Here is a 138,533-nt window from a genome sequence, read left to right as displayed (position 1 = left end):
TGAATTATAATTTTTAAAATAAATTTAGTGGAACTATTTCTGGTGGTTATTTTTAAAAGTTTTCAAATAGTGCCTGAATTTTCCATCCTGTTCTAAACCCTTTATTTTCATCTCCTCTGTTGGATGCGATGTAAAGTAACAATTCATTTCTGCTGATTTACTGATGATTTGAGAGTCTATTGGTTGGGAAGAAGTTCAACCATGAAACATAACATGGTTACAATAAACTGTCCTGAATGGCATTTTTTCAATGAATGTTTGCCCTACTTTCCAAAATTATTCTGTTAGTGGTATACCACAAGGTGGAAATGATAATACAGTTGAGTGATGATTCAGCACATACCAGAATTCTGATGGGCACCCAGTTTTGTTACTCAGATTAATATTTGATTATGATGCTGAATCAATTCTGATTGTTTTTGGTAGATAATTTCTCACCTAATAGACAACTAGTATCTTTTACACTTTGTTTTGTTAGACTTGCTGTGTGCTGATGGCTTTAAACCTGGAATCCTAGCTTCTCAGGAGGCTGAGATCTAGAGGATCCCATTTTGATAAAAACCCTCACAGAAAATTCAAAGAAGTTCAAGCTCCAAAATAGACAGCAAAAATCCAGGTTGGAGACATTGCTCAATTGGTAAAATACCCACTATAGCAATAGCTGAAGAAGCATGACACCCTTAATTCAAACCCCAGGACTGGAATTTAAAAAAAAAAAAAAAGGTCTGGGAATGGCTTAGTGGTAGAATGCTTCTCTAGCATGCATGAAGCCGTGGGTTCTACTCCTCAGTACCACATAAACAGAAAAAGTCAGAGTGACACTGTGGCTCAGGTGGTAGAGTTCAAGCCTTGAGCAAAACAAGCTCAGGCCCTGCATGCAAGTGCTAGGACTGGCAAAAAAAAAAAAAAAAGGAAGGAAGGAAGGAAGGAAGGAAGGAAGGAAGGAAGGAAGGAAGGAAGGAAGGAAGGAAGGAAGGAAGGAAGGAAAGAAGGAAGGAAAGAAAGAAGGAAGGAAGGGAAGGGAAGGAGGAGGAAGAGGAGGAGGAGGACGAGGAGGAGACGAGGAGGAAGGAGGAAGAGGAGGAGGAGAAGGAGGACGATGAAGAAAAAGTTTACTAAATCATTCCTACCTTGGAAAAGAGTCAGCAGTTGCTATTACACTCAGCAATCAGACAGGTGCTACTACAATCTGATGTAAATTGAAAGAAAAAATGATGTATAATTTCTCTGTTATATGTTGGATTCTATAGGAAATGTTTACAAACAATTTTTATAAATAAGTAAAATACATATGGATGTTCATGAGAGTTTTACAGTTTGAATCAAAGATTAAATAACAAAATTTCCAAGATGTTCATTATGGTGTGTGCCCAGTTTGAGAAAGGGTTGACTGATACCTCTTATTAGAAAATACAGTAATTTTAAATTGCTTAAAAGAAATAGTAGGACTTCCAGGAAGATAATGGCATCACCACAGGAAAACTCCCTAGGTTCCTCTGAGGAAACAGAGTTATAAGATTCCTCCACACACTTAACCACAAGAGATCCACACCAATCAAACTTTAAACAGATATGCATTCTAGTGCAAAAGAAATTTCATCACGGAAGTGTGAGAACACAAAAACAGTGGAGATTCCAGAAGCAGTGTGCAGCCCCCAGCTAAGAGGCTGCAGCCTTGGTCCCAGGATGCCCCAGACAGGGCGGGGAGATCAAGAATGACATGCCTGTAGCATCACCAGTCAAACGTCAAACATATGATCACTTGAATACTGAAGAAATCACAATGTGGGAACACAAGGAGTGTGCTCAGTGTGCAGACCCTGCTGAACAACTTTGCCCTGGTTTTAGGACCATCCTTGGTGTGATGGGTTGTCTCTGTATCCATCTGTGTCCAGTTGGGATGTGGTTTTCCATTCTTGGTCTTTAAGTTTGGAGATGAGTGGAAAGTCTGCACACATGCTGTTGGCTGCTTTTTCATGGCTGCCCCTGGCCACCATTGCCACTGCTGCCAGTAGGTACTTAAATCTCTCTTCTTAATCAGGCTGCTTACAATTGTCTTCTTTAGTATAAATCTCTGTATAATTGTAGCTTACTTAGTATGACTCTGTAGACATGGATAATTGGGTGGCACCCTAAATCTCTGCTTCCATGGCGAGAAATGTGTTGGTCTCCTATCAATTTCCTGTCATCTTCCTTCTTTATGTGAAAACTTTAGAACTATGAAAAAAGAAATTAAAGCAGTCCTAAGAAAATGGAGAAACCTCTCATGCTTGTGGTTGGGGAATATTAACATAGTAAAAATAGTAATTCTGTCCAGAGCAATACACAAATTCAATGCAATACCCATCAAAAGCCCAACAACTTTCTTCAAAGAAAAAGAAAATTCAATCCAAAAATTCATATGGAATAATAAAATACTTGGAATTGCAAAAACAATCCTTTGTGGGAAGAACAGTACCTGAAGAATATCAATACCAAACTTCAAGCTTTATTCCCAACCAATAGAAATTAAAACAGTTTGGTACAGGCACAAGAATAGACCTGAGGACCAATTGAAAGGATGACCCAGAAATAAACCCACAAACATATAGCCATCTAATATTTGATAAGGGAGCCAAAAACACAGGTTGGAAGGAAAACAGCCTCTTCAACAAATGGTGCTACCAAAGTGGCTATCTACCTGAAGAAAACTGAAGCTAGATTATATGACTTTGCACCAGAATCAACTCTAAATGGATCAAAGACCTCAATGGAAGTCCAGATACTGTGCACACATTACCAGAAGGGGCAAGAGAAACACTAGGCCTTCTAGGCATGAGGCAAAACTTCCTAAATAAAGATCCAAAATCACAATAGATCAACAAAAGACTGAATAAATGGTATTGTATCAAACTGAAGAGTTTCTGCATTGCAAAGGACATATATAGCAAGATAAAAAGAAAGCCCACAGAATGTGAGAAAGTCTTCAATAGCTATGCATCAGACAAGGACATCATATCTAAAATATACTTAGAGGGCTGGGAATATGGCCTAGTGGAAAGACTGTTGCCTTGTATACATGAAGCCTTGGGTTCGATTCCTCAGCACTACATACATAGAAAAGGCCAGAAGTGGTGCTGTGGCTCAAGAGGTAGAGTGCTAGCCTTGAGCAAAAAGAAGCCAGGGACAGTGCTCAGGACCTGAGTCCAAGCCCCAGGACTAGCAAAAAAAAAATTTTAATTAAAATATGTATGTGTGTGTGTGTGTAAACTTCAGAATCTCAACAACCCAGCTGGGCACCAATGGCCCACACCTGTAATCCTAGCAACTCAGTAGGCTGATCTCTGAGGATCGTGGATAGATGCCAACCCAAGCAGGAAAGTCTGTGAGACTCTTCTCTCAATAAAATACTCAGAAAAAGCTGGAAGTGGAGCTGTAGCTCTAGTGGCAGAACTAGACTAGCCTTGAGCAAAAGAAACTCAGGCCACTGGGAGACACTGCTGCCTGCTGCTGCCATGTTCCCTATACATCCCATTTGGGTTAAGATGGAGGGCGGCCTGACAGTCATCTGGAAGAATCTACATCTTCACCCTGCACACCCCTACTGTGGTAAAAGCAGATGGGACTCCATCACACCCAGCTGATTCCTATTGGAAGACCTCTCTGGATCTGCTGAAACTAAGATTTGGTGGTGGGAGGGGGGGGGCGGCGGAACATTCTTTCTGTGGTAACCTTCCCACTCTGAGTTGACAGGAGTTGACTAACTCCATTAAGAAAATTGAAAAGCATGCATGGCAGGCTAGAGAGTCTCTCCCAGGCTATGCCTGGGGTGGGAGGTGTATCCAGATGGATTAGGGTATGACCTCAGAAGGGAGGGAAGTAACTGCCTTCGGGTGTGCCAGTTGCCTAGGTGACTGGATGGAGATTTAAACAGGTGAAAACACCTGCAGCCTTCCTGGGGGTGGACCTTACAGATAACCAGTTTCTTTCTGGGTGCAAGTTTAAGAGCAGCAGTCCCATCAGACTGGCCCTTGTCTCATCTTTGCTCTCCCCAGCAGCTTGTGGGTGAAATCACTTTATGATTCTGCAAAGTAGGCAAGGGCTGAATTCAAAGTTAGTCAAGATTAAGCTCTCCAAAAGAAATCAATGATTTGATTTCTATGTACAAGAAAAGAAAAAAAAAAAAAAAAAACAGGGGAATGTAATATGGAGTCAGATCTGGCCAGCAAAAGAGGGCAGAAGCTGACTCCATCTCCACTATCTCCCTAGCCCCCTCTGCTCAGAGGCCCAGGAAGATTCTCTCTCCCTGTAAACAATAATGCCCCTCCTCCCTGAATCAGCCTGCCAATTCTTGATGGGTGTGCCTGAATTCCTACTGGAAGGAAAGCCCCAGGGAAGCCCCATCCCCAGGTAATGGGAGTTCCTGAATCCCAAGACACAGGGGCGGGCATGTGGCCTATAGGTTACTGAACCTGTCTGTCAAGTACTTGGAACTGGGAGCTCCCTGTGACCCAGCCCCCTGGCCTGACCCTAGTTAGGGGCAGGCGAGCTCAGGCACCATTACGCCATGCCAAATGTTCAAGTCTTGTGTCTGTTGTTCCCATGGCATCCCAATTCAGCTCTCCATTGGAGCTGAATTGGTTTGTTGGAATCCTCCAGAAGTAAGTCTCTGTGCCACTGCCCTGTTCTGTGTTACATGTTTTTCTGAAACCTGGTACCAGTCCATCTGGAACTTCCCCAATAAATTCATCTTTTTACTTGGAAAAAAAGAAAGAAGCTCAGGGATAGTGCCCAGGCCCAGTATTCAAGCCCCCAAGACTGGCAAAAAAAAAAAAAAAAAAGCCTCAACAACCTAAATAATAAATGGGCTAAAGACATAAAGAGAGATTTCTCAGAGGAAGAAGAAAATCAATAGACATATGTGATCATTGTTTTTATAATACATTGGAAAAAATATTTATAAATGATTATCTTAGCAGATGCATAATAAAAATATTAAACATGATTTGTATATGTTTTTAAATATATCTGAAGCCTTAGGACTATCAAAGTAAATGTCTTTCTGAATATTCTACTGTATTATTACTTGGCAAATTATGGTTTCTTTTAGAAGTCTTTTCTTCACTTGCACCAAAGAAAAGCTTTCAGATGAATTTTTATATTGCTTATTCAAAAATAAATGTTATGTAATGTAAACATTTTCACCACTACTGGGCCTTCTCAAACCCTTAAATTAATCCTACTTTTGAGAGTGATTAGAGGAAGTCTACAGGACTGCACTGAAAAGAGGCCAACTTGTAACAGGTCCTGTTTCTTCCTCTTTTAAAGTGCAGCATCTTCCATGAATCAAATGTTCTGCCTCACTTAGGATTTAACAAAATGAACAAAAGTAAAGTTTTGCAGAACGAGTTCTGTATTTAGATAAACAAATATTTACGCTATTACACCACAAACCATTAATTAGTGCTCAGTCACTGAACATGATCTCAATTATTGTGACATAAGAACAACATATTCACAAGGGTGAATTAACCAATTTTAATATAAAGTAACCTTATATGTTTCATTATGATAAATGATATTCAAAGTAACATCAATGTCAGAGATTGTGAGGAAATAATTATTTTTATTTTAAAAACAACAGCTGTCTAAGGACTGGAAGAACTATTTCAAATAAAAATCACTGCTCTTAGAGATTTCAAACAAACAGAAAAGTAACAGGTAAATGGTAAGTAATGGTGTACTGAAAAAATTATCTTTATGTAATCATAGAAACAGAAGTGATTAGGTATACATGCGAATTATAAAATATGTGACTCCCAGTCATTGTATTTAGTGTACACTATGTTTTTCAAAATGACCTTTGTAACTTGTAGGTATGGACAGGACTGGGGAAATGGTGGAGGAAAAGGGAAAGGATGACATAATCCAAGAAGCACTGTTTCATAACCTGACTTTGCACAATTGCTTAATAATAACAATCAAAATGTGCATCTTACATCCAACAAACATCACGTGGTTTGTGTTTATTTGCCCATAGTTGAAACTGACAATTTTCTCACTGTAGCTGCTGAGAGCAAAAGGTCACAAAAGTATAATGAGATAAAGCCAGTAGTGAAATCTAGGTAACTCGATGCATAGCTGGAACTCCTTGGTAATATCCTTGTACCAGGTAGCTCAAGGGTTAGAAGAGCAGCTTAAAATTCTTATTATAGTCTTGCTACGAAAATTCTTCCAGTTTCTTTCCCTTCTTTCATTACTTTTCCCTTCTTTCCTCTTTTTCTCTCTCTGTCCCTCTCTCTCCTCCATTTTCCTTCCCTCTCTTTCTTCTTTCCTCCATTCCTTTTTTCTTTCCTTCTTTCCCTTCCTTTCCTATGTCTATCAATCCCTCTCACTTTCTCTCTTGTGGTGAGGGAGATTGAATCTGAGACCTTGAGCACCCTAGGCAAGTGTTCTACTGCTGAGTTACATACCAAACTCTTTCTGGCTTTTTTAAGCAAAATTTTGACTCTTGATTTCATCTACCATCATATGGGGCAATGCATCTCACTCACTAAAGAGTTTGGTACAAAAGTCAGGATTTTCTTCTCTTCTTTAATCCTAGTTCTCATCTCACTAAGCTGAATTCTCACACAAACTGCCATCATTGGGTTTTAATGGTTCTCAGACTTTCTTATTACTAATATTGTATTCCATACGATCTCCACCAATCTCTTACAAGTTACACCTCAAATTATTAAGCTTTCAATCACATTATCCTCCCCATTTTCTGGAAAATATCAGATTCTGCATATTTTCAATTGATCCTACAATCTTTCATTTCAATCACTTGGGGGCAGCAATCTCCATCTCTCTTGTAATGTTTTCCTTTCAAAGCTTCCAACTGGAACCTAAAAATGTGTGCATTTTGTGCCTGTACCTACATTCACACAGATGAATGCTCTTCAACAGACTATTTCTATAAATCAATTACCTAATCTGCTGCCAAATCTGTCAATCACCAGCTTCTCCTACTATCTTGACACAAAAAAGAAAATGAAGCATTATATTCTCTTCTTAGAATCCAGGTTCTCTGTATGTAGTCCAAGTCCTAGCCCTTTCCCACATTCTCTACAATTTATGGCTGTCTTAGGCTAGACACTTTTGGAATATTTGCTGAGTAAAAATCCCAGGGTGCAAATATATGGTTGTTCTCACCAAGCCACACTTTAGAAGCCTCTTCGAATCACTTTCAGTATTGAATTCCATATGAGAAATGTTGCTTTTCATACTCTGTGCTTAGTATCCTGACCATTCTAGCACATACAGATCGCATGGTATTATTTGGACAATCAAGGTTTTATCCATGTTCTATATTAATTTATAGTCTCCATTTTTTCTTATAGGACTTAAATAGCCATGGAAGTTAATAGTTTCATTTGAAAGCCAACTGGAGGGCTTTGAAAGCTACATGCTCTTCACCTGAAGGATAAATTTTCTTGATGTATGTGTAGTCACACCAATCTCCTAGTCCTGAAAATTCTCTGATCTATTTAACAGAATTTGGCAATTTCTTCAATTTTTAATTGTTTTGCCTGGACTGTAACCAGAAATCCTATTTCAAATTTCTCAGTAACACAATAAAATTCAGCTTCACCATTTTGTTATATTTTTAATTAGGTACAGTAAATCATTTGTCTGATGATGTATCAGGCTCAGAGACAAATGGCATATGTTTTCTCTCACATGTGAAAGTTAGATTGAAAATACAAACATGCAAAATATGCCCAGGGTTATATGCATATAAATACAAACAATATGACTATAGCATGCTATAATTAGGGGAGGAGTAACTCCAACAAGCAACTAATGAACCCTTTAGTGATCCTAGGAAGCTGAAATATGTTGTGGGGAGGGGGAAAACAGGACAATGGAGGTGGACACAAATGGAGGAGGAAGGGTGAGAAAATACAGTCAATCTTTTCAAAATATTGGGTAAAAATTGAATTATGTAACTGAGGGTAGGGATGGAATGGTGAACTATGAGGGAGAATGATGAAGGGTTGATATTGATCAAGGTTCATTGTACTCATAAGCTGACTTCTAGAATTGAAACCCTGTCATACAACTACTTAATAAAAATACAATTACATATAACTTTACAGTGACTATTATTTGCTCCATTTATAATAACTTTCATCTTGCATAGCTATTTTATGCTTCTCTGCAGTTAATACTGTTGATCTCAGTGCATCTCAAATGTAATAATTTTCATTAATTTTGAACTTCAATTAAGATTCCCAATTAAATTACAATTTAATCTTCACTTTGGTTACCAACTTGCAAATTTTCTAGCTGATTTAGCAATTAGATAAATATGCCTCTACACATATAACCTTGTATGCAATGAGGACCACATACAAACTTATTACTTTTCCAAAGTTTTGGCAATGAAGCTTCAAATTTAACATGGCTTAAACAATGTAATTCAATTTCAACTGCTCAAAATATTCAAATGCAACACATTTCTGCAACCAATGAAAATGTAACAGGTCTTCCTTACAATTTTTTGGTTCAATTAATAATTAATGAATTAGTAAGCATTTTTAATATCAACCTCATACTCAACCTATCTAACTTAAAGCAAGTCTTATGTATAGCATATTTTTCTTCCTATGTTATATTATAGCTTCCTATGTTATTAAATGTTGATATTCACCTTATATATGTAAGAAGTATTATCAGATAATATGTGTTCATTTTTTATTGAAACTCACACTTTCTTCTCCAATCAATATAATTATTCTTACTGCACGACAAAATATTTGCTTCCTTATGTTTTTAATACTATTAAAATATACCACCCCTTTAAAAGATAAAATGTTATATTTCTGAAAATTATAACCAAACATATCTTATTTGTATACTGTCATCATTACATTGACAATTAAAGACATACATAAAATCAGTACAAGCATTGGATTTTATTGGAGTAATTAAGGTAGTAATTCATTGACATGTAGGACAATCAGCTATTGAAAGATGATGCATTGTCCATTGATTACCTTAGAATAAGAATTATTATGAATTATAAACAATTACCCTAACACAATTAATAAAATTTATTCTGGATATTTTCATTCATGGGCTTGACTTGAAACCGTGGTTCTCCTGATCACAGCCTTTTATATGACTGGGATAATAAGCATGTACCCTACTGTCAGTTGAGATGTGGGTCTCAGGAACTTTGTGCCTAGACTGGCCTTGAACCATGGTCCTGTCAATCTTTACCTTCTAAGTAGATGAGATTACAGGCTTGAGCCATAAGGTGAGCTATTAAATCAGAGCAGCCTTATTCAACTCAAGGTTAGATCACTTGATTGCATCATTTTTCTTTTGCTGGAATGAATCTCATGATATTTTGTTTACTATGGCCACAGGAATAGATATATCTGTGTATAAAACACACATGCATAAATCATACAATATAGGTAAACAGTAGGGTATATCATCTAACTTTATGAAATTGTATGATGTTCATGTTTAAATGTGTTACATCCCCATCATGTAACATGTAAAACTGGGAATATGTGAATTATGATGAGCGGATTAGATTAATGTTATTTTCTTTTTTTTTTTTTTTTGCCAGTAATGGGGCTTGAACTCAGGGCCTGAGCACTGTCCCTGGCCTCTTTTTGCTCAAGGCTAGCACTCTGCCACTTGAGCCACAGCGCCACCTCTGGCTTTTTCTATATATGTGGTACTGAGGAATCGAACCCAGGGCTTCATGTATATGAGACAAGCACTTTTACCAGTAGGCCATATTCCCAGCCTAATGTTATTTTCTTAATTACCCTGTCTACCCTGATAGTTTTATAAGGTGTTACTTTAGGAAATATTAGATAAGGGTACACAGGTTCTTTTTTATTTTTCTTTTTTTTGAGTTTTTAACTTTAACGAGTCATATTTTTATTATTAAAGTGAATTCTATACCTTCCTCAATGCATTTTCAAAACTGGCTTACTTCCATACACAGGTTCTTATTACTGCTGCAATTACATTTTAATAGCTTCATGTGACTCTTCACTCATAACTGAATTAATTAAAAGTTTAAATTTTTTAAAATATGGGGCTGGGAATATGGTCTAGTTGCAAGACAGCTTGCCTCATATACATGAATCCCTGGGTTCGATTCCCAAGCACCACATATATAGAAAACGGCCAGAAGTGGCACTGTGGCTCCAGTTGTAGTGGGCTAGCCTTGAGCAAAAGGAAACCAGGGAAAGTGCTCAGGCCCTGAGTTCAGCACCCAGGACTGGCAAAAGTTAAAAAAAAAAAAATCTACTCCATAGAATAAAGATAGTTGTAAAAGGTTGAACTCAGGGCTGGGGATGTAGTTTAGTGGCTGGCCTAACAAAAAGCCCTGGGTTTGAGTCCTCAGCACCACATATATAGAAAGTGGTCAGAAGTGGTGATTTGGCTCAAGTAGTAGAGTGCTAGCCTTGAGCAAAAGAAGCTCAGGGACAGTGCCCAGGCCCTGAGTTCAAGCCCCAGGACTGGCAAGAAGAAGGAAGAGGAGGAGGAGGAAGGGGAGGAGGAGGAGGGGGAGGGGGAGGGGGAGGGGAGGGGGAGGGGGGAGGAGTAGGAGGACCAAGTTTGAACTTTTACCTGTTTTTGAGAAAATGTAATGAATAATTTATTCAGTGTATATGTATCAGTTATCTGCAATATTACATAATGACTAGGCCTTAAAATTAAAAATAAACCAAGGGGGCAGGGAATGAGTGCTTGCCTAGCATGCATGAAGCCCTGTGTTCGATTCTTCAGCACCACATATACAGAATAAAGCCAGAAGTGGTGCTGTGGCTCAAGTGGTGGAGCGAAAAGAAGCCAGGGACAGTGCTCAGGCTCTGAGTTCAAGCCCCAGGACTGGCAAAAAAAATTAACCAAAGTGCAATCACTCATGCTTATAAAATGAGGTACTAAGGAGGTAAATATCCAGAGATTGAGAGAATCAAATACAGCCTGGACATAAATCACAGGATCCCTTTTCAATCAATAGTTGGGCATGGTAGCACACATCTTTCATCCTAGCTACAGAAGGAATTACAGTCCAGGTAATCCTGGATAGAAGGAAGGAAGGAAGGAAGGAAGGAAGGAAGGAAGGGAGGGAGGGAGGGAGGGAGGGAGGGGGAGGGAGGGAGGGAGGGAGGAAGGGAAAATTATGCTCCCCAAAGCCATACTTGATCAGAAATTAACATATAATTTTAGTCTATATCTACAAAATGTAAAGTAAATTACTTCTGAAATTTTTCACTTTTCATTCCAATCCAATCTCTTTCACATGAAATTTTGGAGCGTATTTTTTTCTTTTAAATCAAGTGTGTAATCTTCCTGAGATCATTTTAAATGATTTCTGCCAAAAAAAACTTCAATTCAATTATATAAGATATTACAGAATATATTAATATATTAAAGTTACTATATTAATTCTATAGATCTAAACTGCAATGTGATAAACATATTTAAAATTACTTAGCCATTCGTAAAGTACCTGAGCCCTGGATTCTTCATATCTGACTTTGAATTATATTTCTACCATCTATAGCTATAACAACTTAAGCAAGTTTACTGAACACTTTATGCCCACCTTCCTAACCTACAGTAATCAAAACTAATTTTTCATAACAGTTTTGTGAGGATTAAATGCATAGATCCTGGAGGGACAAAAAGCATGCACTGAATGAACATGCCTTGTTATCAAGTGTAGTAATGAATAAAACAAGCAGAATAGCAAGTTGTCAATAGTTTACACCTGTAATAGCTACTGAGCATGATAAGATCTGCAGGACTGTGGTTCACAACCAGCCCCCCCCCCACACACACAAAAAAAAAACAAACAGCAAAAAAGCAGGGCTGGAGTGTGGCTCAAGTGGTAAAATGCCAGTAGAGGAAGCAAAGCTGAGCAAGTCCAAGGCCTTAAGTTCTAAATCTGGCATCACCAGAAAAAAAAAAAAAATTGGAAAGAACAGAATGATTCCATCCTGAACTATGATTAAAAATAATACTTGCATTATATTATTGTTATATATTGTGGTCATATTTAACAATACTAAGTATTTTAGCTGTTTCAAATATTTGTTATTACACATATGTACATATTCAGACATTTCAGTTGTGTTTTGTTTTAAAATGCTCTTTACTTTTATTGAAATATCAAAATACATGTTGATTGACGTTAACTTCAATGTTTGGAATTGTAGTAAACACTATATTCCAATGAAACCAGTATTATTAAATGGGTATTCAAAAGTTCAACCAAAGAATTACTTATTAACTGCAAAATTGAAACTTAAAATGACATCAGGATTCACAAAAACAGAGCAAGTAAATTTGGGGATTTTTAACACATTCAAAACAAACAACTAGTTGTGCTCTGAGTTTTAATGTGAATAAACTCCTTCTATTGGTCCTATTAAAGCTTGTAATCTTAAATGACTTAGCAGATGTTCCCTGCTTATTTACACTTTAATTATATATTCTTTTTTTTTTTTTTGGCCAGTCCTGGGGCTTGGGACTCTGGGCCTGAGCACTGTCCCTGGCTTCTTTTTGCTCAAGGCTAGCACTCTGCCACTTGAGCCACAGCGCCACTTCTGGCCATTTTCTGTATATGTGGTGCTGGGGAATTGAACCCAGGGCCTCATGTATATGAGGCAGGCACTCTTGCCACTAGGCCATATCCCCAGCCTAATTATATATTCTTATACTTTTCCTTTTCATTATGTTAGTCTCTTTCCCACTTTTCATTTTACAGAATTATTTTCCCAGAGAAGTAATATGTGTGAATAAAATATTTAACAATGTATGTAAAAAAAATCACATGTTGCTTGTCACAAAATATGTCACATATGTAAAATAGGAGACACCATTTGGAAGTCATCATTTCTCCTATTAGAGAGTTAGTAAAATGTGATTTTTTGTTAAAATAACTATGCTCCCTATGATAGTCCCATTATTTTAAATTTCTACATTCCCTTGTCAAAGACTATGTAAAATTGCCATTTACTTCATTAACACAAAGCAGGCTTGGTAAAGGTCTATTAGGGTCTGCATTAGCTCAAACACTGCATGATATTACTCCCAAGAGATTAATTTCTGATACTGTTTCCAGGCTGGTTTTGAATAACAAATTTTCATACTACCCATGGAAAGTGTGATTTTAATAGAAGATTTTAGTATTAGACGTAATAACAGATTTTAGCAGTAGGCATTATTCTTGAAACTACATTTATTTAAATTTTTGCTTACAATATTACATCTACTCTGCCCTTGAGACATACCCTCTACTTGGCTTTTGTTTGTTTGTTTTCATTTCTAGTTATAGGGCTTGAACTCAAGGTCTGGGTGCTGTCTCTGAGTTCTTTTGCTCAAGGCTAACACTATACCACTTTGAGACACAGCTCTCCTTCTGATTTTTGAGGGTTTAACTGGAGATAAGCGTCTCATAGGGATATTTTTGTTTTGTTTTGCTTTGTTTTGCCTGTGCTGGTTTTGAACTATAATCCTCAGATCTCAGCCTCCTGAGTAGCTAGGATTACAGGCATGAGCCACCAGTGCCTGATTCCATTTGTGTTTCTTTGTTTGCTTGTTGTTTTATTTTGTTTTTATTAACTCCTTATTCAGTTATCTCATGATTATCTATTTATCACTACTGTATAATTCAAAAACTATAATTTAAATCATAAAAAATAATTTAAAGTAACTCAGCTACTGAAAGATATCAAGAAAAGCTTAACATGTAGAGATCTGGAATCACAGATAATTGACCAAATATGTGAATTATTAATATCTACTCACATAAGGGTTTAGTAAGTTGGCTTCTTTTAGACAGTTTAGAAAAAGAAAAGGTACTTTACAAGTATGACAACAAATTCTAAAATCTGAATTGAAAACATTGCAAAGACATAGTGTTATTGAAAAAAAATATAACTTGTATGGTAAAGAATCATACAATAAACTCATTTTTACATTAGCATAATTTTAAACTGTCTGAAAGCAGTCTATATTATTACCTAAGATTACTTGCAAGATGAATACAAATATAAATTTAGCGAAGTAACAAATATATTTTAAGATCAACAAAATGATGGTGAATATGCAACAATGAATATGTGCAAGTAAGAAAAACTAAATTAAATTCTGATGTATAACATTATGTATGTAAATTTCATGAACGCACATTGTTGAAAGAACTGCCATCAGAAAAAAATTCTCAATAATGGCAATTATAATGTTATTTTATACAGATTTTAAAGTTTTAGTTAAGAACTTCACATAAGAAAGTATAGGGCTGGGAATATGGCCTAGTGGTAAAAGTGCTCACCTCATATTCATAAAGCCCTGGGTTTAATTCCTCAGCACCACATATATAGAAAACGTCCAGAAGTGGTGCTGTGGTTCAAGTGGCAGAGTGCTAGCCTTGAGCAAAAACAAGCAAGGGACAGTGCTCAGGCCCTGAGTTCAAGCCCAAGGACTGGCAAAAAAAAAAAAAAGTAAGTATATATTGATGAAAATCTTAGTGAATTTAAAATAAAAAGCAAAAAGAATTAAATGATAACTGTAGAAAATTATCAATTAATTTATTGCATAATGATATTTACTACCACAAATATTTTCACAAAAACACTATTGTCATAGTTTATATATATAAGCAAAGGGAAAAACTTAACTTACATTAAAATCCAAAGCTAAATATTCATTAACCTAAACATTGAAATTAGAATGCTTTGAATGTATATTTAAACATGTATTAAATGCCTTCTTAACAAAATAACTTAAATGCTTCAGTATTCACTTGGCACATAAGAAAATGTTAATTAAGTTGTGCTTACCTAAAAATCAAATCACTGTCATTTGAAGTTCAAATCTGTCAAACTTACAGAGAACTGTATGTTGTAATGATGATAAAGCTTCCTAAATGAAAGGTATCTGCAGGTTGTATAGTTCATTTTCAACATGTCTAGTGACACCACTACTGCATTTGTACAGCTAATACAAACACATCTAAAAAGTATAATTTCCTTAATATCTTGTGCATTGAAAAGCATTTTCACAAATCACATTTATATATTCAAATATTTGTTTATTTGACATCTGTACATCTATGTTTATTGAAGCTCTGGATACAAAAATATCCTGCAAGGAAAACATTTACATTAGGAATTGGTATTTGCTTAGAAATGAGCATTTGGCAGGAGAGGGAAGATGGCACCGCCACAGTAGGGAGGCACCCCGACTTGCTCCAACTGAATAGCGAGCTGGGAACTCCAGCACCCAACACCCCATCAAGAACCCAGCAAAAGCAGCCAGAAGCAGTGGAGAAATGCAGGAAAACAAAAAGGAGCAAAAAAGAAGAGCTGAAAACCTACACGGAGCCGGAGAATCTACTGGGGCACCCTCCCCCCACCAGCCGAACCTGGCCCAAACAGGGCCAGGCAGGGAAAGGGGACCTGGCGATCGGCAGACCGACTGCCGGGAGTGCAGAATCCAGACAGCTGGACTTTACAGACACCAGGGAGAGTGCGGACCAAGACTTATGACGACGGCGGCGAAGGGAAGTTAGGGTCCACACCGGGAACAGACATAAGTGGCTGGGGAACCCAGCGGTGCAGAAGAGGAGAGCCAGGGACGCCACCACGACCTTTCGCCACACCCGAAGAACCAATGGCGGCGCGGGAAACACACACAATCCAGGACCAGTGAGTGCCCCATTACCCCCTCCTCAACGGGAGACCAGCTATCAGAGACCCAAACCCTACAAAGAAGCTAGGTCTCCCTTCCTCCCCCTCCCCACCCCAAGGGAACAAAGAACCCCCAAATCACGTGGGAAGCTCCCATTAGGCACTGGGAAGTCACAGGAGTTTAGCAAGGGAAGGGTGGAGCAGCCCCAAGGCTGCCCAGGAGCCGGAACTGGCCGAACCAGCCCTGCACCCTTCCCAACAGGGGCCGGGGGACAGCTGGCAGTGCAAGCCCCACCCAAGGCACCTGGACCTCACAGACCTTTACAACTAAAATCACAGGTGCTGGTGGGCAATACCAGCACAGTAGGGACACCTGGGCCTGATCACGCCCCACCCCTCGCAGCGGAGGTGCAATCTGAGGGCACTAACCCGCGCCTGGACAGTTTATCCCACTGGGCCCCACACATACGGCCCCCCTCAGCAGACGCGCGGGAGGGCGCAAGCACAACCCAACAACCCGGGGCTCGCTCTGGTAGGCGTACCCCGCTCAGGTGTTCGGGGCCACAGCGGCAGTGCCTGTGGTAGTGGGCGCACAGTGCTCAGGTGGGCGGGGCCCCCAGCGACAGCACCCGCTCTGGTAGGCGTACCCCGCTCAGGTGGGCGGGGCCACAAAGGCAGCCCCCGCTCTGGTAGGCGTACCTACACAGGAGGGCTGAGCTCTCCATCAGCCCGTGCCCACTCAGTTTGGTGCATTTCGCACAAGTGGGTGGGCCGCCCCTCAACAACACTGGCCCCGGAGCGGTCCACACAGGAAGGCGAACGGCCTGAGAGGTGAGCTCCTCTGACCAAGATACAGAGTAGAAAAAAGAATCAAAGAAGAGATAAGCCTCCGCGCCACACTGAATCAGTGACCAGCAAACCCCCAACAGGGGCACACTAGGGTAAGCACAGCACAGCGGCAGGACACTGTCCCACAGAGAAAGACACAGAACCAGAACCTACCAGCCCCCAAGTGCAGGGAGAGTGACCACCTCAGCAACAACTGAGAAGGTCACGCTCACCCATTGGGAAGCAAGGTGCAACAGCCAAACCCAAACCCAGAGCCAGGACACTAGGAAACAAGGCTCCCACTGATGGACCAGCACAAAACCAAACCAGGGAAGCCACCCATAGATCTTCAGATGCGAAAATCACAAACAAATATAACACAGTTCATCAAAGGGCAAGCCAACTCACCAGCTCCAAAAAGCAGCATGACTGAAGAGGAGATGGAGAATTAAAAAGCAAATGAGGCCATATTAACAGAAATGATGGAAAGCATCATAAACAAAATCAAAAAACAATTCCAGGAGTTTACAGTGGAAGTCTTGAGGACATCCATGAAGCCAAGAAAGAAATGGAAGGAAAAATGGATACAATGCAAACCTCTGTTAAAGAAGACCTTAACATCCTGAGAAGGGAAATGCATGAAAAAATAGATTTAAAATACAACTCTTTAAAGGAAGAAATTTGCATGATCAGAGCTGATCTGACAACCATAAATAGCTCTCTGACATCCATAAACTCCACAATTGAATCCACAGCACAAAGAATTGACCATATGGAATCCAGAATCTCTCGCTTGGATGATGAAGCAGCCGACAACAACAAGAAAATTACCACACTCCAAGAAACGGTGAAGCTTCAGGGCAGACTAATCCAGGAACTAATGGACAAAGACAAAAGATATAATCTGCACATAATTGGAATAGAAGAAGGAGCCAGAGGGCTTCATCATATTGTCAATAAAGTTATTGTAGAAAACTTCCCCAATCTCACAAGGGACCCCATCCTGGTATCCGAAGCCTATAGGACACCTGGCAGGCCAGATCCCAGAAAAGCCACCCCAAGGCACATAATATTCAAGACTTCAGATCTCAAGAATAAAGAGCAAATTCTAAATGCAGCCAAAATGAAGAAAGACATTTTCTACAACGGGAAGAGGATCCTAATAACAGCAGACCTCTCCACACAAACCTGCCAAGTGCGAAGTGAGTGGAAGAACACCATCCAAGTACTACAGGCCAACAATATGCAAGCTAGGATTAAATATCCAGCGAAATTGGAGTCCACATTCGAAGGGAAAACCAGATCTTTCCATAGCAAAGAGGATCTAAAGGAGTATGTGAATAAAAACCAGCCCTACAGCAAATTCTAAGAGGGGATTTCCAAGCAACAGAGATCATACAGGACACACATACAGAAACAGAAACAGAAAGAGCAGCTCACTAAAGACAACGAAAAAAAAAAAGAGGAAAAAACAGCCCAACAAGAAAATGGAAGGAGAAAAAACACTCTTATCCTTGATCTCTTTGAATATAAATGGTATAAACTCTCTGATAAAGAGGAGCAGACTGACAGAATGGATCTGCAAACAAAAAGTTGGCTTCTGTTGTCTACAAGAGACCCACCTTACAGCAAGGGATAAAAACAGGCACCGAATGAAAGGATGGAGCAAGATCTTCCAAGCAAACGCACATACCAAAACGGCAGGTGTAGCCATCCTGATCTCAGACAAGCTGCACTTTTCATTAAAATCAACTCAAAAGACAAAAAAGGACACTACATTTTAATAAAAGGAAAAATCCAGAATCAAGACATCACGGTGATAAATGTATACTCACCGAACAAAAGAGGCTCCACATATGTCAAGCAAATTATCACAGAATTACAGAGCAAGATAGACACAAACACAATCATAGTGGGAGACCTAAATACCCCACTCTCCCCAAGAGACAGATCCAACACCCAGAGGAGCAAGGGAGCTGAGGACCTAAATAACACCATATCCCAAATGGATCTGACAGATCTATACAGAATCTTCCACCCTACAGAGACCCAATACACTTTCTTCTCAGCAGCCCATGGATCATACCCCAAAATAGACCATGTCATAGCCCACACAAAGAACCTCAGCAAATACAAAAGTATTGACCTCATTCCATGTATTATATCTGATCACAGTGGATTAAAGGTAACCCTCAATAACAACGGTTACCACAGAGGCTATGCACATTCTTGGAGGCTAAACCTTACACTGTTATCCAACACATGGGCCACAGACCAAATTAAAGGTGAAATCAACGAATTCATAAGCCACAATGACAATGAAAACACATCACAAAGAAACCTATGGGACAAAGCTAAGGCAGTACTGAGGGGTAAGATCATTGTCCTCAGCACCCACATTAAAAGAATGGAAGCAGAGCAGGTGAATAACCTCACGATGAAGCTAAAACAATTGGAGAAACAAAAAATGACCAAATCTAAAACGACTAGGAGGAGAGAGATCACAAAGATTAAAGAAGAGATAAATATTATTGAAAATAGAAAGACCATTCAACAAATAAATAAGACTAAAAGCTGGTTCTTTGAGAAAATAAAATTGACAGACCCTTCGCAAGACTTACAAAAAAAAAAAAAAAGAAGAGAAGAGATTCACATACATAAAATCAAGGACTCCACCGGAAAAATTACAGCAAGTACACACGATATTCAAACAATCATAAGGAGCTATTTCCAGAACCTCTATTCAGTAAAAAACAATAATTTTACAGAAATGGATAAATTCTTACAGAAGTATAAACTGCCCAAACTGAACCAAGAAGAAATAAATCAACTAAATAAACCAATAACTTACAGTAAGATACAGGAGGTAATCAAGAACCTCCCAACAAAGAAAAGCCCAGCCCCAGATGGATTCACCAACGAATTCTACAAAACCTTTAGTGAGGAGCTAATACCAATACTCATCAAACTCTTCCACGAAATAGAAACAGAGGGAGAAATCCCAAACTCATTCTATGAAGCTAATATCATACTCATTCCCAAACCAGGCAAAGACCCAACCAAAAAAGAGAACTACAGGGCTGGGGATATAGCCTAGTGGCAAGAGTGCCTGCCTCAGATACACGAGGCCCTAGGTTCGATTCCCCAGCACCACATATACAGAAAACGGCCAGAAGCGGCGCTGCGGCTCAAGTGGCGGAGTGCTAGCCTTGAGCGGGAAGAAGCCAGGGACAGTGCTCAGGCCCTGAGTCCAAGGCCCAGGACTGGCCAAAAAAAAAAAAAAAAGAGAACTACAGACCAATATCACTAATGAACACAGACGCAAAGCTCCTCAATAAAATATTAGCTAACAGGATCCAGAAACTGATCAAGAAAATTATACATCATGACCAAGTAGGCTTCATCCCACAGTCACAAGGATGGTTCAACATTCATAAATCAATCAACATAATTCACCACATAAACAGAACTAAAATCAAGAATCACATTGTTATCTCAGTCGATGCCCAAAAAGCCTTTGACAAAATACAACATCCATACTTATTCAAAGCTTTGGAGAGAACAGGAATAGATCGAACATTCCTCAAAACAATAAAAGCCATATACAACAGACCAACTGCTAACATCATATTAAATGGAGAGAAACTAAAATCATTCCCCCTAAACTCAGGAACAAGACAAGGATGCCCACTCTCCCCACTTCTGTTCAACATAGTGCTGGAATCCCTAGCCATAGCAATAAGGCAAGAGTAGGACATCAAAGGGATCCACATCGGCAAGGAAGAAATCAAGTTATTCCTGTTCGCAGATGACATGATCTTATATCTGAAGGACCCAAAAATCTCAGTCCCCAAACTCCTACACCTAATAAATCATTTTGGCAAAGTAGCAGGATACAAAATCAGTTCACAAAAGTCAGCAGCTTTTCTATACACCAGCAATATACAAACAGAAAAGGAAATTATGGAAACAATTCCATTTACAGTAGCCAAAAAAAGAATAAAGTACCTAGGGGTCAACTTAACCAAGGACGTGATGGACCTATTTAATGAAAACTATAAAAATCTAATAAGGAAAAATCAAAGAAGACACAAGGAGATGGAAAGACCTCCCATGCTCATGGGTAGGCAGAATCAATATAGTGAAAATGGCCATATTGCTCAAATTCTTATACAAATTCAATGCAATCCCTATCAAAATCCCAGTCACATTCTTCACTGAAATAGAGAAAGCAATCCATAAATTCATATGGAACAGCAAAAGACCTAGAATAGCCAAAGCATTTCTAGGCAAAAAAAGCAGTGCAGGAGGTATCACAATACCAGATTTCAAGCTCTACTACAGGGCCATCATAACAAAAACAGCCTGGTATTGGTATAAAAACAGATCGCAAGACCAATGGGTTAGAATTGAAGATCCAGAAATAAAACCGCACTCTTACAGTCAGCTGATATTTGACAAAGGAGCTAATGACATACAATGGAATAAACATAGCCTCTTCAACTACTGGTGCTGGGAGAACTGGGCAGCTATATGCAGAAAACTCAAAGTAGACCCAAGCCTATCACCATGCACCAAGATCAACTCAAAATGGATCAAGGACCTCAATATCAGACCTGAATCCTTGAAACTACTGAAAGACAGAGTAGGAAAGACGCTAGAACTTATAGGCACAGGAAGGAACTTCCTGAATAGAGTCCCAGGGGCACAACAAATAGGGGAGAGACTCGACAAATGGGACTACTACAAATTGAAAAGTTTCTGCACAGCTAAGGACATAGCCACCAAAACAGAAAGACAGCCAACCATATGGGAAAGGATCTTTACCAGCACAGCAACAGACAAAGGCTTAATATCTGTCATCTACAGAGAACTCAAAAAAACTAAGCCCCTCCAAGCCCAATAAACCAATTAGGAAATGGGCAAAGGAGCTAAAGAGAGACTTCACAAGAGAAGAAATAAAAATGGCAAAGAAATATATGAGGAAATGTTCAACATCCCTGGTAGTAAAGGAAATGCAAATAAAAACAACCCTGAGATACCACCTCACCCCAGTTAGAATGGCCTATACTCTGAACTCAGGAAACAACAAATGCTGGAGGGGGTGCGGGGAAAGAGGAACCCTTCTCCATTGTTGGTGGGAGTGCAAATTAGTACAACCACTTTGGAGAACAGTATGGAGGTTTCTCAAAAAGCTCAATATACACCTACCCTATGACCCAGCCATACCACTTCTAGGCATCTATCCTAAACAGTAAGTCCCAGAGGGGCTGGGGATATGGCCTAGTGGCGAGAGAGCTCGCCTCGTATACATGAGGCCCTGGGTTTGATTCCCCAGCACCACATATACAGAAAATGGCCAGAAGTGGCGCTGTGGCTCAAGTGGCAGAGTGCTAGCCTTGAGCAAAAAGGAAGCCAGGGACAGTGCTCAGGCCCTGAGTCCAAGGCCCAGGACTGGCCAAAAAACAAAACAAAACAAAACAAAAAAAAAACAGTAAGTCCCAAAATATCAAAAAGACATTTGTACTTCCATGTTTATCGCGGCACAATTCACAATAGCCAAAATATGGAAACAACCCAGATGCCCCTCCACAGATGAATGGATCAAAAAAATATGGTACCTATACACAATGGAATACTACATAGCGATTAGGAATGGTGAAATATTGTTATTCGCAAGGAAAAGGTCAGAACTCGAACAAATAATGTTGAGAGAGACAAGCCTAGAACACAGAAAACAAAGGTGCATGATCTCCCTGATATATGACTGTTAAGAAAGGGAGACGGAGAGACAGTAGAGACCAGGTCTGTGAAACCAAACACTGCTTGTCAAATGGAATTTCCCACAGGATTGGGGCAGTGACCCAACAGTATGCAACTAAAACCAAACAACTACTCAACATATAAAGGTCAAAAATCGACCTCTCAGTGGAATACAGTAGCTCAAAAGCTATGTATGTACGTTCATATAAGTCTACTGTCGACATATTGTCTAATATCGACATTACATTTAAAGCCCTAGGCAAATTTTCTTGGGCTTGTCCACGTGGCTACTGTATATGTTCTTGATAAATTGTATATTGTATATATGTCTACCTGACCTAGAGAAGGGAAAGAAAAACAGGGCGTAAGATATCACAAGAAATGTACACACTGCCCTACTATGTAACTGTACCCTTTTTGCACAACACCTTGTCAAAAAAATTGTGTTCAATTAATAAATAAATTAAATTTAAAAAAAAAGAAATGAGCATTTGGCAGAACCTAGCCATTAAAAGAGGTAGGGGGAGGAGCAATGGTTATTTGCCTGGAAATGATGGACATTCAAAACAAACTGATTCATTTATCTTTATTGCTATTAAAAAGGTGATGTACAGAGAGATCACAGTTATAAATGTCACATATTGAGTTCATTTGTCTTCATACAATGTCACTCCTTCCCTAGCACTCTGTTTTTCCCACCTGTTCTCTATACAAACTGTATAGTTCATTTTCAACATGTCTAGTGACACCACTACTACTGCATTTGTTCATCTTTTTCCTCCATTTCCGTGCCCTCCCTTACCCTCCATCAAATAGATAAATGAATAAACAAGACACAAAGAAAACAAAAGCAACAAAGGAATAAACCTCTTATTTCCATTTCTTGGAGTTCATTTTGATATATATTATTTTATATGATCAGAGGCAAACAGGCACTGCATCTTTGTGTTTCTCTCCTAAAAAAAACAAAAAACTTAATTTTCTATGCCACAATGACCCAAGCAATTAAACCTCTGGTTCCATAAAAGTGTAATCAAAAGAATGACTAAACATTCCAGGTGTCAGATCAAGGGGGAGCACTTACTCTGAGGTAAATTGAAGCCAAACCCTTAACTTATCTTTCACCATAAATGTGATGGTAGAGCATTTATGGTACAGTTAACAGCCCACACTATAGTCTGGGTTGCATACTACGTTTCTATCTTCTCTGTTTTGCTTTATTAAAATAAGTTTTCTTTATCTCTTCCCTGATGTGGCCTAAAACTCTTTTTTCAGGAACATCATGAACTTGGTCCTTAAAGGTCAGCAGAAATCTCCTTTCTCATGGAAAGACCCTTCCCTGGAGTACCACCACTTCACAGCTTCTGGCATCTGGCTGCACAGTCTGTAGCCAAATGGTCTCAGAGTTCACTCCCTTAGTTCTGCAGAAACCTGGATTCCTAGAGGAAGAGTATTCTCTGTTTACTCTTAAAACTCCCAGCCAAGTATACTCAAAAGTCAACACTCCCTCCCAGCTACAAATGCTTATGTGAATGCCATATGTGGTATCCCAAATATATGTATTCATTGACACCAAAATCCTAGCTCTTGGCACAGCTGCACACACAAGCAATCATGAACAGACCCTAGTGGAAACATGCATACATACAATGGCCACCAAGGCCTTATGTCCACACATGAAACATGCATACTCATCCATATATGGGCCTCAGGGTTGACAAGGTAGAAACCCAGGCCTGGCCCTGTAGTCATAACTGCACTTGCATATATACACTTTCACGGGTAACCAGGGATATATGTGCACTGACACTGATGCCTGGATCATGTCTGATCACTTATACCTGCATGTTCAAACAAGATATGTGTCTACACATACCCAGCCACAGGTCCATGGTCAAATATGCACCTATGCATGTTGCTCAGCACCTGGGTACAAATGCACTCAAGCCCAGGCCAGTAGAAATTCCTCCACACAGGCACACGTGCAAACACACACACACACACACACACAGGTTTCCATATGTGTTCATTTTCCATATGGTGTGTCTGGGATGTACCCATATGGACTCTTGGGTTCATAATTGCCTAAGTTGTGCTCAAAGTCTGTATGAATACACCACACACACACACACACACACACACACACACACACACACACACACCCCAGCCTGGGCCACTGGGCCTTCTACACCGTGTAGGAGTTGTCTGTACATGTGTGTCAGGATGCCCATGCAGTTGGGGAGACATGAAATTCAGGCTAGAACCCACAACTACAGGCAACTGATTATGGAATCTCATGCATATGCACAACTTTTCACAAACATGCTACAAATGTCAAGCTCCTCAGTCCACCTGCTGTTCATCTCCACGAAAATATACACATGCATATGATAGCTCCATGTACATATAATCACACCTGCACATGTGCCAACAAAGCATGAGTGTAAAACACACACACGGGCAGAAACACACTGTTCATATACATACAACTTCACACATCTTCAAGGAGGTATCTTCATTTCTTCTCATCTATCAATCCTGCCCAGATGGCAATGGCCCCTAGTTTCAGCATTTGGCAGCACTTTATGGTAAGGTACCACCTGAGATACATGATATAGCTCAACTTTCTGAAATCACTATGTCACCTTGTAGTCATAGATATTTAATCCTTTCTTTGGCTTGCCACTAGGTAGGTGCGCTGTGCCGGCTCTTTGAACCAAGGTATAAATGTCTCTAGAGGCACAGGTGTTCTAAAAATGATAACTTGAAGGAAGTAGGCTTGAGTGGAGCGTTAGATGGCAACTCCACACCATTCTGAATACTCCATAAGCAGTCATTACTCAGTCTGCAGAAGGGCTGGGCCCAATCTATGGTGGAAGCCTCCAAAGCCACAGATTACCTCAGAATTCACGCCTACCTTTCCCTAACTTCACTTCCCCTGTCAGCTTCAGAGTTCCCTTCCACTAAACGAGAAGAATGTGCCTAACAGAATTTTCCGTATTTCATTTGAGTGCCCAATTTCCACATACGTGACCAAGATGAATCTCCTGGAATAAGTCCTGAAAAGTTCTGAAGGCTTTTTAGTCCAAGGTCAAGGTCCAAGTAGCATTGGTTTTTGGTATGACCAAGATGAATCTCCTGCAATCCAACCTGGAAGCTAAAACCTGATAGAATTGGTTTCTGGTGAGGCATTATTTCCTGAGTTGTATACTGACACCTTCTCATTTATCTCCACGTGGCATTTACTCTGGGTTGTGAATATTTCTTAGGTCACAGAGGAGAGGAGGTTATTCCTAGAGTTACATAGACAAGCGCATATACTCCTGTGGTGAGAGACTAAAGCATACAAATGCAAGCTGAGTAAAGTCACAACCCAAGTTGGCAGACTTATGCATGTTTTCTTTCCTTGTTTTATCTTCACAGGGTTTTTTGCAGGTGCTCATATAGGTATCTTTGTCCATGCTCCATTAGTGAGATTTGAAAACAACTTCATCAATACACATTCTGCTTTTCCTAAAAGGTGGCAAGCTCTATTAGGTTGCCAGTTTAATGTGTTAAGGTGAACAGTTCATTCCACTGTCTTGAGATCCAGGACAATGTGGTAATAAGGGACAAGTGGAACAAACACGTTCACTCTGTTGAGGACATCATCCTACCATCCTGGGAATGGCTCTCTTTTTTCAATATGCAAGCAACCTGATACCTGAGATGGGAGGCTGTATGAGGGGAGTGTACTTGTACTAGGATTCATCCCCCAGATTCAAGGGGTAGCTGAAGTCTCAGTCATAGGCACTGAAGTCACCACAGGCCACAAAAGGTATGATGATGTGCATAGGACTGATTAGAACTCTAAGAGAAGTCCAGCAAGAGTTTGGCCAGATCTGCCATGAAGGCTTTCAGACAGTCTTAACACTGACAGATAGTGAAGGCTTAGATGCTGGAGTTTTCTGCTTCTCCTGGGTTTGGCACAGAGTATACTGGGAAAGAAAACTCGCAGCTGGTTGTGGAGCAGAGTTACATCCTGGCTTCGGAATATCTTGGCCAAAAAGCACCCTTCAAGATATGTGTTGCCATATTTAGAGCATCTAGGAGGATCTGAGCCTGGGTGTGCTCATTGACCATGGAGGCCAGGGACCTCACAGGAGCCCCGAGTACACCTTTCAGTGGGCAGGGCAGCCCTCACAGTGATGGATTGCTGGATCATCTGCTGGTTATAAGGTCCACCCTGGGGAGGGCTCCATGCAGATACCCCCATTAAGTCTCTGCCCAGTACCTGCATTACCTAGGCAAGTGGTCTACCAGACAGTTACTTCCCCTCTACCACCTCTGAGGACACATCTGAATCCAACTGGACACACCTCCTGCCCCTGCCCTAGATGAGGCACGGCCCTGGATGGTTCTGTCCTTCTCTTTGGTCATGCATCATCTCAGCTACAGGCTAGCAGTTCAGAATAAATTTTTCTCTCCTGGTGATTTAGTGGTAGAGTGTTTGCTTAGCATGCATGAAGCCCTGGGTTCGATTCCTCAGCACCACATAAACAGAAAAAGCCAGAAGTGGTTCGGTGGCTCAAGAGGTTGAGCGCTAGCCTTTAGTAAAAAGAAGCCAAGTTGATGTAGTCCCATTTGTCCAACCTTTCTTTGATTTGTAGCCTTTCTGGGTCTTTGTTAAGGAAGTTCCGTCCTGCGCCAAGGAGCCCAAGTGTTTCTCCTACTCCTTCCTTTAGTGTTTTCAGGGTGTCTGTTTTGATTTTGAGATCTTTGATCCATTTGGAATTGATTTTGGCGCAGGGTTATATATAAGGATCTAGTTTTAGTTTGTTGCATGTGTTGAACCAGTTTTGCCAGCACCATTTGTTAAAGAGGCTATCTTCCAGACTATTGTTTTAGCTCCTTTATCAAAGATTAAGTAGGCGTAGTTCTGTGGGTTCATTTCTGGGTCTTCAATTCTGTTCCATTGGTCTTCAGGCCTGTTCCGGTGCCAATAACCAAGCTGTTTTTATTACTATAGCTTTATAATACAGCTTGAAGTTGGGTATTGTAATTCCTCCAGCACCATTCTTTCTGCTTAGGTTTGTTTTTGCTATTCTAGGTCTCTTATTGTTCCATATGAGTTTCAGGATTGCTTCCTCTATTTCATTAAAAAAAATGGTGTTGGGATATTAATGGGTATTGCACTGAATTTGTAGATAGCCTTTGGCAATATTGCCATTTTGATTATATTAATCCTACAGAGCTTCTGCAGGGGAAAGGGGGAGGGGGAAAGGGGGAATGAGGGACAAGGTAACAAACAGTACAAGAAATGTATCCAAGTATCCCAAAACCATTTTTTAATGAAATAGAGGAAGCAATCCAGAAATTCATATGGAACAATAAAAGACCTAGAATAGCAAAAACAATCCTAAGCAGAAAGAATGGTGCTGGAGGAAATACAATACCCAACTTCAAGCTGTATTATAAAGCTATAGTAATAAAAACAGCTTGGTATTGGGACCGGAACAGGCCTAAAGACCAATGGAACAGAATTGAAGACCCAGAAATGAAGACCCAGAAATGAACCCACAGAACTACGCCTACTTAATCTTTGATAAAGGAGCTAAAACAATAGTCTGGAAGAAAGATAGCCTCTTTAACAAATGGTACTGGCAAAACTGGTTCAACACATGCAACAAACTAAAACTAGATCCTTATATATAACGCTGTACCAAAATCAATTCCTAATGGATTAAAGACCTCGAAATCAAAACAGATACCCTGAAAACACTAAAGGAAGGAGTAGGAGAAACACTTGGGCTCCTTGGCACAGGGTGGAACTTCCTTAACAAAGACCTAGAAAGGCTACATATCAAAGAAAGGTTGGACAAATGGGACTGCATCAAACTCCAGAGCTTCTGCACAGCAAAGGACATAGCTCGCAAGATAAACAGAGAGCCCACAGATTGGGAGAAGATCTTACTGGCCATTCAACGGACAAAGGACTCATATCTAAAATATATGCAGAACTAAAAAAATTACCTTCCTCCAAAACAAAACCGCAAAGAACCAATAGCCCCTTCATCAAGTGGGCTAAAGACTTAAAAAGAGACTTCTCTGATGAGGAAATGAGAATGGCCAAGAGACATATGAAAAAGTGCTCTACATCACTGGCCATAAAAGAAATGCAAATCAAAACAACATTGAGATTCCATCTCACCCCAGTAAGGATGTCCTATATCAAGAAAACTAACAATAACAATTGTTGGAGGGGATGTGGCCAAAAGGGAACCCTGCTTCATTGCTGGTGGGAATGTAAACTGGTTTGGCCACTCTGGCAAGCAGTATGGAGATTCCTCAGAAGGCTAAATATAGAACTCCCCTATGACCCAGCAACCCCACTCTTGGGTATCTATCCAAAAAACCACACTAAAGCCACCATCACAACAATGTTCATAGCAGCACAATTTGTCATAGCTAGAATCTGGAACCAACCCAGATGCCCCTCAGTAGACGAGTGGATCAGGAAAATGTGGTACACATACACAATGGAATTTTATGCCTCTATCAGAAAGAATGACATTGCCCCATTTGTAAGGAAATGGAAGGACTTGGAAAAAATTATACTAAGTGAAGTGAGCCAGACCCAAAGAAACATGGACTCTATGGTCTCCCTTATTGGGAATAATTAGCACAGGTTTAGGCAAGTCACAGCAGAGGATCACAAGAGCCCAATAGCTTTTACCCTTATGATCACATAAGATGATGCTAAGTGAAATGAACTCCATGTTATGGAAACGATTATTATATCACAGTTGTAACTACTTTCAACGTCCCATGTGTATCTGTAGCTTCTACTATTGATGATGTTCTTGTATCACCTTCTTGTGATTGTATCTACACTATCTCTGTAATCTTATCTGAGCATATTGGAAACCGTCTATACTGGTATTAGAACTAGGAAAGGGAATACCAAAATCGAGAGACACAGGGTAAAAAAAGACAAACAACTACAAAAACAATACTTGCAAAACTGTTTGGTGTAAGTGAACTGAACACCTCATGGGGGGAAAGGGAAAGGGGGAGGAGGAAGGGGGGAAGGAGGGACAAGGTAACAAACAGTACAAGAAATGTATCCAATGCCTAACATATGAAACTGTAACCTCTCTGTACCTCAGTTTGATAATAAAAATTTGAAAAAGAAAAAAAAAAGAAAATGGCCAGAAGTGGTGCTATGGCTCAAGTGGCAGAGTGCTAGCCTTGAGCAAAAAAAGAAGCCAGGGACAGTGCTCAGGCTGAGTTCAAGGCCCAGGACTGGAAATTAAAAATAAAAAAAGAGTTCACTTTTGTCTGCACCCTCAACAGCATCTAGAGTTGTTTGTTTTTTCAATAGGGGTCATTCTAACTGGGGTGAGACAGAATCTTAGGGTTGGTTTGATTTGCATTTTCTTTAAGGCAAGAGATGTTGCACATTTCTTTATGTGTCTATTGGTTAGTTTTGTTTCTTCTAAGAAGTCTTTCTTTAAGGCATTAGCGCATTTATTATTTGGGTTGTTATTTCTTTGAGGGTTTAATTTTTGAGAGTCTAATTTCTTGAGATCTATGTATATTCTGTATATTAGGACTTTGATGTATACTTTCTTTAAAACTTTTATCATCTTTTCTTTTTGCTCATAATGATCTAATAGGAAACTTGTAGTTTTATAGATAAAAAGACAACAAAAGAATTATTATCATTATTATTATTTTTTTTTACTCAAAGCCTGAGCACTGACCCTTGCTTCTTTTTGCTCGGGGCTACTACTGTTCTACCACTTGAGCCACAGCACCATTTCTCACTTTTTCTATATATGTGGTGCTGAGGAATTGAAACCAGGGCTTCATGCATGCGAGGCAAGCACTCTACCACTAAGCCACATCATCAGACCACAGAATTATATATATATATATATATATATATATATATTTTTTTTTTTTTTTGTGCCTGTACTGAGGCTTGAACTCTGAGCCTTGAATTTTCACTTGGCTTTATCCACTCAAAGTGGTGTTCTAGCCTTGACACACAGCTCCTCTTGAATTAAATATTTAAAAGAACAAATTTTGAGGCAGCCATTTTCATGTAGATTAAAACTTGGAATAAAATAAGGACATAATGTGTTAAATATTATACTTTCTTTAAGACTTAGAAGTGGGTCTCTTTGGATGTCAGCTAATAAGTATATTTGAACAATAAAGCTTATTCTTCAAAAAAAAAGAAATGTATCCAATGCCTAATGTATGAAACTATAACCTCTCTGTAAGTCAGTTTGATAATAAATAAATATATATATATATATATATAGAGAGAGAGAGAGAGAGAGAGAGAGAGAGAGAGAGAGAGAAGCCAGGGACAGAGGTCAGGCCGAATCCCAAGCCCCAGGAGTGGCAAAAAAAAGAAAAGAAAAGAAAAGAAAAGAAAAGGTGGTGGGGGGCAGAAATCGGTATATTCTTCCCTTTTGCCATTGGTAGGATCTATGGACTCCATTTCCCAGGATGCAGCTGTTCACAGTTTTTCCGAGAAAGCCATTTATCTTAAGAAACTTGTCAATGTGATGGTGCGGGTGGCAAGGTCTGGCTCTGCAGATTGGAGCTTCAAGGAAGAGCTGTGCTACAGCTGGAGCTTTAGGTGGACTTCTGGAAGAATTCCATCCCCAATACACGTTTTATTAGTTTGTTGGGGGAGGGGATAGGTGTAGGGCTTGAACTCGGCCTGGGCGCTGTTCTTGAGCTTTTTCACCCAAGGCTAACCCTCTACCTCTTTGAGCCACAGCTAGGCATCTGGTTTTCTGGTGGTTCATTGGAGATGAGAGACTCTTCGACATTTTCCTGCCAGAGTTGGCTTCAAACTGCCATCTTTAGATCTTAGTCTCTTGAGTAGCTAGGATTATATGCATGAGCCTGCAGAGCCTGGCTCCAAAATACATTTTATTGAAATTCATAAGCTACTTGTAGGCAGGAAGAAGCAGAGACATTAGTATACTCCCAAATTTATACACTTACTCAGTACTACTGTAAGACTGACTCGGTGTGTTTTCTGATATATGTACTACTTTTTATGTCATCTAAATTTGTATTAATTAAAAATCACATACAAATGATTTAACAGTATTTTAGCATTAACACTAGAAAACATAAACAGAAGTAAACAAAGATTTCCTTGATGACAAAATCTAATACACATTTCTCAGGAAGATAAGAGTAAAACACCGTAGCCTTCATTCCTTTTAACAGGTGAAAATTAACTACCCATAAATGAAAACAACAACCTGTCCCAACTGGGTGCTCCAGGACAGGAAAAGAAAAAAATAAAAAGAACCTAAGGAGCCATGGTGGAACAAACTTGCAGTGTCAGGGAGATGTTTATGGGAGGATCCATGTCTTTGGCAATGCCTGGAAAAAGCCAGACTATCACCAATAAATCATCTAAAGCAAAAAGGCCTGGAGGCAGACCTTAATTTGTAGAGCATTTGCACAGGAAGTACAAAGGAGATGTCTTTCTCTAAAATATTAAGAAAATTTAAAATATAGGCCCTTCATACTGCAGTATAGCATACATCTATAATCTTAGTCTTCAAGACTGAGTCAATAACATTTCAAGTTTAAGGCCAGCCTGAGCTGCATAATCGGGACTCTATCATGTTAAAAAAGAAAAAGGAAGTGTGAAGGGAAGGGTATTAGTAGGGAGGAAAAGGAGAGGAAAGAAATAATTTTACACTGGGGATATGGCCTAGTGGCAAGAGTGCCTGCCTCATATACATGAGGCCCTGGGTTTGATTCCCCAGCACCACATATACAGAAAATGGCCAGAAGTGGCGCTGTGGCTCAAGTGGCAGAGTGCTAGCCTTGAGCAAAAAGAAGCCAGGGACAGTGCTCAGGCCCTGAGTCCAAGCCCCAGGACTGGCAAAAAAAAAAAAAAAAAAAAATTAAAAATAAATAAATAAATAAAAGAAATAATTTCACCTTAATAGCAAAAATAGGAAAGACATCAGTAGCTCATAACTTTTATCCTATCTACATGGGAAAGTAAACATGAAAAGATTACAATTCTAGGCCAGCTTGAGCAGAAACATTTTCCAGACTCCTTCTCAATCCATAGCTGGGCATTGTGGTGGACATGGACACTTGTCCTCCTAAGCTATGTGGAAGGCTGACTTTGAGAGGGTGGTAGATCTAGGCCAGTCTAGGCAAGAGTCTGGGAGATTCCATCTTAATGGAAGAATTGGGTCTTGATGTCACACTGTCATCTCAGCTACAATAAGAAGCTTAAAACAAGCATACCAAAATCCACACACATGACCAGGTCAGAAAAAAAAGATGCTATTTCAAAAGTAACCCATGCAAAAAAAGGGCCATGGGGATGGCTCGCTCATGGAGTGCCTGACTAGCAAGTACAAAGCCCAGAGTTCAAACCCCAGAGTTGCTAAACCTTAGCCAAGATCACTTACTATAGAATTAATTGAAATGACAAAGTACCTAAAATATGAAAATTATAAAACATACAAGATTAAAATTAAGCTAGAAATAAATAAATAAAAACATAGGATGCTGTGTTCTTTTGGGATTTTTTCTTTTTTTGACCAGTTGTCGGCCTTGGACTCAGGGCCTGAGCACCATCCCTGGCTGCTTTTTTTTTTTATGCTCAAGGCTAGCACTCTGCCACTTGAGCCACAGTACCACTTCTGGCCATTTTCTATATATGTGGTGCTGGGGAAATCAAACCCAGGGCTTCATGTATAGAGGGCAAGCACTCTTGCCACTAGGCCATATTCCCAGCCCCAGGATGCTGTGTTCTTGAGTTGGAATAAGTAGTATTTTAAATCACATTGTTTAAAGCAGTCTATAAACTCATTGTAATCCCCATCAATCTCCCAATGACATTTTTAACACAAATAGAAGAAATCATCCTAATTTATTGGCACCAAAAGACCATGGGTATCCAAAGCACACCTGAGAAAGAACAAAATAGGGATGAAAATAGGGGACAAGAAGAAAGAAGAAAGAAACAAGAATTAGTGAGAATGTCATGAAATGAGAATGCTTATCTACTGTCTTTCCAGAAAATCAATTGACGTGTTTCCTCTTTCTTTGCTTTTCCTTGTTCTGACTCCCAGCAGTCAGCTTCCACTAGCTATTCCACTAAAGCACTTCATCATTTGAAATATTAATTGACATTAGTTTTCTTATCAATCAATAACTCAGCACCATTTGGCACAGAAGTCTTTCACCTCTTGTCATACATGACACCATTTCCCCATTATTATCTAGCTTCAAAACTGTGCTATTCCATTCTCATATGCTATTCCTTCCACCTTCTCCTCTCTTATTCATACATGAATTGCAGTTGCAAAAGTGGATGACTTCACTTGTGATCTAATAGGTCATACATTAATATATATTATATAGGTAATAAATATTATGAGATGTTAGTAGCAGCAGAGATAATCTGGGTTACTTTCACTTTAAAGCTATAGTTTGTAACACTCGAGTCAGTAATAAGTTTATCAGTTATTCTCAAATATTCTTCAGTTATATATTATTAATTTCCAAACTGCTCTTTCAAATTTAGGTCTTTTCTCTGAGATCCAAAACTTGGTCCCTTTATATACAAGAACTTAGCCTTCCCCACCTCTCCAAACCACCATATTATGGTCTTTGTATCAATTTCCAAACCATGCTATTCCCTAAGCAAATGCTTTGCTCCAAAAAGTATCCCAAAAGCAAGTGCTTTTTTTTGGGGGGGGGGGTAGTCGGGGGGGAGGATATGAAGGATTTACATTAGTATTACAAGATTAAGAGGGAAACAATGGAAAAAAGGAGAACGTACATCTTGCTCCTCACACAAGAAATTGAAGTTATAACCACTATTCCAGATACCTTTACAGTCAATAATTCTCAAATGTAGAGATCCATGAATTATTCGTGTTTTTGTTCTTAGTTCCTATCACACATAGTGCTTTGAAAATAGAAAATAGTTACTGATACTGTTTAAGTGAAAAAGCTAAGACAATTACTTTTGAATTGCCTGGTAGTGCAAACAGGTGGTAAAGGAAGTGCCACATATGTGACGCTCCTTCAAACACAAAGGAGCAAATTGTTTTGCAGGAAACTTTCTTATAGGTAGAAATATTGTCAAAAATAGCAACAAAGGGCTGGGGATATAGCCTAGTGGCAAGAGTGCCTGCCTAGGATACAGGAGGCCCTAGGTTAGATTCCCCAGCACCACATATACAGAAAACGGCCAGAAGTGGCGCTGTGGCTCAAGTGGCAGAGTGCTAGCCTTGAGCAAAAAGAAGCCAGGGACAGTGCTCAGGCCCTGAGTCCAACCAAGCCCCAGGACTGGCCAAAAAAATAAATAAATAAATAAATAAATAAATAGTGTCATTAAAGATTTTAAAGTGATTGATATCAGACACAGGTGGCTTGTGCCTGTGATCCTAGTTACTTAAGAGGCTGAGCTCTCAGGATCATTGTTTAGAGCCAGCTGGGGCAGACAAACAAAGAGCATAGAAAATAATAAAGCAGTATTCTTACTATCAAATGTCATGAACTATAAATAGTTGTATGTGCTATACCTCTAAACAACAGCAACACATTTTTTACATCAACATCTCCAAAACACAAGGGACATGCTTTACTATAGTGAGATTAGTCACTAGGGCACCAGAATGTTTCAGCTTCATTATAATCATATGGACCCAAAATACTGCCGTGTGATGCAGACTGTATTTTTTTTTTGAAACAGAAGTAGAGAAAGAGGCAAGTGTAAAATATTACAGAAATTTTAAGAATTGATAAACCTTGTGATGAAATGGTACATCTAAAAAAGCAAAAAGAAAAGAAAAGAAAAAAACAAAACAAAACACATCTTCCACCATCTTTACACAGCTTTAATGATATATTAGTGGGAAAGAATCTAAGATAAAGCTTTGCTGCCATCTTGTGGACAAGATCAGCATACATATTTTGTATCAATGTTTAAATTTTGTAAAATTTACTAAGTATATGATTATCTCTATTTAAGTTTTGCCCTACCTAAATGGAATCTTTAGGTTAATACGTAACACTGAAAAGTGTTGATGTTTCTTCTTTCATTAAATATAATTTATAATCTGCATAGATATGTGTGTGTTGTGTATGATACTGTGGTTTGAACTACAGCCTGAATAAAGTCTAAATCTGTAAGCCAGAAATTTCTCAAAACAATGATGGTGAAACTACACATCCTTTCCACATAGGTCAAAAAGAGTCATAGAAATGTTGGTTTTGTTCTTTATAGTATTAGGTTACATAAAAAATATCTGCCTTATTTTTTAAATTATAATATATAAAAGCAAAATACCAGCTTTATTGCTTCATATTTATCTTTTATTCAGCATTCTCAAAGACTAATGCAGTATATTTACAAATAGTATTTTATTTGTTTACATAAACATATATAACGTAATCATAATTGTTAAAATGCAGAATTGAAACCTTCACTTTTTTCTGAAAAACATAGATTTTCATAATAATTCCTTTCAATGTCTTACTGCAGTTCATTCACTCAATCACTTTAAAATTGACTAGGCAATGAATAGCAGAATAATTCTGCCAAATATAATATCTACTGGTAACTTGGCCAAGAAAATGCTGAATAATTCTAAAGTCTATACCATAGTTTGGATACTATACAAATGAGATACCACATTTTTAACTTCTCATTTTAATCTACTTTTTTTTACTGTTGCTATTAGAAAATTAAAATTCTGGATGTGCTTGTACTGCTAGGACACAGATACAGGAGACAACAGCCCAGCCTTCAAAGGTGATGTTTGCTACAGCTAATGAAAACAACAAAGAATCATTTACATATATGAACACACAGATTAATATATATAATATGCACTATCAAGTATATGTATAAAACAGTATAAACAACTGCAGAAAAGATTGTTTCCATATTGATGAACACTTGTTAATAAAGTAACTGCTACAAAATGTAAATATAAATGCTAGTTCAGGGGCTGGGAATATGGCCTAGTGGTAAAGTGCTCCTCTCATATACATGAGGCCCTGGGGTCGATTCTTCAGCACCACATATATAGAAAAAGCCGGAAGTGGCACTGTGGCTCAAGTAGCAGAGTGCTAGCCTTGAGAAAAAAAAAAGAAAAAAAGAAGCCGGGGGGACAGTGCTCAAGCCCTAAGTTCAAGCCCCGGGATTGGCAAAAAAAAAAAAAAAAAAAAAAACACCAAACAAACAAATGCTAGTTCATTTTTGTAGATACATTGTGAATGATTAGAAAAGCAGAAACAGTACAAATAACCACATAAGGGACTATTTCCATGTTGATGGACACTGTTTTTTAAATAATTTCTATACAATTTAAGTAGTTTATACATAGTGTTCTTATAATTATTTATAGTAATATAATTATGTTAATATTATTGTAATGTAATTTTATAAGTTTACAATATATTTGTAGTATTCTTACCCTTATTGTGAGAAATATCTTAAAATGCAGAAGGTCACTGAGATTATTACAGTAAATATGTATAGTAATTTCAAGAAGAACCAATAATGTTAAGTCTTGTGAAAGTTAAGGACATTGACTTAACTATTGTATAAACTACACCTTAAATCTAGAGCTAGTAGATTTTCAGGTGATGTGGGTCCACACTGTCCTGCAGGAATGGGGTGGGAATGGTAGCATGGAATGTCCTTTTGCACTGATTTATTTTCTATCACAATAATGATTAAATTCTACATTTAATTTGTGTGATGATTACAATCTACACCTTGAACTTATAGTTCATTAAAGTATCTAAAGAAGGAACATGAACTTGCATATATGAATTATTTCTGTTGTTGTTTTTACATCCATGTATTTTACCTACAGGGGTAACAATGAGAGTCAAGTTTGCCAGGGTGTTACACGTTCGATATTTCTTTCTTAGTAGTAAAAATTACTGATTTCATAATTGTTCTTAACATGTTTTCATTTTGGTATTTACCTATCCTAAACAATTATTTTCTGATGGTAAGCGCTATAAATGACCAAAGGCATTAAGCATTAAAAATATCTCAAATACGTAGCTTATAAACAATCTTGGTGATGTTGCAGTGACCCAAGGATACTTATCCAGTGGACATGTCTATGCTAAGGCTTTTTAGAGCTATCCTTCATTTTATTTCTACTTCTGATCAATTTCTGAGGTTTGATATAATTCCCACGGCTTGTGAAAGTGAAAATTGGTAACATTTATTGGAAAGTAACTAGTAATATACATTGTCTTTAATTTTTTAAATTACTTTAAAAGGCGATTTACTCCTATGCTGTCACTTCTTAAAATTACAGAGCTAGGGCTAGGAATGTGGCTCAGTGGTAGAGTGCTTGCTTAGCATGCATGAAGACCTGGGTTCGATTTCTCAGCACCATATAAACAGAAAAGGCCCGAAGTGGTGCTGTGGGCTCAAGAGGTAGAGTGCTAGCCTTGAGCAAAAAGAAGCCAGGGACAGTGGTGAGGCCCTTAGTCCAAGCCCCAGGGCTAGCAAAAACAAACAAACAAACAAAAAACTGTTCCAGGTGTTGACATTTCTTTCATGCTTCAGAGATAGCAGAGAGGGGAGGAGGGGGAGAGGGGGAAAAGGGGGCAGGGGGAGAGGGGGAAGGGGAGAGGGAGAATGAGAGGGAGGGAAGGAGAGGGAGAGGGGAGAGAGGGAGAAAGAGAGGGGGAGAAGAAGGGGAGGGGGAGAGGGGGAGGAGGAAGGGGGAGAGAGAGGGAGGGGGAGAGGGGGGAGAGGAGAAGGGGAGGGTGGGAGAGAGGGGGAGAGGGAGAGGGAGAGGGGAGGAGGGAGGGGGACAGAGAAGGAGGGAGAAGGAGGGAGAGAGGGAGGGGGAGGGAGAGAGGGAAGCGGGAGGGAAAGCTAGGGGGAAGAGGGAGAGAAGGAGGAGAGGGAGACACGGAGAGGAGAGAGGAGAGGGGGAGAGAGGGAGAGGGAGAGGGAGGGAGAGAGGGGTAGAGGGAGAGAGAGGGAAAGGGAGAGAGAGGGGAGGGAGGAAGAGAGAGAGAGGGAGAGTGGGAGAGGGGTAGAGGGAGAGAGGGAGAGAAAGGGGGAGGGGGGAGGGGGTGAGAGGGAGAGGGGGGAGAGGGAGGGGGAGGGAGGGAGAGGGAGAGAGGGAAAGGGAGAGAGGGAAAGGGAGAGAGGGAGGGAGAGGGAGAGAGAGGGAGAGGGAGAAATGGAGATGGGTGGGAGAGGGGGAGGAGGAGAGGGTAGTGGCAGAGAGAGAGAGAGAGAGAGTGGGAGAGAGGGAGAGTGGGAGAGGGAGAGAAAGATCCACCGTTCGTTCTTTTGTTCTGCTGGGGGAACGCGCCTCCGGGGTGAATCTGCACAGGCCATGGACTCCACAGCTCTCTGCCAGGGCCGGGAGCAGCTAGCCTGGCCCTTCCCAGGCTGGGATAAAGGTGCCGGCAGAGGACAGAGAAGACCGGGCCAACTACACAGCTCCGCCACATCCGGCGAGGGCGCGTCCTCCCTCCGGGTCGCTCCACCTTCCCCTCCCTGAGTGTCACACCCACAACGGTCCGGGTTGCACCCACAGGCGGCATCCGAGGAGCCAGCGACTCCAGCAGCTCCCCACCCATGCTCCTCCTCATCGCTTCTGCGCATGCGCGACCGGAAAAAATCGCGAAGGTTCCTGAAGCAGGGCCGGCCGTTTCCGGAAGCGGATAGCTGCCCCGTCGGTCAGACGGTGTCTAGCGACCGGGCAGTTGCGGTCGCATCGTTTCATTTTACGGTCCCCAGAGGTCGGGAAAAGGAAATGGCCCTGCTTTGCTACAACCGCGGCTGCGGCCAGCGCTTCGATCCCGAAGCCAACGCGGACGGTAAGAGAAACGCGCCGCCCGCCGCCCGCCGACCTCCCTCTCCCTCGTCGCCGCCCGGCCGCGGGAGGCCCTTGGAAGACCGGCCCCCACCGGGGCCGCCGCCCGCCGCCACTCCGGCGGCGTGCGTGTTCCTCGGAACCTGCCTCAGCTCGCCCGTCGCGCAGATCCGCGCGCCCGGCCTGCGGCTTCCCGGGCGTCCCGGGCCGGGCGCCCGTGTGGGGAAGCTGCGCCTCGCGGCCAAGAACGGGTCCGCCTGACCCGCGCCGCTGTCTCCTGTACCGTCGCTCCGGCGTTGCGCTTCTCCGCCGCCCTCCCGCCGGGGCGGCCTCTTCCCTGGACCCCCTCGGAACCCCACGGGCCCCGGAGCCCGTAGCTGGGCTGCTGGTGGGGAGGACGCGCTCCGAGTGCGCCCGGCCCTGGACGTGGTCGGATGCACTTTTCTGAAAGGCACAAGAGTCCGCCTCCTCATTACGTAACTTAGCCTTGCCGACCGCGGGGTTTAATATGGAAACGGGTCGGCGTGGGGAACAAAACCCCTTCTTACCTCTGCGACATTTGAAATATTTATCTCACCACACAAGTTAATCAATACTTTAATTTGAAATAAAATTCCTTCAGAGCATTGTAAGAAAAAGATAAGTACAGTCTGTACAACACTGTAATACATCTATACAATGATGTAAATACTTGAGGGGAAAGTTGTGACTTTTTTCACTGCGTGACAAAATTGAAAAAATGAATTTTTAAGACTATGTAAAAAAATAGTCTTGATGTATGCACATATTCTGTTTTCATGTCCTGTATAAAGGAAGCTGATGTTCTGTGTATATGGGACTTTAAAAAAAAAAAAAGGATTATTTTCAGGTTCAGAGTTAAAGGAAGATTAAAAAAAAAAAAAATTGAAACCGGGAGAGCCACCGGAATAGTCTGGAGTGCCTGGCCAACAGTCCCAGACTAACAGGCACTCTCCAGGAAGATTGCTGAAGTTCACTCTAGCCAAATAGGAATGGTTTTAGAGATTGGATAACTATGTCAAGTAAATTGGTTGAAGGAATGGAGGATGAAGACAGCTTAGTTAGGAAAAAGTTAGAGCATAGATTCTTTGTTTTTTCACTGACAAAATAACACCTTCAGGTGTTAACTGTGAAGGTGCCAGAAAGTTCTGTTCGGCATGGAGTCTGAAGCTGGATCTGCCATGCTTAAACGTTTTTAAACTGCTTGGGACTTCTTTGGCGGTGAGGCACCATCTCCATGCTGTGTGCTTATTTCATCATCTGAAGATTTCTTTTTCCTCCTATGAACAGTCTGTCTTCTAAAATTGTGCAGTTGAGTTGTGATACAAACCCAATGTGAAAAGCTCATAACTGTTGTGTTGTAGCTTTTTTCCTATAAAGTATTAATTGAGCAAAACTGGTAAGGTTTGTAAAGCTAGTTAAATGTTTCGAAAGCAGATTTGGGGAGCTATCTAGTTACTTGGTCAGTATCGACTCGTTTCTAATACCATTCTGCAAAAACCATTATTGTGACTTTTTTTCTATATGAAGATTTTTTTGTTGTTGTTTGTTTTTTTTGGCCAGTCCTGGGCCTTGGGCTCAGGGCCTGAGCACTGTCCCTGGCTTCCTTTTGCTCAAGGCTAGCACTCTGCCACTTGAGCCACAGCGCCACTTCTGGCCGTTTTCTGTATATGTGGTGCTGGGGAATCGAACCCAGGGCCTCATGTATACGAGGCAAGCTCTCTTGCCACTAGGCCATATCCCCAGCCCCTGAAGATGGTTTTTTATAAGTCTGAACAATTTAATCCTACGTCTGTGCGCTAAACCTAATATTGGGTACTATTGTTAATTTATTCTCTAGTTCTGTTTTCCTCTTAACATCATGTTCTTCTGCATATACATGTTTGTGTCCTCCATTCTTCAACTCTTAATTATACACCACTGCCTTTAATTTTGATGCCTCTGCCTAATCCTTGGATTTACTTACTGTTCCAGAAAGTTCCTCACTCCTGTTTCATTATCTAGTATAGTACCCCTGTAGCAGATACTAAGGAAGTACCAATAGCTATTAACACCGGGTGGAGAGAGTGAGTCTCTTGAGTACTAGGAATTGGTTCACTTGAAGGCAATGCCAGGAGGCTGGGAATGTGGCTTAGTGGTAGAGTGCTCACCCACCCAGCATACATAAAGCCCTGGGTTTGATTCCTCAGCACCACAAACACAGAAAAAGCCAAAAGCGCTGTGACTCCAGTGGTAGAATGCTAGCATTGAGCAAAAAGAAGCCACGGACAGTGCTCAGGACCTGAGTCTAAGCCCTAGGACTGGCAAAGGAAGGAAGGAGCAAAAGAATGGGGACTACAAAATGTTTTCTTTAGCTCATGCTGTGGGTTTGGGACTGTGCTAACTAAACAAAATACTTCATACTGCCAATTTTGTTTCTTTTCTTGCCAGTCTTGAGGCTTGAACTCTACTGTCTCTGGATAGCTCTTTACCACTTGAGCCACAGCTTTACTGCCAGCTTTTTTGGTTATTAATTGGAGCTAAGAGTCTCACAGACTTTTCTGCCCTGGCTGGCTTTGAACCTTGATCCTCAAATCTCAGCCTCCTGAGTAGCTAGGGTTACAGCATGCATGAGCCACCGGCTCTCTGCTGGGCATAACTTTTTAAAATCAATTATGCACCTGGGAATTGACACTACCTACAAGAGTTGAATTAACAGATACTACCAAACACTTTTTAAACATTTAGCTTACTTTTCCAAAATACCTTTTTGGTGAGTCTCTTAGGCTACTGTTAACACTGACGGAAATTTCCTTCCTAGAATACCATCTATAATCTTTTTCTTAGGCCTACTTTTGCTTTCCAAATTCTGTCATCTATTACATAAGAGTTTGATATTTTTGTAAAGGAAGAATGGAATAATGGTCAAAATGTAAAGCTTGTAGTTTCAGTACTAAAAAAATTGCTACAAAGATTGGAGGAATAAGCATATCATTTGTTTCTTTTCAAGTTTTATATTTTGTGTATGCAGCCATCGTGTGAAGCTCTTGAGTTAGTTTCAGTTGTTAGTATAAGTAACTCCTTTCTTTGTTACTGAGTTATGTTTTTCTCCTTTATGTTTATGATTAGATGCTTGCACTTACCACCCTGGTGTTCCAGTCTTTCATGATGCACTGAAGGTAGGAACTCCTATTACATTTTAGTTTATTCCTTCTCCACCTCCTCCTCCCCTCTCTCCTGCCTTTCTCCTCCCTTCCCCCTCCATTTGTGTGTTTTAAATGTGGAAATTAAATCCTTCCCGAGTTTGAGTTTTTGCTTTCTTGATCACCATTGGGATAGTGTTCTAAGCAGGTATTTCACTAAAGTCAAGGCAGTAAATAGTGATATTTCTAAAATTTTATTTTTACTACAAATCACTTTCCTAATTCTTCAGATTTTTGTTTGTTTTGTTTGTGTTACCAGTCCTGGGGTATAGACTAAGGGCCTGAGCTCTGTCCCTGGCTTCTTTTTCCTCTAGGCTAGCACTCTACCTCTTGAGCCACAGCGCCACTTCCAGCTTTTTTCTATATATGTGGTGCTGAGGAATCAAACCCAGGGTTTCAGGTATACAAGGCGAGCACTTTACCACTAGGCCATATTCCCAGCCCCTTCACTTCAGATTTTTGAAAGGGAATAGAAGAAGCAGTGTTTATTGAAACTGAATCTTCCATCTGTTACTGTTAACTAACATGAGCAGTTGTATTAGATGAAATGATTGTTAGAAACATTTCATGATGTGAATTTCAGGACAGACATGTTAAGTTCTAAGTGTTTTTACTTAGGTGATACTAGTTTTTCACCCGTATTTTTATTTCCTTGATTTTTTTTTTAAGGCAGTTGTTGATAGTGATCTTTGTAAAACTCATAATATGGTACATTTGAAAAGTTTCCCTTGTATATTTCAAAAGAAAATGCTAGTGGGCTGCCATGGTTTTAGTCCACTTTTGTTCTGAGAAGCATTAACAGTCTTACACGTTTAAGTATTACTATCCTTTGAATTTTCTAATGATACATTCCGGAAAGTCATTGGCTTCTAGGCATTTAACTCATATACATTGAGATCTAAACAAATTTGTACAGCAGTTGAGTTTTAGTTTTCTTAGTTCTGAGTGATGAAAACAGAACATTGGGTTGACATGACCCCTTCTTGGACTACCATTTACTGTGAAACTGATTCTGTAGAAATGTTTCCTTTTCCTTGGGAGAAATTTTTTTTTTGTGGACTCCAGTTTCTTTTTATAACTTTTATCTAACCATAGTTAGGAAATTAGTCTTTACCTCAGTATTTAGCTTCCTATTTTCTCTCATTGAGTTAGTGTCCTCTAGTGTCAAATGTATGACAACAATGGATGAATGATTAAGTACATCCTACTTCCATATATGTATCTTCTTGGTAACATAAGATTAGTTATAGTTTCTAAAAGTATCTTTGTTCCACTTGGAAAGTTCTACTGTTTATTATTATATATTCCATATTTTTGTCAACCTAACCTCTTGGAGACTATTAGATTTTATATCTTACTAAATTTCAGGTAAAATGTTACATCCCCAGTATTTTATTTAACCAAGTAAGAAATGAATGAGAGAAAGAAAAAAAAAAGGAATGAGAGAATAACATTCTAACCTTGGGAGGGGACTATTCAAAAAAAGAACAATTTTTCTCAAGAAAAGACAGCAACTGAATAGTCACATTTTCTCCTTTTTCTTGTAGTGCTGAGGAATAGCTAGATGGGCACTAGCATGCACTGGCATTTGTGAACATCTAGCTTGTATTGATGACTTTACATGTTATATGTCCTAGTACCTGTCATAATTGTGTCTATATAATTTAAACAGTGAAGTTCATCTCTTGCAGAATAACATTTTTGATGACTATTATGAATGTTTAAGCCCTCTATATATTTAAGTTTGTGGTAATGGGTTCATTTTAATTCAGAGTACAATTAAATTTCAAAAGTAAAGGAAATTTAGGCTGGGAATATGGCCTAGCAGCAAGAGTGCTTGTGTCCTATACATGAAGCCCTGGGTTCGATTCCTCAGCACCACATATACAGAAAATGGCCAGAAGTGGCACTGTGGCTCAAGTGGCAGAGTGCTAGCCTTGAGCTAAAAGAAACCAGGGACAGTGCTCAGGCCCTGAGTTCAAGGCCCAGGAATGGCCAAAACAAAAACAAAAACAAAAAACAAAAGTAAAGGAAATTTAAATGCTTTATAATTCATACTTCCTTTTGAAAAAGAAAAGAGGTTAAACCCAAAAGTCCATATTGTACCGAACAACAGAATCATACTTTTTATAGAGTAGACTGAGAAACCAGAGGTTCAGGTAGATATAAATTGTTTCTTAATCTATTTGGTACCTGAAGACTACTGCATTTCTGTTTTCCTATTCCATATTGGAATTAGAAATGATAAAGCCAATTTTTGTTAAACCATTTGATACACTCTGTTAAATAAAATTGCACCTATTAGTACATTTTCTATACCTTCTGTCTTTAGCTTAAAGGATCATTTCACTTCAAAGTTGAATGCCTGGAAGGCTGCTATAATCTCTAGTGCTCTGAAAATAAGAGTGTTTACTGTTTGAGCTACAATATTAAATGTATTGCAAGTTGTCGTTTCTAAGGAGATACATTTTTCAGATACATTTTTATTACCTTTTATAGGGTTGGTCTTGCTGTAAGAGAAGAACGACTGATTTTTCTGATTTCTTAAGCATTGTAGTAAGTACTGTTTTGCTTCTTGATCATTTCTTAAAATTAGCTATTATAGGAAGTAGCAGATTTGAGTTAAACTGTGGTATATATTAATGGATCCTCATTAACTACTAGATAATACCTTCCCCTTAAAATGGAGTTCACCTACTTTCTACAGCCTCTAAAATGAATAATTTGTCTGTTTGGGAGACTAAGGTTGTAAGATACTAATTACTCATTTGTCATTTTAGGTTCTTGATTTTAGTAGTCTTGAAAAAACATCAAGAAGGAACTGGTAGGCAATTACTTATCAAATCTTAGATATCATTGAGATTCACTATTTTATCTACCACTAAGAATGACAACTGTCAAACCTAAATCTTACAGATTATCTTGCCCAAGGTTATAAAGTCAAGGACTTGTGTATAAATAAGTTGTGAATTATATAAGTAATTTGTGAAGGTTTTTTTTTTTAAAATAAGAGAGGTAAAAACTATTTTACGAAAAAATAGCACAATTTGGAGTTTCATTTTTAGTTTCCTAAAATGAGTCAATGCAATAAAAATATCTCATGGCCTGTAAAGTAGGTGCTTCATAATTAATACCTTTTACTAACAGGGCTGTACTAAAGGTAGGCATACTAGTGAGAAGCCACCTGAACCAGTCAAGCCTGAAGTAAAGACTACTGAGAAGAAGAAAGAACTATCTGAATTGAAACCCAGGTTTCAGGAACACATCATTCAAGCCCCTAAACCAGTAGAAGCGATAAAAAGACCAAGGTATACATGGCTGCTTATTTTGTCACACTTGAGTGGTAGCAGTTATTCATAGTGCTTCCTTTTCCTGTTTTGCCTAGTAGCATTTGTAGCTGCTATATATACCACCATTTGTTTTTTCTCTTAGATAACCTTTTATTTTATCCCTTCTCAATTTGATGAAATAAATACAGTAAAACTCAACTGTGGATTTGTTTATACCACCGTAACTACAGGTGCATGTTCCATTAGGGCTGAGGAGTGAACATTTTTTCTTTTGCTAGGCATATATATTTTGTGGCATGGCAAAGTTGGTCTTTCATGGAGTTAATTTGAATTGAAAAAGATAAAGGCCTAATCACTTTACTATCAAGATGCCTGAAAACTACTGTTCTACTGATGCTGTCAGTTTTTAATATGTCTGATTTAGATGAATGTCTGAGTCTTCAAATAGCTTTTGCTTATTTTGAAATAGAATTAGATTGTTCATAATCACCTTTTGATCAAATAGGCTGTTTGAAATTCATATGTACAACAATGTTCAACCAGAAATGTACTCTTTACCTTGCTTATGTTACTGACCCCTCTGTACAGCACCCTTTCAATAAAAGAAAAGAAAAAAATTCCTACATGCATACTAGGTTTACTATGAAGGTAAACCTCACTTAAACACTAAATGTTTCAGATCCAAACTGCAGTATTCAAACATTTAATGCTCTGTATCCTTTCTGAATTCTCCCTCTCCCCTCCCCCGCAGTCCTGGGACTTGGCACTCAGGGCCTGAGCACCGTCCCTGGCTTCTTTTTGCTCAAGGCTAACAACTACCTCTTGAGCCACAGTGCCACTTCTGGCTTTTTCTGTTTATGTGGTGATGAGGAATCGAACCCCGGGTTTCATGCATGCTAGGCAAGCACTCTACCGCTGAGCCACATTCCCAGCCCCCTCTCTGAATTGTGTTAAATAATTCACAGTCCCTACTAAAATTCTAATTCATTTATCAAATAATATAAGACAAGGACCCTAAGGTACCTGATGCCTGTTTGCTCATTTACACTTGGAAGTACCCATAAGATTTTATTCCATATACCTTGCTAGTCAGAGTGTGTGTGTGTGTGTGTGTGTGTGTGTGTGTGTGTGTGTGTGTGTGTGTAAAAGAGTTCTACACGGCTTCGTACTACCAGTTAATAATACCAGTTGATGTTATCTTTAAATGAGGGACTATTAAGAGGCAGCCCCCTGTATATGTTCTTGATACATTGTATATTGTATATATGTCTACCTGACCTAGAGAAGGGATAGAAAAACCGGGCGTAAGATATCACAAGAAATGTACACACTGCCCTACTATGTAACTGTACCCTTTTTGCACAACACCTTGTCAAAAAATTTGTGTTCAATTAATAAATAAATTAAATTTAAAAAAAAGAATGGCCTTCAAGGGCTGGGAATATGGCCTAGTGGTAAGAGTGCTTGCCTCGTACACATGAAGCCCTGGGTTCGAAGGAAGGAAGGAAGGGAGAGAAAAGAAAAAGAAGGGGCTGGGGATATGGCCTAGTGGCAAGAGAGCCTGCCTCGTATATATGAGGCCCTGGGTTCAATTCCCCAGCACCACATATACAGAAAACGGCCAGAAGTGGCGCTGTGGCTCAAATGGCAGAGTAGTGCTAGCCTTGAGCAAAAGGAAGCCAGGGACAGTGCTCAGGCCCTGAGTCCAAGCCCCAGAACTGGCCAAAAAAAAAAAAAAAAAAACTCAGTACCAGCACAATAAATAAATACAAATAAAATATTATATTATAAAAAAACTTGTAAGTGTAGGTAAATTATTGCAGTTATTTGTAAAATATTTTTCATGAGGAATGTTTGATGCAGTTAACTTCTCATAAGGCACATTTTACAGTTTTAATTATAAATAAGCATTTTGGTATGTTAAACAAAAATGGTAATAAGGTTTGAAATTCTCTAGCCCAGATGAGCCAATGACAAATTTGGAATTAAAAATATCTGCCTCCTTAAAACAAGCACTCGATAAACTTAAACTGTCATCAGGAAGTGAAGAAGAAAAGAAAGGTAAGCTTTATTTTATTTTTTTCCTTTACAATGTAAGCAGTCACCCTAGATACAGAAGTAGTTTGCAAAATGTAAGTTTGAAATATATCACCCTGTAGTGTTGAGTTGACTTTTATTAAGTGCAAGTAATTCCACAAAATGAATATGTATTTCCATTAAATTTTTATTGAGGGACTGGGAATATAGCTTAGCAGTAGAGTGCTTGCCTACCATACATGAAGCCCTGGGTTCAATTCCTCAGAGCCATATAAACAGAAAAGGCCAGAAGTGGCTCAAGTGGTAAAGTGCAAGCTTTGAGCACAAAGAGGCTTAGGGACAGGTACTGAATATGAGAATAACATTTAAATTTGTTTTATAATTGAAAATGTTTATTAATATTAAGTATTATTTTTTCTGACCTATGTCTGATACCAGGAGATAAAAATTATTTCATGATTTCTCTTTCACAAAATAAAGCTATTACATTATATAGTATAGGTTTATATCATTTTGGTGACATTAACAAAACCTAAATTTGTTGATTTTTAAAAAAAATAAGGGTACAGTGGAATTCTATTTTAATATTTTGATTTGTTTACCGTTTTTACAAAAGATAGTGATAAAATGTAATTATTTTCATTGCAGAAGAAGATGGTGATGAAATTAAGGTTGGGACCTCATGTAAAAATGGAGGGTGTTCAAAGGTAGGTATTATAAATCTGTGATATTATGAAGTACAACTTTTTGGTGCCAGTGCTGAGGCTTCAATTCCGGGCCTGGGCACTCACCCTGAGCTTTTTGCCTAATGCTGTGCTCTCCCACTTGAGCCTTTGCACCACTTCTGTTTTTTGGTGATTAATTGGTAATAATAGTCTTAAGGACTATTCCTGACTATTCCTTGAAACCTTGATCCTCAGATCTCAGCTTTTCACATAGCTAGTCTTACATACATGACTTACTAATGCCTCACTTTTATTTTAAAGCAAAGGGGTGCTATTCACTATCATTTTAGCAAACATTTGTATGGCCTATGTTGGGCATTATAATGACAGCTGAATTTACAAACATGGATTAGGGACTGGCTGAAACAGTAATAGAATTATAGAATACATTTAGTTTAATCGTTTACTGAGCGTTCAGCAGTATTACCCATTGTTTTATATATAATAGCATTAAATAAAACAATACATTAAACAGTTACAAGTAGGCAAATATATGTTAGAAACTCAGTTAAACAAGCAATAAAGCAGACTAAGGAACTTGTGTGGTTAAGATTGTCAGGGAGGTTTTTTTCATGTAGCGACACTAAATCAGCATTCTGAATAATGTAGAAAATGAGCTGTAAATTGGGGAAGGGAGCTGTGGACAAGAGCAGCATGATTCTAGAGGCTTTAGAGATGGGCTGTTCAAGAAATATTGGGTCAGAAAAACTTAAACAAAAGCAAACTGTTGGGTAAAGAAATAGACATGCTTGTTGAGGAATTGTGACTATGAAGAGGGGTTTAGACTTTCTTCTAATTATAGTAGTAAGCCATTACCTGTTTTAGGTAGAAGTGTGTTTTGATTCAAGGTTTCACTATTTTAGGCTGCCTCTTTTTTAATTAATTTATTTATTTATTTTGTCGGTTGTGGAGCTTGAGCTCAGGGCCTGGATGCTTTCCCCGAGCTTATTTTGCTCAAGGCTACCACTCTACCACTTGAGCCACAACACCATTTCTGGCTTTTTCTATTTTATGGGATACTGGGAAGTCCAAACCCAGGGCCTTGTACATTCTAGGCAAGCACTCTAGCACTAAGCCACATTCCCATCCCTTCAGGCTGCCTCTTAATTCTTTATCTTTCTGCTATGCCCAACTTAGGGCAGGGATTCAAAAGAAGGTTTAGTAAAATGCATGTCAATAGGACATGAATGGAAGAAGAAAAACCATCTATAGATCTTATGAAAGACTAGGCATTGAGACTAGACAGAAGACTGTTGAGAATAGACTGAAATATGTACTTTGTGATTACCTCCATGGAAAGATTTGGAATAGTAGATTTTGCTTTATTCTTAGTTTTAGCTTTGAATGATAGTCTAGTACCTAGCAAATCTGTGTAGAATGAATGATACATTGGAACATATTAACAGTACTTGGTATAACTATATTCACATGTACATGAGGCAGAGGTAGTAAGTAAAATGAACTAGAGACATGGCTCAACTGGTAGAACATCAGGCATGAACAAGAAAGCCAAGCAACTGCTTGAGGCCCAGAATTCAAGATCCCAGTAATATAAATAACAGAAGCGGCAGGAACAACAAAATGGGATTGATTATTTGAAATGAGGAAGTTAGTATAAATGAAAGAGTAATGGAGAAACTATCAGGTGAGTCTCAGAAAATTATAATAGTTCTGAACATGGGAAGAAGAATAAAGGGAATATAAATAACTAGTAGAAATGATAGCCACAGCATTAAAAAGTAGTTAAGAATAATAGCCAGATTTGCTGCATTGAGTTAAAGGGTATAAGTAACAGCCACATATAGCAGTCTTTAGTAGCACTGAGAAGTTAAATCTTATTTAAGTTGTATAGTATTCTTTTTTTTTGGGGGGGGGGGGCCAGTCCGGGGCCTTGGACTCAGGGCCTGAGCACTGTCCCTGGCTTCCTTTTGCTCAAGGCTAGCACTCTGCCACTTGAGCCACAGCGCCACTTCTGGCCGTTTTCTGTATATGTGGTGCTGGGGAATCGAACCCAGGGCCTCATGTATACGAGGCAAGCTCTCTTGCCACTAGGCCATATCCCCAGCCCCTATAGTATTCTTATGGTTTTAACTTCTATTTCCCTGCTGGTGATGTTGCATACCTATTTATTGTTTATTATCCAGTTTATATCTACTTTAGTGAAATGTATAAAATTGTTTACTTTGTTTCCAGTCTTTTGTCTCAAATACTGTGCCTTTTCATTATCCTAATGGTGGCTTTAATAAGCAGAAGTCTTTCATAATTTTCACAAAACATGTTTTGTCCATCTTTTCTTTTATGACTAGTAATAGTAGTAGTATTTCAGAAATACTTCAGGGCCATGAATATTTCCCCTTAGAGAAATATTTTCTCTTAGAGACATATTTAAGTTAAAACATTTAGAACTGATTATTGTGGAAAGTGTATGGTACATACTTAAAACAAGATTGTTGTTGTAATTTGAAACTATAACAAGACAGTAAAGAAAAAGAAATGAAAGGATAGAAAATGACTTAGTTGACAACAATATAGTCTTATCACCTGAAATCTAGTTTATGATGAAGAGTGACTAAACTAGACCAATAAATATTTATAGGCCAGTCAGTTTCCTATATAGCAGACTATATTGTAGGAGGAGAGAGAAGAAACTGAAGTGGACCTTCAGAATTTTACTTCAGATATTTGGGAGACTAGAGGTCTAGAGGTGATACCATCAAATGATAAAAGATGAGAGGAATAGAATAGGCAGTAGGGAGACTTACAACAAATCTTATTGCTTGTACTTGTAGTAATATGAATACAGAAATGGAAAGACATTATGCTACTAGCTACTCAAATTTTATTAACATCTTATGAATTTATCTGTGGAGTCTTCACCTACAGCAATCAGCAGTCTGGCCCAGATCTTCGAGAAAAACTATGGATGCACATATAGGTCTGCAGCTTGTTTGACCATTTGTAGGAATAAATAATCACCATCACTCTAAAATTTCCATACATGTTGGACTTGTTATATCAATTGATAATGCCCATACAGAATTTACTATACACAGAAACATGCTATACCTATATAACTGTTGATAATACTGGTTCTTTGATTTTGACCTGTTTCTTTTATGTTAAATAACTGAATGTGGCTGGATAGGATGTCAATACTCAAAAGTCTAGAAGCATCTTATTGCATTCTGTTATATACTTGTCTTTCTCGTAAGGACCTCAAATATAACCATGTCCTACAATAGGTCGTTTTTATTCATTAATGGAGATAGCTTGGAAGGAACTTAATGTTAAAGGTGAATGCTTGGCAAAGTTCTTAGATAATGTCTGAGTTGTAATTGAATGATAACCAGCTAATTCCTTTTGCTTTTTTTTTTTTTTTTAGACATATCAGGGTCTGCAAAGTCTAGAAGAAATCTGTGTATATCATTCTGGAGTACCTATTTTCCATGAGGGGTAATTTATTAGTTAAAATTCTTTATGGTAGAAGCTAAAAATGTTTAACCTTTATATTTTTTGTTGTTATTTGCAATGAAGTTTTACAAAGAATAACCTAACAACCTAAAAATTTGTGGATTGTTTTAACACATGAAAACAGAAAGTTTCAGTTAACATGTGACCATTGTAACTCAATCCAATATTTTTCAAATAGTTCCATTTTTTTTTCTGAGGCAAGATCTCACTAAGTTGTACAAATTCATAATTCTTATGATTTAGCTTCCTGTGATACAGGTATACAACAGTATAGGCATAGCCCAAATTCATTTTTTGTTGGAAAACATTTCCTAAATATTGTCAGACATTTAGAATTTTTGCCACTGGGACTGTTCAGGTACTGTTTATTTAAAAAAAAAAAAAAACTCATTGCACAGACCTTGGTTGAGATCTTATCTTTTACATCATATTGTAGTTCATAGAAACAGTATTAGGTTAAAGTCTTCTGTTGTTTCCATATGCTTCAGGTCTCAAACATGTACTTCTGTTGTGATTCTTAGCCTGCTGTGTTTGCTGCATTTTTCTGCAGAAATTAATAGTGGCTTTCACTTACTTGGAGACTGACTATAAGTGTGTAAACATTGCTTTTCAATTTGCTTACATATTTTACAAAGGATTTTTAAATGTAACAATTGCCTTTGATCCATAGTGTAGGCTGTCGGTGAAAACCTCACTTAAACATTTTCAGTTTTTATTTCCTTTTACTCAGGATTACTGAGTATACTCAGTATAACAACACTCACAATTTTAAATTTGTTCTTCCTGATAATATATTTAACTGTAACACTTTAATAGTGTAACACTTCTAAGGACTATAGTTTGAGTCATATAGGTGACTTGGTTTATTAAAATAGTCACTATAATACTTCTGAACTTAATTAATTGTGAGATCTTCCTTCTGTTAAAGAATGAAGTACTGGAGCTGTTGTAGGAGGAAAACATCTGATTTTAATACATTCTTAGCCCAAGAGGGTTGTACAACAGGAAAACATGTGTGGACAAAAAAGGATGCTGTAAGTAATTCCATGGTAGCATACTCTGTTCATCTAAGTCATTATTTTAAAAAAATTCCATCACAGTAGAGCATTAACATGCCTACAATGTAAAATTAAGCCAAAGGGAGCTTTCAGAATACTGTGTAATCAGAAAATAGCCATTGTATTTATTGGTGCAAGTCTGTAGTGTCTTGGGACATACTTAGCCTGCAGAAAATTAATGTACCTTTGTCGTTTTCTTAATTGAAGTTAAATTTTTAGGCTGCCACTTTTTGTTTTCTAATATTTTTCTGTTAATTTGATGCTTTTACATTACTTGGGCCTCTAAAAGCCTTGAAACTAATACTTCAGCCTCAAATCTCAATCTAATGGACAAAGAAGAGGATTGTGCAAACTTGGTCTGAATGCCCCATGAAAGCAGTTGTTGTTCCCTATGGATGAGTTTAATGTGTGTGTGGTTTTTCCCATTGAGCAAATAATCCTTTTTTTTTTTTCTCTGCCAGTCCTGAGCCTTGGACTGAGGGCCTGAGCATTGTCCCTGGCCTCTTTTTGCTCAAGGCTAGCACTCTGCCACTTGAGCTACAGCGCCACTTGTGGCCATTTTCTATGTATGTGGTACTGGGGAATCGAACCCAGGGCTTCCTGTGTTAGAGGCAAGCACTCTTGTCACTAGGCCATATTCCTAGCCCCAAAGTAAGGGGAATTGACTTGCCTAGTCTGTTTTGTTTTGTTTTGTTTTTTGCCAGTCCTGGGGCTTGAACTCAAGGCCTGAGCACTGTCTCTGGCTTCTTTTTGCTCAAGGCTAGCACTCTACCACTCGAGCCACAGCTGGCTTTTTCTATATATGTGATGCTGAGGAATCAAACCCTGGGCTTCCTGTATACAAGACGAGTACTTTACCACTAGGCCATATTCCCAGCCCCCAAATAATATTCTTACTCTCTCTGGAGGCTTTTGTTGTTGTTTGTTGGATAAATTTTATTAAGACTTCTTAAATTTTTATGTCTAAAAACATAGTGGTCTTAATTGGGAGGAATAGTCATGGTCAGGTATCACAAAACTAATGAGATACTGTGAATCTTGCTAAAACAATTAAAGAGTTTCTTTTATTACAGGGAAAAAAAGTTGTTTCCTGTAGACATGACTGGCATCAGACTGGAGGTGAAGTCACCATTTCAGTCTATGCTAAAAATTCACTTCCAGAACTTAGTCGAGTAGAAGCAAATAGTACATTGGTAAGTACACACAAGTAATAATAATTGTTAAACACACTTTTTGTGTTAATGCCGTATAAAATATTTTTTATAGAAAAAAAAAATTTTTTTTTTTTTTTTGGCCAGTCCTGGGCCTTGGACTCAGGGCCTGAGCACTGTCCCTGGCTTCCTTTTGCTCAAGGCTAGCACTCTGCCACTTGAGCCACAGTGCCACTTCTGGCCGTTTTCTGTATATGTGGTGCTGGGGAATCGAACCCAGGGCCTCATGTATACGAGGCAAGCTCTTTTGCCACTAGGCCATATCCCCAGCCCCCAGAAAAAATTTTAAATTACTTTCTTGGAAAGAATTTCAAATGAAAACTCCCATTTTATACCTTTTTTTTTTTTTTCAACACAGTCTGGCAGGTAATTCAGTAGCTTAAAGACTTACCAAGGGCTGGGAATATGGCCTAGTGGCAGGAGTGCTTGCCTCATATACATGAAGCCCTGGATTCGATTCCTCAGTAATAGTATATTTACTTCTCAGAGTAAAACTTGAAGTCAATTTTGCTTTTCTGTTAATACTTTTGAGGAAGAAGAGCCTATAATATTGACAGTTTCTCAGCTTATATTAAATGTGTTTTTATAATCATACCCAGTGTTTCTTTTCATAAATTCTCTACCTGCTAATCAGTTAACCTTTTTTCTTGAGTTTTGGCTCAACATGTAGGGTTTGTACTTAGTCTGTGTGATGCCCTGGGTTTCATCCTTAGCACCAAAATAATACTCATAATTGATTTTCTATGTCTTTTAGTTAAATGTACACATTGTGTTTGAAGGAGAGAAGGAGTTTCATCAAAATGTGAAATTATGGGGTGTAAGTATTATGAATCCATCAAAATATTTTTTTTAATTTTAAAATAGCATTTTTTAAAGGCATAGTGTACTACATAACAAGTTAACTCACCAAGAAGCTTAAATGTGGAATAAAAATGGTTTTAGAGCATAGGTTTGGAATTTTTAGCCAAGTAAAAAGTGTTTTCCACTGAGACTAATGAAAGCACTTAACCTTTCTCTCACTCCCCTTGATACATTTCAGGTGATTGATGTAAAGCGAAGTTATGTAACTATGACTGCAACTAAGATTGAGATCACCATGAGAAAAGCTGAGCCCATGCAGTGGGCAAGTCTTGAACTGCCTACCTCCAAAAAGCAGGAAAAACAAAAAGAGATCACAGATTGAATGGGAAAAAGCAAAAGCTGTGGCGATTTCAGAATACTTAGTAGTGTGTAATGAAGTGGTGGCTTGCTGCTGTAATCTTTTTGTTGTTTTTAAATCTGGCATTTCAGGGTCAACATGTGAGGTTCTCAAAGCCAAAGTCATTTTCTCTTTCTGTGCCTCTCATCTTCCTTTTAAGTTCTGTAATGTTGATTATTCATTTCTCTTCGCTGGTTTGGACCCCAGCCTTGAAGAAGTTGGAGAATTGCTAAATAGTGTCATTACAGTATTTCCTAGTACTTCTATTATGTTGAATAGTGAAATAAAAGGCACCTTTGTCTTTTTCACGCCTCTTAACCCATAATTAGGAATTGAGATGAAATGTTTAAATTTCAGTTTGTTCATGGATCTTTGTTGTATAATGTTCGAAGATATAAAAGAACTTTGTTGTTTCCCTATGGTAGTTAATTCTTTTTAGGACTGATACTAAGATAGTAAATAGGAAGCTAAGGGAGAAATATGGCTACCAAATGAGAATTTGTTTACAGTCAATTTAATTTAAAAACCATTACTTGCCAAATGGTATGATTTGAAAGGATAGGGACGTAGATAAGGTTATTGAAGTAACAATTTATTTAAAATTCACCATTTATAAAACTAAGCAATAATGTTTGTTTTTTTTTTAAAGTGTTTGTTTTTGATTTGGTGCTGGTTATTGAACTTAGTTATTATTAGCACCTTGCGCTTTCTAGTAAAGTGCTCTTCCACTAAATCCCCAACCACTATTTAGATATCTCTATATGGTATACCGACTAAATTATTCCTGATTTGTAGTCTAAATAAGCCCTCTTATATTAATTAATCGAACATAAAAAGAATTTTTTATGTATTTGGTCTCCCTGCTAGGAAAATTGCACCCATAAAAATCCTAAATCTTAAGGATTTTTGGAAAATACATTAAATTATAGCAAAACTGAATATATAACACTTGGTTTATGGCAACGTGTATTCCATGTTAACTAAATAAAAGACAATAGTTCTTTTGGAGTTTTGGGTTTTTGTTTTTGTTTTTTAGGCTTCTATGAAGACCTTGACAATTTTTTAATACAATGCTGATTTATATGTTGTACCTTGTTTTTATTAAATGTAGATGGAATAGAATTTTGATTATTTGAGCCTATTAGATTCATTAATGCATAGGTTACTTTTTGAGCTCATTCTAATAAGCTCAACAAGGAAATTTAAATTTAGGATTGTTACAAAGGTCAAAAGTCTGACAGAACTTAATAAATTTGGGGATTATGGGACTAATAGATATAAGAAAGAAAAAAGTGAGGGGTTATTTTTCAAGTCACTTGGAGGTTTTCTTTGTATTAATGGAAGTCTATAAGAAAAAGTAAAGTGGAAGTAGTATTTTAGTAGTTTCTATTCTACTAGTAGGAGATAACTTTTACCAGTATTCCATTACCAATGTTAATGTAATTTAGAGATCTAGCTCAGTCACAGGCTTGAAAACAAAAGGTCTGACAACTGGCTTTTCCTGATAATAACATGAAAAGAAATTTTTGGAAGTAAGAATTGTATCCAAGTTTAGTTCTGATAGAGATGTATTTAAAGTTTTACAATTGCCTTTTAGATTTAGAAACATGAGTTCATTTAGAGGCATGAGTCTTGATTTTATTTGGAATAATGGCTATACCTTATAAATGCCTACTTTTTGAGAATGTTCTTCTCTGAACAGTATCCTACTCTGTTATGATTAAACTGTTAAACAAGTAAAACATTCTAATTTTAGACTTAGTTGCAAGGCACTGTTTTTTTCCTGATTCAGCTGTGTTATATAGACATTAGTGACCATTTATTTCTTACTCCTGAGAATCTCTGAATGTGCTGTCCATATAATTCAAGTGAAATTTACCTTAAACTCTAAAGTTACATTTCATTAGGTAGAATGTTTCGGTGCCTCAACATGTTCATAACTGTTAATAAAACTGCTTATTAATTTTACTGAAATTTTTTTAGAAATATGCTTTTTCTTTCTTGGTAAAGTAATTACTATAGTAAAGCTATATCAAACCTGTGTAGTCTCAACACAGGAAATTAAAATTGATGTTTTTCCCTACCACATTTGGGTAGTGTAAAGGAAAATATGTCCTCAAAACTTGAGTTTCTTTTATAATGTCTTATTTTGAGATAATTTTAAAGAATTGAAAAGAAAAAAGATAATGTACAAGAAGTTATGTTGATAGGCTAGGGATGTGGCTTAGTGATGGAGTGCTTGCCTAACATTCACAAAGCCCTGGGTAGAGTTCCTCAGTACCACATACATAGAAAAGGCTAGAAGTGGGGCTGTTGCTTAAGTGGCCAAGTACTGCCCTTGAGCTAAAGTGCTCAGAGACAGGTCCCAGGCCCCAGTTCAAGCCCTGAGATTGGCAAACAAAAAAATTTTTAAAGACTCAACCACAGATTATTTACAGAAGTAAGAAATTAACTTTTTTGTTTAAAGTGGGTTGTTGAGTTTTTCTTGCTCACTTGTTTCTTTTTTTATTATTACTATTTTGAGACTGTGTCATATATGACCCAAGCTGGCCTCAAACTTGTTATCTTCCTACCTCCCGCTCCAGAATGCTGAGATTCAAAACACACTATAAAGTCCAGGTAGAACATTTAATTTTAACCATGTCTTTTTATTTTTATTTTATTTTTTGCCTGTCCCGGGGCTTGGACTCACGGCCTGAACACTGTCCCTGGCTTCTTTATGCTCAAGGCTAGCACTCTGCCACTTGAGCCCCAGCACCACTCTGGCTTTGCCTGTTTATGTGGTGCTGAGGAATCCAACCCAGGGGTTTCATGCATGCTACACAAGCACTCTACCACTAAGCCACATTCCTATCCCTCAAATGGTAGTTCTTGAAACCTGTCCTACATTTCTTGTAATAATTTAAGCCAATTGTATCAACAGTTAAAAGTAAGAATTAGCTGAGCACCAGTGGTTATAATCCTACCCACTCAGGAGGCTGAGATTTGGGTTTTACCACTCAGAACCAACCTGGGCATGAAAGTGTATGAGACATTTCTAATTAAGTAGTAAAAGGGCCAGAAGTGGAGCTGTGTTGCAAGTGATAGAGTGCTAATCTTGAGCAAAAAACTTCTTAGGCTCTGAATTCAAACCCCAAAGACTAGCACAGAAGAAAAGAATTAAAAGCAACAAATTGTGTTTACAGTTTATTGTAACTTCTTGGGGAAACTCCAACAAAGAGCTATATTTTTTGCTACAACTTTGCTATAGGCCATAAAATTGAAGAGAACCTTAAATTAATCTCGCAAATAAATAAGGTTTAACAGACCATTGTGTTATTGCTTCCCTAGTCCTCATGTTTAAAAAAAAAAAAATCGGTCATTCCCAAGCCTCATTCATAAGTAAATTTAGGGGTAAAGCATATTCATGAGATCTGGTGTCCACTTTAGGGCGATTTCAGATATACAATGTAACTTCATCTTTTTTAAACATCCTCATACTTTTATATACCTTTATCTATTTGAACACTAGAGTATTTTATAATTGCACTACTTTATGTTGCTTTTCCATAAATTATTTTGACTTGGCATTTATGATATTTCTGTCATTTCATGACTTTATTGGCTTAGTTGGCTTTTGTTTTATTGAACTTTATTTTACTTGTTAAGTGAGAGATTGCTTTTTATCCATAACTACTTTACTACTATTCTTACCACTTAAATTCATCTATTGTTACATGATTTACTCTTTTTAATTGTAGAAAACATTTATAGTTTTAGGCAAGTAACATCGTCCCTAAAATACCTGGGTGGCAAAAGTGTTTTCTGCATAGTTGTTTCTTGGTACTAAGTTGTCATGAGTTCTTAAATGCATACAGAGTTCCTTAAGAATAATTTTCTTCAAGAAGAAAAATTATGACACCAGCAGGCTAAGAATTCCTACCATAGTGGCACTATTTTTCTATAAACAACTACTGGGAGTTCATGGGCAGGATGTGAGGACATGCTTTCGTTTTGATTGGTAGTGTGTTCTAACCAGATCAGGACCATCTCCATGTTGGTCTATTAACTCTACTCTGTTCTTGGATCATTTGTCCTTAGATAGTACTGCTCATCACAAGGTGACTTCCAAGAATAAGAGAACGCTCTGGAGAATAGCAGTAGTAGTTCAGAAAAATCTTTGGCACATCAGTACTTTTCTCAAATTTTGTTGTTAAATTTTTGTTGATAATATATATGTATTTATATATACTTACATATAAATATATACACACATCAAATGAGATAGTCTTTTATTTTTGGTAATACTAAGATTAGAACTCAGAGCTTCACACTTGCTAAGCTGATGTTCTACCATGCCCCCCATCCTTTTTTGATGTAGATATATTTTGCATGGCTTGGCCACAGATTGTGATCCTCCCACATGTATCTGCTTGTACATGAGCTTACAGGTATGTGCCATCTTGCCTGCCCTCTAATCATGATCTTCCTGATCTCTGCCTCCTGAACAGCTGAGATTACATAAGCATGACCCATATTGCTCAGTTTTAGTGTTTACTTCTTAAAACTTTGCAAAAGAAAAAGCATTTTCTTAAATTCATATTTTTTGTTTGACTTTTGCTGGTTGGTTGTAGGATCTAGGCACTTTGCCTGAGCTCTTGACCTCAAGGCTGGCACTCCACCCCTGAAGCCACAGCACCACTTCCAGTTTTCTGGTGGTTAATTAGGCATAAGAGTTTTATGGAGCATCTGGGAATGTGGCTTAGCAGTAGAGTGCTTGCCTAGCATGCACAAAGCCCTGGCAGCACCACATAAGCAAAACAGAAGTGGCACTGTGGCTCAAGAGGTAGAGCACTAGCCTTGAGCAAAAAGAATCCAACAACAGTGCTCAGACCCTGAGTCCCAAAAGTCTCGGACTTTCTTCTCTTAGCTACTTTGAGATCCTCAGATCTCAGCCTCCTGAGTAGCTAGGATTACAACCACATTTTTTACTAAATGCTAATTAATGATTTTTCTTAGTTTGCCAATTTGGTAGGCCACCTTTAATATCAAGTAAAATGAAACGATCGCCTTAAACATTTGATGTTCTTGAAGAATTGTTTAAGTGGTTATATTGTAAGTTTTTTAAAAGATTTTTGCTATTTAAGCTTAGGAAAAGGAAACCTCCAAGCTTACTTTTCCCCTAATGTCCTAATGAAGACATTACATAAGTATATCACTGTTTTACTTTTGTATGGTTATTGTTTATATTCCTTTGCCAACTGCATGTAATCTTGACTCTTGGTCAGCTGTTCTCATTTACTAGCACAGTACTGGACATTGTTTGGCTGTTGGAAATGTTACACATGCAGCAATAATGGGCCAGGTTCCATCCTAAGAATTTATATGACTGGACGTAGTGCTTATGGCCCCAAGGAGGAGGATTCTTTCATGTAGCAGATGGGGAAACTATAGCACCCAGAGTCAAAAGAGGTTGAGTCAAAATGTAACTACTGATTCAGGCAACTTGACTTACTTGTGCTCTTCATTATTCTGCACTGCTTTTGCTTATCAACTGAATGAATAGACTATAGCCCATTGGCATGTAACATGGGAAAATAGCAACTGACGAATAATTGGGAGCAATTTTTTGTTAGATATTTTATTAAAGAATAAATCTATGAAATACATAGTCATTGTGTCTGAGTGGTTTTCAATACCCTGCTAAAAACCCATCATGTGATTTGACCAATTTTAAGATATGCAGTTTCTCTAAAGAGCCTCTAGAGAACTCTTAAGAATCTTAGTGCAGAAATAAGTTATGGAAATGACTTTGATAGTGAAATATATCTTGTAGAATATAATTCATAACTTTGATTAAAAACCTATACTGAAATAGCATCTCATTTGTCTTTCTTTCTTCTGTTAATGTGAGACCTAGTCAAAACATACATATTTTCACATACCTGGAACCTAAATTTGCAGTGTAGAAATAAGGATGAACAAGATTGTGAACCCAGGAACAAGATAGCCATGGATCATTTGAGTTTTATTTTCCATACCAGGACAGCACTTTTCAGAAGAGAGTTTATATGCCAGCTGGGTCTTCAGCAATGGAAACCTGTTAGAAATGCTAATTTGTGGACTCCAAACTGCAAAATCAGAAAAGGGAAATGGGTTCTAACTATCTGTAATTTTGAAATGCTTCTAATGTAAAGTCCTTTTTAATTTTTAAGAATTTATGGCATATAAAAACATGAAAAATTAAGGCAGAACTAAGGAAATGGAAATCCCATGCTCCTGGATTGGGAGAATTAATATAACCAAAATGGCAATATTGCCAAAGGTTATCTACAAATTCAATGCAATACCCATTAATATCCCAACACCATTTTTTAATGAAATCAAGGAAGCAATCCAGAAATTCATATGGAACAGTAAAAGACCCCTAATAGCAAAAACAATCCTAAGCAGAAAGAACAGTGCTGGAGGAATTACAATACCAAACTTCAAGCTGTATTATAAAGCTATAGCAATAAAAATAGCTTGGTATTGGAACCGGAACAAGCCTGAATACCAATGGAACAGAATTGAAGACCCAGAAATGAACCCACAGAACTATGTCCATTTAATCTTTGATAAAGGAGCTAAAACAATAGTTTGGAAGAAAGATGGCCTCTTTAACAAATGGTGCTGGCAAACTGGTTCAACATGTGCAACAAACTAAAACTAGATCCTTATATATCACCCTGCACCAAAATCAATTCCAAATGGATCAAAGATCTCAAAACAGACACCCTGAAAACACTAAAGGAAGGAGTAGGAGAAACACTTGGGCTCCTTGGCACAGGGTGGAACTTCCTTAACAAAGACCCAGAAAGGCTACAAATCAAAGAAAGGTTGGACAAATGGGACTGCAGCAAAGTGCAGACAGAGCATCTGCAGGGCAAAGGACGTAGCTTGCAAGATAAACAGAAAGCCTACAGATTGGGAGAAGATATTTACCGGCCATTCAACGGACAAAGGCCTCATATCTAAAGTATATGCAGAACTAAAAAAATTACCTTCCTCCAAAACAAAACCGCAAAGAACCAATAGCCCCTTCATCAAGTGGGCTAAAGACTTAAAAAGAGACTTCTCTGATGAGGAAATGAGAATGGCCAAGAGACATATGAAAAAGTGCTCTACATCACTGGCCATAAAAGAAATGCAAATCAAAACAACATTGAGATTCCATCTCACCCCAGTAAGAATGTCATATATCAAGAAAACTAACAATAACAATTGTTGGAGGGGATGTGGCCAAAAGGGAACCCTACTTCATTGTTGGTGGGAATATAAACTGGTTCAGCCACTCTGGCAAGCAGTATGGAGATTCCTCAAAAGGCTAAATATAGAGCTCCTCTATGACCCAGCAGCCCCACTTTTGGGCATCTACCCAAAAGACTACAAACAAGAAGACACTAAAGCCACCAGCACAACAATGTTCATCGCAGCACAATTTGTCATAGCTAAAATATGGAACCAACCCAGATGCCCGTCAGTAGACAAATGGATCAGGAAAATGTACATATACACAATGGAATTTTAATGCCTCTATCAGAAAGAATGACATTGTCCCATTTGTAAGGAAATGGAAGGACTTGGAAAAACTTATACTAAGTGAAGTGAGCCAGACCCAAAGAAAAATGGACTCTAAGGTCTCCCTTATCGGGAATAATTAGCACAGGTTTAGACAAGTCACAGCAGAGGATCACAATTGTTATATCACAGTTGTAACAACTTTCAATGTGCCATGTGTAACTGTACCTTATTGATGTTCTTGTATCACCTTCCTGTGGTTGTACCTACACTATGTAATCTTATCTGAGTATATTGGGAACTTCGTGTACTGGTATTAGAACTAGGAAATTGAAAGGGAATACCAAAATCAAGAGACACAGGATAGAAAAAAGACAACTACAAAAGCAATACTTGCAAAACTGTTTGGTGTAAATGAACTGAACAACTCATGGAGGGGGAAAGGGGGAGGGGGGAGGGGGAATGAGGGACGAGATAACAAACAGTACAAGAAATGTATCTAATGCCTAATGTATGAAACTAACCTCTCTGTAACTCAGTTTGATAATAAAAACTTAAAAAAAAGAATTTATGGCATTATAAGTAAGTCAATACATGTATACAATGTATTTGGATGATAATCTTTAACATCTTTTGACCATTAAATTTATGTTTTTTTGTTGTTTTTTCTTTTACTTCTGTACTCATTAACAGTCATTTTGAAAAGTATCATGGTTGCTTTGCCTAATAACTAACCCTGCTTTGCAGGAGAGCCAGGAGTGATTCCTCTTCTCTTTGTCTTTAGTAAAATTTTCTCCTCTTTTCCCATCTTATTCTTTTTAGTCTCCAGTGATCACTATTCCACTCTTCAGCAAGGTTGGCAGAGCCTCTAGGGTCTGGAAATGTGGCTTAGCAGTACAGTGCTTGCCTAGCATGCGTGAAACCCTAGGTTTGATTCCTCTGCACCACATAAACAGAAAAAAGCCAGAAGTTGTGCTGTGGCTCATGCAGTAGAGTGCTGACCTTGAGCAACAAGAAGCCAGGGACAGTGCTCAGGCCCTGAGTTCAAGCTCCAGGACTGGAAAAAAAAAAAAAAGTCTGGCATCCTTCACTTAACATGTTATAGTAAATTTGAAAAGCTTTTTAACAACATGGTCTGATTAGACTTTGCATTTTCTTGGCTCCATTTCTTTTAGCAGTAATGGCATTTGAATTTAGGGCTTTGTACTTGCTCCTAGATCAATTTTGTTTCAGTAAACTTTTGTTTTGTTTTGTTTTGTTTTTGCCAGTCCTGGGGCTTGGACTCAGGGCCTGAGCACTGCCCTTGGCTTCTTTTTGCTCAAGGCTAGCACTCTGCCACTTGACCCACAGCACCACTTCTGGCCATTTTCTATATATGTGGTGCTGGGGAATTGAACCCAGGACTTCATGTATATGAGGCAAACACTTTTGCCACTAGGTCATATTCCCAGCCCCTCAGTGAACTTTTATTTAGGATATTTTGGAATTTATAGGAATGACATATGATCTCACAGAGCTATATATGTAGCACAATCAGTTTCCACTATTACTCCCTGAACTTTTCATAATTTTAAGTGACTTGCAGTATTCTGAGAGAAATAATACATTTGTTTCTGTTTTCTTATGTTCTCCTTCATTTGAGCCTCAGTCTCAAGGTACTTACATGTACTTTGAGGAGTAGTGGTTGGGTGTTTAGGAGACAGTCCCTCAATTGGGATTTGCCTAGTGTGATACCATTCTCATCCAGTCATATTGGTTCACAGTCAGCTTTTGAAGGTAGTGTTTGTCAGGCTTTTTGTTTTTGTTTTTGTTTTGTTTTTCTTTAAAACTACATTTTCTGGGGTGGGAATATGGCCTAGTGGCAAGAGTGCTTGCCTCCTACACATGAAGCTCTCGGTTTGATTCCCCAGCACCACATATATGGAAAACGGTCAGAAGGGGCGCTGTGGCTCAGGTGGCAGAGTGCTAGCCTCGAGTGGGAAGCGGGAAGAAGCCAGGGAAGGTGCTCAGGCCCTGAGTCCAAGGCCCAAGACTAGCCAATAAAAAAAAAAAAAAAAAAAAAAAAAAACTACATTTTCTGTTCTTTGGAAGGAAGTCCCAATATGCATTAGTGTCCATGCTTCTCAATTTATGAAGGATTAAGACGTTATTTCCATCTCCTTAAGGACAATATACAAAATTACTTTGACTCTTAGCAAAGATTTGTCTCATTTATTGCTAAAATTGTTGAAGATTATTGTGTCCCTTTATTTGGTTCTTGTTTTCCTATGTCATAGATGTTGCATTGTTATTTTCTTTTGTGTGTTTGTGGGAAGTCTGTTTTGTTTGCGGGGCCTGGGCCTAGGCGCTATCCCTGAGTTGAGCCACAGTTGCACTTCCTTTTTGGAGAGAAGAGTCTCATGGACTTTTCCTGCCTGGGTTGGCTTCAAATCAGTATCCTCAGATCTCAGCTTCTGAGTAGCTAGGATTACAGGCATGAGACACTGGTGCCTGACTAGTATTTTGTTTGTTTTGTTTTTTACCAGTCCTGAGGCTTGAACTCAGGGCCTGAGCACTGACTATCCCTGGCTTCTTTTTTTTATCAAGGCTAGCACTCTACCACTTGAGCCACAGTGCTACTTTCAACTTTTTCTGTTTATGTGGTACTGAGGAATCGTACCCAGGGCTTCATGCATGCAAGGCAAGCACTCTACCGCTAAGCCATATTCCCAGCCCTTTTTAAAATTTTATTTTAACAGTTAACTTATTTTCTGCTATTTTGAGTTTTTTATATTGGAAAGTGGTATTAGAGACCAGGATCTGGGTTCTGGATGTGCTTGGACTTGACTCCAAACTATTCAGTTGACATCAAGGAAATACTTGTGTGTGCGTGCACGTCCACATTTCTAAGTAATGAATTTATTATTACATAGAACATTTCCAACCTTTTTCCCTCTGTAACTTACTGCTGCAGTGCAAAGCCAGGCTCCTAGTATCTTCTGTCCATTTGCACAATGGCTCAATGCTAATACACATGTATAACCAGGTCAGAATCAAGTCCTCTATGCAAAACAACTTTACCAACTACAGCATAGTTCTTGTGTATACATGTACTTTAGTTTAAAACTTCTCTTTCGCTGCGGATTTAGCCTAGTGGCAAGAGTGCCTGCCTCGGATACACGAGGCCCTAGGTTCGATTCCCCAGCACCACATATACAGAAAACGGCCAGAAGTGGCGCTGTGGCTCAAGTGGCAGAGTGCTAGCCTTGAGCGGGAAGAAGCCAGGGACAGTGCTCAGGCCCTGAGTCCAAGGCCCAGGACTGGCCAAAAAAAAAAAAAACAAAAACAAAAAAACAAAAAAAAACTTCTCTTTCCACTTTATATATTGGTAATTGCATTTTAGAAAGGCCAAATAGAAAGGGAGATGTGAATTGGTATAAAATTAGGTTAAGGACATTGAATACAGCAGAAGTAGGCTAAGGGGATTAAACACAACAAAAGGGATTTATTAAGAAACAGGATCATAAATTAAGGACTACAAAGTGAAAATTGAAGACAGTCCTAGCTTAAATGCAAAAAAGGCTAAATAAGATATAATATAAACCAAGATTTGCGAGATTTTCTCCATGAGATTGGTGTGTGCAACAAGGTTATCCAAACAATAAGATTGGAGATTCAGCTTACTAGGACTCAGGATTTGGAAATGAAACAAGCATGATGCAAACGTTCTTTTAACTTTAAATAAGCAAAGTTCAAAGCATTCTGAACTTGGTTGAGGGCCTGTTATTTTCAATCAGAAAGCAGCCTTTTGTATATGTGCAGGAGTTCACAGATTTGGAAATAAATGAATCCAATAAAAGATTAATTATTCCTATGTACTGAATACTGAGAATATGCCATCCAAATCATCTGTAATGATTCTCTCATAAGAACACTTCTCAGAACAGGAAAATAAGATTGGACGGACAAAAAGTACACAATTCCAACAGAGACCCTATATTCTTTATTGAAAACAACTTACTTTTCATGATATATTCTTAGGTAGAGGAAAACATAAGAGCTATCTACTGTAAGAAAATTTGAAGTTCAGTACCTAAGTGTGATTATAATAATTACAATTTCTTGTAAAATTTTAAAGCTTGTTAATGAATCCTACTTTTCAAAGCCAACATGGGCTAGTTTCCATTCTTTAAAGGACTCTGTCAGTTCCTCTTTGTCTCCAAGTAAAGCTGCATTAGCTTACCTGTAGGAAAAGACTTAGTGATAGCCAAAGGGAACATTTTAAAGACCAGAAAGCCAATGATAAAATAATTAAACTCAGAACTAGACATTATTAGACTTCTAGTTTCGAGTTCATATTTCAGAAATTCTACTTGGGATTTTGGTTTAGGAATTTAGAAATTATTAGCTACAAAAATTAACTTGAGGGGGCTGGGAATATGGCCTAGTGGTAAAGTGCTCGCCTCGTATACCTGAAGCCCTGGGTTTGATTCCTCAGCACCACATATATAGAAAAAAAAGCCGAAAGTGGTGCTGTGGTTCAAGAGGTAGAGTGCTAGCTTTGAGCAAAAAGAAGCCAGGGACAGTGTTCAGGCCCTGAGTCCACGCCCCAGGACTGGCAACAACAACAAAAAAAAATTAACTTGAAATGTAGACATGACAGCTACAGTATTTTTTTCAAGTACTAAATAGTTCTTCATTTCCTCTTCAAACTTCCCATTATACACTATTTTATTAACACCAGTATTCAGAAGCAAAAGACCTGTTAATCAATGCCAAGTACAGAATATGCTGACATTCAATTTTAGAATTACATACTTTGCCTCTTAAAAGTCCTTAAACTCTTAACCATGATGCTATGAACAACCAAGTTGCAAAACCCCAAGTTCAAATTGCTACCTGCTTATGAGTATTCATTCCTGACTCTGATGTCCAATAACTGAATTACTTTTTTTTTTTTTTTTTGTCCAGTTCTGGGGCTTGAGCTCAGGGCCTGCGCACTGTTCCTGAGGTTTTTTGCTCAGGGCTAGCACTCTGCCACTTTTTGCCACAGCACCACTTCTGGTTTTCTGGTGGTTAACTGGAGATAACCTTTGCTGCCTGAGCTAGCTTCAAACTGGGTTCCTCAGGTCCTCAGCAGCTTCCTGAGTAGCTAGGATTACAGCTGTGAGCTAACAGTGCCCACCTTGAGCCATGTTTTAATAAGATACAAGTTGATAAGCTTCTTCAATATTACAGCCATCCTTTGCTTATTTTATTTAATGCAATAAGAAATAGTAGTCACTTAGATGCTTAAGATAATTGGTTAAACCTGGCCTCTGCTTCCAAGAAAGGTTCAAAAATAGAAAACAAAGGATCACTAAATAGACTTGATGAGTGAATTTTTTTTTCTGGTCTTGGGACTTGAAGTCAGCATCTGGGCTCTGTCCCTGAGCTTCTCTGTGCTCAAGGCTTGCACTCTACCACTTGAGCTACAGTGGCACCTCTCACTTTTTTGTTTATGTGGTACTGAGGAATTGAACCCAGGGCTTCCCGCATGCTAGGCAAGCACTCTACCACTAAGCCACATTCCCAGCCCTATGGGTGAGTTTTTAAGCATGGTAGACACCAGAGTCTCTGAGGGGTTGAAAAGGAATTAACCAGATAAAAAACAATGGAGAAGTCCATGGAGAAATTGGGTATAAACAGCCTGGGATGGTCTTGGCCAAGTTGAAAAGCTGTTGGGCCCCTACTCTTTCCACCCTTGCCCTAGCTCTCAAGTAAATATTTCTGATTGACCTTCAGTTCTCTTGATTCTCTTTTGGGGCAGCTCCAATCATATAAGGCAACAAGATCCCCTTAGAGTGATCTTCAGGTTTGGGCAGCAGCTATAAGTCCTAACCTGCCATGATGAAGCCCCTGGTCCACTGTCCACTCCCGGGTCTCTGCCTCCTAACTTCTCCTAACCCCAGTGGGTTATATAGGTCACCTCAGACAATAGCTGGCACTTCTCTCTTGTGAGAAAGGATCTTGCTGGCCCCCTTGTTGGCAACAAACTTTCCTTAGTTCTTTGTGCCTGGATGACTGTGGTTTTCTGGCAAAGTCTAATTTATTCTAGCACCCAGTAATTTGTTTAAGTCTGTGCCAAATTTGAACTTTAGCCCTTAACTTGACTTAATAAATTCCTTCAAGAAACTCATACTGTCAACTCTCTAGGAGCTACTATGAGAAGTCTAGATTACAAAAATTTCTAAAAGGGTATTCTAAAGGCATACAGTGGTTCCTTCTTGTTATCCTAGCTATTCAGAAAGGTGAGATGAAAAAAATTGCAAGTCAGGAGCTGGGAATGTGGCTTAGCAGTAGAGCGCTTGCCTTGTGTGCGTGAAGCCCCTGGGTTCAATTCCTCAGCACCACATAAACAGAAATGGCCAGAAGTGGTGCTGTGGCTCAAGTGGTAGAGTGCTAGCCTTGAGCAAAAAGAAGCCAAGGGAAGTGCTCAATAAAACTAGGATGTAGCTCAGTGGAAAAGCACTTGCCTAAGCAATTGCAATGTCCTGGGTTTGATCCCCACTACCAAAAAAGAAAAGACCAAAATATTAAAAAAAAAAAAAAAAAAAAAAAAGCTATAGAAGACAGTGCTCAGACCCCAAGTCCAAGTTCAGGTCTGGGGAAAAAAAAAACAAAAAATTATGACAGGGAATGTGGCTTAGTGGTAGAGTGCTTGCTTAGCACACATGAAGCCCTAGATTCAATTCCTCAGTACTGCATAAACAGAAAAGGCCAGAAGTGGTTTTGTGGCTTAAGAGGTAGAGTGCTAGCCTTGAGCAAAAGAAGCTCAGGGACAGTGCCCAGGCCCTGAGTTCAAGCCCCAGGACTGGCAAAAAAACAAAAACAGTTGCGACTCAAAGTTCATAAGACCCCCATCTCATCAAATAAAAGGCTGGGTGTAGTAATCTGCACCAGTCATCCTAGCTATGTGAGAAGCATAAATTAGAATCTATCATTCAAAAGATAAAATGGCTGGAAGTGTGGTTGAAGTCGAACAGCAAGTGTGAGACATGAGCTCAAATTCCATTACCACCTCCAACAACAGCAAAAGTATCAAAAGGTATGTTAAAGGCTTTAATGCTAGAAAATGATGCTATTCCACCAAGAACAAGGAACACAGAGACTCCTAGAAGTGAATCCAAGTAGAAGGAACAAATGCTTTCAGTAAAGGGAATTACATGTTGAGCTGACACATCAGTACTTGGATATAAAGAAACAGGCCTCTAATAAGAATTTTAGAAAGTTTTCTAATGTGCCATTTTCAGTCTTTTTAAAAGTATACTTAAGTGTAGTAGTTTGACCTTAATGATCCTAAGACCTAAGTGAGTATGTAAAGCAGCTACCAGTGCTGTGATTTGTTTTTAAGATTTTTACATTTCTTATTGAAATATATATCTATGTAAACACTCCTGGAGTAGTAATATAAATTAAATATCTTAAAAGAGATATGAAGCCCTTTTAAGCTTGTCATCTTATATCCAAGGTGACATAAATAACACTTCCCTTTGTTTTCACAAAATATAAACTAACATTATTCAATAATTCGAATGTTTGTTCAATATAATGAACTAGAAGGAATGCAATTTTCTGTAGATGAATGAACAAAATGGTAACCATTAAATAATTGCATTTATATGTTGCAATACATTTCAGAGGGAGTGTTTAGCTCCAGGGAATAAGCACCTTAGTGCAGTTCATTGTGGTGCTATTTGTTTTTACCTGAATTCTTTCTTCAATGGCAAATGTTATTAATCTTCCCTTCATAGAACCTCTGTTTTTGTTTTCTAAATTAGTTTAAAAGTTCTTGTTATGTTCATGATAAGATTTGGTTAGCACATTTAAGATCCTCTTCCAAATCTCCACACTTAAAAGAAATTCCAGATTTTTAAACATGATAACTAAAAAGTACGTGTAAGCCTGATGAATATGTTTTTAGTGGAATATGGATGTATTGATATAAATTTTTAAAAACCCACATTTTAGACAACCTTACATATTTGATGCTTTCAATGTTAAAAACATTTTATATGCTAACAATATATTTGTTACAAGTTATAATGAAAAAAATAATTAGTTAAAAAAGCAGACAACAAAAGGAAAGCTTTAATGCCTCTAGTTATTAATTCTTCTATAACTCTTTACTGTCTTTAGAAATATTTTGCATTTGATCCACTTTTTCCGGTTGATTGCATACAAACAATTGCTAGTTATTAAAAGTACCAGCTCTGGAATGGAAATCCCTGTCAAAAGTTTTAACTGTCAGGGGATAACATCTATAATCTTAGGTATGCAAAGAAGTTTTATCATTGATTCAAGGAAAATATGGATCATCTGAATTTAGAATAATACTGAGGATTAGAAGAAATGATGCTTTCTGAGTCTGAATTTTATCACCTTTTTGAACAGTAAGTCATGGACAACTTTCCATGTAAATGAAAGTGTGTGTGTGTGTGTGTTTATATGTTTAATTGATCCTGTAAGTTGATTACTTCCAAGACTCTCATTTCACATTTTTCATAATATTTTAAGTAAACACCCTGTGTATTTCCTTTGGTATTCTTCATAGAACAAAGTTTTAGAATTTCTGTTAGACCCCATTGCCTTTTATTTATTTATTTATTTTGTTGGTTGTGGGGCTTGAACTCTGGGCCTGCCTGGGCACTGTGCCTGAGTTCTTCAGCTCAAGACTAGTGTTCTACCACTTCAGCTACCATGCTACTCCCAGTTTTCTGCTGGTAAACTGAAGATAAGAGTCTCATAGACTTTCCTGTCTGGGCTGGCCTCCTGAGTAGCGAGGATTACAGGCATGAGCCACTGGCACCGGTGTGTTTCCTTTTATATTAGACAATTTATTATGTTAAACATGATGCTTAAGTTTTTGAATGACTGCTGGGCGCCAGTGGCTCATGCCCATAGTTCTTGCTCCTCAAGAGACTGACATCCAAGGATCAAGGTTCCAAGCCAGCACAGGCAGGAAATTCTGAGAGACTCTTACCTCCAATTAACCACCAGAAAACTGGAAGTGGTGCTATGGTTCAAGTGGTAGAGCACTAGCCTTGAGCTGAACAGCTCAGGGACAGAGCCCAGGCCAATTTTAAGCTCCACAACCAACAACAACAAATGACAACTCAATGAATTTATGGATTATTGAAAGTTAATTTTATCAGTCATGAATCAGGCAATCCACTTCAATTAGTAAAATAGTTTATTTATCCTTAAATGAAATAATCTTTCACAAAAGAACTTTAAAGAAGGAATTGAAAGAAGAATATCAGTTAACTAATCTCAAGTGGTTAGGAGAAAAAATGTTCAAACACTTTCTATATGTAGTAATAGCTATACTATAAACTAGCTATGTATAATCCATTTAGTGTCATAGATAGCAGTATATGCCACATAATCACATGCTCTGCCATTGGTGATTAAAAACACAAACTGGAGGGACTGTGAATGTGGCCTAGTGGTAGAGTGCTTGCTACCAATGAAGCACTGGAACACTGACTAAAGTAACAGTTCATTTCATTGCTAGGAGAAACAAACTATCCAACAATTCACCTTAATCACCTTAATATAGAATTGAAGCAATACAGATGGTCACACACACACACACACACACACACACACACACACACACACACACGCACACACACTATGCCAATCCTTGGGCTTGAACTCAGGGGCCTGAGCACTGTCCCTTGCTTCTTTTTTCTCAAGGCTAGCACTCTACCTCTTAAGCCACAATGCGACTTCCAACTTTCTCTGTATATGTGGTGCTGAGAATCGAACCCATGTCTTCCAGCCTATAAATGCTTTTCTACTGTTTTTACTCCTAACTCTGTTAATGTAGTTGAACAACTAAACTTATGTGTGTTTGCTTGTGTATGTTATGGATTGAACCCAGGGCTAGCTTATATCAGGCAAGTGTTCTTATCACCCATGAATAATACACAAGTCTAGAAACATGATTGAAAAAAAATCAAGATCTGAAAATCCTTCGGTTTCATGAGTGGTTAGGAAAGAAGACAGATTTCATCCTCAGACTTTCTGCAACACCTTTAATTGGTGAGACATCCCTAGAAAACCTCTCTCAGTGTGCCTGCAGCTGCTTGAATTGTAAAAGCAGCAATAGAAATATGCTTCTTTACTTCTGTCCAAGCCAGATGAAGGTCCGCACTATTTTCAATATCAAACATAGCATCATAAATTCCAGGAAACGATTCGCCAGCATATTTGTTGTGGCTACTTGGAGCAAAGATGATGTGTCTACAAGGAAAACAGAACACTTAAAAAATAATGAAAAAGTATGAAACCACAGTATTAATACATATCTCAGAAGCAATTGGGAAAATTGTCAGTATGAACATGTTTTATACCGATTTCATCAAGGAACCCTTAGAGTTATGAAGGGAAAGAATATTTCTATGCCATGGAATAATTCAAACTCCTTTAGAGTCTTAATACTTGGTTACTAGTTCAAAGTGTAGTTAAGAAACACTGTTGTCAGCCAGGCACAGGTGGCTCATGCCTGTAATTCTAGCTACTCAGGAGGCTGAGGTCTGATTATAGTGGTTCAAAGCCAGCCCAGGCAGGAAAGTCTGTGAGACTCTTATATCCAGTTAACCATCAGAAAACCAGAAGTGGTTCTGCGGCTTGAACTGAAGAGATCAGGGACAGCTCTGAGGCCCAGAGTTAGAGCCCCATCACCAACAAGAAGAAGGAGAAGGAGGAGGAGGAGGAGGAGGAGGAGGAGGAGGAGGAGGAGGAGGAGGAGGAGGAGGAGGAGGAGGAGGAGGAGGAGGAGGAGGAAGGAAGGAAGGAAGGAAGGAAGGAAGGAAGGAAGGAAGGAAGGAAGGAAGGAAGGAAGGAAGGAAGGAAGGAAGGAAGGAAGGAAGGAAGGAAGGACTGTCCTTTGGGAGGAGATTGTTAGAGATTGAAAATGTCCTCTTATCCTGGTCAGAAGACCCAAATTCTGGTAATGGATACATTAATAAGTGTTCCAGTACAGCACAGGACATTTTATGAAAATACATTTCATAATAGTAAATAGGAAGAAAGACTAGTTAAAAATCTCAGTAAAGAACAATTGTAAAAAGCAGCTGGGCACTGATGGCTCACACCTGTTATCCTAGCTACTCTGGAGGCTCAGATCTGAGGATCACAATTAAAAGCCAACCCAGGCAGTAAAGTATGTGAGACTCTTATCTCCAATTAAGCACTAGAAAAGCCAGAAATGTAGCTGTGGCTTAAGTGGTAGAGTGCTAGCCTTGAGCACATAAGCTCAAGGACAGCACCGAGGCCATGAGTTCAAGCCTCATGACCACACACACAAAAAGAAAATTGTAAATGTAAACTATACAAATTGTATCCAGATAATGAGAAACTAGAACTAAGCTGACATTGAAAAATCTCTAAGATAGAGTCTTAAAGCAAGTTGTAAAAGAATACATGATTCCATTCCTGTAAAGGAATATTTCTGTTTTTATCAAAATATGTATAGGTATCTAAGTATATTTACTTGTAAACAAACACGGACAATATATGAATACATACACATTTACATGAACATACACATTTTATGTATACAGATATTTTTATATCCATATATATGCACATGTATAGATGTACATATGCAAATGAATGTGCTGAAAACTTCATGCTGAACACTTATTTTTCCCCCCTCAAGAATAGTGATAGTGTTGACTGGCTTATGTTACAAACCAGGTCATTGGGGTCCTAATCCAGATGGAAATTGTGAGTAGGTGGGGAGCTCCTCCAGTAAGTTGTTCCTGACCAGGCAGCCTGGGAGTAGTGGTAGTCAGCCCTGGCCTTTGACAAGGATAATGGATGGGGGTTGGTCCTTGGGGTTAAGGTCCGAGGTCCCTGGGAGGGTAACCATGCAGGATTCAGTGCCTGATAGCAAATTGCTTTGGGGACTGAAGGGGTCCCTACCTACCAACCCCACACAGCCATTGTTGGTTTTATTTTCTCAATTTCCTGCCCATACTCTCCTCCCAGTTGGTGCCTGACCTTGCTACTCTGATCAGTTTTTGCCTGGATCTCTCCATTGCTGGCCTCATGTTGACCTTTTCAGGGCAGCTTCTCTCCCATTGCCACTGCTTTTCATCTTTTTCTTCATGTTACCAGTTCAGCAAATGTTGGCAAACTACTTGAGAGAAAGTCTTTATTGGGTCTGATGTCATAAGTCAAGAAGGCATAGCTGTTCACAAAGCCAGTTGATCACCTGATTTGATAGAAGGGGCAGGAGAGTGCCCATACCAATCAGAAGAGTTCATTCATGTTTGCACCAATCATAGTACAGTCCATTATGCAAATGAAGGATTTTGACTAGGGGAATCACAAGTCTTCTCTTGGACCAATGTTTTATCTCTCCACCCCCAGCCCAGCTGTTGTGGATGATAGTACTGTTGGTCTTCTGTTAGACTAGGTGGCTTTCAGAAGGATGCTTGTAACAAAGGTGTGTCAGAAACAGCACTTTAAAACTATCAGTGGTCCAACAATGCTTAACTCCTGTTCAAGTGTCCCAGACCATCTGTTACATTTGGTTTGATGTAGTGTGTGAGGGAATGCCTGAAAGAAAATTGTCTTTTTTTATTCTATATGCTTCTATGTTATGCACTTTCTATATTTATAAGACATGGGTATTTGGATTAAAAATTTTTTAGGGCTGGGGATATAGCCTAGTGGCAAGAGTGCCTGCCTCGGATACACGAGGCCCTCAGTTCGATTCCCCAGCACCACATATACAGAAAACGGCCAGAAGCGGCGCTGTGGCTCAAGTGGCAGAGTGCTAGCCTTGAGCGGGAAGAAGCCAGGGACAGTGCTCAGGCCCTGAGTCCAAGGCCCAGGACTGGCCAAAAAAAAAAAAAAAAAAAAAATTTAAGTATATACACTAGTAATAAGTCTAAAATGTTGGTATTTCAACTTTTGTGTAAATACTGAACTGATGGGTCCTATTCCATATGTCAATCAATAAATAAACATTTATAATCCATGTATAACATAAAAAAAACTAACTGGCAATAAGCTGGGTTGCTGGTATGTCACGCCTATAATCCTAGCTATTCAGGAGGCTAAGATCCAAGGACCACAGTTCAAACCCAGCCTGGGCAGTAAAGTCTGTGAGACTTTTACCTCCAATAACTTACCAAAAAAGCTGGAAGTGGATCTTGGCCTAAGTGGTAGAGTGCTAGGCTTGAGCCAAAGAAGCTCAGGGACAGCTCCTAGGTCCTCAGTTCAAGCCCCAAGACTGGGGCTTGATTCAAAAAAATGTATGGAATGAAAACAATTACAATCTCTCTGTATAATTGAGCAATATGAGTCTTAACGAAATAATGTGCCCAGATGATATTTATTTAGTGGCAAAGATGGCCCTAACAGTGACTGCTTGAAATATTTAAGTATGTATACTAATCAGCATTTAGAGAACGTTAAATTATAGAAATCTTTCTGTATGTGTAACTAAATCACACATCTATAAATGTACTTGAATAGGGTTGAATGCTCTGACTCTCAATGCTGGAGCCTTCCTAATTTCCACCAAGAAATCATAGTTAAAAGTGACCTGAGAAAGACAAGACTATTCAGAGTTGTATACATCCAGACATTGAAAAATCATGCATGGAGGGGCTGGGAATATGACCTAGTGGTAAAGTGCTCGTCCCGTATACATGAAGCCCTGGGTTCGATTACTCAGCACCACATACATTGAAAAAGCCAGAAATGGTGCTATGGCTCAAGTGGCAGAGTGCTAGCCTTGAGCAAAAAGAAGCCAGGGACAGTGCTCAGGCCCTGAGTTCAAGCCCCAGGACTGGCAAAAAAAAGAAAAATCATGCATGGAGACACAGATAATCAGGGTACTTTCAGAGGAAAATGGCAACTGTCTATGAGTCAAAAAATATAAGAAAATACAAGTTAACTTCCTTGATTACAGAGAACGTTATAGAATAATGAGATCTTTATGAATAGAATTTGCTAATAATTACATCTTCTCATTCAGTAAGGTTCCCATTCTTCTTAAATTGAAATACAGACTGGTAAGTTCTTATGAGCCCTGTAAAACAGTTTGATGTCAATGAATAGATTTAACTGAGCTCTAAGATCTTTAAAATTCTAATGCTTGAAGATTTTGTTCAAGATATCTTCTTAAACTGCCATTTAATATTTGCATTTCTTACATTCTATGTTCTATACTATTGAATGGATAATAGTATCCATCATCTCATCAGTATACACATTCACCTCCTCATGGTTTAGGTTTAAAAATGACTTTTGGTATGCTTTTGTTTTTGTATGTACGTATTGTAGCATGTTTTAGGGAATCCCAGTTTCCTTACCTGTAGAACTTCCTCCCTGGTAAGCCGAGGGGATCTATGAATGCTCTTTCCAGAAGCATCAATTGGTCATTCACAATTCTCACTGCAATGGGACTTTGACAACAAGAAATACACGATTAGAACCATAAATAGAACATACTCTCTTAAGGCTATGACAATTTGGGAAAAGAAAAGGAACCCACAGGAGAGAAGAAGCAAATCCAGAGAGGGCAATGTAGAATGTAGGGTGTGTGAATTGATCAAAGTGGTGTGTGTGAAAATATCATGAAACTGATGACTCTATACTTTAAAAAAAAACAAAACAAGAAAGTGAAGCCTTTACCATACAACTATGTTTAAAGTAATATCAAATAAAGCTTGGGAAAAATAAAATTAATAAGCTTTTCAACATACTTCCTATTAACACTGTAATGTTTTACATGGTAAACAGTATATACCATCAGGGCCATGTTTCTACCATTTAAAATAAACAGTATCCTACCAGGATTTCATTGCTTCATTTTTCAAAAGCAGAAACTTGCCCAAAGAACTGACATTCTAGTTTTCTGCAGAAGAGCCATGTCTTTTGGAAAGCAGATAGAGTGAACTAATCTATCAAGTCATTCTAGGTAAGCCATTCCGTTTACTGTGGACCAAGGGAGTAGAATAGATGCTGAGTAACGAAGAGTGAGTGACAGAACCAGGAATCCATAAGAATGAATGGCAGCTGCACATGTGTGAGAGGGTCTCTTCCCACAAGGAATCTTTACAATGTCTTTGAGAGCTACACAAATTCCCTTTCCTTCAATCCAAAAAGGAAGGGAGGGCCCTCAAATTAAGAAATATGCTATCTGCTTTCTGATTAAGTAAAAATAAATATGTTGTGGACTTTGCTTTGGAGAAATTTATGCTTATTACATAATGATTAGCCTTGAACATATCTTTTTAACTAATTTCAACCTGAAAGCGGCAAGATGTTAAGTGAAATGCAAACATCTATCACCACAGAAAGTATTTTGTAAGCTGACCTATGGTGAACTTAAATATATTTTTATTGCATATGCACTTAAACCCATGGAGCTATGAACTGCCAGCTGTGGACTGAATTCTCATCATGAAAATTCAAGATATGCCTCTGGCCCTCATCTTAGAAGCTTCAGGTTTCAGCCTACAATGATCAGTTGTGTTCCACACTGCAAGCCTGGCATGAATCATCTGAAGGTCTTGTTAAAAACAGAATTTGAATCTACTATTTGAATCTGCTTTCTAATCAGTTCCAAGGTGATGGTGGTGATAATGGAGTCAGTTTGTGATAATGGACCACAGTGTGAATAACACTGATGTAGAGCTGAACACTTATATGAAGGAAAACAGTTCAATCTTCAATCTTATCAGCAGATGGTGCTTCAAAAAATAGGCATTTAAAACTTACTTTTCAAGGTCAACTTGCTTAAGTCTTCTATGGAAATCAGAAGCAGCCTCTGAGAAGTTTTTCACAGCAGAAAATAAAGGATCTTGAATAAAGAAATTAAATTAGTGAACAAAAGTATTATTTCAGAAGTTCATATTCCAGTCCATTCCAGACTGATATGACTGAATATGTACCAGAACCGTTTTCTACTGAGCTTTCTTATAGAGTCATGATACTTACCAGAAATGACTTAAAATATTGTATGAAAATTTAAAATGGCTCTATTGGTTCTTAAGGAATTACCTTTCAAAAGCCTATTACATAAATCATTCTTTGACTTATACTTTATCAAAAACATATTATTCATTTGATATACATTCTTTGGGACAATTACTATAGTGAAGCACCAGGCACATCTATAAATGAGATAAGTCCTGTTATAATTATAGAATTCAAACAGTATCACTCTTTATTTTCAAATACTACATTTAAGTTCTTATTTAAAAGGTAACCTGTGATAACTTTACACACCCAGACTCTGGAAAAAGTGATCAGGTATGGTGTGGCCAAACTTGTTTAGCTCACTAAATTTCTAAGGAAAATAAAACATTAAAAAAAATCATAACCTGTTGTTTTTTAAGTAGAACTTAACATACTATTTACTTAGGACTTTGTCAATTTTATGATGCAGGCAAAATAGGAACTACAATACTCATTGACTGATAAAGCACTTACCCTCACACCACAGGATTTGTTAGCTTGCACACCTACGAGGTGGTACCTTCCATATATGGACACTGGCCTACAATTTCTGTCATTAAGCTCTACTTGGTTTTCAATGTTCAAATCAAATAATATAGTAAGAGATATGATGGGAGCTAAGAGAATAGTACTAAAGAATAAGTTTTTAAGTTCCTAATACAGAAGTCAAGATGAGAACTGAAATGTGCCCTAGGATTTAGTTACACAGTCAATGAATGACAGCTGTGGCGAGACTGTTTTCAGTAGTGGTACATAAGGTACCATGGTGAATTGGCCAAAGAAGGAGAAGAACTGGAGACAATGAGTGTAGATTATGTGTCCCTTCACTCACCATGCCTTATCCTTCATGAAAATACTTTCTAGGAATTGTTGCCTGGCACTAGATGAATTTTTATTTGAAGGAAATGAGGCAAATCAAGAGGAGACATACTGTTGTTGAGAAAGAAACAGGAGACTACTTCAGCTGGTCTAGTCACCAATGGAAATGAAGAGAATGGTATAAACAGCACTTGGTCCCCGAGAAAGAAAGTGGTTGGAGGTACAAAAGGTCTTTCCCCTGAGCTTGTTAGTATCTGTCTCTTGTTTGGACCCTAACTTGTACCAAATAGAGAAAATTCACCAAAGGGCAGTCAGGAGTCTTATGGTTACTAGAGACTATACAGTTGCAGGGCTGTGCATGTCCTTTCAGAAGGCTCTGTCTCCAGCTTCTTCTCACCTCCCTCATCATGCAGAAATGCTCTAATCACTCAGACATAATTAGAATTTTCTCTATCTCTCTCCCTCTTCCTCTTCATCTCCTCCCCTTCTCCTTCTGCTCCTCCTTCCTCTTACCTCTACCCCTAGCACTCACCCCACTAGTCTCTGTCTACTGGGCTTGAACTTGAGGCCTGGGCACTATCCCTGAGCTTTCCCACTCCCTGAGCTTTTGCACTTGAGGCTTGCATTCTACCACTGGGCCAGAGCTCCACTCCTGGCTTTTTGAGCCTCAAGGTCTTGCCTGCCTGTTCTGGCTTCTAACCACAAGTGTAAGATCTTATCCTCCTGAATATCTAGGATTGTAGAGGAGAGCAACCAGTGCCTGGCTTTTGCTTTTATTCCTTTCTTTTTCAATATTCCTGGTGTTCTTCCTAACCTCATACACGTATTACTAATCCTTAAATTACAATGTTCAAAATTATATTGAAAGGGCTGGGAATATGGCTTAGTGGTAGACTGCTTGCCTCACATACATGAAGCCCTGGGTTCAATTCCTCAACACCACATATATAGAAAAGGTCAGAAGTGGTGCTGTGGTTCAAGTAATAGAGTGTTAGCCTTGAGCAAAAAGAAGCTAGGGATAGTGCTCAGGCCCTGAGTCCAAGCCCCAGGACTGCCATAAAAACAAAAAAATTATATTCAAATATATAGATATATATACATACACACACACACATACACACACACACACACACACACACACACACACACACACACGCCAGTCCTGGGGCTTGAACTCAGGGTCTGAGCACTGTCCTCGTCTTCTTGTGTGCAAGGCCAGCACTCTACCATTTGAGCCACAGAAACCTAGGGCTTCATGTATTGTAGGCAAGTACTCTACCACTAGGCCACATTCCCAACCCGCAAAATTAAGTTTTATATGTTACATTAAAAATTATATTCACCCTTATAGTTACTCTGCATGATTTAAGAATTTGTTCTCTACAGTTTTCTTCTCCTTCCCCACATGAAAGTTCAAATTCTTTGAAAATTTTTGCTTAATATATATTTCTCAGGAATAAATAGCACTTAGTACATAACACTAGCAAAAGGCAATACTTACTAAACACTAACATTAAGTCCAATATTTGCTTAGCACCAGCCACCACCACTACTATGTACTACATAACATTTTCCCACATTTTTTTCAATCCACTATAAGAAAACTGCAACTTAGAGAGGTTAAGTTTACAAAGGTCATAGAGATGGAAGGGTAGAGTGGATATCTGAGTCATGAAACTGTTTCTAGACCCAATGCTGAATACTGCTACACCACATTGTAGCCACACTGCACAGGACAAGTACAAGAATTAGAGTAGGGCCTACTGAATGGCAGTTACAAAAGGACACCTTTATGAAAATCCAAAAGCTAATTGATCATAGTAACAATGTAGGCAATAGAGCTGATGGCTCTCTGCTTTTCAATCCTTTTTTAATATTGTTGCATTTTCCATATATTATTCCTGTAGGAGAAAAAGGATTTTTTGACATCTGTCTCATTATGTAACTGTAACATAGTCAGGCCTCAAGCTTGAACTACTTCTGCCACTGGCTCTCAAGTGCTGTGACTGAGTGTGAAGCAATACATTCAAGCTAAAAAAATATTTCAATAATATAAGACAGGGCTGGGAATATGGCCTAGTGGTAAAGTGCTCGCCTTGTATACATAAAACCCTGGGTTTGATTGCTCAGCACCACATATATATAGAAAAAAAGCCGGAAGTGGCACTGTGGCTCAAGTGGTAGAGTGCTAACCTTGAGCAAAAAGAAGCCAGGGACAGTGCCCAGGCCCCGAGTTCAAGCCCCAGGACTGGCAAAAAAAAAAAAAAAAGGACAAATATTTACTAATTTAGGGTTTGCAGCACTAACTCAGAACTAAATCAGATTCCTAAATAGGTGTTAATTTAAAGCTTTTGTCTGGAAGTCAGAGAGAATAGGAGACACAAGGATAGAATGAAACCGTATACACTAATCATGATAGCAGATAATCTCTTTAAGTTCTAATATAAAGACTCCATGTAAAGTATCTTACCAAATGATACTCCATTTTCTGTCAGTTGTTGCCCATATCTCTTGGATAAATTGAAGATACTTTCTGCATAAGTTTTCAAAGTGTTCGCATAGTCTTGTATATTGAAAGGAATGACTGTCAAGTCAGCAAGTTCATAAACCAATGCTCCTCGTAATTGAGCCACAGAAAGCTGTTTCTTAAATGTAGGGTCATAAAAATTCTCCACTAGTTCAAATGTCTCATAAATCGTGTGGTACATTGGGTAGTTGCTATATTTATCTGTTTTCTAAAATGGGGAGGGGAGTGGCACAAAAACAAATAAGCATTAAATGTTCAAGTTAAAACATTTTATGCAATCACAGAAATGACTATTGGGAAAATGCATACAGTATCCTGAGTTTCATCATCATAAAGCAAATAGAAAAATCTAAATAAAGCATTGCACTCAAATTGTTCACTGATTTAAATTTTTATCTTTATTTTACAATTTATGTAAACTTCATTCCAAATACACCTTGCAAGTTTTTTCCTACATGCATTCCTAATAACTAAAATTAAGGAATATATACTCAAGTTACATTTGTATAGTTCAGAATTATCTTTGGATTGGGGATGAAAGGTCTTTGGCAGCTACCTATATGCAGAGCAAAAAGATGATGTATTTAAAGCCTTTCCTCTCTTCTTAAGGAGTCTTCAACTAAATGCCATTTAACTCTGATTATATAAGTAAGAGCTAACTACAATGAATATACATTATTACATAATTACTTAGATATCCTGTAATAATTTTCTGAATTCTTGGGTCTTCCTATATTAACTTTAGCTTTCACCATCTACTACCTTGTTACCATCTACTGATTTGTGGCTATTTATCACTTGGGCTACTTTTGGTATTTTTTTTTTTTTTGCCAGTCTTGGGGCTTGAACTCAGGGCCTGAGCACTGTCCTTGACTTCATTTTGTTCAAGGCTAGCACTCTGCCAACTTGAGCCACAGTGCCACTTCTGGCCTTTTCTGTATATGTGATGCTGAGGAATTGAACCTAGGGCAAGCACTCTTGCCACTAGGCCATATTCCCAGCCCCTGCTTTCTATTATATATAGTTTGTATAACGTTCTGATAATTTTTCAACTTTTAATAGTAAATTTTACATATTTTATGGTGTTAATAAGATGAAGTATTATGCATATATTTTATGCACTCATAGCAGAACAGAACTTATTGTAGTATCTCTAGAATATGCATTTTGTAAGATTTTTCAAATTATTGCAAAAAGTCAAAGCAATCTGCATGTAAATGGAACTGTTCAGTTCAAATCAATGTTGCTGAAGAGCCAATGTTACTTTTCTTTTCTTTTTCTTTTTTTGGCCAGTCCTGGGGCTTGAACTCAAGGTTTGGGCACTGTCCCTGAGCTTCTTTGTGCTCAAGACTAGCACTTTACCACTTGAGCCACATCATCAATTCTGGCTTTTTTTCTGAGTAAATTTGTTGGAGATAAGAGTCTTACTGGGGCTGGGAATAAGGTCTAGTGGCAAGAGTGCTTGCCTTGCATACATGAAGACCTGGGTTTGATTCCTCAGCACCACATATAGACAAACATGAAGACCTGGGTTTGATTCCTCAGCACCACATATATACAAACAAAAAGGCCAGAAGTGGCACTGTGGCTCAAGTGGCAGAGTGCTAGTCTTGAGCAAAAAGAAGCCAGGGACAGTGCTCAGGCCCTGAGTCCAAGCCCCAGGACTAACCAAAAAAAAAAAAAAAGTCATATTGACTTTCCTGCCTGGACTGGCTTTGAACCATGATCTTCAGGTCTCAGCCTCCTGAGTAGCTAGGATTACAGGTGTGAGCCATCAGCACCCAGCTGCCAGTTGTATTTAATGAGTATTGGTATCCAGAATTTATTAACTGACTTTTTAATACTCAAGAGCTGTTTTTCTTACTCTACTCACATATACATAATAATCAAATTATATATACAACTATTCAATGACATGATCTTGGTGTATTGCACTTTTCCATTAAAAATTAATTCAAACCATGAAAAAAACCAGTTTCTACTAATCTAATCTTCAATTTGACTTGTGATATAATTGATAACTTAGATAAGCCAGCCTGCTATTTGTTGGCTGCATCTCAGTAGCTATGTTATTGTCAAGATCCTCAAATAGCAGTGGTAACAAAGCATTCAGTGCATAACAGAAGCTTTAAAATGATGAGAAAATTGATTTATTCTCTACTCAAGGGACATTGGCTGGGGCTAGCCAGAAATGTGCCTATGGAAATAGAGAACCTTAGGATAGCAGAACCCCAAACAGAACTTGTCCTCCATCTCCACTTTTCCTCCAGAAAAGTGTATCAGAACCTAGAAGACTAGCTTGGAAATGAGATTTTTCCAGAAAACAGGATAAGAATTGCTTGGCACTGATAATTAGCTAAGGATCTGGCATTTCAATGTGAATAACATTAGGAATTGAAGTATTTCCCAAATAACTCAATTTATTCCTTAGTCTGTCTACAAAGGAGCAGACAGTCTATTTCTGGAACCCCCATCAGGTCAATGTGCTACCAGTGCCAACAACCTAGTGACAAGAGTTCTTCACACCACATTAATGGTCTGCTAGAGTCTGGGTCTGGGATGTACTCAAAGGCTCACCTGTTGACAGAACCTTTACGAGTCAATACTAATGAAAGGTCTTATGTTACGGAGACATGGTCTTGAAGCTGTTGGGGTAATCCAGCCCCTTCTTGTCTCCTTTTTCGCTTCCCATCTGCTCCTTTACCATGTGTTCCTGTTTACTATGAGCTTAAGAGTAATAAGGATGATTGACTCTGATCTGAAACCTCTGAAACTATAGACCAAAACATCCTTCTCTATTTATGACTTGTTTACTTTAGGTTTTTGATACAATAAAAATATGACTTACACATATACTATATACTTAAAATGATAAAATACCTTACCCTATTCTTAGTGTAACGTGCTCTACCTGAAGCAATTCCAAGTCTCTGAAAATAAGCTTCAAAATCACTTCCAGATCCAAGCTTATTGATTCTAAATGGAGAATACAGAAAATAAACATAAGCTCATGTACAGGTAAATAATACAAATTCAATTCATGAAAGACTGAATAAAGCAGAGAATTGCACAGTACATAAAAGGATCATAAAAAGCTGACTAGTTTCCAAGATATTTTCCTATCATTTGCTGGAACTGTTGCAATAAATCACAAATTTGCACTGAGTACAACCAGAGTTGAATATTGGTACAAAAGCTGCATCATAATAAGGATGCTGTCCTCAGAAGTTTTACCATCTGTGGTCTTGTTTAGAGGGAATGACAATGAAGCCATAGTTTATGTAAGAGAATTACAGCCATGCACTGGAGGGGAAAACAGTGAAGGCATAGTCTATATAAGAACTAGAACCATGCACTCTGCTGAGACCGAGAGGTTCCAGCTTCTTAGCCAGCCCAGAAAAAAAACAACAAAGAAATGAAACACAAAAATTCCAAACATGAAACAGTCTATGAGATTTCTATTTCCAATTATCCAACAGGAAGTACAGGCTGGAGGTGTGCCTTAAGTAGTAGAGCATCGTACAGGACTCAGAAAGCTAAAAAAGAGTACTAGGCCCTGAGTTCAAGCCCTGGTATAACACACACACACACACACACACACACACACACACACACACACACACACACAGCAGTGTAATAAGAAAACTGCCACAGAAAATGTATATTTAAAATCATGGAAAAATCTAAATGTGCCTTGTTTCATTTCAACAGTAAATTGTGAGAATGTTGAAAAAGGGGGGTGACATTGATTGAAGATACGTTGTACTGATAAACTGTTTTCTTAAATGGTAACACCTTTGTATAATTACTTAAAGATAATTTTAAAAATCAGTAAAGCTGGGCACTGGTGGCTCATGTCTGTAACTGTAGCCACTCAGGAGGCTGAGATATGAGACTCTCAGTTTTATTCCCAGCCTGTTCAGAAAAAGACTAAGACTTTTTGCCTCCAATTGACCACCTGAAAACAGGAAATGGACCTGTGGCTCAAAGTAGTAGGATGCTAAACCTTGAGGAAAAGAGCTCAAGACAGCTCCCAGTCCCTGAGCACAAGCCCCATGGTCAACAAATACATGAAGACCTGGGTTTGATTCCTCAGCACCACATATATACAAACAAAAAGGCCAGAAGTGGCACTGTGGCTCAAGTGGTAGTGTGCTAGCCTTGAGCAAAAAGAAGCCAGGGACAGTGCTCAGGCCCTGAGTCCAAGCCCCAGGACTGGCAAAAAATAAAAAATAAAAAATAAAATAAATAAATCCAAGAAAACTCTGCTTCTCTGGTCTGCATGAGAAGGGGTAAAATAATAAAATACTTCTATAAAATCTATATACATTACTTGTAAGCACACATTTTGCTTGCTAATTCCCTCTTAATAAATTTAGAAAGAATCCATCATTTGGTTTTCCTTGATCACTGTTGTTTGTAGCTATATTTATTGATGCATCTGTTACTTATTTGCAAGATCTGTTAGGTAAGAATGCTAAATAATGACTAACAAAGTTGCAAAAATTATTTTGACTAATATTTTCAAATATTTTGCAGGTTAAACATTTGGCCATGCTTATCGATTAGTAAAACAATAATTGGACAGAAGATTCTTTTATTAACTTTATACACATTTTAATGGCATTGTATTAATTAGAGAATTGTATTTTTGAAGAAACAAGGGACAAAGAGGAAATCATAACTTATCCTGTGGTACAAAAGATACAAATAAGTAATTTACCTAGGAAGATCTTTATTCTCAGGTGAAGGGTCTTTTTCCAGCCAGCTTTCATAAAGTGATTTACTCTCAAAACCATCATCAGGGCTAGAGATCTAAGAATATGAATCACATACTGGGGATTAGATACAGAGGCAAACAAATTGATGCCAGCATCAAACCACATACTACTGGGGATTCACTTTTGCTAACTATGTAAACATTTGTGTATCATTATCATTTGTAGAAAAATATCTTTTTGCAAATGTGAAGGAAAAAGACTTGCCCAAATTCTTGTTCTTTTGTGATATATGCCTGTGGGTAATTTTGCCAAGTAACTAAGATGTAATTTCCTGTTTATTTTGATAAACTTTTCTAGAGATTTTCAAATTTTTCATAAATATTATTGTTTTCATGTTGGCGCCTGAGTTTTACTTTTGTTAAGTAACAAGCAGTGTAACAAGTTGGATATGAAATGTATTCACTGCCTTATATATGAAACTGTAACCCCTCTGTATTTCACTTTGACAATAAAGAAAGAAAAAACAAGAAAAGACAGGAGGGGGGAGGGGAAGAGTCAGCAGTGAACTGTCGTCAGTTGAAAAATAAGTACTAATTGTTACTCATTGATACACTCATCAGAAAACAGGAAGACATCTCATTCTATACCTCTTTTGTCAATTTATATACCAGTTGGTAAAGAAGAGGTGTACAGTCAATTCGGAGAGTGTAATTGCCTGAAAAACATAAAAAGTATTATTTCTTAGAAAGGAAATGTCATTTATACTTAATTCTAAAACTTCTTTTTGAGACAAGGGCTTGACTTGTAGCCCAAAGTAACCAATAAACTCTCTATATAGCTCAAATTGGTCTCAATCTCTTGTTTTCCCTGCTTCCATTCCCAGAATGCTAGGATCAGACTACCATAATCTAATATTTTCTAGTTTTAATCAAGATATAACAGTACTTAAATAAGTTAAAGATATAATCCACATGATGGGAACTCAAGAGTGAAAGAGGTTACAGAATGTGCTTTGAGCTTGGAATGTAGCTTAGAGGAAGAGTGCTTGCCTAGTATACATGAAGCCCTGGGTTCAACTCCTCAGTATCACATAAACAAAGCTGGAAGTGATGCCGATGGCTCAGGTGTTAGATTGCTAGCCTTCAGCAAAAGAAGCTTAGGGACAGTGCCCAGGTCCTGAGTTCAGGCCCCAGGATTGGCAAAAAAAAAAAATGTGTTTTGAAATGAAGAAGGGGTAGATGGCTTCAATGGTTAATAGCAGCTTCCACAGCTATCACAGCTATGAAACAAGCATCTCTCAGGAAGATGTTGGCAAAGGAATGTGGTGAGAGCACAGAATTAGTAATTCCATTTTTCCAGCAGATAAGTTCTGACATTCTTCTAGAAGCAATGAAAAGACAACGAAAGTCTAAAAGTAAGTGTTATAAAGTAAAAGCCATATGCCCATGGCTTTTCATTCCAACTATTGAGGAGGGTGAGATGTGGCAGTTCTGGTTCAAAGCCAGCCCAAGTAGGAAAGTCTGTGAGGTGGCATCTCCAATTATCCAGCAAAAAGCTGAACTAAAGTTAGGGGCTGGGAATATGGTCCAGTGGTAAAGTACTCGCCTCATATACATGAAGCCCTGTGTTTGATTCCTCAGCACCACATACATAGAAAAAAAAGCCAGAAGTGGAGCTATGGTCAAGAGGTAGAGTACTAGCCTTGAGCAAAACGAAGCCAGGGACAGTGCTCAAGACCCTGAGTCTACGCCCCAGGACTGGCAACAAAAAACAAAACAAAGAAATAAAGTTAGTATTTTTTCTTTGGTGCCAGTCCTGGGCCTTGAACTCAGGGCCTGAGCACTGTCCTTGGCTTCTTTTTGCTCAAGGCTAGCACTTTGCCACTTGAGTCACAGCGTCACTCCTGGCCTTTTCTCTATATGTGGTGCTGAGGAATCGAACCTAGGGCTTCATGTACATGAGGCAAGCACTCTTGCCACTGGGCCATATTCCCAGCCCCCAAAACAAATAAATAAAGTTAGTGGTCAAGAGTTACAAAACCGGGGCTGGGAATATGGCCTAGTGGCAAGAGTGCTTGCCTCATATACATGAAGCCCTGGGTTCGATTCCTCAGTGTTAGGGTTAAAATTATAACAGCTTCTAAACCCTGGTGATGCCTCCATGCTAGAGGGCTGCACCCCCACCCGTGAGACTAGTTTCTTGTAGTTTGACATTTAAAAATATAGGGAGGCCTTCTTCCCCTCTGTACCTAGGTAGCGGCCATGGTAACGGACAGTAAAAAATGATCATAGTCATAGACTATAGAAATAACCATAATAGTGTAGAAATGCCATGGTAACTGTTGGGTTTGTTTACTTATGATTGAGCACTGGATTGTTTTAGCCCCTCAAGCTTGCTTAGTGGTAATGGGAAAACATGGCAACAATTGTTAAAATAAAGTTGGTACTACGTCAGCCTGACCACATTCTGCTTCTTTAAATGACTTGCTTAAACCATTTGTGACTTGCTCTACCCCTTGCATTAACCTCCTGCCTCAGTGCTACGTGACCACCTGTTGTCAGTTGCTGATATGGAGGCCAGTTCCCTTTTTCAAAGCCAAAATAGATAACTGAAAGGGTAGATAGCCAATAGAAATAGGACAAGACTTGCTTGATAAATGCCATCCATTCAAGTATCCGCCAAGTTGGAAATACCAAGCCCCTGTTGTACTCACAATAAAAACCCTGCCTATCTGAGGGTAGGGGCTCTCAATGCAGATCCACTTTGTAGGTGACTTTTGAGAGTCCAGGCTCCAGCTTGCAACAAAGATTCTGGTGCTTTTGCATCAGAATCAGCTCCTTGGTGGTCTTTGGGAACCGAAATCTAGGCATAACATCAGCAGCACATATAGAGAAAAGGCCAAAAGTGGCGCTGTGGCTCAAGTGGCAGAGTGCTAGCCTTGAGCAAGAAGAAATCAGGGACAATGCTCAGGCCCTGAGTTCAAGCCCCAGGACTGGCAAAAAAAAAAAAAAAAGTTACAAAACCAACCATAAGCAATCAAATCGAATGAGAGACATTGGCCCTGAGTTAAACCATGATACTGACACACACACACACACACACACACATACGCGCACACACACACAAAATTCAAGAAGTTAGTAGTTTGTGCTTACTTCAAACGCACCCAATAAATATAGAAAATGCTATTTCATCAAGGAAATGTTTCTGCATGAGATAGCCTGTGAAATATTTCAGACAAATCCCTTTTTTGATAGGAAAAATGCAGTTAATGATAAATTTTTAAGGAGTAATCAAAAGAAATTAGGAAGGGCTGGGAATATGGCCTAGTGGCAAGTGTGCTTGCCTCATATACATGAAGCCCTGGGTTCAATTCCCCAGTGCTACATATATAGAAAATGGCCAGAAGTGGTGCTGTGGCTCAAATGGCAGAGTGCTAGCCTTGAGCAAAAAGAAGCCAGGGACAGTGCTCAGGCCCAGAGTCCAAGGCCCAGGACTGGCAAAAAAGAAAAAAAAAAAAGAAAAGAAATTAGGAATAGTAACTCACTAGTGAATGGTTGTGATTGATACAAATTATATTTCCCTATCCTAAAATTGTAAATGATATCATTAGTGAGGAATTTCATAGGATAAAATAAGCATCCCAGATAGCTGACAGATGAGAACTTACAGAATTCAAACATAATGTATTCCTTAATTGCCATAAAATACTTTAAATTTTCTGCACATTTGATTTTTTAAAAATAAAATTTACCTTCTATAGATGAATCTGAGTTGATATAAGCAATGCTTCTCTCCTGGAGTATTTTCACATTCTCCTGTAGTTGAAACAAAGTTGTGACCCAATTTACAGCATTTACTTTGGTGGAAACATAAACAAAATGAGCAAAGTAATATGGTAGAAAAATGGTTTCTGAAGTGCCAGACTTTGAAGTCAGGCCCCATTTTACCACGTGAACTCCATTTTACCACGTGAACCCCATTTAAGAATCGAACCCTCAGCCAATCAGATTTGTACCTGTGTCCTAATCTTGCTTGCTTGAACACCTGATTGTTGTAACCTTGTTCTTTGCCTTTATAAGCCCTGTGTAATCACAGCTCGGGGCTCTTCCTCCTAACCTCCGCTGTGTCGGTGGGTAGGACGAGGCCCGAGTTGCAGCTCGCTTAAATAAAGCCTTGCCTTGCTTTTGCATTTCGAAATGTCTGAGTCTCGGTGGTCTTCTTGGTGGTGGTTTCGCGACTTGGCACAACAGTTTCCACATGCTTTATAAACCAATCTTAATTCTGACCATATATCCTGAGAAATGAGGATAACTAAATGATTGACATTAATGTGAGTAAAACTACAGAAGAATGTTATTAGGTAGTAGCTTTCGTTTGTAGTAACATCAGAGAGACTCGCAGGAAAACACATTTTCAAATGTGGCTTCATGATGCCAGGAAGGGGTTTCAAAATGTGCCTTGTTCCAGTCTACTGAGAAAACTGCTCACAGGTAGGTCTGAAATCTATGTTTACTACCAGACATCCCCAATAATCAATTTTTATAGCCATAGAATTCTAAAGTCTACTAAGGGTGGACTCCTAGAAAAAATTCTTATATATAAAAAGTGTCCAAATTTATAAAAAAAAAAAAAGGTACTGAATGATTTTTTTACGAAAGAAAGCAAAGAGAAAAGCAGAGGGCAAGGAGGGACCTGTAGAACAGAAACATGACTATGTAACCATCAAACCCATATAAATACACACATGCAAGAAAGCATCACACAGACAGGAACGTGCTGGGAGAGCCTGTCACAACATCTCTCTCCCTTTCTCTATCTCTCTCTCTCTCTGGCTCTCATTACCTGTAAAAACATGCTGTTATAATTTCTTTTTTCTGTATATGCGGTGCTGAGGAATCAAACCCAGGGCTTCATATACACGAGGTGAGCACTTTACCACTAGGCCATATTCCCAGCCCCTGTTATAATTTTTTAAAAACCACACAGCTTGTATGTCTATGGCACAAATAAAATCCATCTTGTTGATCTTGATGGAACAGCAAACATGATTCCAATTGTCTCTCCCTGAATCGCGGTTCACTCACTTTGGCTCCGCGGTAAAGCAGGCTGAGTCCTGAACTCCAAGAAAACCAGCCAGGTAGTGACCAGGGAGCTGACCCAAGGGAATTCTCACCTATCCTACCAGGGGCCTCAGAATGCAGCAGCTCCTGCCACAGGGGAGACCTTTGTGTCGCATTACTTACTGAGAAATGCAGAGAAAGAAGAATATCCATAATAGTAGTAGTATAAATAAGGATGATCCCCTATGGGTATTTATGGGACTTAAAGATGCTGCTGAATATGATATAAAATCTGGTAGAAAACTGAAGAGTATTGAAATTTTCTCTTAACCCTTAGGTGTAGGGAGCCAATAGCGATAATTATCTCAATGGCAAAGTCATGGCTTATTTGTAGGACAGCACTAATTTGAAGATGTTTTATTATGTCCACAAGAGTCTGTTTTATGTAAACCATTCAACTTTATCTTGTTTTACTTCCTCTTGTTATTTACCAACTTCAGGGTCTTCTTGTTTTTTTAAACTTTAGTTAATCCTATGCCATTCCCTGGTTCCTAAACTGTATATATGCTGGAAGTTAAGAATAAACTGAGCTGCAGTCTTGAGCTACAGTCTTGAGCTGCAGACCTCCCGAACCCCATCTTTTGTCTTTTGTCTTTTGTCTCTTGTCTTGTATCTTTCTTTTTCTTTAATCCTTGCCCCCTCAATCAGGATTTCCTTTTGCTGCCGGCTGGCTCCGGCACTTAGGTGTATATAATTAATGAAAAAATTAATCACAAAATTAGTATAAATCATATTTATTGTTTTAGATCTTCGTTCTTCATTTGAGCTTCTAAAATAGACACATCATTTATACGTGCATGTGTCATAAGAAATATTTCTCAGAATAAATTACCTTAATGAATGATATTTGATTGTTTTAAATTATTCGTTTTGCTTCAAATTTCTACTGTAAAAAATTGCAATGTAGGGTCTGGGAATATGGCCTAGTGGCAAGAGTGCTTGCCTCATATACATGAAACCCTGGGTTCAATTCCCCAGCAATTCATATACAGAAAATGGCCAGGAGTGGTACTGTGGCTCAAGTGGCAGAGTGCTAGCCTTGAGCAAAAAGAAGCCAGGGACAGTGCTCAGGCCCTGAGTCCACGGCCCAGGACTGGCCAAAAAAAAATGCAACAACAGAAAAGTGACATCAGACAAATAATTGCATATGGCTTTACTCTGATGTTTATATAGTTCATACACCTTTTACTATTCTATGACTCAAAGGGAGGAAGCAATCCAGAAATTCATATGGAACAATAAAAGACCCAGAATAGCAAAAACAATCCTAAGCAGAAAGAACAGTGCTGGAGGAATTACAATACCCAACTTCAAGCTGTATTATAAAGCTATAGTAATAAAAACAGCTTGGTATTGGCACCAGAACAGGCCTGAGGACCAATGGAACACAATTGAAGACTCAGAAATGAACCCACAGAACTATGTCAATTTAATCTTTGATAAAGGAGCTAAAAAAAAATAGTTTGGAAGAAAGATAGCCTCTTTAACAAATGGTGCTGGCAAACTGGTTCAACACCTAAAACAAACTAAAACTAGATCCTTATATATCACCCTACACCAAAATCAATTCCAAATGGCTCAAAGACCTCAAAATTAAAACAGATACCCTGAAAACACTAAAGGAAGGAGTAGGAGAAACATTTGGGCTCCTTGGCACAGGATGGAACTTCCTTAACAAAGACCCAGAAATGCTACAAATCAAAGAAATAATGGACAAATGGGACTGCATCAAACTGCAGAGCTTCTGCAGGGCAAAGGACATGCTCACAAGGTAAACAAAAAGCCCACAGATTGGGAAAAGATCTTTACTGGCCATACAAGGGACAAAGGCCTCATATCTAAAATATATGCAGAACTAAAAACATTACATTCCTCCAAAACAAAACCACAAAGAACCAACAGCCCCCTCAACAAGTGGGCTAAAGACTTAAAAAGAGACTTCTCTGATGAGGAAATAAGAATGGCCAAGAGACATATGAAAAAGTGCTCTACATCACTGGCCATAAAAGAAATGCAAATCAAAACAACATTGAGATTCCATCTCACCCCGGTAAGAATGACCTACATCAAGAAAACTAACAATAATAAATGTTGGAGGGAATGTGGTCAAAAGGGAACCCTACTTAATTGTTGGCGGGAATGTAAACTGGTTCAGCCACTCTGGAAAGCAGTATGGAGATTCCTCAGAAGGCTAAACATAGAACTCCCCTATGACTCAGCAGCCCACTTTTGGGTATCTATCCAAAAGACCACAAACAAAATCACACTAAAACCACCAGCACAACAATGTTCATCACAGCACAATTTGTCATAGCTAAAATATGGAACCAACCCAGATGCCCCTCAGTAGACGAATGGATCAGGAAAATGTGGTACATATACACAATGGAATTTTATGCCTCTATCAGAAAGAATGACATTGTCCCGTTCGTAAGGAAATGGGAGGACTTGGAAAAAAATTATACTAAGTGAAGTGAGCCAGACCCAAAGAAACATGGACTCTATGGTCTCCCTCATAGGGAATAATTAGCACAGGTTTAGGCTAGTCACAGCAGAGGATCACAAGAGCCCAATAGCTATGCCCCTATGAATGCATAAGATAATGCTAAGTGAAATGAACTCCATGTTATGGAAACGAGTGATATAGCACTGTTGTAATTACTTTCAACATGTGATGTGAAACCATAGCTTCTATTGTTGATGATACTCTTGTATCCCCTTCCTGTGGTTGTACCTGTACTATCACTGTTATCTCTTCTGAGTACATTGGAAATTGTATATACTGGTATTAGAACTAGGAAAGTGAAAGGGAATACCAAAATCGAAAGACACCGGATAAAAAGACAAACAACTACAAAAGCAATACTTGCAAAACTGTTTGGTGTAAACCAACTGAACAACTCATGGTGGGGAGAGGGGAAGGGGGAGGGGGGTGGGGAGAATGAGAGAGGAGGTAACAAACAGTACAAGAAATGTATCCAATGCCTAACGTTTGAAACTGTAACCTCTCTGTACATCACTTTGACAGTAAATAAGAAAAAAATTGCAATGTAATTATAATCAACAACAGAAAAGTGACATCAGACAAATAATTGCATATGGCTTTACTCTGATGTTTATATAATTCATACACCTTTTACCATTCTATGACTCAAAGGGAGGGTATTATTTGAAGCGCTCACAATGGCAAGGTATATGTACTATGCTTTATAACACTCCCATAGAATCTGGACTCAGAAATAATGGACAAAGAGTGGAGCAAAAGCAAGTACTTACATAGTTTACCAACTACATAAACATGTGTGTGAGCTTACCTTAAACACACATAAAGTTACAAGTTACTCAAAAAAGAGGCTTGGGGAAGATGATGAAAGAAAGGCACAAAGCAGATACACCGAAAGAATTGAGAGCTCACAGTGAAAGTGAACATGAATCTTCAGATGAAGGGCAATTTTTTTTAAAACCTATAAAATTACATAGTTACTAGCTGGCACTGGTAGCTCACACCTGTAATCCTAGCTACTCAGGAGGCTGAGATCTGAGTATTATGATTCAAACCCACCCTGAGCAGGAAAGGCTGAGCTTATCTCCAATTAGCCACCAAAACACCAGAAGTAGCACTGTGGCTTAGAATGGCAGAACTTTATCTTTGAATGAAAAAGTTCAGGCACAGCACTCAGGCCCTGAGTTCAAGCCCATGACTGACCAAAATAAAAGTAAAAATAAAACAAAGTAGGGTGCTTTATTAAGTAATTCAATTTACAAATTCATCATTTGTGAAAGGTAAAAACAGCCTGCTAAGCTGGGCACTGGTGGCTCACACCTATAACCTAACTACTTAGGAGGCTGAGATCTGAGGATCATGGTTTGAAGCCATGAAAGCAGGAAAGTCTGTGAGTTTCTAGTTGTCAATTAACCAGCAAAAAAAACAAAAAAACAGAAAACAGAAAAACCAAGAAGTGGAGGAGCTGTGGCTCAAGAGGTAGAGCACTAGCCTTGAGCAAAAATTCTCAGGGATAGAGTCTAGGCCCGAAGTTGAAGCCCCAGTACTGGTGCATGCATACACATGTGCTCTCTCTCTCTCTCTCTCTCTCTCTCTCTCTCTCTCTCTCTCTCTCACACACACACACACACACACACACATATGCACACAACTAATAGCCTGCTATTTGATTATCTTCTGAGTTTACAGACTTAATTTTCACATAATATATAAAAAATTTGACCATGAATAAATGTGTAGCCTGAGAGACTATTTGGTTTTATGAAAGTAGCATGAAAGGAAAAATAAACTCTATTTCTTCAATTTTTTGAGTCATTTGCCAAATTAAAATCATGTTAAGCAACAGAATCTGTGATCATCTTTTTTTTTTTTTTTTTTTTTTGCCAGTCCTGGGGCTTGGACTCAGGGCCTTGGACTCAGGGCCTGAGCACTGTCCCTGGCTTCTTTGTGCTCAAGGCTAGCACTCTACCACTTGAGTCACCGTGCCACTTCTGGCATTTTCTGTTTATGTGGTGCTGAGGAATTGAACCCAGGGCTTCATGTATGCTAGGCAAGCACTCTACTGCTAAGCCACATTCTCAGCCCTGTTATCATCCTTATATTTGCATATCTATAAAGATATATACATATATAAATAATGTAATATATTATGTATATATTAAATACACATATAACATACGTGCATATATTATGTATGTATTTATATATAACACATTATATATGTACACATATTATATAACCATATATTATCATATATGCATAATTTTCTGTGTCAATAAGGAATATATATTATAATCATTACTAGATAGACCTATGTAGGTAGGTAGAGAGGTAAATCTCTTGTAGACAAAAATATACTTAATGAGATAAATAATTAGTCCCTTCCTTGTCTTAATTACCTCAGCCCATTCTGTGGAACCGAGCAACCCAAATTCTTCAGCATCCCAGCTGGCAAAAATGATAGTTCTCCTAGGTCTCCAGCCTGTAATCATGGTTAACATACATGATTAGGGACACCCACCAAAAAATAGAGGAGTATTAAGTAAGTCATTTTCTGTCAGTACCTACCAAATAAATGTTATTACCTGTCTTTAGCAATTTTCCAAAACTCTGAGCAATTTCCTGCAGAACTGCAGTCCCAGTGGTTGGGTCAATCCCTCCAAATACCCAGGAGTCCCGGTGACCTCCCAGAATAACATACCTGTCTGGAATAGGACACAAATATTTATAATTTTTTTGTCTTTTGTTTTTTGGTACTGGGGATCGAACCCAGGACGTTGCACTTGCTAAGTAAGCACTTTGCCACTAAGCTACATCCCAGCCCAATATTTATAATTTATACATTTACCTTAAACATCCCCAGCTTAAGATTTCCCCATAGAAAACAACACTAATGTCAAATCTTTTAAAGCTGTAGAATTCTTCTGCCCCCCCAATTTGTTTTATGTCAATCAGAAAGTTTACTTTGTTTTCTGAAATTAGTATTTTCTTATTCTTACTCTTTATTAAAAAAAATTTTTTTGAAAAAAATCCAATAACTCACCAGGTTCCACAGACCCTCTAATCATTCCAATCACATTGTAAATCCTTGTAATTTTATTGATATTGTGAACATGCATTCGAACTTTCCTAGAATTTCAGAAGGAATACATCATTTCATACATGACATTATATTTACCGTTTTCTTCCTATATTTTGTTAGGAAAATTCTCAGAATTGCAGAAAATTGTACCTTCAGATAATGGATTCACACATGGCTGCCATCTGAAATCATCTGTTTATACTGGTGAACCATTTGCAAGGAAAATGAGAACATCATGACAATATACTTCTTCTTTTTCTTTTAAGGCTAGGTAGTGTTTGGAGTTTTTTTTTGTTGTTGTTGTTTTTTGTTTTTTGTTTTTTGCCAGTCCTGGGCCTTGGACTCAGGGCCTGAGCACTGTCCCTGACTTCTTTTTGCTCAAGGCTCGCACGCTACCACTTGAGCCATAGCGCCACTTCTGGCCGTTTTCTGTATATATGTGGTGTGGGGGAATCGAACCCAGGGCTTCATGTATACGAGGCAAGCACTCTTGCCACTAGGTCACATTCCCAGCCTGACAATGTACTTCTTATACCCACATACTTACCTTAAAGTAAATATTTTCAAAGTATATTTTTAATATTATCCTTTCCCAATTACTGTACTGTTGATATTTGTGTATAACTCTAAATATTGTATTAAAAATCCTAGGTATTGATTTTCTAAACTTTAAATAGAGGCTAATTACATAATTACAAGGGATACAGAATATCCAATCAGTAAAATACCGCATACAGGACAGTGGTCCCCTGAAATTATAAAGGAGCTGGGAAGTTCCTATTGCCTATAATGAAGATGCTCCACTGTCATCTCACAATGAATTACTCATGTGTTTGTGGTGATAATAGTGAGCAAACATGTTGCTCTGTCATTCATTTGAAAGTATCACATGCACACACACAAAATCAAAACACAGAACTGGAGGCTTAGGTACAATGCCAGTCCAAGCTAGAAAGTACATGAAACTCATCTCCAATTAACTAGCAAAAAGCTGCAAGTAGAGTTGTAGCTTAAGTGGTAGAGCCCCAGTCTTGAACAAAGCCAAGGGAGAACACAAGGCCCTATGTTCAAGAATACGTACTGTTCCCCCACCAAAATTAAGTGCAGCAATGAAATTATGTAAAGTACATTATATTGTACTTTTATTGTTCATTTGGATAAAAAATACAATAAATGTACTGCTATTTACTTTTATACCATGTTATGCCAGTGGTTGTCCCATACATCTTGTCTTTATAAGAGCTGTTGATTGTATTAAGTGGCAGCATGCAGGGAGTGGACAGCACCATGTTGTTTGTGTACATAATTTCCAGAGTTCAAACAAACATGAAATCACCAAATGGCACATTGCTCATCTGTGCATGAAGTAAATGCATGACCAACTTTGTTATCAGTTCCTGCTGCTCAGTGACTTTCTTCAAGTCAGTGGAAGGAATCTCTAGGTATATTTGAAAAACAAAACAATAACAGCAAAAAATTGCAATCTGTGTGCTGCCTGTAAGAATAATGACAGGTTCTATTGTTAAGTGCTAATATGGGAAGCTCTGCTCAAATACAATGCATAAGCCCATAATGAACCTTTTCCAGGCTGGAACGGTTGATTCTGATATGGACAGGGATTTAATTAAACATTCATGAATAGAAGGAACTAAGAGAACAAAATAAAATAAAATAAAGCTTATCTAAACAGAAAAATAACATGTCACACATATTTTATGGCTACAGGATAACATGCGGAAATATTTAGCCACTTTTTCACAAGAGAATAATAAGCCTTTGTTTATTCTGGGGACAGAGGGATCTAGTTATTTTTCATTGATTTTTGTTAGTTTGCAGAGTCCATATAATGTTAACTATAACTCCCCTCTTCCTAAAGCACATTGTGTATCTTAGTACATAAGCAATCCTACGATAGTCAACTAAAAATACTTCTAAGAGACAACAGTACATGAGTTCTTTATATTTTAGAGCAAGAAGGAAGGAAGGATGGGAGAATTTAATCATATTGTTCAATGTATACAGATGAAAAAGAACTAGGAAAATTGAGGAGTTCCATAGGGCTAGGAGAGATGGGGGAAATTATGAAAGGGATGACATTGAATAAGATGATTATACTCATGAAGTGGCATGTTGAATTGAAACTCCTTTGTGCAACTACTTTAACATAATTTTTTAAAGTACACTAAAATATTTACTCTTATTACTGAGAGAAAAAAATAACAGCTGGGCTTGCAGCTTAATAGTGGAGCTTGTGCTTGTTAACAGGAGCAAGGCTGGGATTAATCTCAGTACAAAAGTAATTATTAATAATAATAATAATAATAGGGCTTGGAATATGGCCTACTGGTAAAGTGCTGGGTATACATGAAGCCCTGGGTTCAATTCCTCAGCACCACATATATAGAAAAAGCCGGAAGTGGCGCTGTGGCTCAAGTGATAGAGTGCTAGCCTTGAGCAAAAGAAGCCAGGGACGCCAAAAAAAACAACACCCAAAACAATAATAATAATAATAACAGTACGTAATGTAAGTTCTTAAATGGAAACATCAACTTTGCTGACACTGTGTGTCTAATTTTATGTTTTTCTTCTTCTATTTGTTTTTTGCCAGTCCTGGGGCTTGGACTAGAGTCTGAGAGCACTGTCCCTGGCTTCCTTTTGCTCAAGGCTAGCACTATATATACCTCGAGTCACAGCGCCACTTTCAGGCCTTTCTGTTTATGTGGTGCTGAGGAATCGAACCCAGGGTTTCATGCCTGCTGGGCAAGCACCTTACTGCTAAGCTACATTCCCAGCCATTCTTTTTTCCTTACTAATGTCTTTACTTAAGTTTCTACTTTGCTTAGTACATATTAAGTTATTCTTTGTTGATAGCAACAATATAATTAGGTATGAGCTTTTTGTCTTGACATTTGTAGTTTCTAAATGAAGCAATAGAATATCAACATCCCTGTGAAGTAAGATATGACATTTTTTGTGGCTTATTGTTGACTGATTTGCCTACTTTCAATTGAAATCAATCAGGGCTGGGAATGTGGCTCAGAGGTAGAGTGTTTGCCTAGCATGCACAAAGATCTGGGTTCGATTCCTCAGCACCACATAAACAGAAAAAGCCAGAAGTGGTGCTGTGGCTCAAGAGGTAGGGTGCTAGCCTTTAGCAAAAAGAAGCCAGGGACAGTGCTCAGGCCCTGAGTCCAAGCCCCAGGACTGGCAACAAAAACAAACAATTCAAATCAAAATAAAAATTTTTGAAGGAGAACAGGTTTTTGATATCTAGATTTTGGGTTTCTTACATTTCTGTGTGTCAAATGTAATTGAAATTATAGAACTGAATCTATGCTTTTTCTGTGCTTGTATAATTCTGCTAGTAATACAAAACAGCTTATTTTTACTTTTGGTAGCACTGGGGCTTGAACTGAGAGCCTGTAATAACTTGGATTGATTGCTCTGTAGGTACTCTACCACTTGAGCCACAACACCAGCCCAGCTTTATGCTGATTATTTTGAAGACAGAGATTCTCCAGTTTATATGACTGTTCAGACTAACCTCTAACCATTATCTTCTAGATTTTAGCCTCTTGATTAGCTAAGATTAGAGGTATAAGTCACTGGTTCCTGGAAGCTTTTGTTCTTCATAGAGAGTTCTTAATTTAAGAGGGTATAAATAAATTAGATGATACAATTTCTAATATCAGATAATTAAGAATCAATAGTTTAAAAAGTCATGGAAAATAATTGGCTACAGTTTATTTTAATAAAACATATATTTTTATTCTGACCTATCAGTGTTAACATCCCACCTGCCACAGCATTTCAGACAAATTAAATGTCTCAAAATTCTGCCTATTCAGTACTATTCCCCTGCTTGTTACAACCTGATCTGGGTAGTTGTCTTGCTAAATGGAAAAGTTTTGCTCTTTCTATAAGATTGTTTTCACTCCAGTATTATACTGCTGTAACAAGTTAAAAACAATGGTAATTATAAGTTTAATGAGTTTAATGAGTAAGTTTAATGATAAGTTTAATGAGTATTTATAGCTAAGTGATTTACTTCTTTTAACTGATTGATGAATAATATACATTTTAAATAACTATCAGTTTCTTTTGCTCTTCCTCTTTACCCCTCCCTCTGTTAATTTAACTTGATGATTCACTCTTAATGCACTTTGAAAGTTAGTAGTAAAACAACAGGATATTATAAACCACAAAATTACCTGGATGTGTCACTGCCTATAAAGCCAGGCCCGATTTTGTAAGCAACATTGAGAGCTCCCTTCCAGCTCTCATCAGGTGAGTCAGGTCCACCCAAATGGCTTTCATGAGAAAATAAAAGAAAAAGATTGAGCTTCAGTTTCTAAGAAGAAATCATGAAGTTGTAGGTGATATAATGTCTCACTCTATATCCGATGTCTTTATTGAGCAAGTTGTCAAAAATCCCTGCCCTTGTGTTGCCCATATTCTAGTATAAATGAGATAATTACATAACATACATTGTGTTAGTGATATGAACTAAAAAGAAAAATTAAGCCGGGTGGTGGTGGCTCACGCTTGTAATCCTAATTACTCAGGAGGCTGAGACCTAAGGATCACGGTTCAAAGCCAACCCAGGCAGGAAAGTCCCCGTGAAACTCTTATCTCCAATTAACCACTCAAAAACCCACAAGTGACCCTGTGTCTCAAGTGGTAGAGCTCTAGCCTTGAGCACAAAGAGGCCAAGGGATAGTGCCAGGCCCTGAGTTCAAGTCCTACAACTGACAAAAGAAAGAAAGCAAGAAACAAGAAAGCAAGAAAGAAAGCAAGGGAGGGAGGAAGGAAGGGAGGAAGGGAGGAAGGAAGGAAGGAAGGGAGGAAGGAAGGAAGGAAGGAAGGAAGGAAGGAAGGAAGGGAGGAAGGAAGGAAGGAAGGAAGGGAGGGAGGGAGGGAGGGAGGGAGGGAGGGAGGGAGGGAGGAAGAGAAAAGTTTAACAATGAGGCAGATGGATATCTTGGATCTTAATTATTTATGTGGGGAAAATACCTACAATATAGAACTGAAGTTGGGAATGTGGCTTAGTGGTAGAGTGCTTGCCTAGCATGCATGAAGCCCTGAGTTTGTTTGATTTGTCTGTACCACATAAACAGAAAAAGCCTGAAGTGGCACTGTAGCCCAGTGGTATAGCTCTAGCCTTGAGCGTAGAGAGGCTCAGAGACAGAGCCCAGGCCCTGGACCCATGATGGAACAAAAAAAAAAAAAAAGGACTGACTGTGCTGTGCTAGGAAGAAATTAATGTAATTAATGTGTAAAGACAGTACTGATTACATAGGGATGCCCATCAATACATTAGTGTTCTGGGGCTGGGGATATGGCCTCGTGGCAAGAGTGCTTGCCTTGTATACATGAGGCCCTGGGTTCAATTCCCCAGCACCACATATACAGAAAACGGCCAGAAGTGGCACTGTGGCTCAAGTGGCAGAGTGCTAGCCTTGAGCAAAAAAAAGAAGCCAGGGACAGTGCTCAGGCCCTGAGTCCAAGGCCCAGGACTGGCCAAAAAAAAAAGAAAAAAAAAAGAAAATGGCCAGAAGTGGCACTGTGGCTCAAGTGGCAGAGCGCTAGCCTTGAGCAAAAAGAAGCCAGGGACAGTGCTCATGCCCTGAGTTCAAGGCCCAGGACTGGCAAAAAAAAATATTGTTCTGGTGCAGACATTAAAAATGGAAGATGGGAGATAGATTAAGGCATATCAACTATAGATCAACTATGGCAGCCAACATGAATTAAGATTTCCCACAATCTAGATACTATCATAATTACTATGATTTCATAATAACTCATCGCAAAGAAATATTGATACCCTCATATTATAGATAAAGAAAATAAGCCAGAGCATGATTCAGTAATGGTTTAAAATCACCAATTTGGTAAATGGTAGGTAAGATCATATTTTCACATTACAAACTAAGTACAGATACCTAATGGGTATTCAAGAAACCCTAAGAACTTGAAAAAACTCAAATCAATATTTAATGTTTTATTTTTTCAGTTTTGCATTTGAGAAATTCATTTATAGCAAAACAGCCATGTTTTATTGGTGATTCTTAGTCACTAAACTGACTTCTCTTATAGAACAAAAACTATGTTCTATTGTATTTACTTCAAGAGTTATTTTATTGTGAGAATTTATGTTTACCATAAGTGTATAATACTGGTTTTATATCAGAAATGGTATCTTACAGAAAAATATTTTACTATCATACCAACTAAAAGGCTATACCGTAGTAATATTTCTGCATCGATATATCCTATTGGATGTACAGGTATTTTGGGTACTCCCACTCCATCTTCAACATTAAGTCTGAAAGTGTACTCTGTAAAAATCAAATGCATAAATGAAAATTTAAAAATCTGAAGGAGTGTGAAGGAATTTCTTGAATTACTGTTCATGTTTGCTGTGCATTTAAAAGTACATCAAAAATTTAAGTTTCCCTAAAGGCAAGGATTGTTTTCCCCAATATGGCTTTCTCAATTCAACCATAAACATTTTGTCAGTTACATTTCAATAATATCAGTTATAGATATCATAGAGTCTCAAATTTGTTTTATATGCACATAATTCTCCTAAATTTTATAAAAAAATATTTTATTTGCTCAAGGTGTTAGTATGATTTATTGAAAAGGTATTCTAATAACCAGAAGGCACTAAGATACCCTGGAATAAGTATACTTTCTTACAACTTTGAAAAGGCAATTTTGCCCACCACCATCATCCAAAGAACATACATTATTATTCAATCACAGCAGACCTAGGAATTTAATCTATAGAAATTTTCATAAAGACTTCGACATATATACATACACAAATGTTCACAGTGAAATTATTTAGTGCTTAACAAATTTAAGGCAAGCATTCACCAGCAAATCAAATGTTTGGAAAAAAAGAATCTCGAATTTTAAAATTAGAAACAGAAAAATCAAGGAAATTTATGAAATCTTAATAATTTTAATAAAACAATAAGTAAACATTCTTTTCAAAGATAGACTGAAAAATATTGCCTGTCTTCAAATTTCACTGGGACTTTGGCTTCAGCCAAAATAAAGAAAAAGAAGCAGGCTTTAATTTTTTTTTTCCAGGCCTGGGGCTTGAACTTAGGGCCTGAGCACTGTCCCTGGCTTCACTTCACCACTAGGCCATATTCTCAGCCCCAAGAAGCAGGCTCTAAATTCGTGTCTGAAACAATTTATAGAAGGACTAAAATGTCCTATCATAAGATTTTTTTCCTATTAAGTATCTTTATAATTGTTGAAACAAAAAGAAAAAAACCCCACTACATACATAACTAAAATAACACTATTGGCTGGGGATATGGCCTAGTGGCAAGAGTGCTTGCCTTGTATACATGGAGCCCTGGGTTCAATTCCTCAGCACCACATATATAGAAAGGGCCAGAAATGGTGCTGTGGTTCAAGTGGCAGAGTGCTAGCCTTGAGCAAAAAGAAGCCAGGGACAGTGCTCAAGCCCTATGTCCAAACCTCAGGACTGGCAAAAAACAAAAACAAAACATCAAAATAAAATAACACTATTCACTAATCTGATTCAATACACATTTTTAGTACTTCATCCAACAACAGGGTATATATTATTTTCAAGTGTATATGGAATGTGTTTTAGAATATATTCTAAGCCATAAAATGTGTTTCAATAAATACAAAAAGTAATAGAAAGTATAGTCTCTCATCCTGTGGAAACAAATTAGAAGTCAATATAAGAAAAATACCTAGACATACTTCAGTTTTTGGAAACTCAAACCACTCACTTATAAATAAACACTGTGTGAAAGGATAAAAGAGAAATGACAGGTGATTTGAAATTGGGTAGAAATAAAAACATGATACACCAAATACTGTAAGATGCAACTAAAGCACTGTTTAGACAAATTATCAAGTGGTAGAGCACTAGCCTTGAGCACAAAAGCTTAGAGACAGAACTCAAGCCTGGAGTTCAAGCCCCAGGACTGGCACAGAAAGTAAAAACATAAAATACAAAGAGCCGGGTGCTGGTCACTCACCCCTGAAATCCTAGCTACTCAGGAAGCTGAGATCTGAGGGTCTCAGTTCAAAGCCAGCACAGGCAGAAAAGTCTGTGAGACTCTATCTCCAATTAGCCACCAGAAAACCAGAAGTGGTGCTGTGGCTCAAGTGGTAGAGTGCTAGCCTTGAGCTGAAGAGCTCAGGGACAGTGCCCAAGCCCAGAGTTCAAGCCCTACAACTGACCAAAACAACGGAAATACTTTGGCTTCCTTAGTAGTAGTAATCCAGATGATATATGTGCAACCATTATAGCTTTAATGTTACTCTGTTGATGAATGCTTTCATCCATCTAAAAGAATAAGAAGTGTATTTCAGAGGTGGCAGACCAACAGGCTTGACCACTACCTTTAGCTGGATAGCCTGGAGTGAGTGGGTCACCAGCACCATTCAAATTCAACACGTTTCCTCTCTGTACTGCAGTTCCAGGAAGGTTCCATCCTTTGGGATATGGCTGTACCTCAGGGGCAAAGTAGTCAGCTGGATCTGAGTACAAGATGATTCCTATGGCTCCTGCTAACATGGCATTTTTAACCTGCAGGCACGATATGAAATCCATGACACAGAAATGACAAATGACTGGCTTCCTCATTCAAAATTAATTAGATAAGGTAAGAAAATGTAGACACTGGTTTTGAACTTGTCATTAAATATTCATCTTTCTTTGCTTTGAAAATAATATCCTTGTTGGAAGACCTAACAAATGTCAGCTTATTTTACAAAACCCTCAACAATTTATCAACGCTATCATTCTGAAACCTGCAAAATTGATCTCTCCTTCTTCTTTGTACTTTTTGGTACATATTTCCACTATAGGAAAGATTATCGTGAGTTAAAACACTGTATAAGTATATGTCTCTACTATTAGACCAATAGTATTATTGAGAACATTAATTATAGCTTACACTATCAAAATTTTGCACATTTACAAATATTTATGTACTTAAGCTGATTTGTAATTTTATGCAGAATGTTTACAATGTGTTTTTAAATTCTTTGTAATATTTCTCTAATAATTCAAACTGGAGAATAGGAATATCTATCTTGTACAATCAATTCTTTATTAGCACAAGTACTATAGTAGAAGATATGTACCTATTAGTGTGATTTACTAAAAAGATATTCTAATAATCAGAAGGCATTAACCTAACACAGAAGAAGTATACTCTATGACATTTTTCAAAAGGTAATTTTGCCAACCACAAACATCCAAAGCACATACATTACAATTCATTCATATCAGTCCTAGGAGTTTATACCATAGATTCATACTATTATTTGAGATGTATGTATATATGTGTGTATGTATATATATACATATATACATATATATGTGTGTATATACACATTGTGAACAAGTTCACAATGAAACAAATTTAGTGCTAAGAAATTTAAGGCAAGGGGGCTGAGAATATGGCCTAGTGGCAAGAGTGCTTGCCTCATATACATGAAGCCCTGGGTTCGATTCCTCAGCACCACATATATAGAAAAGGCCAGAAGTGGTGCTGTGGCTCAAGTGGCAGAGTGCTAGCTTCGAGCAAAAAGAATCCAGGAACAGTGCTCAGGCCCTGAGTCGAAGCCCCAGGACTGGCAAAAAAAAAAGGAAATTTAAGGCAAGCATCCATCAATGGGAGGTATAAAATAATTTTTCATCAATTCTATAACATATGTCACCATTTAAATAAGCAAGGTATTTCATAAGTAGTTATACAGAAGTCACAATGGTATCTGCTGCCCTAAGTGTGTCTATCTAACAAATTCATTTGTAATAAGGAGTTCTATGAAATTGGTGTTATAATCAGCATTCCCACTTTATATACAAGTAAAGTTTAGCATAGCAGGATTAAGTAAAGGATATGAAGAACAAAGGCTCAGACCAGACCAGAACCAGGTGGTAAGGGTCTCATGTATTTTACTCTTACTTACATTATATAACTCTCAGTGTGTTGGGATTGAAGTATGCGCACAAGTTGTGGCTAAGTGAGAACATAAAGTTACATAATGCACAGTGTATCATAGCCTCTTAGTAAAAAAAACTTGTGTGCATTTCTGTGTGTGTGTGTGTGTGTGTGCGCGTGTGCATGTAGAGCAAGTATATGCAGAGAGATTTATATTTTGATGAATTAGGTTGGGAAAGAGCTACTAAGGTTAAATTGCTTTTTGTAAGGTTAAATTTCTATGCAATAGGGCTGGGGATATGGCGTAGTGGCAAGAGTGCTCGCTTTGTATACATGAGGCCCTGGGTTCAATTCCCCAGCACCACATATACAGAAAACGGCCAGAAGTGGTGCTGTGGCTCAAGTGGCAGAGTGCTAGCCTTGAGCAAAAAGAAGCCAGGGACAGTGCTCAGGCCCTGAGTCCAAGCCCCAGGACTGGCCAAAAAATAAAAATAAAAAATAAAATATAAAAAATTTCTATGCAGGGCTGGGAATATGGCCTAGTGGCAAGAGAGCCTGCCTCGTATACATGAAGCCCTGGGTTCAATTCCCCAGTACCACATATATGGAAAACAGCCAGAAGTGGCGCTGTGGCTCAAGTGGCAGAGTGCTAGCCTTGAGCAAAAGGAAGCCAGAGAGAGTGCTCAGGCCCTGAGTCCAAGGCCCAGGACTGACAAAAAAAAAAAAAAATCTATGCAATAAAGTTGAATAATTCAGAAAAGATTTCCTTTATATAAATTTCATTCATTTAAAGTTTAAAAGGCAAATATTACTTTCATTAAAAAATTAATTACAACACGGTAAAAAAAAAAGACAAACAACTACAAAAGCAATACTTGCAAAACTGTTTGGTGTAAGTGAACTGAACACTGAACACCTCGGGGGGGGGAGGGAAAGGGGAGGAGGGAGGGGGGTATGAGGGACAGGGTAACAAACAGTACAAGAAATGTATCCATTGCCTAACGTATGAAACTGTAACCTCTCTGTACATCAGTTTGATAATAAAAATTTGAAAAAAAAAGAAATAATAACTCCTCCTCACATAAAAAAATTAATTACAGGGGCTGGGAATATGGCCTAGTGGCAAGAGTGCTTGCCTCGTATACATGAGGCCCTGGGTTCGATTCCTCAGCACCACATATACAGAAAATGGCCAGAAGTGGCGCTGTGGCTCAAGTGGCAGAGTGCTAGCCTTGAGCAAAAAAGAAGCCAGGGACAATGCTCAGGCCCTGAGTCCAAGGCCCAGGACTGGCAAAATAATAATAATAATAATAAAATAAAATAATTACAGCCAAGTACCAATAGCTCCCACCTGCTAGTCAGGAGCATAAGATCCAGAGTATCACAGTTCAAAGCAAGCTGGGGCAGAAAAGTTCATGAGAATTCATCTCCAAATAGTTAACAAAAAAGTAAGATCTAAAACCAAACAACTACTAAACATAAAAAGGTCTAGAATAAACCTATCAGTGGATCACAATAGCCCAACAGCTATGTACACATGATCATATAAGATGAGGATAAGCAAAAACAACTTCCAGATAAGGACACAGGAGGATTCTACTGTTGATGTTATCTTTATAGTTCTAGTGAATTTCCTGTGGTGTACCCTACGTGGTTACTGTATATGATTTTGGTACAATGGATATTGTATATATGCCTACCTGATCTAGGGAAGGGAAAGAAAAATGAGGGTGTAAGATATCACAAGAAATGTATTCAGGGCTGGGAATATGGCCTAGTGGCAAGAGCGCTTGCCTCCTATAAATGAAGCTCTTGGTTCGATTCCCCAGCACCACATATATGGAAAACGGCCAGAAGGGGCGCTGTGGCTCAGGTGGCAGAGTGCTAGCCTTGAGCAGGAAGAAGCCAGGGACAGTGCTCAGGCCCTGAGTCCAAGGCCCAGGAATGGCCAAAAACAAAAACAAAAAACAAGAAATGTATTCACTGCCCTATTATGTAACTATACCCCCTTTGCACAACACCTTGTCAATAAAATTTAATTTCAAAAAAAGAAGTAAGCCAGGGCTGGGGATATGGCCTAGTGGCAAGAGCACTTGCCTTGTATACATGGAGCCCTGGGTTCAATTCCCCAGCACCACATACACAGAAAACGGCCAGAAGTGGTGCTGTGGCTCAAGTGGCAGAGTGCTAGCCTTGAGCAAAAGGAAGCCAGGGATGGTGCTCAGGCCTTGAGTCCAAGCCCCAGGAATGGCCAAAAAAAAAAAAAAGTAAGCCAGAGGTTTGGCCCAAGTTGAGCACCATCCATGACTAAGCAAGTCCATCCTGTGTGAGACCCTGAGTTCAAATCCTAATACCACCAAGAACATTTAATGTAATTTTCCTTTCTAGATCCACGATGTATGAAACACGAATTTCTGTGCACATGACAATGAGGTATGAAACACAAAGTTCCATGCATTCATGACAAACACCAAAAAAATATTCAAGCAGTGTTGGAAACTTGTGAAGCAAGTGGATCAAGTACATTTATATGTATAAATCTATCTTCACTCTTTCCCTTTAGAAATGTAATACCATACTTTATTTCCTCTGAAGATTTTCCCATATCTTGCAATAACAATCTTCCCAGTGCAGTTGATGCTCATTTCTCTTTCTAGCTTGAAAAAGTCTTCAGTGCGAGCATAATTCACATACACAAGCTCTCCCTACAGGGTAAGGGAAAAGATATAGAGTACAACTGAAATTAAAGAGAATAACAGGGCTGGGGATATAGCCTAGTGGCAAGAGTGCCTGCCTCGGATACACGAGGCCCTAGGTTCGATTCCCCAGCACCACATATACAGAAAATGGCCAGAAGCGGCGCTGTGGCTCAAGTGGCGGAGTGGTAGCCTTGAGCAGGAAGAAGCCAGGGACAGTGCTCAGGCCCTGAGTCCAAGGCCCAAGACTGGCCAAAAAAAAAAAAAAAAAAAAAAAAAAGAGAATAACAAATACATTCATTGGGTTGAGAAGAATGGGAGAGAATAATGAAATAGGTGATATCAATCATGATGCATTGTACTTATAAACTGATTTGTTGAATAGTAAACCATTCGGACAACTACTAAAACATAATAAAATTAATTTAAAATATGTGTTTGTTTCATGAAACTGCACTGGCCATCTTTCTTTCCTTATTTTGGGATTCATTAAAAAAATGTGGAGTGCTTTAGAAAGCTTTTCAAAACCTTTCAAAATCATGAACATATTTAAACAGGAAATATATATTTTTTAAAGTGTGTTTTAGAGAAGTTATCAATATATATGGACGCATAGGAATGAGTAAATATCATTTTTGAAATGTCATTATGCTGGGAGTTGGTGACTCATGCCTGTAGCTACTTAGGAGGCTGAGATCCAAGGATCTTAATTTGAGGCCAGCCCAGGCAGGAAAGTCCATGAGTCTCTTATCTCCAATTAGTTAATCCCCAAAATAGAAGCTGAGCAGCGGCTCAAATGGTACAGTGCTACCCTTAAGCTAAAAGGCTCAGGGACAACACACACACAATTAAAAGTAAACCAACTATGTTTCATCTCCTACCATGATGTTAACTGAATTTTTGTGATATAACCTACTAAAACAGATCCATAAATTTATTTTTTAAAAACCTCAGATTGGGCTGGGGATATAGCCTAGTGGCAAGAGTGCCTGCCTCGGATACACGAGGCCCTAGGTTCGATTCCCCAGCACCACATATACAGAAAACGGCCAGAAGCGGCGCTGTGGCTCAAGTGGCAGAGTGCTAGCCTTGAGCGGGAAGAAGCCAGGGACAGTGCTCAGGCCCTGAGTCCAAGGCCCAGGACTGGCCAAAAAAAAAAAATAATGATATATGACTGATATATGACTGTTAACAAAGGGAGACGGAGAGACAGTAGAGACCAAGTCTGTGAATACTGTATATGTTCTTGATACATTGTATATTGCATATATGTCAACCTGACCTAGACAAGGGATAGAAAAACAGGTTGTAAGATATCATAAGAAATGTACACACTGCCCTACTATGTAATTGCACCCTCTTTGCACAACACCTTGTAAAAAAAATTTATGTCCAATTAATAAAAAAAATAAAAAAATTAAAAAAAAATAAAAAATAAAAAAATAAAATAAATAAAATAAATAAAATAAAAACCTCAGATTACAAATAATGGAAAGAAGCTTATAGGACATTTATAGTTCTTACTGAGTCAAAGCATGATTGTTTTGTTTTATTTTTAATTTCGGAGTGTCATGTGCATCAGTAGGAACTCTGCTTTCAGCATATTTATCTACTTTTTGGTAGCATTCTTTCCTATTAAAAAGAAATGTTTTGGGACTGGGGATATAGCCTAGTGGCAAGAGTGCCTGTCTCGGATACACGAGGCCCTAGGTTCGATTCCCCAGCACCACATATACAGAAAATGGCCAGAAGCGGCGCTGTGGCTCAAGTGGCAGAGTGCTAGCCTTGAGCAGGAAGAAGCCAAGGACAGTGCTCAGGCCCTGAGTCCAAGGCCCAGGACTGGCCAAAAAAAGAAAAAGAAAAAAATAAAAAAATAAAAAAAAAAAGAAATGTTTTTTACTTTGGAAGGGTGTTCACAGTACTGGACATTAAACAATTGGTGAGTACACATAAGGTCTGAGCAAAGCTACTTGTTTTAATTCCTCTACACAGGGTTTTATGCAACAAAGAAAGATTTAAAGATAGCTAAACAATGCTTTGTATTTTACCTCTGGCATGCCTTGGGGTGAGAAAGCGCTGTAGGGTGGCACAATATTTGTAACAGTCTCGTATCCATCTGGTGGTGATTCAAGGTATGATGTTTTGAAAATCTACCAAGAATTGAAGTCAAGTTAGAGAAAAGCATTCCAACTAGTACACAATCCTAGGTAACTGAAGTCTGTTATAAAATGTAAACAGAACTGGGCATGTCAGCACAGGCCTGTAATCTCAGTACCTGTAAGGCCAATGCTCATAAGAGAATTATAAAACAAGACAATAAAAAATGGGGAGTCAAAGGAGACATTCTTAAGCTGAGGATGAAGGCCAGTGCTAGAGAGCATACCTAGTGTATATATAGCCCGCGGCAGCACCACAAACAAACAAAAATGGAGCGCTTGTGATTTCCTTTGACTACGCCTTTGAAACTTCCCTTTTAGACCTCTTCTCTTTCTCATTTTCACTTCAGTGTTTCCCTATTTCTTATCCCTGGTTTATGCTTATTTTTAGATATCTCTTCCCTGTGAGAAACTTCACTGACTACCAAATTTTACAAAAGGCTAATATGGTTTTGATGTCAAGCATATCACACTCATACATTTAAGAGCCCAATAAGAGCTTTGATGTTTAAGCTCAACATACGATTTTTTAAATCTTTTATTACTCTGCGTTCTACATCTGCTTCTGCACCCCTACATACATAAAATCCTGACAGAATGTCTCCTGAAACATTTTTTACTTGACTCTGATCTCTTTCTTCTTCTGATCCATCATGCTAGGATACTTCCTGTTTCTCAATTTCACCCTTCATCCATCTCCTTGCTAACATCCTGATTCAGGACTTCAACTGTCACCTGAGCTATTGTCTTCAGAAAACAATGTCAATTTCTTGTCTAGTTTAGGTATAATCTACAGATTCCACATGTATACACACTGAAGTGCTTTTCCAGTCACATCTCCCGGAATTAGGAATTCTCATCAGGCCCTTCCACCTGAAATTCAAGTGTGAGCTACTCTCTGGGACAAATCAACCGGTTTATTCCTTACCAAAGCCCAGTTTGTGTTCTATATTATTGAAATACAAAAAATCTTAAGTTTTACCAATAATACTAAACTATTTCTTCATACCTTTGCCAGTATTTTCTTCTGTCTACATTTCTCTTAGCTTGTTTTGCTTTTTCTCTTAAGCTCTTTAATGACTCACATATCAACTCTCTTAGGAAGACTTCTCTACTGGGCTCTCCAAAAGGGCTTCATTACCCATTTCTCTGCTGATAAAGAGCCTCAGTTATTCTCCTCATAACAATTACTCTACTGATTTTTTTTTCAGGCTGGAGAGAGAACTTTATTTTCCCAAACTGCCGCAGCCCTCTTGGGGTCTGATGACATGATGGAGATTCATGGCCAAAGGACTCTACTGATTTTATATACTGATTTAACGTGACATATCCAATTGTCCTTATCACCTTGCTTGGGCAAAGGACTCATGTCTTCATCTTCATGTTAGGCCTGAAGACCTAGCACCAGGCGTAACACATAGTAGGCATTAAATAATTTACAACTAACTTCCTTAAGGATGTAAATTCTATTATGCTAGTAACAATTTTCTCTTTGTACTTCTTCCTTCATTTTAATACAAAAGTGAGGGATTATAAAATATAGAAAGGCACCAACAATTATACATCACCTCAGTTCCATGTCCATCCACAATTGATATATAATTAGCATTTGTCTCATTGGGATAAGAAAGGAGAACATCATAATGAACCAAGTCGGCTGAATCCAATCCAAATCTTTTCCATTGCATCTGGATTTCCTTGGCAAGCAGTAAATTTTGTGCTGTTCCTGCCAGATGTGGAAGTTTTGTAAAAGAACTACAAAACAGAAAAAAAATAAATTAACCAAAAGTAGGAATTAAAGAGTACATTCAATTCTTAAAATTACTCTAGATAAGCTGTACTTCAGCACTATCAGTTCTATATCAGATATAAAAAGGGATTTAAAAAAACCCAACTAGACATATCAATTACTATTTTTTCTCCCTCCCTCTCCTTCTCTTTACCTCTCTCCCACCTCCTTCTTTCTGCAGTGCTAAGCACTGAATTTAGGGCCTAGCATAAAATAGCAAATCTAAATTATTAGTTATGCTGAATTTTAAATTAATATACAGATAAGGTTTTCATATTATGCTCTTTCAAAAAAGAACATTTTCCATGGTAAAAGCAATCTTCAGAGGATGGTGGAAAAACTCTTACCAGTGCTTCTTCTTCTTAGTGATTATAAGTAAATGGAGGCTATTTAGGGAAGATGTTTAGGGGAGATGTTAATGTTTGCCAAAAAACAGTCCCTTGCTTCTACATGTACTTAAATACTTTTATTTTCTTGCCTCCAATATTGGGACTCAGTGCCTCAAGCTCTCACCTAGCTTGCTTGCTTGCTAACTGCCAATGCTCTACAACTTGAACCACACCTCAAATCTGGCATTTTGCTCATTAACTGGAGATGAAATCTTGTCAATTCTTCTGTTTAGCTTGGTTTCAAACTTCAACCCTCTAGATCTCATCCTCCTACATAGCTAGGATTATAGACATGAGTCACCAGCACTTGGCACTTGGCTTAATTATTTCAATAATCAACTTCATTGTGTATGTAGTTGTTCTTTTATCTTGTTCAAATTAAAGTGTGCATTTTTATTTTTATACTATACAGGGCTTAGCTCTTGTCTATTACTGAGGCAATATAGGTTTGTTGAACAAAAGTTAGGTAATGCTTTCTCCTATGGTGTAACTGAGTTGTAGCATTTAAGTGACTTCATTGATATTTCTTAGAGATACTTATTTTCCTTTGGATGACTAATACATTTAAACCGTTTTCTACTAGTGAGAGTAGAACATAAATAAATACTTTTGTACATTGGTTTTCAAATTATTCACAAGACTGGTTTTGGTAAAAGTCCACTAAAATTTATTAAAATTGTATTATATACTGAGCACCCTGATGCCACTTTCATATCTGGAGGCAAAGTGACACTTCTTAACAACTCATCTGGTCTTAAAATGCTTACCAGTTACTTAAAATGCTTATGAAGCTCTGCACATCCTAAATCCTACATTAGAAGTTCACACTCAGCTAGGAAAGATGTTGCTTGCCTACAGAGACAGGAGGAGCTCATGTTTGAGGCCAGCCGCATAAAGGTAGTAGTGAGACTCTGTTTCAAAATTAGAAAAACAAAAATAAAGGCTGAGGTTATAGACCAAGTGGTAGAGGTCTTGTCTAATATGGGCAAGTCTCTGAGTTCAGTCCCCAGAACTTCAACACATGAATGAATAAATAAACAGATACAAGATAGATAGATGTATGGATGGTGGACAATAGATGGATGGATGAATAGACGGATAGATGATAGATAAATGGATCTCACGCTCAAACAGATCATATAAAACCCTCTTTTGTCTGGCCCATCTTTCCACTTTTTCAGCTTCATTTCCTACTGCTCTCCTTATACTTTTCTCTGTTCTGTGCTATTGTTCCATCCTCATTTGCATCTTGAAAGAATTATACTGTCCCCCAAGAACTTGTAACCTTTGCACAAAGTCTTTTTTGCCAGTCCTGGGGCTTGAGCTCGGGGCCTGAGCACTGTCCCTGGCTTCCTTTTGCTCAAGGTTAGCACTCTACCACTTAAGCCACAGCACCACTGCTGGCTTTTTCTGTTTATGTGCTGCTGAGGAATCAAACCCAGGGCTTCATGCATGCTGGGCAAGCACTCTACTGCTAAGTCAGTTTCCTAGCACACACAAAGTGTTCTTTCAGACAGAAACATTGCCTCATCTATCTGAATTTTCTTCACTCTTTCCCACCTGTAAACTATGAACAATCCACAGAGACTCTGCATCTATCACCTTCTCTGTATAGTTTTCTTTCTCAATAACATTCAGTGAAAGCAGAAGATTTCAGAGATTTGCTATCTTCCATCTTTTTGTTGTTGTTTGTTGGTTTGCCAGCCCTGGGGCTTGAACTCAAGGCCTGGGCACTGTCCTGGAGCTTCTCTTGCTCAAGGCTAGCACTCTACCACTTGAGCCACAGCCACCACTTCCAGATTTTTTCTGTTTATGTGTTACTGAGGAATAGGGCTTCATGCATGTTAGATAAACACTCTGCCACTAAGCCACATTTCCAACCCTCTTCCATATTTGTTTAAAAACATAGAAATTAATTGGACAGACTTATTTTATATCCACAGAAGAAAATAGACTGAGGTTGGCATATTTAATTTCTACTTAACGTAACTAATTATTGATGATTTTCTTCAGTGAACAGCAAATCTCTTATAATTAAGGAAAATATATTTCTTTAAGTGTAGAGGGGGGAGAGGGGAATGAGGGAGGAGGTAACAAACAGTACAAGAAATGTATCCAATGCCTAACATATGACACTGTAACCTCTCTGTACATCACTTTGACAATAAGAAAAAAAGTTTTAAAAATGAAGATAGAGGTTTAGCCATGAACTTTTGTTCTTTTGCTTCCTATCAACTCACTAAAATAAAAATAGGACAGAAAAGAAAAAGAGCAGGAGGGTATACAAGCCTTCACATCTGAGTTTCCTAACCCTATGCCTCACCTACTAAGTTGATTAATATTAGGAGAAAAAAGTAAAAACAAGAAGAACTATTCTTTCTAGATATCTATATTAACTGTGAAAAGCATTCAGAATTTCATTGGGAATTTCATTTTATTGGGAATAATAGGTTATGCATGCCTTCCCAAAGCAATCATTACAAGAATTGTTTTGTACATTGGTTGAAAGGGTGATTTGTTTAGTGTGTTTGCTTAGCTTATTAAGTTTGTTTACCTTCTTGTAAAAACTTTCAAAATGTACTTTTTATAGAGATGTGCTTATTTTATATAAATTACACATCAATAAAGCTTTGGGGGGATTGTTTTCCTTTTTTTTTGCTTCTCTCTCTCTTTTTTTGTGCCAGTCCTGGGCCTTGAATTCAGGGCCTGAGCACTATCCCTGGCTTCCTTTTGCTCAAGGCTAGCACTCTGCCACTTGAGCCACAGTGCCACTTCTGGCCACTTTCTATATATGTGGTGCTGGGGAATCGAACCCAGGACTTCATGTATACGAGGCAAGCACTTTTGCCACTAGGCCATATTCCCAGCCCCCCCCCCCTTTTTTTTTTTTGCTTCTCTTCTACTGGTACTTCCCTTGTTCTGCTTTGCTTGCTCGGCTAGCATCATATCACTTGCGTCATGCCTCCTGCCTGACTTTGTTGGTTATGTAACTAGAAGTGTACTTTACTAAAAGGTTCATCACATTTTAGAGTATATACATTCCACCTGTAAAGCAATTGAGTTATTAAAGTGACACATTTCTCAGAGCATCTGCAGACCAAAATAAATGTGCAAGTGACCACTTTCAAATGCAATCATGCTATTCAGTATACACTGTAGAAAATGACCTATGTAACTTGTGGGCAGAAAGGGAAACTCTAGTAAAGTTAAGGAAGGGTTGACATTGCCCAGAAAAAGAAATATGATTATTGCCTGTCTTATGAAATGGTAAGCCCTCTACAGCATCTTAATAATAACAATACAATTAATTTTTTTAAGTTCAAAAATGGTGCCAGACACTAGTGACTGCAATCTGTGTATAATTCTAGTTGGTCAAAGATCTGAAGATTGTGGTTTGAAGTAGGCCAGGAAAGAAGCAATAAGTAAACAAGTAAGAGCTCAAGATTGTGAGTTTAAGTCCCATACTGGCAAACTTTTCCCAACCCCTAAGTGAGAGCCCAGATTGTGAATTTAAGCCCCGTACTAGCAAACTCTACCTCACCCCTGCCACCCCCAAAAACATTCTAAAATGTTTCCTTGAATATGATTCTTTTTCAACCTTGGCAGCAGAAGAATTTGTACTGATTATTCTTGTTTTCATTCCACTACAAATAAATAACAAAGTTATATTTTCACAATAAGATAATGATTTAACTAAGAGCAAAAATCTGGAACATTGATCTCCTTCCCACTAATTTACTAAGTCTGCAACTTTCCAGTACTTTCTAGCACAAGGCAGTATATTAAAGATAAGAGGAAGAAAGAAAAGAAAATGAAAAAAATTACTGAGTAAATCAAAGCTGTTGATTAAGTTCATGACTGAGAAACAAAGAAGAACATTGAGTTGCAGTGCAAAATTACAAGAAGTGCAAACATCTTCCAATAAACCGAAGAACAGACAAGCAGGTAAAGGATGAAGTTTTAGGGAGGAAATTCCAAGGTCTATACCAAGCTACCACTCCAAAGTAGCTTGAAGAGACATTTGAAATGACCACAAATTAATGACTAGCATAATTTCACACATAGAAGACTGCTTAAATGGATAGAACGTGTATTTTTTTTTTATGTATTTGCCTGTACAGTATTTTCAACACTATTTTTTAGGATTAAAAAAAATCCAGCCAGGGCTGGGGATATGGCCTAGTGGCAAGAGTGCCTGCCTCATATACGTGAGGCCCTGGGTTCGATTCCCCAGCACCACATATACAGAAAATGGCCAGAAGTGGAGCTGTGGCTCAAGTGGCAGAGTGCTAGCCTTGAGCAAAAAGAAGCCAGGGACAGTGCTCAGGCCCAGAGTCCAAGCCCCAGGACTGGCCAAAAAAAAAAAAAAAAAAAAAAAAAATTCAACCAGAAGCTGGTGGATCATGACTGTAATCCTAGGTACTCAGGAGGCTGAGATCTGAGAATTGAGGTTCAAAACCAGCTGGGGCAGGAAAGTTCATGAGATTCTTATCTCCAATTAGTCAGCAGAAAACCTGAAGTGGAGCTGTGGGTCAAAGTGGTAGATCACTAGCCTTGAGCTCAGGGACAGTGCCCAGACCCTGGGTTCAAGCCCTGTGACCAACAACAACAAAAATCCAAACTTACCGAAGGAATGCTTTGATGTTTTCGGCTTTCATTTCTGATAGCAGTTTCCATTTTGTACTTTGATAATAGCGTGCTGAAATGGTTGTTTCTTTAACAGGCTTAATAAACCAGCCTGTGGGGGAAACAGACAGACAGACAGACACACACACACACACACACACACACACAATTGCTTTAGACACTTAAAGGACAGGAAAGAAAAAGGCAATACTAAACAAATTTAGTTTAAATGTAGAGATCTTTAAAATTCTGATGTGTGACATAAGCAGCTACTTAGGACAGATTACTCAGGAGATGCACTTTCTTTTGTTATATATTATGCATCTGCTTTTTCCCTCCCTTGGTGTTTAAGTCTGTCTTTTGCTTTTTGTTGTGACAGAGCTTCACTTCTGGGCTCAGGCTAGTCCAGAGCTCATCATCCTGCTGCCTTTTGTCCTTAGTCCTGGGATAAGACATGCACTATCATGTCTAGCTCAAAAACACTTATTTAAGTGGTGGTGCTGTCTATATTTATTGATAACATACTCCTTCATTTGTTTTGTTGTAAGGGAGAGTCTTGTTACATAGGCAAAGCTAGCCTGGCTCACTGTGTGACCCAGACAACTTAGAACTCATGATCTCCCTTCTTCAACCCTAATCAACCAGACACAGTTTTGACCAATTAATATTACTTGGAAAGGAAACCATATGCTTCACCCTATCCTTAGTGGCAGCCCTCTATTGTGTTTCCACCAGTCTGTAACAGTAAACTAAATTCAAAATAGCATTTAACAAATGTGAATTTTGACCACAAATGCATTTCATTGGTTTCTGCTTGGGCTGAAATTCAGTGGAAATTCAGCTAGTCTTGGAGCCAGAGTATCCCGTGCCCCCTCCAGCTTCAGTGTTTGTTATCTGGCTGGGCAGAGAGAGAGGCTCCTGGGTCCCAGGAAGGTCTCCTGTGCACTTACCCACTGTAAAGCCCACCAGGAAAGATGCCAGCGCTGCCGACACGCAAGCCACACACACCCAAAGGTACAGCCGGCCCCCGGACTTCGCCATGGCCTTTCGGGCTCTGAAGCTGGAGCGCAGGATGAAGTGGCAAGCCTCTGGGCTGCAAAGGAGCAGAGAAAATGGGTGATGATCTTGTAGATGGCCACGGATTCAGACCGCCCAGTACGTCCGGCCCTCCCTACCCCCTCCTCTAGGTCCCTGAAGAAAACAAGTGAGAAGAAAGCCAGAAAGCTCTTCTGAGCCAGGAACCACTTTCTTTGTGTTGGAAAGAAACTTCTTTTCTGTGGATCTTGCAGTTACGGGCAAAGTTGGCTGCAGAACTGCTCGAGTTTTCCCAGTTGTTTCTAAACAACTCTGTTATCTACTGCTACTTCCTTACTACACCCAAATTTCAGTAATTTGGCTGCAAGGATTAAATTCTTTTCCTTTCCTCTGGGTTAGTTTGCTTCCAGATTCTCTGTGTCAATTTCTAATTACTAAAATTTGGGACAAAAAATGCGGTATCCTGGTTAGTCCACTGTGACACATTGTCATTGCAAGGAACCAGCAAAACAGATAGGATAGACTCCCGTGGTTCCCCTGAAGAGAACAGACTGGAGCAACTCTGTGTTATTTACCCAGATGTGAGGCTTTAAAGGTTGTACTTAACTCTTGACTCACTCCATTTTATGAAGCAATAGTTTTGACCTAAACTACTCCATTTTGAGTATGAATGCCAAAACAGAATAATTCTACATTTTATTTATGCAAGTAAACAACTACCAAGTGGAAAGGCTGATAAATAATTTAATTATGCAAATAAATAATCGATAATATTACTAAATGAAATTTAAACTACACGGACCCATATCAAACCTCAAGTCAGGAACTACAAGCTCAGGAACTAATCAAACACATTAGACTCTGTGATTCATTCAGCTTCCTCATCTGAATCATATGAAAAGATAGGCTATGTTCCTAGCCCTGGGAAATAACAATGCAAGTTGATCAATTATCTTGAGACAAACTCCCAACTATGTTTTGGGGGCTTCTGCTCAGCCTCCCCCTGTATTTGAAGTGACCCATTCAATTGCCTGAAAATCATATCCATGACTGAACTTAATTCTGTCCTATGCAAAATTGAACCACGACTCACTGCACCTCAGAGCAATTCCACATATTGACAAAATCATCAGTTAGGTGGCTGGGTTCTCTATTAGTATCTTATCTGACCAACTGCAAAGACTGCATCTGAATCTGTGGCCTGCCTGCAATATAAGATTTACAAAATAGGCTGCGAATGTGGTCTAGTGGTAGAGTGCTTGCCCAGCATGCATGAAGCCCTGGATTCGATTCCTCAGCACCACATATATAGAAAAGGCCAGAAGTGGTACTGTGGCTCAAGTGGTAGAGTGCTTGCCTTGAGCAAAAAGAAGCCAGGGACAGTGCTCAGGCCCTGAGTTCAAGCCCCAGGAGTGGCAAAAACAAACAAACAAGATTTACAAAATAGTATTCCTTGTAAATAGAATTCCTACATCCACCCCTCTTATCTCAAAGGGACATTTTAGCAATTAACAATTGACTTCTCCTGTAAGAAACAGTTTTGCTGTTAAAGCAGAATTCCCGAATCCTATGAATGCTTTGATCTTTCTGTAATCTATATATTATCATGTACTTTGTGATCTGAGTGATATTAGCTTTGGAAACTGGAACACAGAATCTTGCCAAAAATGTTGCAATCTCACAGAAAAGGAAAAGATTTTAATCCTTGCAACCAAATTTCAGTAATTCTTGAAATAAGTGTCAACAATTGACTTCACCATACAAACCAAACCTAAATAGTGTTTGCCAAATGAATGCCAAAGAAATTATTGATTTATTGCTATTCAATACATCCTAGCATTATGGAAAGACAAAAGTATTTCTGGCTGTTTTTGACATCCCCATAATCTGAACAAGTCATCAAATTATTACCCTTCTGTTTCTTCTCCATTACTTGATGTTTCTACATACCTCATTCAATTGCTGTAAATTCAAATCCATCAAATTAGCTACTGGGAAAGTTATTATTACTATAGTACAGGTCTTAGTAAAATTATATTACCGATAATATTTTTTATTTGATTGGTTTTGTTCTGTGCCAATATTGGGGTTTGAACTCAGGGCTTTGAACTCTTGCATAATTTTTTTCCCTGAAGGCTGGTGCTCTACCAATTGAGCCATTCCCCTATTTCCTTATAAGAGGAAAGCAAGCTCCTTATCCTATATCCTTACAGTACATTTCTCCTGAAAGATGTTAAGGCTTACAAAATAATGTTCACTGTAAACAGAAGACCTACATTCTCCCATCTTATCTCAGAGGAAAACTCTAACAATTAACATTTGGCTTCTGCCAGGCTCCAATGGCTCATGCCTGCAATCCTAGCTACTCAGGAGGCTAAGATCTGAGGATAGAGGTTCAAAGCCAGCCTGGGCAGGAAAGTCTGTGAGACTCTTATCTCCAATTAACCACCAGAAAATATTAAGTGGCGCTGTGGCATAAGTGGTAGAGCACTAGCCTTGAGATGAAGAGCTCTAAGACAGTTGCCCAGGCCCAGAGTTCAAGCCCCATGACCAACAAAAGAAAAAAAAATTGGCTTCTCCTGTATTTTTAAAAACAAAGTTTTCCAGCCAAAGCAGAATCTCTGAGTGAACTTTGAATCAGAATTGCTACCTCTTGAGTTTTGACCAATCTTTCCTACATGGTCTGGGGTCCTTATGGCCTGAAGTGAGGCACCCTTGCTTCTAATGTCACTAATATAGTTCTCTTGGATGTAATTATTGATGGATATGCTTAACAGTTTTTCTTCTAGAAAATGTATAGAATATCTGAAAGTTAACTGAAACAAATATAATTATTGGACAAGTGGATTTTTGTTTTTGGCAGTGCTTAGTGTTTGAACTCGTGCTTCACAGTTGTTAGGTGAGCACTGTAATTTTTGAGTCATGTCCCAAGTCCTTTTTGCACTGGCTGTTTTTGAGATGGAGATTCGAGAACTGTTTCCTCCAGGCTTGCCTGGGCTACAGTCTTCTCCATCTCCACTTCAAAAGTAGGATTGCAAAAGTGAGCCACCTGTACCCAGCCTGAAACTAAGGAGATTTTTTTAAATGTTCCTGGGGCTTAAATTCAAGGCCTGTGTGTTGTCCCTGGGCATGTTTATGCATGGGAAGCACTTGAGCCACAGATTCACTTTCAGCTTTTACGGTGGTTAATTGGGAAAAAGTTTCACAGACTTTCCTTCCTGGCCTGTCTTTGATCCATGAGCCTCTCAGATCTCAGCCTCTTGACTATCGAGGATTATAGGCATGAGCCAACACCAGCTCCCAGCATAGAATAATTAACTTTTAGATGTTTAAGTGTCATTCAACTACTGCAGTTTTCTAGGGGGCAGGGGCAAGAAGTCTTGTATTTCTCCTGCTTTGTGTTTCTGAGGCTACTGCCTTTCCAAAATACGTTCCCCCACAGACACTCAGCAAATTAGTAGATTAAGATTCAAATGTTGAGAAGGTGATATAATCACTGAGAAAACCATACTCTTTGAACATAGTTTAAGAAATACTTCTAATTCTAGAACACACAGAATTATCTCTTCTTGGTATTAGTAAGCAGTACATAGATGTTTAACATTTGAGACAAGTGTCTGCTCCATGCACAAATAATACTAAATGTTATTTGTATTGTATATAAACTTTTTTTTTTTTTTTGGCTAACCCTGGGGCTTGAACTCAGGGCCTGGGCACTGTCCCTGAGCTTCTTTTGCTCAAGACTACCACTCTACTACTTGAGACACAGTGCCACTTCCAGCTTTTTCTGTTTATGTGGTAGTGAGGAATTGAACCTAGGGCTTCTTGCTTGCTAGGCAAACACTCTACCACTAAACCACATTCCTAGCCCCTGTATATAAACATTTTAAGAATTCATTATATGACTTTCTATTTTCTATATTCTTGGCTTTTCTATCTGATACTACAAGACCTTTGCTACTGTTCTCTAAGGCACACCAAAATTATCTCTGTAAGGTTTATTTTCAAGAGAAAAAGTAGAAACTAATGATTGTAGTAACTAACTTATTTGTGAAATTTGTTATTTCCTTCTTATGATCTAAATATTAATAGCTAATACACATTTTACTAATTGAAGAAGTTGTAAATTTTAGCAGTTTGCAAACCTGATTAATCTTCACAAGTTAAAAAAAGCTTATTAACTTAAGCAATATTTAACAAGTGTCTGTAGCATGTTATACATTGTGAATGATTCCAAGAGTGTATTCTTTGCCCTTAATAAGTCTACGATGTAGTGACATAGTAAATATTCAGTCAATAATTAACTATATATAATAAGTTCCAAAGAAAGACCAGTATTACCTCCTGTATGAACATGGCCGATGCCTCAACAGATGCCATCCACAATCTGTATCTTGACAATCCATTGGAAAACTCCAGCTAGCTGGTTCAAGAAGTCATTGGCCTGTTATTAGTGTAGAATCTGGAAGCATTCAAAATTCCATCTTCATGAAGTTTTTAATAGGAGGCTGCAATCAAATAGTAGTTTCTATTATTGGCACCTTGAGTCATAATTGCATCTTTTTTTTTTTTTTTTTTTTTGGTCAGTTGTGGCGTTTGAACTCTGGGCTTGGGTGCTGTCCCTGAGCTCTTCAGCTCAAGGCTAGTGCTCTATAATGTGAGCCATAGCACCACTTCTGGTTTTCTGGTGGTTAATTAGAGATAAGAGCCCACAGGCTTTCTTGCATAGATTGGCTTTGAACTGTGATCCTCAGATATCAGCCTCCAGAGTAGCTAGGATTATAGGCGTGAGCCACCGGCTCCCAGCTCATATTTGCATTTTATACAGCACACTAAATGAAGAAACATTGTGGATTTATGCTAACTAAGCACCTTCAGATTTTCCTTCAAAGTTGTAGCCCTAGTTCACATCTCCAGGGTTAGGAATTAGTATGCTGATGATTATGATTTCAAGGCTGAAGGTTTGATTACTGCCTTATTCTCAAGGTCAGGCAAAACAAGAAGCTTGACCACATGCCTGTCTGCAGGCAGGTTATTCCAATCTGGATTGAGCCATGGACACCACCCTTGGTCCCCAGAGGGCAATAGCCCTCAAACCAGGTGGAGCAATCCATTATGGGCCTGGCCAAGGACATCACCCTGGGCCTCTAAGAGACCATAACCCATTTCCTATTTTTTGCTTCCTTGTTAAGCTCTATGTAACCCCACCCCAAAATCCAGTTCCTGGCACAACCTCCAATCCTGCGGGAAGGTTTGTGCCCGTCACTGTTCCTCAATAAATAGTCCTTGCCTGTTGAGGATTGAGTCCAGCCTATTCCTTTTCCGTTCTCCTCCATTTTCCTATCATATGGTGCCGAAGACACAGAAGCGGAGAAGCGTCAAGAATAACTGGGTCCCTTCACTGGCTTCCTGGATGCCCCGCATCAAACCTTTTACCTTCTCTTTCTGAGGCCTTTCTCCATCAGGCTTACTTTGGACTAAACAGCCTCCTGTAACAACCTCGTGGCCTTTGCCTCTGTAAGCAATGCCTCGTGGCTGGCCACCACACGTGGCTTGAGGTATTATTAGCCACTGCATAAACCCAGAAAAGTCCTCATCTTTCCCTCTGTTCTCTCTCCCTCTCCCTGACTGTGGACTCTGATATCCAGGCAGGAGGCTCTTCCCCACTTGACCAACTCCTCCCACCACCAAAAGCCTTCCTTGCCCATGGTGGAGATGCCTGGACCAGGGGACTTTAAGAGTCCCTCCCTTCCTGTCTATGGGGTCCCCAGAGACTCCAAGAGTCTCTGCTGACCCATGACACCCTTTAATAAGGACTTGGGGGATATCCTCTCCTAGTTTTTGGGATCCATCTCTTTGACTTTCCTAATTGTCTTCCAGAGACATCCCATTGGCTTAGCAGCAGTCTAACCTTAAGGCTCTTGGGCTGACTGACTTAAAATCAAAGAAAACTGACTTGTTTATCTACTGAAATCTGGCCTCACTATCATGTAAACAATAGCTACTGTTGGCCAGAGGTTCTGAACCTTTAATTTTACTCTTACTGATTTAAACTATCCTCCAACAAAATGACGAGGAATCTGAGATCCCCTACACACAAGTCCTCTACCTCCACTCCAGAGACCCCTTGCCCATCCTGTTCTGTACACAAAGCCCTTCTCTGACCTCTGCTCCAGAGCAGCCCCCTCCACCCTGCTCACCAAGTCCTTCTCTGCTGTAAGCCTCACAGCTACCTCCTCTAGAAAGTAAACTTTCCTTGCCTTATAGCAATCCCCCGCCCCCTTTCTTACTCTCTCTGTTTCTCTCTCTCTGACCTCCAAACTGGTGATTATTTACCATTACATCACCTCCATTTCAGCTGACAGCCCTTTGGCTTGTGCCCTTGAGAGTAAGACACAGGCAGGGCCCCAGGGACCTCCCTCTAGGTTCACTCTTGAAAGCTAGTTGTCCTGGATTAGCAGTTCCATAAGCCCAAGTCTTTTGGCATCCTTTATACCTCCTCTCTACAACCAGTCTGGATTCTCTAAATGAAAACTATCTAACTGCTCCAAGCCTGAGAGCAGTTAGCAAATACAAAATAAGCCTATCCTTTTCGCCTTTAGGACAATAATCCATTCCTCTTCTCTTTGCTGAGTCTACTCACTTCAAAATCTGGATTCTTCACTTGATCTTAGCCAAAAGGCCAAGAAGCAATGAAAATCTGGATTCTTAATTTCTCCCTTAAGGCAAAACTCCTCTATGAGTTTGCTCTAGGCCCTGAAGGAACCCTTCCCTCCCTCAAATCTCAGTAAGTCTTGAAGATTGACCCACCTAGGAAGAGACAAAGTTCAGGGGCTGGGATTTCCTGTGACCTCCACTCTATCTCCAAGCTTTGCCAAAATTGTTTTAAAGGTTTTCTGTTCTTGTTATCAATGCTCACCTAAGCAGGGAGATTCTGTTTGTTGTTGGTTAAATCTTAAGTTTTCCCTTGTATTTTGTTTGATATTGTCTGTTTTTCTAACATTGACCCTACGGTTCTGTCTTACAATGGGCAAAAATGTCTTTTTTCATTTTGCCAATGAAATTCCAAAAAATTTATGGCTGATTTTCATTTTTTAAAAACCTTAGTGTACCTTAAAACTTTTGTGCAGAAGTGTGTGTGTGTGTGTGTGTGTGTGTGTGTGTGTGTGAATATATTCAAATGAAATTGTCATCATGGTATAAAAATGATTGCTCCTGGGGCTGGGAATATGGCCTAGTGGTAAAGTATTACTTCGTATACATGAAGCCCTGAGTTCAATTCCTCAGCACCACATAAACAGAAAAGGCCACAAGTGGTACTGTGGCTCAAGCAGTAGAGTGCTAGCCGTGAGAAAAAGAAGCCAGGGACAGTGCTCAGCCCCTGAGTTCAAGCCCCAGGACTGGAATAAAAAAAAAAAAAAAAGATTGCTTTCTGCCTGCAATTCTTAAAAAGGAAAAATCTTTATCAATGGATGTAGTAAAAGGAATGAGACCCAGCTGTGATATAAACCTAAAATCTAACAAACTGCAACCTGCTGGGTGGAGTTATAGTTAATCATCTTAAGGTAGTTCTGAAGATAACCTAGCCCCACCAGCAAAAGCAAAAACAAAGGGAAGTTTTAAACTCAAACCTACAGAAAGAGGAAAGTTAGTATAAGAAAGGATTTGGAAAGTAGGAATTATCTTCAGTCCCCAGAAAGTTTGAGTATGTAGCAGATGGTATGAGTATGTCTTAAAAAATAGAGCTTATGAGTAGTTGGTATCTAATTAAGTTGGCTGTGATTTACAAAGAAAACTAGCATGTCATTCTTTATGTCCCATCTATGAAAGTAGACCAAAGTTCACTTGAGTGTTTGTTTATGCCAGGTTCCTTCAAATGAACACCTTTTAACTCAAATTTCATTTTCTCTGTCTAGTATGTAAGCTGCCTTGGATAGACCAAAAGAATACCAACTCCTGCATTCTTCCTTGTAATCACAAAGGCTTAGCAATACCTACAATTGAGGTGCCAGACTTTGAAGTCAGGCCCCACCACGTGAACCCCATTTTAGAATCGAACCCTGAGCCAATCAGATTTGTACCTGTGTTCTAATCTCGCTTGCACAGCTGATTGTTGTAACCTTGTTCTTTGCCTTTATAAGCCCTGTGTAATCACAGCTCGGGGCTTCCTCCTAACCTCCGCTGTGTCTGTGGGTAGGACGAGGCCCGAGTTGGCAGCTCGTTAAATAAAGCCTTGCCTTGCTTTTGCATTTCGGAGTGTCTGAATCTCGGTGGTCTTCTTGGGGGTGGTCTTGCAACTTGGCACAACATTTGGGGTTTCGTCCGGGATAGCCCCAGAGACCCCGAGATCCCAGACTCCGAAGGTAAGAAAACAGCGCTGTTCATTTGTCTTGTCCTGTAATTTGTCTGTTTGTCTGTTTGTTTTGCTTTTGCTTGTAGGGCGCGAGTCAGTTTGGTTTTTGGCCGGAACTGACCAGGAGGGCCTCCTAAACGAGACTCAACCCGCCCACCTTGTACTTGGGTCTGCTCCTTCTGCTTATCTGGCAGGAGGTTGTGGGCCAACTCGGGTCCACTCCTCCTGTACCCTGGCAGGAGGTTGTGGGCCAACTTGGGAGATCTCCAACTCGTAACTCGGGTCCACTCCTTCTGCACCCTTGCAGGAGGTTGTGGGCCAACTCGGGTCCACTCCTTCTGCACCCTTGCAGGAGGTTGTGGGCCAACTCGGGTCCACTCCTTCTTGCAGGAGGTTGTGGGCCAACTCGGGTCCATTCCTTCTGCACCCTTGTAGGAGGTTGTGGGCCAGCTTGGGAGATCTCCAACTCGTAGCTTTTCTTAGGCCTGTGTGTTTTCCTCCTTTTGTATTAATTGTTTTGTTTTTGTAGCCTTTTGGAAGAAATTTGGAAGTAAAATTGTCCTAAATAATTATTGCAAAGTGAGAAAAGGAGAATTATGGCTACCAAAATGTTTAATTGCCATTCCAGCTTCTTTGTAGGTTTTTTGTAACAGTTTCCAGCAGGCACACAGAGAAGCACAGGTGATTCCTACAAGTTTGTCAAGATCTAATACGGACCCTTAAGTTCCAGGTAAGAGAGCATGCTTAAAAACTACTTCTGTGTGGACCACCTTGTTGCTTATAATTGGAGTAAAGTGGCCCCTTATAAGACTCATTGATCTGAATCTGCGGTTCGAAGCCAGCCCGGGCAAAGAAAGGTCCCTGTGAGAGACTTGTCTGTAATCAGCCAGCAGAGTGCTGGGAACGGAGTGGTGTGGAGCTCAAAAGTGGTACGGTGCTAGTCTTGAGCTGGAGAGCTGAGGGACAGCACTCAGGCCCTGAGTCCAAGTCGAAAGTCACTCCTCCTGGGACAAAAGTGATGGAGCATTCAGAGGCAGTAAGCCACTGCTTGGATGGCAGAGATGGTGTCAGATCCTAGAGTCACTACTGTTGGCCTTTCAAAAGTTAAAGCCGGAAAGTCCTAGAAGAATAGTTCATAAGCATGCCTTTCCAGTGCCCATGTCTGTCTACTGGGCAGGAATTTGCCAGTCATCTGTGATAGTGGTTAGTAAGGGTAAGTTTGTCAAATGAGAGGATAGATTAAAATCTCACCCCCCGCATTTACTCAAAGCCCTGACTGGCAGTAAGAATTTTAAGCTGATACATCTGTTTAGGAAAGAAAGCTTGTAGACCTGAGATTGTGTTGTGTCCTTATTGAGATCTGTTAAAGGCCTGTCAGCTTGCCAATGCCCCCAATCAACAGATTAACCACGGTGGAAGGGACACTAGACGGCATCGCCACTTGGGTTCATTGCTTCCACGCCAGGCCAGCTGACCCCTTTGCCCTGGATGACAACTACCGTGATGGAACATGGGAGGTCTCCAAGCACCCAACTCAGCCGCTTCACCTTCGCCTCAAGGAAAGAAAGTTAGACTGAGACTAAGGTTATAGGTTCCTGGCTAGGTAAGGTCTACGCCCCTGAGTCAGCCTGAAGAAGTTACAGAAGATGGATGATCTTCACCCATCAGCCCCCCTTTAAAATCAAGGGACCAGAGTTGTTTTTGGGAAGATGAGGCAGGATAAACTAGAGACATGCAAAACAGAGGTACAGAGACTATTCTTTTAAGAAATGGTGACAGGCCCTTTGGTTACTACATTGGGCCCTACTGGCCCATGCCTTACCTCTATATCATCCCCTAGACATGCAAGCCATTGAAATGGACAGAATGGAGCCATGATTGGCTCCCAAGGTACCAAAAAGAAAAAGGGGGAAATGAGGTGCCAGACTTTGAAGTCAGGCCCCACCACGTGAACCCCATTTTCGAATCGAACCCTGAGCCAATCAGATTTGTACCTGTGTTCTAATCTCGCTTGCACAGCTGATTGTTGTAACCTTGTTCTTTGCCTTTATAAGCCCTGTGTAATCACAGCTCGGGGCTTCCTCCTAACCTCCGCTGTGTCTGTGGGTAGGACGAGGCCCGAGTTGGCAGCTCGTTAAATAAAGCCTTGCCTTGCTTTTGCATTTCGGAGTGTCTGAATCTCGGTGGTCTTCTTGGGGGTGGTCTTGCAACTTGGCACAACACAATGTCTTAACCTCAATTAGTACCCTAAAGTGTTATATTACATATATTTCTATTTAATCTCCTTGTTGCTTTAGTTGGAAATAAAAAGGTATTTGTGGCAAAGACTCATCTGAGTTCAAAGCCAGCCCAGGCAAAAAAAAAACCTTGAGATTCCATCCTCAATTAACCAGGTAGGCTAGAATCATGGCTAAATAACCAGCAAAATTCTGAATGTGATGCTGTGACAGAATTCTGAAAGTGATGTTATGGCTTGAAATGGTCGCATACTAGCCTTGAGTAGAAGTGCTCAGAGACAGTGCTCAGGCCTTGTTCAAACCCCATGACAAAAGAGATGCCAACTGGGACAGGCCATCCCAGCAAAGAGGACCCAGACCACTGGGATAAAAAGCAGTCCTGGAGTAAGAGGGGATAGTGTCACATCCTAAATGGAGTCACCCTTTCAAAATTAACCAGAGCCAGGAAATCAAAAAAGAAATAGTTAAAAAGCTTGCCCATCTAATGTCCATACCTGATTCTAACTACACAGGAACTTAGTTTCTTGCCTTTGTTACCTACTATTTAAATGAAGAAGGCCTCTCACTAGGCACTTAACCACTCGAATCCAGCCCTGGCTTCTGACCAGTTATGAGCTCCTGCTCCAAATGGAACTTTTCTGGCTTGTGGCATGAATCATTCATGTTAACTGATCCTGCTACCTTGTCAGCCTTTTCCTGATCTCGCCTTTTTCAAGTTTCTCTTTAACAGGATAACAGTCCTCACTCAAGACACTATCTGGAAGCAAGTCAAGGCCATCCTATTACTGCAGGCAACCAGGGGCTTCTCTTATACCACCCTGCCCTGCCCAGCACAGATCTGGACCCTGAAGACCCCAGCCCCAGTGACTCCTCAATGCCCCTATGTCAGCAGGAAGTAGTCAGAAAGACAACTGCCAACCCCTTTCCTGGTCTCTCCCCTGCAGCCCAACCTTTCTGTATCGTATCCAAAGACCCTATATGAAGGACCTGCCTCTCATTTCTTGGCCAGATCTTTTTACGTATCTAGAGATGGAATATGAAGAATTGATTTCTGCCTTATTCCCAGGGTCAAGCAAGACAACAGGCTTGTCATACGCCTGTCTGCAGGCAGGTTATTCCAATCTGGGCCTGGCAAAGAGCACTACCCTTGGTCCCTAGGAGACCATAACCTATTGTCTGCCCCTCACCCCAGGTAGAGCATTCCACTGTGGGTCTGACCAAGGACATCACCCTGGGCCCTTAAGAGACTATAACCTATTTTCCACTTCCTTGTTAAACTCTATATAAGCCTACCCCAAAATCCACTTCCTAGTACAACCACCAATCCAACAGGAAGATCCGTGCCCCTCACTGTTTCTCAATAAACAGTCCTAATCTGTTTAGGACTGAGTCCAATCTATTCTCTTTCTGTTCTCCATTTTCCAAACAAAGGCCAGCTGGGCTATAAGTGAGGCTCTATCTCAAACCTGAAATAATTAAATCAAATGAGACAACCTTTTTCCTATTGGAAGATCAGTGTCTTAAAAAAGAAAACCTATTTGAACTGTTCTTGATTTTCTGAGCATGTAATACAACAAAATTCAGTTTTTCCATTGAAGAAATTACATTTTCATATATAATCCTTTACATTTTCCTCTTCTTGTATTATGGAAGAGACCACCTTGTAACTCCAAAGTACGTCCTTTAAAACAGATTCTGAGAAAGTTTGAAATCAGGGTGACATATAGGTACTAATAAATCAGCAAAGTATAAATTCTTTTTGCTCAAGGCTAGCACTCTGCCACGTGAGCCACAGTGCCACTTCTGGCCATTTTCTATATATGTGGTGCTGGGGAATTGAACCCAGGGCTTCATGTATACAAGGCAAGCACTCTTGCCACTAGGCCATATTCCCAGCCCCTGCAAAGTAGAAATTCTAACAATCTAATTTTTGTAAAGGAAAAACAATATTTAGCCTGGTGATAAGGTAACTCGTTATCTGTTAAAGCCATAGTCTCACCTGTTGCTGTTTTGTTTGAAGATGTTGCCTTATCTTCCTTCTATCTGATAGCTATGACCTGGACATGCTTACTGCCATGACTGTCATGTAGACACACATTATGCCATTAATGATGTCACAAGGTCACATCTGTACAGAAATTACAACTTCCCCACATGCTATGGCCATGTACATGGTCATACTCACTTCCCCAAAAGAGTAAATAGCCAGGTGCTGATAGCTACTTTGGAGGCTGAGGCTGTGAAACTCCAATTAACCACTTGAAAATTGAAAGTGTGGCTGTGGCACAAAGTGCTAGAGCATTTGCCTTGAGCAAAACAGCTCAGGGACAGCCCCAAGGCCCTGAGTTCAAGCCTCAAGATAGAACAAAACAAAAATAAAAACAGTTATTATCCTGATAAATAGGACATTCCTAATAAAAAGGTGACATTCCAATTGAGGATTTATAAGACTCTGGACAGCAAGATAATTGCAAATACACAATGAAGTGTTGGTATGTAGTACATGGAGTGATGTAAAGGACCTGTAGAGCAAGTAAGAAATGAGATGAAAGAAGCACAGATAGTAAGAAAAGACCATGAAAAGTGAAACAACAATAAATAAACAAACAAAAAAGCAAGAACTATGTATGACTGGACGAGTTTATTCTGATGTCACAATTGCCTATTCAGCAATAAATGTAGAAATAAGGCAAGAGCCACCAAGTTCAAGGGTAAAATAGATATAGAGGGAGGAGTACTGTAACCTCTCTGTACCTCAGTTTGACAATAAAAATTTAATTTAAAAAAAAAAAGAGGGAGGAGTGCTATGCATCCTCTCCCACCAACATTGCTCTCATGACAACATTCAAGTTAGAACCCAGATACTGGTAAGTTATGTCATTTGGCCTTGGAAGCAAGTTTTCCTTGCTCATCCTTTGTCATTAAGATAAAACTTCAGCTTATTTTCATGCACTGTTTGCTCACAGTGAAAGACCTGGGCATCTGGTGCTTTTTCTTCCAGCACTCACTCTGTAGCTGCATTTCCATTCCAATGCCGGGATTTCCCAGTATCATTTAACTGCCACTAAACCATTCTAGATTCTTATTCATACTTTCCTCTTCATCCCTGTTTTGTGTGACACTTATTTCTGTTTGAGGATACCATTTCCCTAACAAATAATCTTTTTTTTTTTTAACAATACTGAGACTTGAACTCGGGGTCTCTCTTGCAAGGCAGATACTCTACCACTTGAACTACCCCATTTGGCCCTTTATGCTTATTATTATTTTTCAGATAGCGTCTCCTATTGTTGCCTGGTCTGACCTGGATAGTAATCATCCTATCAATGTTCCTTGCATAGCTGGTACAGATATATACCACCATACTCATTTATTGATTCAGATGGGGTATCATTAACTCTTTTGCCTAGGTTGGTCTTGACCTATAATTCTCCTGATCTTTGTTTCCTGAAAATTTGGGATGACACTATTGATTCACTACAGCTGGCCTTATTTTACCTTTTTTTTTTTTGCCAGTCCTGAGGCTTGAACTCAGGGCCTGAGCACTGTCCCTGGCTTCTTTTTTGCTCAAGGCTAGCACTCTACCTCTTGAGCCACAGTGTCACTTCTAGCTTTTTCCATATATGTGGTGCTGAGGAATGGAACCCAGGGCTTCATGTATATGAGGCAAGGACTCTACCACTAGGCCATGTTCCTAGCCCTCTTTTTATATTTTTTGTGGCTTTTATGAAGGTGATGTAAAGAGAGATTACAGTTATATAAGTCAGGTTTTGAGTAGATTTCTTTTTGGACAATGTCATCTCTTTCCCTACTCTCTCCCAGTTTTTCCCTCCCATCTCACCACCTTAGAGATTACTCTTAGCTTTCTGTAACTCCATTTTGCTTTTGTGACTCCATCTTAAAGGTACACCACCCATGAGACTAGTTCCTTATGATTTGTAAAAAATATATGTATCCACTATTCTGTTTATGTTCCTAGCTAACAGTCATACTATGCCCTCGCTCAACGCTTGCTTACAGTATTTTTTTTTTTTTTTGCCAGTTCTGGAGCTTGAACTCAGGGCCTGAGCACTGTCCCTGACTTCTTTTTGCTTATGGCTAGCACTCTGCCACTTGAGCCACAGTGCCACTTCTGGCCGTTTTCTGTATATGTGGTGCTGGGGAATCGAACCCAGGGCTTCATGTAGTCGAGGCAAGCACTCTTGCCACTAGGCCATATTCCCAGCCCTTGCTTACAGTATTGTTTAGCTCTGTAACTTCTTTCTTGGCTTGCACCTGCAGGAAAGTACTGTTAGGAATTTTCCACCCCTGAGAAAACAAGAATGTAAAAAAAAAACAACAAAGAAAAAAATCTTGCTTCTATTTCTTGGAGTTCATTTTGATAAATGTTTTATATGAGGCACATATGCATTGTGCCTGTGTGTTCTTCTCCTAAGACCATCCTCCTTTGGTGAAGGCCCAAAGTCCTACATAATTTATCATACCCCAGTATATTTTAGATCTAGCTTCCAAACATGAGAGAAAACATGTGCTGTTTGTCTTTCTGAGCTTGATTTACTTCACTTAACATGATGATTTGTTTAGGTCCATCCATTTCCCTGCAAATGACAAATATTATTCTTTCTAATAGCTGTGTTAAATTCTATCACATACAGGTACCAATTTTGTTGGATCCACTCATCTATTGTCAGACATTTGAGCTATTTCCTTAACTTGACTGTTGTGGTCTCCTGACTTGATATATTCTGGGTCATAGGGCAGATCTATGTTTTCTGAGGAAACTCCAGACTGCTGTCTAGGGTGTGGTTATTTGTTTATACTCCCACCACCAGTGTAACAAGGTTCCTTGTCCCCCTCATTCCTGCCAACATTTGTTGTTCAAGTTCATAATCTGTCTGTTTCTATTATGCCCATCTCTGTCTCTCTCTCTCTCTACCTATTTTTATCCACACCTCTCTCTTTCTATCTCTTGCCATCTCTATCTATCTCTCACTCTTCTATGCCTTTCCTTCTCTTGTTAAATAATGGGGACATGTTATAGGTAACAGGTATTGAAGGACGTAGGTCTCTATTATGGCAAGAAAAAACTCTGGGGGTTGGACTGTGAGATTATTTTGAAAATTCATTTGGCTATTTTCATTATGATTTTAAATCTTCACAAAATGCAGAATCTGTGTACCCTTATTTGTTGTCAGTGGGATGTTCACTCATATTCTGTCCTCACTCTTTTTCCTGAAGATGCACAGAAAATTAATGCACCTGAGGGCAAAATCTTTGACCTGATCTGACCAAGAAGGCAGGTGTTCTAGTTATTCCTGGGGTGATAGGATCAAAGGAACAAGACTGATCCAATGTTAAAGTATGACAAAGTTAATTTCGCATCAAGCATCAAGATCACTAGCTGACTGGCCAGGGCCACTCCTTAGAGAGCAACCATTCCCTGATGATCTCACAGGCTACTTTTAAAGCAAAGTAACTGCAAACTGCAATGCCAACAGGTGCCCTTCAACACCATTGGCTCACACTAGGGAAATTTCAGCGTGGGTTTTCCTGATTGGCTATCTACCCTTTCAGTTACCTATTTTGGCTTTGACATCAGGAACTGGCCTTGGTGGTATTAGGAACCTACAGCAGGTGGTCACATAGCCCTGCATCAGAGGGTTAATGCAGGGGGAAGAGAAAGTCACAATTGGGTTAAGCAAGCTGTTTACAGCAGCAGAATATTGCTGTCAGGCTGACCTAGTACCAACTTTATTTTACCAATTGCTACCATGTTTTCCCATTACCACTAAGCAAGCTTGAATAGGTTAAAGTAATCCAATACTCAATCATAAGTAAACCAACCCAGCAGTTACCATGGCATTTCTACTACTATTATGGTTATTTCTATAGTCTATTACTATGATCATTTTTTTACTGTCCATTACCATGGTTGCTACCTAGGTACAGAGGGAACAAGGGACCCCTGTATTTTTAAATGTCAAACTACAAGAAACTAGTCTCACGGGTGGGGGTGCAGCGCTCTAGCATGGAGTCATCACCAGGGTTTAAAAGCTGTTATAATCTTAACACTAAAACTTACTATATTTAGTCACTCAGGTCCTCATGTTAGTCCTTACAGGAGCACATTACTTGGGTAGCCTTGGCAGAGGGTTGGTATCTTCATTAGCAGTTACCAAAGCATCCAGTAGTAAACTAAGTATATCAGACTGATTGGAAATTTTTATTACAAAGCTCCATATTAATGATTAACCAAAACCCAATTATATATTGTGTAATACTTATGAAAGTTGGTCATTAAGCAAAACTCTAACAGGGTTGCTGGTGGCATCTGGGCAGCTCTGTATGTAATGACTTCTATTTCTCTTGTAATTTCCACTTTGATGTGACAGCTCCACCTTTAATTTGTTAGCTAAACAATGTTTCTCTCCTTTTCTTCCAAGTTTTTACCTAAAGCCTAAGGCTCTTTTGCAATTAGGGTCACTCCTTTAGAAAATTAAAACTATTCTAATCTAAGTTGTGTTGCCTCTCTTTAAGAAGATATCAATAAAATATACATTTTAGAAACTTCATTTATTTATGTTATTACTAGAACTTGAACTCACCTAATACTCTCATTAGGCTTTCTTGCTCACTGATGTTATACTACTGCTTGAGCCTGGCATTGTGTGAATTATTCAGAGAAAGCATTTCAATGATGTTTCTTCCAGAACTGGTTTCAAACTATTGATTCTCTAGATCTCAATCCTCTGAGTAACTATATTCTGTATTTAAAAAAATAAGATTCATCTTATACAGTAAATGAAAAGGAAAGAAACCCATCAATTTTAGAACTTGGATGGACTTGCAGATTGTGATGCTGAGTGAATTTATCTAGCCAAAGATAAATATGCATGATCTCAGTCACATGTGGAATCTATATGAAAGTTGATATCAGCATGACAATCTTTTTTGTTTTGTTTCATTTTTTGCCAGTCCTAGGGCTTGAATTCAGGGCCCAAGCACTGTCCCTGGCTTCTTTTTGTTAAAGGCTGGCACTCTATCACTCGAGCCACATCACCACTTCTGGCTTTTTCTATATATATGTGGTGCTGAGGAATCAAACCCAGGGCTTCATGTATACAAGGCGAGCACTTTATCACTAGGCCATATTCCCAACCCCAGCATGACAATCTTTGTTTGCTTGTTTTGTTTTTTTTGCCAGTCCTGGGGCTTGGACTCAGGGCCCGAGCACTGTCCCTGGCTTCTTTTTGCTCAAGGCTAGCACGCTACCTCTTGAGCCACAGTGCTACTTCTAGCCTTTTCTGTTTATGTGGTGCTGAAGAATCGAACCCAGGGTTTCGTGCATGCTAGGCAAGCACTCTACCACTAAGCCACATTCCCAACCCCAGCATGACAATCTTATTGGCAGTTTTTTTGGTGATTCAGAAGTTAAAATGCTGCATCTAATCAAAGGACTCTAGAGAAATCCTAAAATTTTGCTGTACAATTAATTTTAACTCATATTTATTGAAAAAATGTTTTATTGTTTGTTTGGTTTTGCCTTAGTCACTGGCATTGCACTCTATTACAACCCAAGCACAGCTTTTTGCTAGTTTATTGTACTTTCTTTCTCTGGCTGGCTTTG

The 138,533-nt window shown here is 38.9% G+C and overlaps 2 protein-coding genes across 6 annotated transcripts; one reads left to right on the top strand and one right to left on the bottom strand.

Annotated features, from left to right (window-relative positions):
• The first annotated feature begins 38,971 nt into the window (after positions 1-38,971).
• Chordc1 (cysteine and histidine rich domain containing 1) lies at positions 38,972-68,176 on the top strand. Of its 2 annotated transcripts, XM_048345618.1 has the most exons (11): positions 38,973-39,161; positions 42,284-42,333; positions 44,857-44,913; positions 45,505-45,665; positions 47,605-47,708; positions 48,333-48,391; positions 51,792-51,862; positions 52,809-52,914; positions 54,012-54,131; positions 54,904-54,966; positions 55,189-57,321. In XM_048345618.1, the coding sequence occupies exons 1-11, from the start codon at positions 39,098-39,100 to the stop codon at positions 55,330-55,332; spliced, it is 999 nt and encodes a 332-aa protein (XP_048201575.1). In that variant the 5' UTR covers positions 38,973-39,097; the 3' UTR covers positions 55,333-57,321. The 2 variants fall into 2 exon arrangements, with proteins under 2 accessions (XP_048201576.1, XP_048201575.1); XM_048345619.1 differs by lacking the exons at positions 54,904-54,966; positions 55,189-57,321 and adding an exon at positions 68,163-68,176 and having other exon boundaries at positions 38,972-39,161; positions 54,012-54,157.
• A 4,751-nt stretch (positions 68,177-72,927) lies between these two features.
• Positions 72,928-120,407, bottom strand: Naalad2 (N-acetylated alpha-linked acidic dipeptidase 2). Of its 4 annotated transcripts, none has more exons than XM_048345614.1 (19): positions 120,232-120,407; positions 119,282-119,393; positions 114,046-114,232; positions 112,370-112,471; positions 110,205-110,330; positions 106,076-106,262; positions 103,917-104,010; positions 101,884-101,982; positions 97,634-97,719; positions 97,176-97,295; positions 96,990-97,072; positions 90,719-90,782; positions 87,612-87,679; positions 86,967-87,058; positions 85,129-85,219; positions 82,187-82,451; positions 78,658-78,739; positions 77,247-77,339; positions 72,928-73,155 (listed from the first exon to the last, which is right to left on the bottom strand). In XM_048345614.1, the coding sequence occupies exons 1-19, from the start codon at positions 120,320-120,322 to the stop codon at positions 72,966-72,968; spliced, it is 2,232 nt and encodes a 743-aa protein (XP_048201571.1). In that variant the 5' UTR covers positions 120,323-120,407; the 3' UTR covers positions 72,928-72,965. The 4 variants fall into 4 exon arrangements, with proteins under 4 accessions (XP_048201571.1, XP_048201574.1, XP_048201573.1 ...); XM_048345616.1 differs by lacking the exon at positions 72,928-73,155 and adding an exon at positions 74,460-75,082; XM_048345615.1 differs by lacking the exon at positions 72,928-73,155 and adding an exon at positions 75,089-75,480.
• Positions 120,408-138,533: the final 18,126 nt, after the last annotated feature.

The sequence above is a fragment of the Perognathus longimembris genome, chromosome 4, assembly GCF_023159225.1.
Source record: "Perognathus longimembris pacificus isolate PPM17 chromosome 4, ASM2315922v1, whole genome shotgun sequence".
Lineage (NCBI taxonomy): Eukaryota > Metazoa > Chordata > Mammalia > Rodentia > Heteromyidae > Perognathus > Perognathus longimembris.
The sequence above is the reverse complement of the archived record's forward strand: the minus strand, read 5'-3'. Positions and strand labels throughout refer to the sequence as shown.

Bases quoted from the DNA above. Each gene is read 5' to 3' on its own strand.
- Chordc1 (XM_048345618.1), top strand. From the start codon at position 39,098: ATGGCCCTGCTTTGCTACAACCGCGGCTGCGGCCAGCGCTTCGATCCC. The intron at 44,914-45,504 runs GTAAGTACTGTT...TTTTACTAACAG, and splicing joins CTGATTTCTTAAGCATTGTA to GGCTGTACTAAAGGTAGGCA. The intron at 51,863-52,808 runs GTAATTTATTAG...CTTCTGTTAAAG, and splicing joins GTACCTATTTTCCATGAGGG to AATGAAGTACTGGAGCTGTT.
- Naalad2 (XM_048345614.1), bottom strand. From the start codon at position 120,322: ATGGCGAAGTCCGGGGGCCGGCTGTACCTTTGGGTGTGTGTGGCTTGC. The intron at 112,472-114,045 runs GTGATGTATAAT...AATTCTTGGTAG, and splicing joins TGGATGGACATGGAACTGAG to ATTTTCAAAACATCATACCT. The intron at 73,156-77,246 runs GTAAGGAAACTG...TTTTCCTTGTAG, and splicing joins CCAGGGAGGAAGTTCTACAG to ACACATCATCTTTGCTCCAA.